At 39.8% G+C, this 113,524-nt stretch overlaps 3 protein-coding genes across 3 annotated transcripts; all 3 read right to left on the reverse strand.

The window, feature by feature from the left end:
• Nucleotides 1–3,057: 3,057 nt before the first annotated feature.
• LOC108925984 (uncharacterized) lies at nucleotides 3,058–14,426 on the reverse strand. Its single transcript, XM_018738391.1, has 11 exons — nucleotides 14,323–14,426; nucleotides 12,722–12,921; nucleotides 11,168–11,824; nucleotides 10,595–10,801; nucleotides 8,929–9,225; nucleotides 7,613–7,692; nucleotides 7,203–7,309; nucleotides 5,863–6,006; nucleotides 5,521–5,652; nucleotides 4,433–4,711; nucleotides 3,058–3,883 (listed from the first exon to the last, which is right to left on the reverse strand). The coding sequence occupies exons 2-11, from the start codon at nucleotides 12,886–12,888 to the stop codon at nucleotides 3,680–3,682; spliced, it is 2,274 nt and encodes a 757-aa protein (XP_018593907.1). The 5' UTR covers nucleotides 12,889–12,921; nucleotides 14,323–14,426; the 3' UTR covers nucleotides 3,058–3,679.
• Nucleotides 14,427–16,166: 1,740 nt separating this feature from the next.
• On the reverse strand, nucleotides 16,167–17,641 carry otulina (OTU deubiquitinase with linear linkage specificity a). The gene is made up of 3 exons (XM_018738591.1): nucleotides 17,441–17,641; nucleotides 17,222–17,343; nucleotides 16,167–16,954 (listed from the first exon to the last, which is right to left on the reverse strand). The coding sequence occupies exons 1-3, from the start codon at nucleotides 17,552–17,554 to the stop codon at nucleotides 16,546–16,548; spliced, it is 645 nt and encodes a 214-aa protein (XP_018594107.1). The 5' UTR covers nucleotides 17,555–17,641; the 3' UTR covers nucleotides 16,167–16,545.
• A 7,842-nt stretch (nucleotides 17,642–25,483) lies between these two features.
• pou6f2 (POU class 6 homeobox 2) lies at nucleotides 25,484–105,508 on the reverse strand. Its single transcript, XM_029250394.1, has 11 exons — nucleotides 105,470–105,508; nucleotides 103,112–103,334; nucleotides 91,310–91,318; nucleotides 80,263–80,336; nucleotides 77,456–77,690; nucleotides 63,635–63,948; nucleotides 43,901–44,035; nucleotides 37,265–37,492; nucleotides 35,020–35,170; nucleotides 29,568–29,736; nucleotides 25,484–25,988 (listed from the first exon to the last, which is right to left on the reverse strand). Exons 1-11 carry the CDS (start codon nucleotides 105,506–105,508, stop codon nucleotides 25,484–25,486), a joined length of 2,082 nt encoding a protein of 693 aa, XP_029106227.1.
• Between the last annotated feature and the right edge of the window lie 8,016 nt (nucleotides 105,509–113,524).

Genomic DNA, 113,524 nt, shown 5'->3' on the forward strand with positions numbered 1-113,524 from the left:
ATTATCCAAGCAACCAGCATTGCAGGAGTACGTAACCCAGGCCTTGGCTTCCAGGATCATTCGGCTGTCCACCTCTCCAGCGTCTGCAGGGTTCTTTTTCATTGTGAAGAAAGATGGAGGGCTGTGTCCCTGTATTGAGTATCGTGAGCTAAATGTGATCACCGTGAAATATCCAAACCCCCTGTCCCTCATCACTGCTGCTCTGGAACAGGTCCACGGGGCTAAGTATTTACAAAGCTGGACCTGAGCAGCGCCTACAATGTCGCCCGGATTGGGGAAGGTGATGAGTGGAATACCACCTTTAGCACCTCATTAGGGCACTAGGAGTACCTGGTCATGCCGTTCGGCCTGTCCAGCGCACCATCAGTGTTCCAGGCCTTTGTTAATCATGTGTTGGGGGACATGGTGAATTTAGACGACATCTTAATCTACTCACATACAATGGACGAGCACGTGCCTGGTGCGGCAGGTACTTTGAAGGCTATTAGAGAACTATCTATATGTCAAGGGAGAAAGTTTATTCCATCAGAAGCAAGTCTCCTTCCTTGGATTCATCTTGAGGGCCAACAGAGTGGCTGTGGACCCAAAGAAGGGCCAAGGGGTGCTGGACTGGCCCCAGCCCCTGTCTGTCAAATCCTTGTAGTGCTTTGCTAACTTTTATTGGAGGTTTATCAGGGGTTTCAGTTTGATGGCTGCCTCACTTACTGTTCTGTTGCAGGGAGAGGAAACAAAGCTGGTGTGGACAGGGGATGCACTGACAGCTTTTCAGAGCCTCAAGGAGAGGTTCACAATGGCACCGATCTTGCGACATCCTGATCCCTCGCTCCCGGTTGTGGAGGAGGTAGATGCCTTGGAGGTAGGAGTCGAAGCAGTCCTTTCCCAAAGGCAGGGTATCCCCCAAAAAACTCCACCCCTGTGCGTACTATTCACAGAAGCTGACTCCAGCAGAACTAAATTATGACATTGGAAACCAGGAACTCTTAGCCATCAAATTGACGCTAGAGGAATGGCGACACTGGTTAGAGAGGGCCGCGCACCCTTTTCTCATTCTTACGGATCACCGGAATCTCAAGTACCTGCAAAAAGTGCGGTGTCTGAACCCTCGCCAGATTCACTGGACTCTGGGGGGGGTTTTTTTTTTTAAAACCCGATTTTGGTTCACAGTGCCCTGCTGGCCGGGGTCAAAGAACACCAAAGCAGACACCCTGTCAAGAATGTATGGAAAGGATCCAGAACCGACATTGCCCATTCCAGTCTTACCCAAACAGTAGGTGGTGGACCCGATCAGATGGCAGTTTCAACAGGAGCTCTCTGGCCCATGAGCAAACTAGAAGGTAAGGAATACGTTCCTGTCAGTCTCCGACCACCTCTCCTTCAATGGGCACAAGCCTCTCCAGTGGCAGGAGACCTGGGCCACCGACAGACCCTCTCCCTTCTCCAAGGACAGTGTTGGTGGCCGTCCATCCAGGAGGATGTGCAAGAATACGTGGAGGCCTGTGAAACATGTGCACAGGCTTGGACCCCCATTCAGAAACCTGCAGGTCTGCTCGAGCCCCTACACGTTCTGTTGGCCCTGGTCTCATGTATCAATTTTTATTTTTTTTTGGGTGGATCTCCCAGCATCACAAGGTAACGCTATTATCCTCGCTATTCTTGATCGGTTCTCAAAGTCATGTCGGTTGATGCCCTTATGGCCTTGGAAATGGCAGAAGCCCTGTTCCAGAACATCTTTCACATCTATGGTCTCCCGGAGGACATAGTCTCTGATAGAGGCCCGCAGTTCACTTCCCAGCTGTGGAAAACATTCTGGCAGAAATTGGGGGTCTCGGTAAGTCTAATGTCCAGATATCACCCTCAGGCTAACGGACAGGTGGAGAGACTACACCAGGACCTGGGTCAGTTCTTGTGTAGCTACTGCTGCAGTCAGAGGGAACAATGGGCCCGGTTTCTACCCTGGGCAGAATACGCCCACAACTCCCTTTCACACTCCTCCAACAGACTCACCCCGTTTCAATGCATCCTAGGATATCAGCCTCCCCGTTCCCCTAGCACCCAGAGTGCACCGATGTTCCAGCTGTCGACGCCTGGTACCGGAATAGTGAAGAGACATAGCGATCAGTGACAGCCCAGCTGCGCTGAAGTCTGTGCCAGTATAAACAGGCTAATAGTCACCGTCGCCCCGTCTCTTTGTCCAGACCAGTGCGCCTGGTTGTCCACCAGGGATCTGAAACTACGACTCTCGTCCCAGAAGCTCAGCCCTCGCTACATAGGTCCCTACCAGATCACCTGTCAGGTTACTCCTGTCATGTATGTGTCTGCCCCTGACTCTCAGGGTCTATCAGTCACTCCATGTTTCTCTCCTTAAACTGCACAGAGTGTCACATCTCCAGGTTCCTCGTGACCCAATGCCTCTCCCCACCACTGCAGGTAGATGGGGGCCCCCCTGCATATAAGGTTTGGGAGCTCCTAGACTCCCCATGTCACCACGACCGCATGCAGTACCTGGTGGATTGGGAGGGGTACGACCCCAAGGAACGCAGCTGGGTTCCTGCGAAGGACATCCTGGACCCGACTCTGATCTCCTCTTTCCACAGGGACCATCCAGACCGCCCAGCGCTCCGGTCCAGGGGGGCGCCCGCCTGGAGCCGCTCGTAGGGTGGGGGGTATTGTCACGCCCCCGACAGCAAACCAAGCAACCACACGTGCTGCTAATCAACCTGATCAGGTTGAAAGGGAGCACTGTAACCGCATGGGGTTGTGAAATCTTGCAAATGCCACCCTATGTGGCTTTCTGAATTCAGCATTCTACTCACTGTACCTTATTCCCCGTTTCTGACTCTCCTGGCTTCTGACCCCCGACTGTTCTCCCGGTTACTGAGTTTTGCTTTGCCCTGGAAATGACGTCTGAACTTTGGAAGACCCACGCCTGTCCACAACCTTCGTTCTTTGTCTTGTCCGGCTGAACGCATCAAAATAAATGTACCCGCATTTGGTCCAATCCCTTACCTCCCATCTCCCATCCCTGTGACTGACACAAATGCTTTCATTCAATGTGGCTTTAATTTTGAACGTTTCTACAGTTTGATGTTTTACCAAAGGAATTAAGTGCCATACTGCAATTAGAGCCCCTCTTGGGACTTGAACCAAAAACTTATACTACCTGTCACTTGTTCAAAAACAAAGTAGTTAAAGAATTTATAACAATTTTGCAGCATGTTCATGCACTTTATCATGTCCAGTTAATCAGTTCTTCCCCTCAAAGCACAACACCCACACCAACTTTCTTACAGGTGAACACAGGATCTTGCTCGAGCTGAGCAAACCTGTACAGACTGCAGGCCTCATCGAGTAACTTGACATGCCTCAAGGATTACGACATTTGATTAATTCTACCCATAGCCATGTAAATACTCAGTTGCCTATCTCTGAGCGATGCACTGAACAATGAAGGCAAGCAGAGACCAGCCACCTTACATACTGAAATTAACACAGGCCACTTTGTGGTCCTGGCTTCCTTACCACAGATGGCTATTGTAACAAAGTGGAGTTGAGCATTGCATCACTGTGGACGTCCCTCTCATCCAATAATGGAAACACGACAGAAAGGAACAATTAAACAGGATACAAGGATCTTTCATTCACTATTTGATGACTGATGTCCAGCTGAAGCTTTCAGAGGCTAGTCTCCTGGGAGTTTCAAGTTGGTCAGTTCACCCGTGGGGACATTGTAATGGCGGTCATCTTCTGTGACAAGACACACAATGGGCCAGTCCTCCTTGTGATCATCAGGATAGTAGGTCACAAACTCCTCTGTATCCACCTTGTATAGCCGGTACACCTGAATTGTCCTCTGCAGTGTGTATCCCAGAAGAAACATCTCTACCTGTTGGAGAAGAACAGTCTGGGTGAGGCTTCATGAATTTTCAGATAAAATGTTCAATTCAGCATCCAGGATTTTTCTGCATGTTTATCATAAAAAAAAATAAGAGCTAAGCTAGTGGGATATGCTGTAATTATGTAATATTACATAACTAAATGATCTGTACTGAAGTCATTTCCAAGAAAACTACTGGAAAAGATGGGATTGCCACAGAAGTTTTATTAGCAACAGATAAAGAATCAGTCAAGATGCTTACCAAGTTATGCTCCCAAATCTAGAAAACAACACTTAGTCATAAAGATCAGTTCACATCTGAGTTCCAAAAGAGATGTAACAGAACCTGCAATCTACTTCAGTTTCCTTTGTTTCACATACCAGAAGTGTTGGGCTTAAGGTCATTCAATGTAAACTGCAGTCATGCATGTAATACCTGGTACCGTTAAATTATATGCTAATCCAGTCTACCATGAACGGCATACACCTAACAGCGCTAGGCAGAGTATTATGGAGGAGCTAAGGGAGCAGACAGGACAATTCAGAGCAAAGGCTCACCTGTTCCAGGCCCCCGGTGAAACCCACACGGCTCAGGTGGTTAGCGAAGAATGTGAATGGGGTCTCAGAGGTATCACGGGCAAATAGGAGCCAGCAGAAGACAGGGACTTCGGCACCATTCTGCATGTGTGTATACAGCTCCATGGCCACGTGCAGCATCAGAAACTTCAGTGCTTCTAGAAGTGCGTACTCTTCTTCGCCTCCCTGGAACACCCGTCCGCACACCTGCTGCCTCTCTTCGGAGCCACTGGTCTGGGTTGCCTCCTGCAACTGCATGGCCTAATTCAGTATGTGTGGAATCAGCTGTGTGGGACATGAAGTCAAATGTGCATATGTATATCAAGCATCACCTGCATCAATTAGCAATGCAAGATGCAGGCATATAAAAGGTATACACTTCTGCAAATATAAGCTTCCATGATTAAGAGTTACCACCAAAAAAAAAATCCTCAAAGATTAAATCTTTGTGTACAAACATACTGTTAAACAGGCACACAAAAGGCCTATTTTTCCTTTTCAACAGAATCTATTCTTGGGTAACATTATCTCCATAGGTTGTGGGTTATGAATGTTTAAACTCAAATTTTTTTAAGGATATAATGGCATACAAGTACTATTGTCCTCTAACGTTCAAAGAAAAGCACATTTGTCCTCCTGGTTCCAAAAAATTGCATCATCATTCCTAATTGTTCAGTGTTCTGTGTTGCTGAAAATAACACGAAATAAATATGACCTGAACTGAATCTTAATTGAATCTAAATCTTTTGAAATCCAAAACTATTTGGAATTTTGCTATATTTAATCAATAATGCTACACCTATTGAGTAGTAGTTTTGGCATTGTTGATTTCATTGTGGAAAAACAAAGGACCATTGAAAACATCTGGTTTAGCAGTAAAAAATAGTTGCTGAATCACTATATAACAGTTTCAACTGTGTAATATTAAAATATATCTGAATAAAAGCATCTACTAAGCAAATGATAACCATATTATAATGTTATTTTTATATCATGGCTTGGGATTCTGTACAAAAAATAGCAAATATACAGGGTATGTACTGTAAGAGAACAGGGTATATGTTGGGTACCGTATTTTTGAAGTGCTTAAGGCAGTGCTTTAGTTGCTCAATGGTGTTGCTTCTCTTCTCTGCGTCACAAAACTTCATAGGAAACCTCCAGGATCTGACCACTTCCTCCTCATTCTTTAAGTTATCCGGTAGCTGTAGACAAAATAAGATACCAGTTATTATTCTACATTAGACTCCTGATAGCTCAGTAGTAAGAGCTGTTGCCTTGCACAAGGAAGATCTGTGTTTGATTCCCTGCACCTCCTGCCAAAAGTGACAATTTACAATGAGATCAAGTGTATGATAATTCCATCAATTACTACTTGTTTGGTTGAGAATTCATACTATGAGGATTACACATACCTGGGTAATGTCATCTTCCTGAATCCAGGCAGGAAGTGCCTCACACTGACACAGAACCTGGAACAAGGTGGCCCTGAGGGCACAGTAGTTGTCCCCCCTCACCCTGCGGAGGCTCCCAAACCTCTGTGCTAACAGTGCATAGCCCTGGGAAGTGACATGGGTAAGAAAACAGTGGTTAAGGCAATAAATGTAGTTACAGATGAAGAATTCATGGGAAGAACAATCAAGGTCACAAAATGTCAAAACGGAGAAAACTGAATCAACTTTGACACAATATTTTATTCCACATACATAATTGCCATGCAAAAAAACTGGACAACACAAACACATGGTATTCGGAAGTAGGATATTACATTTTGGCGCATTTTAGTCAATTGTGGTATTGGAGATAGTATAACAAGTTTTAAAATTATCTGGACTACAGTTTTTCCTTATTTTCTAATATTTACTTCAAAACCTACTCTATTATTTACATGCAATTTCATTGTAGAAAAAAATAATCACAGTAAATAGTCCCTTTTATCAAGTAGAGCATTAAATTAAAAAAAAAAAAAAAAAAGAAAGACAGAATGGTTAATTTATGCAAAATTTCAGCTTGGTCTGAAGTCATACAAAAACACTGAAGTCTTGTGCATTTGTAATTTTCAACAGAATGTTCTGAAAGCAGGGGGTGCGGTGGCGCAGCGGGTTGGACCACAGTCCTGCTCTCCAGTGGGTCTGGGGTTCGAGTCCCGCTTGGGGTGCCTTGTGACGGACTGGAGTCCCGTCCTGGGTGTGTCCCCTCCCCCTCCGGCCTTACGCCCTGTGTTACCGGGTAGGCTCCGGTTCCCCGCGACCTCGTATGGGACAAGTGGTTCTGAAATGTGTGTGTTCTGAAAGCCAAATTTTGTCTAACTTGCGTTGTCTTCCTTTAAAGTTCGGCTTTTTCAGTTTGCGAGTGTGTTCTTCGCTTCCGCAATTTTGGACAAGTGAAAACAACAGTAAATAACTGGAGAGTTGATGTCATATAACATCGATCAGTTGATGGCTGGGACCTTGATTGTTTTTCGCTAGGAGAACTGTACTACGATTGTTCTTTCGAAGGAGGCTTTTTTTTGCTTCACCATGTGCGACTATAACCGTTTTTATTAGGACAGCAGTTTAGGAAGAAACTAGAGCCAATGATCTATAGATTAAGGGGATATCTGCATTTTTTCCCCCAACACTGCGACTACGATTGTTCTTCCTATGACCTTTTCAGATATTTTAAATGTTTGCTTATTAGAAAAGGTATGGTGTGTTTAAACAGTACTGACCTACTGTAAAGGGACCTGTCCATAGTAGGACGCTATTAAACCAACCTTTCTAACAAGGGTGCTTTTTGCTGTGTGTCCCCTCCATTCTTTTTCACTGTAGGTCAAAATGTCAACTCCTTCTATCACACTGGCACTATCTTGAGTTCCGGGATCTGAACACCACAGAAGATAAGCAATACAACAAAATTACATTCATGTCACCTTTAACAAACTGACGTGCTTTAAATAAACTAATGACCACTGAATAAAATAGATACAGTTGTACTGGTATATTCAAATTCCTGGCCTACAGCCTAAATACTCTGTGGTCCATTTAGAATTCAGTAAATGTTCAAACTGATGTATGACTGTGTTCTTTATTAGCCTTTGAAGCCTGATGTATTCCTTGCTGGGGCTCTCATAACTTTCATAAACGAGACTAATTTAAAAATAAAAAAAATAATCAGGTGGCTCACCTGTGACCTGTATCAGTGATTCAAGCTCCTCCTTGCTTTGATCCTTAATTTCCTCTTCTCCACGATACAAATCTTCCTCACTGGTCAGGGCATGAAGTGTATTTAATAAGCTACACATGGATGCACCTACATGACATACATTGGCTAATGCACTTTTGTTTATTAATTTCCAATGAAATAAAGATCCATTTACCATATGAATTATAATAAGGTTAAAATACAAACTGACAAAGGTGTGAAGACCAAATTTAAACGATTCCTGATCTATGTAAATGTGAGGTGGGAATGAAGAAAGGGATTGATTTTATCATTGTTACTACCTACCTTTGATTAGTCATTTCATTCATTTATACTTTGCTACTTGCATTTCTGGGGGAAAACTACCTTTCAGAGTAATGTAAATGATTAAACATTTTTCTTTCCTCCCTCTTTTAATTACATTTATTTTTTTCCCCACATTTAATTTAATCTTCAAAAAAAATCTAATCATGTCTATGGTTCTACCAGGGCAACGGGAAGAAGAATATTTAGAGCCATCACACTCAAAGACACAGGCTTGAATCCCAACTCTTATTGTAATATTCTTGAGCATAGCATCTACCTGAACTGCTCCAATAAAAGTGACTCAGCTATATAAATGAGTAAATAACTAAGAATCTTAACATTCCAAGTTGTTCAAAATTGTCAGCTGAATGAATGAATGAATGTAAAAAGACAATTGAATAAATGTATTGCAGACAGAAGTATTCTGTGAGTTTCACATTTGTGAGTCAAAGTCCCCTTCATGGTGAACCATTAGCAGCAATTACTCATTGTAATCTGACTTGTTTTGATTTCATTGACCATAGTTGACTCTCCAGTGCACATTACTGAAGATTTGCTGTTTAAGAAGTAAAGCTGCTCTGAACAGCTATATTGTTCTAATTCCAAAAATACATTCTTGCTTTGATAGAAACCTGGTCTAAACATTGTGACACTTTGCCCTTTGACTTTGTTTAGATGTGACATTAAGAACGGTAATGACTGTACTAAGTTGCAAATCTTTAGATTGTGATTACTAAATTCATATTGCATATTTTTGTCTCACTATAGTGTTTGAGAGGTGTGGTTTTTGCACAAATATCCATCATGTTTTTAAAATAACTCAAGGCTTCAGCAACAAGTGCACCAAAGACTTCTCCAATAGTGTTACTCCAGTAGCCTGCTTAAAATGTTCACACCTTCCTAACGATTTGAAAGGGTGCTAGTGAGCTATATGTATCACAAACAGCACCACTACTTACTGATCAAACCAAGTCACTGGAGACGTTGCGTACCTGCTGCCTTCACCTGCCTCTGGTACAGGATTGGTTTTCACTTCTGTGGATGAAGTAGCGCCTTCATTTCTGACTTCTTTCAGAATCAAGGCTTGGACATCAGTGGGACTGTTTTTTGTTTTGTTCTCAGGTAGCTTAAGGTCCTCCTTTCCATCCTCCACGCTCTTTTTCTTCCTTGCTTCTTCCTTTGTTTCCTCTTTTACATGTGCAATGTCTGCCGATGATAACTTTCTCAGACTCTCTAATCCATCTAGAGGTTCCTCAGCCTTGGTCTCCCCATTCAAGTGACTGACAGAACTAAGCAAAACAGAGAAGAGCTTTACAAAATCATTTATTAAAAAGTGCAATTAACTTGTTTTAAACATTCACATAAAGAAAAAAAGAAATAGAAACATTTTGACATTGCTGAGTTAGTCACCTTAGTCTTCCTTCCTGTTGTGTGATTATGCAATTATATTTTGATTCACTGTATAGCAAACACCTGCCGTTTAAGGCAGCTCAAGAATTCATGTTATACTCTAGAAATGTATTTACACACAAATGCAATACATTATAGCATGTAGCTTGTAAGATTTTTATACCTGTGAAGTGAACCACAATTGATACTCAGTTCAATTCAATTTTATAGATTGCTCTTGTCAGTAGTTTAGCAAGCATGTCTGGGGACATGCTTGCTAAACTACTTCTGATTGTCTTGGAGACCATGAGAGATGGTCTTTAGAAGTTAGAATCAACTCAATGGTGCATCCATCCATCTCCTCAACAGGGACAGCACCTGGGTTATCATCATACAGACTCATGTATTACTCTTATCCCTCTAAACTCAACAGTGAACTCTCTTTGGAAGGACTTAGTCTCGCTCTCTCTCGCTCGCTCGCTCAGCAGGAACGCGGCGAGCTGGAGCCTAACCTGCCAAAGAGCAGGACCCGGCCAAGCCCGCTGCGCCAAAGCACCCCGACTTATTTTCAATGTATACATTTTAAAATTAATAAAAAAAAAAATTAGTGACTAAATAGATGCTAAGGGAGACCAACTCCTTGACAATAACGTAGTCTAAAGTACAACAGTAAACATTCACCTGTAATGCTTTTAAAAAAAATGAAAACCTTGTTATTAAAACTGAATATAAATAAATAGTCAAGCAAATTTATTAAACTGCAGTTATTTGATATTTTTCTTCAGTTATTAGGTTTACTAACTTGTAAACTTAGACATTTTGTTGGGTCCTCATCTAAATGCATTGTGGCTGTGAACTCTAAAGATTTGATCTTAAAATTTGAAATGGATTGAAAAAAAATTTTTGCCATAAGCAAAAAAAAAATATTTTGCCTGTTCCTATATTATGGGTTGTGATTGTATGCAGACAATTAGTATGAAACTCACAAAAACAGGAGCAGTTGATAGCATAGTGGTTACAGCTCTGGACCTAAAGGTTGCAGGTTCAAATTTCACCTCCAACTGTAATACCTTTGAACAAGGTACTTTCAGTAAATTGCTCCAGTAAAATTACCTAGTTGCATAAACGGGTCAATAATTGTAAGTAGCTTAGGAGAAAAGCGTCAGCTAAATGAATGTAAAATTTGTAAACGAGGTGGAGAAAGTGGAATTTGTCTATGGTCAGAGGCCCACTAATGCTGAAACAGTAAAGTGCCACCTATGTGCATACCTTGTTTTGGTTACATGATCATCATCTTGCCCAGGTGTCTTGACTTGCCTTGTGCCGTTGACAGTAAGGTTGTGCTGCTCCACATATGTAGACTCAATTCTTAGAGGTATCTCAACCTCCTCTGTAAAATCTTCTGGGGAATAACTTGATTGGAGGGGATTGCACATCGTGGTCCAATTATCTTCTGGATTCTTTGTTTGAGTGTTACTGTCAAAAGAGTCAGAGGAATCATTCATTTCTTTTGTTCCTTTAATGTAACCCAACCTATAGCTGTGTTTTGGTTTAAGCGACTATTTTATTACTAGTCAGAAACTTCCCCAAAAACCCAAATTTAAATTTCTTCAGCTTTAAAACTATTTTAGTGTATTTAACAAAAGGTAATTACATTGACCTTGTTTTAATTAAATTAACAGAAGAGGTACCCTAGTATAAGCTATGCTTTGTTAAATTTGAGACAGACAAAGTGTTTATTTAATAGATGTAATTGTTAAGGAGCTGGATTGCAGAAGTACAAATGTTAAATAGTCAAGTTCTGACATGGTAACTCATGAAGACAGCCAACACCAGACTTACCCCAAGAGATCTTCTGGAATTATATCATCACTTGAAGAATATGTGGGAGTCAGATGACATACATTTTCCAATACAGGTGCTTCAAACTGGGCATTGTTTGCATCCTGTTGTCCAGTTTTAACTGGGGCTTCTTTTGGAGTAACATTATCAGCCACAAGTAAGCACTCCTCCTTTACCTTTTGCAAGGGAGTTCGTACATCTATGTCAACAGTTGTTGAAAGGTGGTTATCCATATGTCCATTCCCTGTACCTTGAAAGTCAGCCCGTACATGTGTATCTGAAGTGATGCAAGTCTCCACAGCTTTAACATCATCCGTTTTGAACAGAACTTTGGAATAGGTTTCTGTGCTCTTATGAGAAATGAACCCTACAGGTCCATTCTCTTTCTCTTGGATGGAGGACTCGAAGTCTACACCCACAAGCTTACAAGCAGGGTTTTCAGTGGGTGCATTTTCAACCTCACAAAGCCCATTTTGTATCTCCTTGGATGCATTTTCAACATCAGTCTGGCAGACAGTATGTTCATCTTTGGGAGAGAGGTCATCTGAATTTCTGATTTGAGATTTCAGTGAATCATTTTCCACATGTTTTCCTTCCACAAAGAGAACTTCTGATTGCGGTTTTGGACTTGCCAGTGGGTCATCTGTTTTGTATTTTCTGGATTTCACATACACAGTGGGGGGGGGGAGAAAAAAAAAAAAAAATTTTCTCATGAAAATGATTGTTTTGTTAAGCAACTGAAACATTCATTTTAAACATTAAATCAAGTACAGCTGGTTGTTTTTACAGGATCAAATCAAATTGTTTTCTGATGGAAAGCAGCAGGATGCCTCCCAAGATACAAAACAGCAGCTACTTGATTTTGCTGTTAGCTAATCGAAGATAAGCTCAAATATCAGTTCAATTCATTTTACATCTGTTCATTTAGCTGACATTTCTCTAAAGCAACTTAAAACATTAAGGTACTTCGAATTATTTTCCCCACTTATACAACTGGCTATTTTTTTAGAGGAGCAATTTTAAGGTAAGTACCTTGCTCAAAGGTAATACAGCAAAAGTGGGATTCAAATCTGCAACCTAAGTCCAAAGGCAGCAATGTTAACCACTATCTAACCCATTTGGTACTGAACCCGTCAGCAAAGTGATGTAGCAGTGAGAAGGAAAACCAAGAGGCTGAAAACAGTTTCCAATCAGCATACTAGTAAGCCAACTGGCCATTAACAATGCGTTAGGCAAACAAATTCAATTATAAGGTGAATATATAACATTTAGTTTGTGTCTGTTGCTCTTTTTACTGACATCCACTTTGTGTAAGCACACATTCAGCAACATTCAGTACTGGAAATGGAGAAGTAAATCTGAAACATTAATAATAATGCATCAAATCACTTCTGTTGCCCCCTTGCCAATACAATCATATGAGTTGTCACCAGAGTCAGATTGTATAATAGCAGCATATAGTCACTGCTGATGGTGAAAATGAGAAGTCAGATGTCAGCTAAGCAGATCTAAGGCAAAAATAAGGCACATGCATGTCTGTGACAGTATAGTTACCTTTTTCCAGTATGTGGGCTTTCTTTTCCTTCCACCTTTTCATTGTCCAGTATGTCAGTCTCACTCTTGCCCACATGAGTGTTCTCAGGGTAGGCAGTTCTCAATAAGTGTTTTCCTTCAAAAGCAGAGTCCCTGCACTGCTCTGAATGGCTGCAGCAGCTTCCCATTTCACCCTGCCTTATTTCCCTTTTGCCCACGGCCTAGTGTCCAGGAGGGAAGCAAATCATACAAAGCCATTCCAGACACTGCTCCTCGTGTTGCTACATTTATTCATTTAGCAGACACTCTTCTCCAAAGAGATGTACAGATGCTCCTTGACTTACGATTTTTTCAACTTTATGATGGTGAGCTGGGAATAGACACTCAGTAGAAACTGTACTTTGAATTTTTCTTTTTTCCTGAGCAAGCAATATGTGGTGCGATACTCTCTTGCGATGCTGGGAAACAGCAGTGATCTGCATCTCCTAGTCTGTCACGTAGAGAGGTGTGTATTAAATGCATTTTCGACTTACGATGGGTTTCGCGGAACGTATCTCCATCGTAAGTCAGGGACCACCTGTACATCTCAGGGAAAAATAGGAGAGACTTGGAGGCAGACATGTGATTCTGAAGTACAGTCAATTCACCATAATCCACCGTATGAACCAGTATACAACACACGAGGAGCTGCAGATAAGTTTTAATCATGGTAAATCCTGTTATTAAAAAGCAAAAGAAATCTGTTTTAGACTTATATACTTGAGTTTAGAGTTGTTTAAACTTATTGCAAGACTTTTTGGGCAGCAAAACAATTCCTAACAATTATTTTAGAAACACACTTGCTGGTTCTGTTCAACTTTGCCTATTATTTGTATATAATATGGCATATGCGTAATAATACGAAAATATGAAAACAAGAAGAGGTATATATTTGCGCTTTACAGATTTATGCCTTCCATTCCCTCCCCCCAATCGCAAAGTGATACAGAACTTAACGCTACTTGGAAATAGTATCTTTAAATTCATGCATTAGGTGTACCGCGGTCAACATCTAACACCGTTTAAAAACGCGAAATGTACGAAAACGAGCGACGGACTGAGATGTGAAACAGACAGTTCCATGATTTCTCGTGTGTGGCGTTTCTTCGTTCTTTTTGCTGTTTTACCTCATCATGCTCATCTGGGGTTTAGTCCAGCGCTAGTAATAATAGTGACACGCACGGGCTGGAACCAAGGTACACTAGTCTACCGTACACTTAAAAGTTTAATATAAACTTTCACATGAATCAACTAGATGATTTAATTAATAATACGTTCTTTTCAGAAATGTTCAGTAAGACACGCGTACACCGGCCGCTGCTATCATATGCGAACTTCGGAGTGTTGAAATAAATAGTATTTGAGCAAAATCACATGTAAAGCAAATTTAGTGAAATGCCAAAGCAATATTTTTGCTAATTTACCTGAAGAAAAAGGAACGAGTGTCCAGTCGCAGGGAGATTCGCGAAGCCGCGTTCGGTTTCAGTTTCACTACATGGGAACCTCAAACTTTTCAGCTCGTCGTCCTGCCCAATAAAATCACCTCTTAAAGAAGCAACGCAGCATTTTTTTGACACACTTACAAAGTTATGGGCGTCTGAGCGAAGAGAAGCAAAGCATAACTTAGCGCTGTACTGCCTGTGAACTGAAGCGCTAGCGCGGCTGAAGTAAAAGTAAATGTAGGTCAAACTTGTGACTCGCAGTGTAAACATGGCTCCCAATGACCTATGAAGCATAAATACGCACAGCTTGGATTTTGATTTGCACGTAAACTGCTTGGAGGACAATTTAAAACCCACCCAAGAGGGTCAGCGGCGACCTATTGCTGCTCTGTAGCTCTGAACACAAATTGGATTCTACTTTGTGGAAGAAGGTTGTATCGTGACTATGGACGGTTCTGTCCTTCACATGAAGGTTCCTCATTGAAATCCACCTCCTGCTTCTTCCGTAGCCTCGATATAAAGAGACTACTGATGTACTAAGAATACCCTGATAAGGTATATGATTGTAATTTGACTCATGTTGTACACACCTAACACTGTAAGTCACCTTTTAACATGGAGTAATTGTATTGAAGCAGTCACCCATTATTTTGCATGAACTACCTCTTAGTTACCATTGAAGCATGTAATCATGCAAACATGTAATTTCCCTTATTCTGATAATAGTAATTTTTACAAACCAAGAAACATTTCTCAAAAAAGACATCACTCACTCAGTTTCATTCTTGTTGAGGTTACAGCAGTGTGGGCCCCTATCCTGGAAACAATGGGTGCTGGGCGGTGAGAGGTACGCTCTGAACAGGGCACCAGTCCATCACAGGGTAGCCACACATTCACACACCAGTTCTCATACAACTTAGTCTCCAATTAATCTGAAACAAATAACTTTGGCCTGACGGAGGAAATCTGAGCATCCAGAAAAAAAACCTATGCAGATATAGGGAGGACATACAAAGTCCAAACAGACTGAGATATATTTGAACATATGACCCCCTGGTTCTGGTGATTCTGCATTCTAAAATATAAAATGCTTTATTTTTCTACTTCTCAAGAACAACTCAAAGATGTAAAAATTACAAAAGAAAGTACAACAAATACAGAAAAATTTGATTTCAGTCCACATAGTATGATTTAATTCAGTTTTTTGATTCACTTTCAATGTAGTAGTGCAGAGGAGGGCTCTAAACAAACTCCTATCCATCATGGACAATGCAATGATTCTCACTCTCTGCATGCCATCTTGGTTAAACTGAAGAACACCTGCAGCAAGTGACTGGTTCAGATGTTCTGTTCCAAGGAGTGCTACTTGGCTGCCAAAAGTCATTACATTAATAGTCCTTGTGTTGTCAGGGTGGTACTGACCTCTCTTTTTGTTCAAGTGGTATTCAACTTGGCAACACTACTTTAACGTATTTTTCATATAGTGTCTATGTTTGCAGTTTTAATTTACTCCTGAGTTATTTCAGTATCTTTTTGCTACTTATCTGTATGCTTCTATAGGCCTGTACAATTTCATTTAGAATCAGTTTTTCCACTGGTGGCTCTACTTTTGAATGTACCTCAATATACAGACCTGCTTTTACAAAATGTTACACATAACAAGGTAGCTTTAAAAATAATTAAGAAACTTCAATCAAGAAAAACAGCAGAGAACATGTCTCCACTTACTGTAAAAAAAAAATCATAACCCCAATATCACTCCTCAGCACAGTAGGAAAAATTCAAACTTGATTCAATGTACAAATAAAAACTATAGTTTCTGAAACAATTCAATCAGATCAGTCATTCAAAATAACAGACCCATAGCATGGCCTAAATATCAAAAGTAATAAAACATTTCCAGTTTTCTCTCAACTGAAAATTATTTGGAAAAACATGATGTTTTTATTAAGTGTAATAAGTAGACTAGGTACAGAAATGTTGGTTATGAATATGCATTTTGAAAAGTTGTATAGCAGAGCTCTTTCCTTACAATTTGAAGGTTCCTGCCTAAAATCCTGCAACCTCTGTGGAAACCCTGAAATGCTATGACACAGTAAAAAATGATCCCACTGTAAAATTGTTGTAGGTAGCTTAGTCTATAAACCTAAGACTAAGTCACATTGGATAAAAGTGCAGAATAAAAATCAGAACATATTAAAATAAAACCCTTACAAAGTGGTGGGAGGCTGCTAGAATTTCTATACTGAATGTAATATCTAGCTGTAAAAAGTGTGTATAGTGCAATAATAAAACGTGGAGAATGTTCCTCTGAATTCAGACATCTGCTTTGCAGGTATGTGAGCCCATAAAATAATAAAAGGGCTATGCACTCATCAATTGTTTCACATGATGAAGCAGTTCTTCAGGAAAATCAAGCTCGTACACCAGGTTCATGCAGCTTTTCAGCAGCTGTTTCAGGTTTTCCTCCATGCTCAATGAGCAATGCGTGGAAGGGCAAGGAAACGTGGAGTTGTCTTCCTTTGCTCCTTCACTCCTGTGACAGCTTTTCCCGCTGCAATGAACCCCACCACAGCACGAGTCAACATGCTGCACAGAGAGGTCACTGATGCAGTCCGTGATGTCCCCTACGCTGGCTGGCAGGTGCTGCTGGGCCATCTGCATTCTTTCAATCATAGTATCCTCATGCCTCACTATGATCTGAAGGAGCTCGGTAACAGATGCCAGCCTAGGTGGGTCCAGCTGCTGGAGCTGACACCAGCACTGCATTGCACTGCAGGAGGACAAAGAGACACATAAGAGTCAGTCACAGGTTTGAGCATTGGTGAATGGGTCTTTCATGGACTGTTTATGCCAAATAGAACAATGCTGCTCCCATCACAAAGGAACATATTGGATACAGCATGGGCTTCACGGCCCGGGTACAACTACATTGTTGGCCAGAGGAAGATTACAGAATTTATGGAAAAAAACACTTGTTGACTGGCTTCTGAATGCAGTTTATATCATTTAATGATTATGTTGAAAATGACGTCACCACCTCACGATTCCTTTCAACTGCCCAACGATGACCATCTTCGCGGCTCCATCCCTGAAGCCCATATTAAAACCATGCTGCAAGGACGCCTCCTTCCCGGAGTCCATGCCATCTCGAAAGCCGTCCTAAAGTCACAGAAAAGAAGTGGATTCAGTTTTTAAATATACACTACAGCACCAGCAGGCTGTCCTTAGGACTTCAGACTCGCCGTGAACAACTTACTTTTAAACGCTTCTCCATATTGTATCTCCATTCTTTCTTTTGGAGATTAGTATCTTCTTCATCTTCGTCAAAAACATCATCCTCACTGGACGGAATACTTTTCACCCAAGACATTGATCCGCGTTTTGAAATTTTACGAGGCGCAAAGAATAACCAGACACCACGCAGCCGCACTCCGATCGCTGTAAGGCAATTTTCAGCTTCTTCAGCCCTACTATTATGACGTACTCTCACGTGGTCAACGTCATAATAGTGCGCCGGCGTGCTCTGCAGTTGCTGCACGAGCTTTGTCGGAGACGTAAATGGGCATGTACGCGTTTTCGCCTTGCATTGTGTGCAAGTGTTCGCACGAAAGCATATTACACGCTAACGCACTCACATAGTCCAGACCATATATTTTTTGCTATATTGTTTTAGTAGATTCAAGAATGGGTTATAACTAGGGTATGTTTCATCTCTTAACTTTACAGCTTAGTTAGTACAAATAGCGATGATGCTCCTGCAAGCACAAACGAATGTTTCGCTTAGCCTTTGTTGTTTTGTTTCATGTCATGATTATTATATTAGTTTGTGTCAGTTTTACTTTTACGAATACACACACACACACACATCACAACCGCTTGTCCCGAGCTCCCTAGAGGCTCACAAAATGAGGTTTATTCTTCAGTGTTCTCTTTGGGCCAGGGCCCTCTAAGTATTACTCTGTCTCGTTCACTTTTCAAGATATAATTATGATTATTTATATAACACTTAGGGGTGCGGTGGCGCAGTGGGTTTAGCCTGTGTCTGCTCTATGGTGGTGGGTTCGAGGTTTAAGTCCCGCTTGGTGTGCCCTGTGATGGACTGGCATGCCGTCCTGGGTGTGTCCCCTATGCCCTGTGTTGCCAGGTTAGGCTCCGGCTCGCTGTGATCCCGCTTGGCACAAGCAGCTTCAGCTAGCGTGTGTGTGTGTATATGATGCTTGACATCTCCCCGGGTGACTATGCAAATAAAAGGTGTATTGATTCTAAGAGAAAAGTTTACTTCAATGAACAGCATGGCCTCTTTGTAATCCTGCTGTTTTGTGATACACTACCTTTATAGAATGCATTGTTTAACGTGAATGGTCATCCCACTGGCTCAGCCCTACTTGAAGTTTCACAAAGGGAATATGTTATTTGTGAAAGCAAACACATTACTTGTTCTTCAATATTTTTATCTCTTCCTGTCTTTTTCCTTAGAAAAAAAGAAAAAAAAATCCCTGCTTTATTTAACGAGAGAGTGTTTCTTGTGATTTTAGACAACCCAGGAGAGACAAGAGCACTGCAGAGAAATTAATTTTTCCTTCACGAAATGCATTTGCAGCAGCTAGGCAACAACAGGCCAGAAAATACTTTGAGTGCTGATTGGGCACAGCCACACTTTTAGACCTTCTTGGAGTAATAAAACAAACAGATGGGGGAATCACCTGACACATTTCTGTCCAATTTCCACAGCTTGACTGTGTTCATTTTCTGCCTAAAGGCATGTCATTTCACTGGAGCCTTTGGTCAAGAATTAATCCTTGAAACAAAACAGATTTCTGGAGCGCAAGCTTCCATTAGATATTGATTTTTTTTCCGTTCATGAAGCTTGCACTCCCTAATCTAACCTGACAGACAGTGGCACAATGACTTGAAGCACCTTTGGAACTCACAGAAGAAACTTTTGCTATTCCCCCAGATTTGAAAGAACGCGTAGGATGCAGCAGAACATACAAAAATAAAGCAAAAAGTAAAATACAAAAATTAAAGTCCATTCTGACTATTTACCTCTGCTCCTGATTTGTTGCGCAATCTAGGCTGAGCCATCGTCATGACAGTGGACAGGAGACAGAGCATCAAGCCTATCAGGTGTCGTTATGTGACTGCTGACATCTCGAGTATCGCCTGAGCCTGACATCCCCCTCTGTTGTTTCTGAAAATGATGAAAAAAAAAGAGGCGAGGGAAAAAGTCAAAGTTGCCACTTTAATTTAATAAACAGTGTGTCCCCTGGTTACAGACTTTTGAGTAACAAACTTTTTTCCATTGCAAACTTTTCTTTGTAAATATTTAGTATTAATTTTTTTTTTTTCTGAACCGCTTGTCCCATACAGGGTCGTGGGGAACTGGAGCCTACCCGGCAACACAGGGCGTAAGGCCAGAGGGGGAGGGGACACACCCAGGATGGGACACCAGTCCATCGCAAGGCACCCCAAGCGGGACTTGAACCCCAGACCCACCGGAGAGCAGGACCCGGTCCAACCCACTGCGCCCCCATTTAGTATTAATTTTTTTAAATAAGTAGACCTAAAATACAATTCAAATTGCACACCAAGGTTTCATCCAATTCCCCGAAGAGAGAGAGCATCAATAATAAGCATTGGCTTAAGTCTGTCGACATTCTACTCTTGCTCTGGCCATGGTTCTTTACTCCATCTTTTTGTTTATAGTGAGTCATAAAAAACCAGCCAGGGGACTCAGAATACACAGCTGTGTGGTTGAGGCATCCTCAGAAGGATGAGCTGTCTGCTAGCCTGGTCTCTGCGAGCTGCTGAGTAGGAGAGAGAGAGATCCTGCTGTTCTGTTCCCATCTGAAATGTGAAGCTGTCATGTTGCTGTCACTTACATTACATTACATTATATTATAATGCTGTGCATTTACAAGGCATGGGGACTTGAGTGTACAGAGGAGAAATTATTTATGAGTGAAATCACATATGTTAGCACATGTGTAGTGGAAATAGCATCTGTTTCTGTACATCAGGTCAGTGACCTGTGGATTTTTACCTGAGTGCCTCTTTAAGTTTGCAGTGCATATGTCTCTGAACCGCCGTGCACATAAAGTGTGAAAGTTTATGATACGGTATACCTTCTATCACAAAGCATTTCCTTAGCTTTCTCTTTCCAGCAGTAGGTAGAACCTCTTACCATCATAAACTTTATGAATGCTGGACCACTGAGTTTAACTGTCAAAGGTGCTAAAACAGACAGTGTTTTCAGTGTCCCTCTGCAGAGTAAATGAGTCCATAGTGTTTGATGATAAAGCTGAACATTCCCTGTCACAAAGGGCTAAAATGTATTTGTCACTCCTTTTATTACCATGCAGTCATTACTTACCCCAGGTTACTGGGGAATTCCCTTTCAGAGAGAATCTAGCCAGGCCTCTGACAGCTTTAGACTAAAAAAGGAAAAGAGGAAAATACACTAATTGATTGTGTCATATTTGGTGGTTTACGCTTACACACAGCTACTTCATTGAATAAAGCTCATGCACAGGCTGAAGGTGCTTGTGGTGAGCCGGGGCCTAACCCGGCAACACAGGGTGCAAGGCTGGAGGGGGAGGGGACACACCCAGGATGGGACACACCCAGGATGGGACACCAGTCCATCACAAAGCACCCCAAGCAGGACTTGAACCCCAGACCCGCCAGAGAACACGACCTGGCCCAGTACACCACGTCACAGCACCACTGTCCACCCTGCTTTGAATAAAGCTGAAGGGCTCATTTCCATATATTACTCTCTTTTGCTATTTCCCTTTAATGTCAGATAATTTGTATTTTTAAAATGTCCCGTTAATTAATGAAGCAACTGTTTTGTTCACTGGTGTTCTGGAAACACTTCACTTGTGAAACACAATCTCTACCAGTGTTTTAAACTGCATAAGTAAATGTTAAGGCAAATCATTTTCATTTTTTTGCCTCATCTTATTAAAAAAAGACAATACACATATGAAAAAGTATATAACATATAAATGCATCTGTGTAGCAAATAGCTATTTTTCAAATGTGGCAAATTTGTCTTTTAAACGGACTCATATGTCCTCTAAAAAGCGAACAGCAAAAAACATAAAAACATTATGACAAATCAGAAACCCAAATTTATTGTGTTTCAGAGAGGAGATGATTACTGGATGCAGATGTTTTTAAATTGCTGCCTTTGTTTCCCATCAGCAGTGAGTCAATCAGTTTACTTATCATCAAAATGATACCATCTAGCCTGGTATTCTCTGTAAATGAACTGTCTCCATGCTTCACCCTCTTCTTCTCTATCCTTGTCCTCCTTTTTTTTTAGTTGATATTATGGCATCAGTGACCAGTTCACACAACCTAGCTCTCAAGGGTATTTCTCTTGCAGATGGTGTCAGCGAACTGAATAAATATAAATTGACAGTCCCAAAAGAACAAAGACTACAGAGCAGTCATGTGATATGAGACAGTTGTTTATTATGTATGGTACAAATAATGGTGACGGGCTTAATGTTGTTAAAAAATACACAAAGTACAGCTTTAAGGACCCAACAGATATTGCTCTAGAGAATACAGTTTTCAGTCTATAAAATTTAAAGCATCCTGTGAAGGTTTATCAGCTTTGGTTTAAAGGTAATCAGAAATCATCAGGATGAACTAATTTAAACCAGTGTGTGTGTTCATTTATGTGTTTCTTAAGAAGTTAAGAATTGATTGAGGTCATCTCTAAAATTACTTAAAACTGTAAACCCCACAAAATGTGGGTGAAAATAATGCAGAAAGTTGTCTTTAGAGATCTGATTACAAATGAAACTGGCAAACAGTTAATTGAGGTAAAACAAATATGTTAAATTAAATGTCGAAATAGGATCTCAGAATGACAAAATTACCTTTAGTGCATATAAATACATCAAAGCATCATAATTACATTTTCTTGTTTTATATCATTCAGTTTTCTTGTTTAATATCAGTCTGTTTCTCTGGCATTGCTCATAGAATACAAGTACATTTCTGAGGTAAAACCTTCATGAGTCAATCTGTCCACTGATTTTCCATAATAGTTTGATATTGCAAGATTGTCAGTGATTTAAGTCATATCTCTGTTCAATGTGCATATGTCTACAATACACAGAGCTTTGGTCCAGCACTGGAAAAATGGGCAAAGGCATTATTCTTTTCTTTCTGTCATTTCTCCTTAATATTTTTGGTTGTGCCTTTCTTGATTATCCTTCTTACTTCACCACACATTTTTTACCAGTTTTCCACCAGGCAGAGTACAATAAAAACAAAGGAGTAGGCAAATAAAACAAAAAATAAAGAAACACTACTGAATAAAAACTGCACAAATGCTTGGCAATTCAGACAAAATGTTCAGTGCGACCGCACAATGAGGCTGAACTGCATTTTATATCGACCAAAGGAGCAGTTTTTTGCTACCAATTGACACCGATGAGTACGAGAAAATAAGCAGAGATATAATCTACAGCCAGAGTCAAAGCCAAAGCTTGGCGGAACTTTTTAGATACTTAACATGTTTCTTTGCTTCTTTTTGATTGTCTCTGATGCTGAGTGTAACCTCATACAAGTTTTTTATACATCCCTGTACGTCGCCTTGGAAAAAGGTGTTAGCCAAACAAATGAACAAACAAAAAGAGTAATACTTAAGTTTCTTTAAAATCTTTCTTGAGGCGGCTCTAAAGACATGAGTCACATTTATTTATTATATTTGAAGACTTAAAAATACATTACAGCAAAAAAACTCCTTTATTTTGGGGTAATGTATTTCACTTGTTTTCATATTTAGAAAATTTGAGCTTGATATTATGAAAATTAATTCTGTTTTGTCTGTAAACACCCCAGTAAAAGAATTATACTCTGTGATATGCCACACAGCCTGCATCTTCTTAATATTATAATTTTAAAGAGAATTGAATTCAATACAGAAAAATAAAATGCTGTAAAACTGTTTTCACTGAATATGAATTTCATTATGACTAATTATTGGAAGGAATAGGATAATTGTAGGGGTGGTATTCAAATGAATATTACAGTTCCAGAAATGAGAAAAGCAATCATGTCCAGTCATGAAGTCAGCCACCATGTTTCCAAAACTGGCAACTGGCTTATAAGTAACAAATGTAGTATGTGCCCAGACTTTTCCAAAATAAAAAGTCAATTAATTAATCTTTTCATATTTTTTTATACCATGCTAATGTTTAACATAAATGTGTAAATAAAGATAAAACATAATAATAATATATCTTCGTAATAAACTCTTAAAAATTAAAAACAATTAAATAAAAAAATTAAAACCAATTAAAAACAGGACATGACAGAGATGAAAATACAGTTGATTTGAACTGTGGAGTATTAATTTAGTTCTTCAGGGCATTTTGGAAAGTAGACACACAGTGCTGCTTGAAAGTATAGGAAGCCTTTAGGGATGGTCATTACTCTTGTATAAAATATTAAAATAAATGTATAATATCCAGCAGGGGGGGCGAGGTGGCGCAGTAGGTTGGACCGGGTCCTGCTCTCTGGTGGGTCTGGGGTTCGAGTCCCGCTTGGGGTGCCTTGCAACAGACTGGCGTCCCGTCCTGGGTGTGTCCCCTCGCCCTCCAGCCTTACGCCCTGTGTTGCTGGGTTAGGCTCTGGCTTCCTGTGACCCCATATTGGACAAGAGGTTTCAGATGGCGTGTGTATAATATCTAAATTTTAAAATAAATTTATAAAATTAATAAATTACTATCACCTGTTCTAATTCTGCTTTTCTGCTAGACGCATGATTTCCTCAATTTTGTGGTAAAACTAAGAGACACAATGGGTTACCATGCTTTCAAGCAGCATAGTATGAGAGTATAAAATGTCTAAAGTCAAGTATTGCTGGGAAGAAACATTATTAATTTAAATGGAACAAAATCCACAATATATGTTTTCATTCTTTTTTGTTTACAGTACAAGGATTAATCGGATTTGTCTGATCACCATTGCTTCCTGTTCTACGACACAAGCAAACAAGCATCACTGGCTGAGGATAAACTTCAAAACCTCTTGAAATTTTTCCTACCTTTTCCTTAAACATGGTTTTAATAAGAAAAAGGAAAGGATGTTTGTATTTGGAAAATATTAATTGAATAATGGCAATTACAAAAACTTAGCTGACAAAAATTGTTTACAATCTTGTTTCTGCCTTCATCAAATCCCAGAACATATACTGTTCATGAAAATCTGTCTTTCTCTCACTTGCATACATACAGATATCTTCAGAAGGATGAATGAAAGTCATGGAAAATAAACTATATAAAAAACCGGTGGAGTTACAAAACTATGTAACCCTTGACCTATGCAAAATCGGTAGTAACGTTTTTGGGCTCAGAAGTAGATTCTTTGGCTATGAGACTTTGGCAATATCTTAACATTGCTTTAATTACAGCCATGGTAGTAGTTAACCCTTGTGAAGGACAAGCTGGTGCAAAACCATTCTGTTACACTGGCTCTGGAAAACTTCCTTGACTGTGTGGACCAGACTTATTTACTTAATCCCAGAAATATACAATATTATAAAAATGAATACCTGTACATTTTTTACAATGTCAAACAGTAACCGAAATGCAATAAAAACTTTCTATACAGTAACAGTAGGGTACATGGTTTAGCTGTAGGGCAGAAATTTAGCTTTTAGTATTAAAAATGTAAATTATACATATGTTGAATCATTAAATTTAATTTCAGCCTTTTTCAGGGCAAAGAAAGCAGCAATATTGCGGACATGTAATACCCCGTAAAGTCCAAAGCCACACAAGTGGGCTGATGATATTTATAATGTAAGTAAAAGACAGAAATTTAGGATATGTTTGCATTAAAATTAATAATAATTTTTGTGACTTTGGTAAATAGTTTTTAAAATTTTGGTCTAATTTTGTACTAAAATTCCAATAGGAGGCATCAGAAAAAGCTGAGTTTCAAGTCTTCTCAAAGCAGGTTTTTTTCACAGTTCTCTTTGAAGACACATTTTGTAATATTTTGCTTTCACTTTTTGATGGAAAAAATTTTTTCTTCTGACAACTGTTTTGGTTTTCACGAAGCATCCGTGGAGCAACTGTAGGAATAACACTGACTATGTTTTTGTGTTAATTGTTTGAAGTATCTGCTGTCGACTCATCCATTTCATGACGGGGAGTGTCCAGCGATGACACAAGCAGTTCAGAAAAAGTCATCAGTCTTTGCTCAGCTCAAGCGTCTTTGCACTACACTTTGGCACAGAGGTTCCTTTCAATTTGGTTTTGAATATACTTCATGGGTGTTCCTCCACTGAGTCGGTTAGCGGGTCCATGGGGGCAGTAGGGCCAAGGTCTGGCTGTTTCAAGCGTTTTATTGTGTTTTTTAGAGCCTGTCTCTTGTTACAAAACCAGACGCGAATAACTTCCCGGTCATAGTTCAGCTTCTCTGCAATCTCAGTCATCTCCAGTCCAGAGGGATGCGTGTTCTTCTCAAAGTGGCTATTGAGAATCTCCAGTGCTTGCGGGGTGAATGAGGTCCTCCTCTTGCGCTTTTTAGATGGCTCACTGCCGATAAAGTCGGTCAGGTTCTGCGTTCCGGAGCGGTGCCGGGCCTCGGCCTCGGCCATCCAGCGCTCAAGAACGGGCTTAATCTTCTGGGCGCTTTTTGGGGTGATGTCCAACTTCTCAAACCTGGCAGGATATAAAAGGCCAGGATTCAGTTTGGCTGTCAGACTGCTACTTATAGTGTTCTCCTGGGCTTCCTGTGGTAGGAAAAAGTGGCTTCTCAGGATGGTGTGTCTGGGGAGAATTGAGAGAGAACAATCTTACTGGTGTGTCCCGCACAGGGCAAGGGATGTGTTGCCCACCTCATTGACTCAGAAGAGCCTTCTTAATGTACTGCCTGTGAGACCAGAAATCTCAACACATTGCCATTGTTCCCCACCCACAGCACTAGGTGACCATTACTACATAAAGATTCTAATCAAAGTATTTTTTGATAAAACCCCTTTATCTCAAAGAGTAAAAATCTTAATTGTTGCCCACAGTCTCTTTGTATGTGACCGAAAGGGTCTGTTTTAGTCATCTCTAAATCGGGGCAGCTGGTAACAGCAGGAGAGCCCTCCACAGACTGACCGAGATATACTGAGCAACACTGCATTTGAATTTAATTGATTTGGAAAAGTAACTGAACATATCTGAATTGTTTTTCACAAATTATTTTTCTGCTGACTGAGGCACGTTCGTGAAGGGTTTAGAGAGGCATAGGCATCACATCATTGCTTATTAGTGTTACTTAATATTTGAAATATCAAACTAAATTGTAGCAAAAACCAAGAAAAAAAACACAATTAAATGAATGAATGAAATTCAGTGACGCTCAATGAATGAATGAATGAATGAATGAAAAGTTGCTGGTTGTAACTGTGGGAGAAAAATTTTACTAATATCTTCACCAGCAACTGTACTAATAGGTTAATTCTTATTAAGAATCTGTTAATGTTTTCCTTCATTACTTTTATTTTTTATATCAGTACCATTGTTCATTATTGGAAGTTTTTTATTATATAAACTTAATATACGTTGTGTATATGGTGTTCAATCATTATTTTGCATTAGTTCTTGTTTTCACTGAATGTTCTATGAGTTGAATTTGAGTACCTTTACCTAACATTACCTGGCTGTTTGTGTAATTTGTTTTATTTGCCCAGTGCTACTTTTCTTGGGTGTTTGATAGTTTTAATATTTATAAGTCACAGTCGACAGCATCACCTGGACAGAAGAGCAGCTGTGTCACAGCTGACAGACTAGTAGGAATTATGAAATCCCATTTCACAGTGTAGTGAAGCTCCATGTATGAGCAGAACTTCCGCAGTGTGCTTTTTAAATAATGGGAAAGCTCTATGTCATATTGTAGGAAACTGCTGGGGGCTGATTTTGGGCTGACAGGATCTGCCGTGGCCAGCATTCCACACACAGGTTAGGAGACAATTTTTAAGCAGATGCAAAGGCCCATTCCCACATACAGAAAGCCACAAAAGTAATTTTTGTATCAGAGATACTGCTTGTTAAACTGAACAGCAGGAGGAGAAAGCATCATTGGGGGTGGGGGGCACAGCAGTTTCTTTTGTTTGGTTGGACCCTTGAGCATATTTTGCAGCGGTGCAGTTGCTGGACTGTGAGTTCCATACCAAACAGCCTTTTCCACTATTATTTATAACCTCCATTCTTTAAAAGGCTAGAAGAGCACAGTACCATTCTGCAGGGAATACATTAACAAATATAAGGAGTGGGTGAAGAGACAGGACATTTCATGGATCAACGAGAGCTGGATCCACTTAAATGAAACAAGAGCTGCTTTTCCTGACTTGTCAGCAAGGAGTCAGGGCTACAAGTTGGTGCCCCAGAGGAATTTTTGTCTCTCTCGCCCCCCTACTTATGCTTTTAGAAGTACTCTTGCCAGCTCATGCATAAACATGTGGTAAGTGTAGCCTGTACTGATGGAGTTTTGTTAAAACTATTTAATGTAACTTTTAGAGCACCAACAGAACAGCTACAGCCATCAGTTGCCGATGGGATCTGCTGAGTGGCTTCATTAGAAGTGAAAGAGAACATTCGACATCCCAACACCTAAGACACTCATGTTACAATGGTACATAAAAGATGTAAATGGCTGAATATGTACATGATTTTGCTGCATAATTTTTCTGAATGAAATAAACAGAACTGAATGGTTGATTTACGTTCTCTAAATCTAAAACAATTAATTAATTGGAAGGTCATCATAAAATATTAATATGATCAACACAGTACTGTACAAAGAGCTCCTACATCTTCTAAATAAAGCTAGTTTCTGATGTACAACTTGCATATTATATTATTGTTATAATTATTATAACAGTTATTTAGATTATACCTTTGCCCAAGGTAATAATGTTAAGTTTTTATAATAAGCTACTTACAATGTTTAATTTATCCTTCTTTAAGTACCAAGCTGAGTTACACTGGAGTTCTGTGAAAGATCTATGCGTATTTTCCAATCACATGCATACATGAAGGACAACTCAAAATTCTCAACCTGAGAAGCTGTGGGTTTTGGGACTCTGAGAGGAAACAAACATCCATGCAAACTGTATACAAACAGAGCTGGTTCAAACCCAGGGCCAAAGCCAAGGAGCTGTGACATGCAAGCGTTACCTTCTGAACCACTGTACTGCCCGATGTATGAATTTAGTGGGAAAAAATGAAACAAAGCCCCCACCATGCTAAAACTTGTGACAAAATTCCACAATGCCAATCAATAATATGCTATTGAATGTTTCATGAAAAGGAAATAAAAAAAAAAAAACAAGATAGCGCTCTCATTTGGGCAACATACACAGGTCCTTGTGTCCTGAGACATAAGAAATAAGCTTGCATGGCAGTTCTGATGTCTGGCTTATGTATTACTCTACATCAAGAAGAACTGCGGCTTTTTGAAATATTTATTTAACATAAAAGATCATTTCATAGCTGCTTATTTCACATGCAAACCAAATTTAAATGAATACAATTTTTAGTCGGTCATAGAAGTCAGTTCTTGTAAACTTCTAAACATTAAAATTTTGATTGAAAAGTATCATTTTGAACTGTGTATTTAAACCTCTGAATATTTTATTCGCTCTCAATATTAGAAAATCACCACACTGAAGAAAGATGAGAAAAGTCAATAACCATAATGGTTACAGAAACTGCTGTTTGGACAGAGCTGACTGTTAAAAGTGTTAAAGGAACATGCAAAACATTATTTATACTCAATATATAATTTTATGATTTGCACCCAAGGATGTGCTTAGACAAGAAAAATATTAAACTTCTGAAAGGAGTTTCAGATGTTATATGCCAGCTGATGTTGATATAATTATATTAAAATTTTGTCAGTACTTTGTCCCACACAAAGCACATCAGAAGTTCACTGAAATTAATAAAAAATAAAAACCATTGCTCTAGACACGAAATACTTGAGAGAAAGCTGATACGACAAACTGCTCAAATAAAAAGTACTCATATGTCTCAGCTTAATGTCACAAGAATACAAATTAAATGCATTTTACATGCATAATGAATGATCTTATTAATTTTCATGATATATTTTTCCGTTTGTGTCTTGCTGCCTGCATGTATTTTGTAGATATTGCCAACTGAAACAATTTTGTGTTACAGTATTTTACTTGGGTAACCCTAGAAATTACTGTTAGATATTATAAACACATAAATTAGTGTCATTTCCAATGACTGTAGAAATGTATACTATGACATAAGATATTGCGGGAGGAAAAAAGGCAAAGGGGAAAAAGTCACAGAACAAGGTAAGGTTAGGCTGTAAAGATGAATCTTTACCTGCAGATGGCAGACTGGCTGTAGGCTGGACCCTCAGTGGCGCTCAGAGCCTGGCCCACCTGAGTTTGTGTCAGACCCAGGGACAAACGGCGGATCTTGAATGCTTTGGCAAACTCGCGGATCTCCTCTAGGTTGACCCCATCCACCTCGCCGGGCGCCGTCTGGGGGTCTTCAGTGGAACATCGACCACATGGTCAGTGAAACACTGTCCAGTACTAACAGACTCACGACAGTGTGCATATTGTTAAAAAATATGTTGAAACTCAGTTAATAGGTGAGGAACTGGATTGAACATAGTTTTTAAATAGATTTTTTCTTTTTTTCTGTAATGTTTGAAATTTACTGGAATTTTTCTGAGAAGTGTTTTCACTTTAATATGAAATGTAGCTGCATAATGTCTAAAAAATGCCATACATATATACACAGACACACACACATATTGGGATGTCACAGTGGACACACTGTCATATCCTTTCTTTATAGGATTATGGAAGGATCTTCAGATCATTTTGAAGAGGAAAATAATTAGGACTAATGCCAAAGATGGCTGAACAGCAAACAAGTTACAAGCTCTGTTTATATCCACACATCTATATACACAGATTTGTATGTATATTTACACACACATAATATATATTCATCAAATATACATGCATGTGTCCATACCTTGTCAATTATGTTTTGCTAATTTTCTAACTGAAAAGAAATTAAAACAAACTGCACAGGAGCAAACTTAAAAAAACACATATTTATGTAAATTTATCATGCACAGTTATTATGTATTTGCTAAATTTAACAGATTAGAAAAAAATTTAACATAAAATGTTGCATACAGTTTGGGCATTGTGTCAGTCAATGATTTGTAACACCAAGAAGTTATCAAAAGTCTGAAGTTGTGTGAACAGGCAATTGTCTTTGAATTGACTCTTTTGACTGAATTATTATTATTATTATTATTAATATACTGTATATCTGCAGGGAGGCGCAGCAGGTTTGGCTCGGGCTTGCTTGGGGTGCCCTGTGGCAGACTGGCAACCCGTTCTGGGTGTGTCCCCACCCCCTCCAGCCTTGTGCCCTGTGTTGCCAGGTTAGGCTCCGGTTTGCTGCAACCCTGTTCGGGACAAGCCATTGTAGACATTGTCTGTGTATGCATGTATATGTATATATCTACAGCGGTTCCTTTGTTGGACCTTTTGATGATCTGAGCTGTTAAAGTGGAGCTGTAATTCTGCGCTGCTGCTGATTAATTGTATCTTTGTTATTTGGATTTTTCCCATTCTCTGGTCTTATTTGATTTTGCTAAGATCTTCCACTCATGCTGTAAGTTATGTTCCAATCAACAATTGTTTAAACCCATTATTTGGACACAAAACAAACATCCTCACGCTTTTTCTGATCAAATCAGCAGTTGCCCGGAATAGGCCTTCATCTATAAATTATGCACATATTGAGTTTTTTGGACCGAGATTGCTTTTTTAAGTGGGTTTGTGTGTATAATAGGTAAATTTTCCAACTGTAGAGGAACTGTGTAACTGAAGTGCTAGCCTGGATTGTACAAAAAGTGGACATTTAAGATGATCAATCAGTAGCTTAATTAACTGTAATTAAATTGCTGCAGCATGTTTATGTATTGACATCATAAGCATGAGAGAATCTTTTTGAATTTATCTGAGCTGCATATACAGGGCATTGTTGTTTTACAAACATTAAAATTACTCATTTTCAAAGATAAGGACTTTTTCCAGATTGGCTTAATTTGCACATTTGTTTTCACTTACATATTTTCAAGAATTTCTCTCTGTAGCAAAGTGAAAGTGATCTCTGTTTCCATGTCTGAGTGAAGGTTGGCAATAAAATAATGAGTTTTTTCAAAGCCCAGTGTCTTTTTGTCTTTTCCCAGTCCCATTACCCTGCTCCTTCAACCTCGTTGTCTCCTTATGATCATCGACCTCTCGCTTGTGTACCGACCTTGCCTTTTGGATTCCCCTGTTAACGACGTTTGCTCCTCGGAGACCTTTTGCCTGTCCTGTGACCAAGTCCCTCGGTTTTCCCTGAACAAAGCACGAATTCTACTCCGCACTTGGGTCTGCCACTTCCTTCAGGAACCAGACATGACACATACATACACATACTGTATATGTATATATGTTTATACTGTATATACATATAACATTCAATACATATACAGGATTGAAACTCAAACCATAACAAATAGGCGTGCCTTGTGGCAGCGTGGCCAACTATTGTTACAGCTACAGATGGTTGTGGTTACTTATTATGACCAAACATCAGGACTCAAAAATAATATAAGAAAATTAATTGGACATTTGTCGCAAGTCCAGCTGGTTGCAAGTCACATACGTGGTAACGCGAGGATCATCTGTAGCTTACATACAGTAACATTTGCATCTCCTCTCCAGCCTGTTGTCCAGTTACCCCTCTAGGTACTCATATTTCCCAGTAAATCATAATAGTTTTGGAGTGTTGGTGCTTAGCAAAAGCAATTTTGTGTTACAAAGCAGTTTTAACTATCGGAACAGGGGATGTGTTGCTCTGTTAATTATTGATGGTGCGATGTATTAAAGTAGGACTTCACCCATGCCTATTTACATTTCATAATTTAGCTGATGTTTTTCTCCAAAGTGACTTACAATGTTCAACTACCTACAATTATTTACCCAGTTATGCTGTTGAGTAAATTTACTGAAGCAATTTAGGGTAAGTACCTTGCTCAAGGGTGCTACAGCTGGAGGTGGGATTCAAACGTGGGGCTTTTGGGTCGAAAGCCAGCAGCTCTAGCCACCATGCTACAAGTTGCCACTGTTTAAACTGAAATCAATAGGCAATCACTCTCCAGTCACCTTTCATTACTGAAGTGCATCTTTCATTTGCAGAAATGCAGGTGCTCTTGTATATGTCACCTTTTCCTTTTTTCTTCTGAGCCAAGAGGTTAGCAGACCCTTGTACAAGACTGAAAAATAATGAGCAAACTCATTCTGACACATTCCACAAACTGAGCAGATGGAAATGCGAGAACTCTGCAGAGTAATTTATTTCATTCATGGAAAATTTTCGGTTGTCCATACTGATTCAGAGTTTTTGTAAAAAATTAAACTTTGGCCAGTTTGTCATTTTCACAACATCTTAAAGAATTCCAGTTGCCGTCTTTCAAAACATTGTTTTCTATGTGATTGTAGCTTTTGCGCTGAAGCACAATCGTGGACCATTTGCCTTCAAAACTGCCCAAGTCTCACAACTAGACCCTACTTAGTCCAGAAATACAGGCCTGACTCCCTCCTCACTCTGTACAAAACCACTAAGCTTGTTCTTTAGAGTCAGTTTTCCCAAATTCCTTAATCAGAACGATCTCATTGGTCAATATCGGTGCCATAAACCCTTCAATTTCCTTGTGCTGCCTTCCTCTCTTCAACTTTCCTTATGCGTAACCTCTCTTCTACACTAGACGCAGACAACTACTGCATTCTCCTTAGCTTGCTGTAAGGGCTTGGTGCCAAGGGGCAGTTATTAAAGTAGTTTGAATCTTTCCTTCCAAGTAAATCTTACCAGGTAGCTTCATGTGGCTTCTTGTCTGCTTCTCAGCCTCTCTGAACAAGTGTTCCAAGTTTCCTTTGGCTCTGTCATTGTCTTTACCTGTAACATATTCTTTATCACTGCTTTGAGACAATATGTAGGTCTTCCTATCCTTTCAACCTGTCTACATATCGAATCCTCCCACATTGCAGCATGTCTTTCGGATGTATCAGATGAAATCCTTTACCTTCCTGATAGTTCTATCTGGCAAGAGCCATGTATTTTACTGGAAAACTCACTCATTTTATTCTCACCAATATTCAAAAATCCAAGAGTCACAGGCTCTAGTATTTACCTGAACACATCACAGCCACAACCAGCTCTTGCAGGCATGCCCTCTAAAACATCTTTTGAATCTGCCAATACCTTGCATCATAATTTACCAACCTGCCAGTTTAGGATGGTGATTTCAGACCTGTACCACTGAAATACCCTCTTTCCTGGTCTTCTAGTCTCTCCATTAAGCCTTCTCAACTTTTATAGAATGCTGTGGTACCAGTTGTGTTTGACTTACCAAAGCATTCCCAGGTGTCATCCCTCCTCATTTCTCTCCACTGGCTTCCTGTAGCTACACTCATCAAATCCAAGACTCTGGTTACAGCCCACAAGTCTGTCAAAAAATGTTCACCTTGATACCTAGAGAATCTGATCACTATACAGCTGGCTCTCCAAATTAGCAAGTTTCATATGAATTTGATTATTCGGGAGTTGGTCTTCAGTAATTAAATGGGATTTTTTTTTTGGGACTTTTGCGACCTCACAGAAGACACTCGCAGGCTAGAAAATGTAAAGAAACGTTCAGCAATTCATAAAAGCTTATAATATGTGCATTATTATTCTATTTTTATTTATACAAGACTGAATACAGTACAAACATTCATTATAAAAATTTTTTTTTTTTGAATTTTACTGAATACTGTGAAAACCACAGACGGCTTCGGTTTTATTAACTTCTCCAGTGCTCTCATTTTGTGTATCGGTGATTACAGTATTATACACTGTACAGTAGGCACTATACGTACAGTACATACTGTACAATGTACAGATATACACACGGTCTAATGCATTTAGGTTTGAGTGTGTTCATGTTGTGTGTCGAGTGTGTTGAGGGCAGTTGAGGTTACATAACTTACGTGCATCTTAACTTGTTCATTTATTACGCCCGGCTTGTATTGGAGTATACCTGTACAGTACATAGATACTGTACAATTACCCCTATATTGTATACAGTACAGATGCTCCAATTATTAGTTAATTAATTCAGGTTTGTGTGTTGGGTGGGGTAGTAAAGATAGCCTAGGTACATCTTAGGAGTAACAGGAGTTGAGGTTTAGGGGGTCGAAAAATTATTTGCTAATTTTTTGGATTTGCGAGGGGGCTGTGCCCTAGCCCTTCGCGAACATAGGGCCAACTGTGTTATGCTCCTCCACCTCTGGCCACCTGCCGGCCTCCTTCATAAGGGGTCTAAAAGCTAAAGAATGTCGGTTTTCAGTCTTGGTCTGAGTGCTGTGGAATGAATTCTGCCTTTCAGAAGAGTCTAAAACAACTATTTCTGAAGCTTTTTTCTCTTAAGCTTCTAAGACCTTCTGAAGCTAGCCCTTCTATCAATTTACTTAGTTACATGTCACTTTAGTAAGTAGCTACTGGATAAGTATGTGTATATATGTATATATTTATATACTATAGCTATGGCAGTGGTTATATCGAACGAACAAGTTGAGCTTTAATAATCATGTGTATGTATGTAAGCCCACTGCCTAAGTGGTGCACTTTTGTTCACTCTGAGCCATAGCACTTTGGAGAAAAGTGTTTGCCAAATACATAAATGTAAAAGCAAACGATTGAAGGTGAGACTACTCACTGCTGACCAGTTGTCCCACACTGAGGGTAGAGGTGGAGGAAGAGCTGGATGAGGAAGAGGAAACCCTGTGTATGGGGCTGTGGGATAGAGGGGTCTGGCCATGATTCAGGTTGAGCAAGCCAGTCTGAGAGGATCCTCGGCCTAGCAGGCCCTGCAGTTAGAAAATAATTAAGCACAAGACATCTGTCATACCTTATCCCAAATATTAAGGTCAATATCTGATTTGACCCACTTAAGAAACTAAAACAGCACAACTTGAACTGTAGTGTGGATGACTTTTTTTGTACAACTTTGTTTTAAGGAACTGATTGCATAGGAGAGACACTGTTAAAAATATAGGACAGCTTTTGAGGTTAAACATGAATACCTTGATAATGTATAGTCAAAGGGATTCTGGGTAATACCCTGTGAGAAAGATGACAGCTTATTGTATGGGGAAGAGACAGGCTGCCATCCAGTATATATCCAAGTGATTTCCCCTTCTCTCTTTGTTAGCATCAGAGCAAGCGTTCTGCCTTTGTTTTCACCAGTATCTTTGACTGCTATCAGACTAAGTCATTAGACTATGGGAATAACCAACTTGAATGGATGGATGTCAGAAAGGTAGATCATTTCAAGACCAAGTATAATAGAACATTCACTACCTTTTTATTGTAGCTTCGACTGCAAATTGATGTGTTTTCATGTTTTATGCACAAATAAATTGCTGCAGCAACATCAAAGTCTTATCTTTTCACTTTTAATTGAAGGGTGATTTTTTTTTTTAATAAAAAGTAGGTTGTCTTTTTTTCCCTCCTCCATAAATTATTTCTTTTTCTTCAGCAGTTTGATGGCATGAGGCCTATCAAGAGCATTGCTTAGTCTGTCAAGACTAAGGCTGAACATGTCATGTGCCATTAAGAGGAATATTACATACTTTGTGATATAAAAAACACAACATTGCCTGAATAATAATTCCCAAAACTGCTTTCTGTAGTCATTCTTAAAAAAGATAATCTTCTCATTATTCATGCAAATATGAAAATTCTGAAGTACTGCATTTGTACTGCCTGATCTTGGATTGAATAATACCTGTATTAGCATACAAATTTCAATAAACTTGAACCAATGAGAAAAGTATCAATAGGATCTCATGTCAGAAGACTTTATTTCAATCTTGCATTTGAGTGCTTATGCTGGAGTGCACCTTTCTAACAGCAGATTTCTAACAAAAAATCCATAGCTTGAAGGTTTGACAACAAATATGTTTTGAGCAAAATTTAACAGTTTTCATCCTCATGTCTTCAAGGGTCTGGAGAAATCCTCTTTTGTTCATCACTTCAAAACATCAGCCACACCACCCTTCTCCCTCGGCCCGCCCGCACCACAGCTCTGACAACCATCTACTTACGCATGGGTTACACACACCAGTATGTTCTGTCACTTTTAAGGTGCCAAATCTGCAGAAGTTCTTAAGACAAGGAGAGTAAGGCAAAGACAGGGAGAAGGAATAATGGGAGAATTTGTTGGGCTTTAGGTGGAAAAATGAAAGGTGGTATTCAGTGAGTCACTCCACAGGGGCCTCTACAATGGTGCTCAGAGCTGTTTCTGAGCTCTGACGCTATCATACACTCCACAAAAGAATGTTGAAACCACATTCTCTGACGACCTGTTTATTAACATTTGTGCAATGGAAACAAAAGCCCTTGGCAAGTGAATTGTGCTAAAAAGACCATTTTTTCAGTGCAATGGCATACAATATCTCTGTGCATGTAATGTCTTACACTAGTGATGTTTTCTTCTGTTTATAACAATCTTTCTATACTCTTCAGCATGCAAACCTAAACAGATAAAAATATTTAAAACTGTTATCCAATGAAAGAGATCCTCGGGTTGTGTTTTAGAAAACGATTATCAATAAATATATGGCTTCAGTTAAAAAATGTTAAGAAAATATGAACCTGAATAGCATGTTTTTCAACATGACAAAGTTGTCTTTCCTTTTATACATTGGTGTGTTCCTGTTTAGGGCTGCATGATGGGCTGAGAGTTCTGGTCAATGCAGATTCTGAATGTTTTTACGTGTTGGCGTGGATTTTCTCTAAATATAGGTGTAAACAGTCTAAGAAGCGTGTTTCAGGTAAATTGGGGATTCTGAGTTGTCCATTGTATGTGTATGTTTCAGTGAATGAATGTGTGTGTGTGATTACCCCATGATGGACTGGTAAATTTCTGCATGTGCATGTATATACTGTTTTGAGTCCACGGGTATGCTCATTTTTACCTGCTGTCCTGGCTTGATTGGTGACAATGTGATTCCCTGGGTGTTAATGACTGGCAGGATCTGGTTGCCAATCACCGTGGCAATGATCTGGCCCTGGGCGTTAGTTAAGAGCTGCGGTGTGATTGGCTGGATTTGCAGCCCTGGGGCTCCACCCCCCGACTGGCTGGAAGGTCCAGTAGAATTAGACATCATTGGGATCGTTCCGATGATCTGTCACACAATAGCAAGGAAAAAAGGGAAAACAATAATTTTTAAACAATGCACTGAACAACATCGCCCTAATGTCAAAAAGCTTGCCCTAAGAACAGGGTGATCTGGGCTGACCCAGCACATTGAAAAACCCACATTTCTGTATTCATATGCTCTTGCAACTTACTGTAATAAGGAAGTGCAGGTGAAACCAATGGCTGAATGTCATAGGCACATTTTGCCTCAACACTGTTAGGAAGCCACATACATAACAGAAGAATGAATACAGCCTAAATGCAGACTTATGGCCACACCATCCTGGAAATGGCTTAGTGCGTCAGCGGTCCATCTTGACAGTGAGGATGGCTAATGTCGTCCGTAGTTACTTCCTTTCATTTGGATCTACTGCTTATCTGGTGATTATTTTCATGATGTGTTATGTTACAAATACCTGAATTTTACATTTCTTCTAAATTTCACTTCTGAGTTACAAATGGAGGGCTTATAGTATTGTGTTGTTAAGACTTCGGAATGAAGAAATGTTCACAGTAATTACTAAATATTTGTTCTTTGACATGATATATGTAAATCTTTTAACAACAGTCTTGAATAATCAAAACAAGTTTAATATCCCTCCAATGCCAAACAAGCAGACATTAGAACCAATGCCACTGCATGTTGTTTGTGCTAGGTGGTGCTGAATTCACACACTACAATTTGTTCTTTGAAAAATAATGCTGTTGTATTGCAAACATTATTCAATGAAATTACTGTAAAAGCACCAATGGCAGCATTTCGTTACATTTAATATCTTTTCAATAAACTGGTGGGAATGAAAGATTTTATTATCAAGGACCAAAAGCACATCCTACAAACACTGAACGCAGGACTGATACCAATTTTGATCAAGATACAAGGGCAATCCAGGGCACATTTATAAAATTCATAAATTCATTTGTAAGTCTTTTATTGTCTGTCCTACTGCTTACTGGTCTACTGTATTATATTGTTTAAATTGTTTAATTTTCTATTTTTATACTTAAGTGTTTGTAGTGGTGCGCGGTGGCGCAGTGGGTTGGACCGGGTCCTGCTCTCCAGTGGGTCTGGGGTTTGAGTCCCGCTTTGGATGCCTTACAACAGACTGGCGTCCTGTCCTGGGTGTGTCCCCTCCCCCTCTAGCCTTACGCCCTGAGTTGCCGGGTTAGGCTCCAGTTTCCCGTGACCCCATATGGGACAAGTGTGTGTGTGTGTGTGTGTGTGTGTGTGTTATATTATTGTCTAAAGAACTCAGGGAATACCACTATGATCTCCTTGTATTGCACAGCAGTACAATGAGAATAAGGTCTTCAATTCAATTCAATATATTTTATTTTGTATGCTTAAATTGTACAACCCTTAACTATTCTTAAGAGAATAAAGGCAATTAGAAACAAATAATTTTTGTAATTCCTGTTGCAAAAAAGAATATATGTATAATAGAACCTCTGTAACAGAACTAGGCTAAAACAGAAACTGCTCACAGTACTAAAATCGGCTCAGAATATATCTTAATATTATCAGTTAACAGTTGACTGTAATGTATTTGGTAAATATAAATCAGGTCTGAATCACAGGAACGTGTCTAATGATGGAACTGAACTGGGCAGATGGATGTTATTGTATTTATTTCCGTCTTTTTCTCACTGCTAGCCTCTCTCTCAGTCCTAATTTGAGGTGATCCGCCAGTGCCGGCAGGACCACTTACATTTCCTTCACTCCCAGCTCCTTGATATAATAAGGAGGGGTGACAGCAAGCAATGTGGGCCAGTAATTTGTAATTCATACCCACCATGGCTCATTTGATTACGTTTCATTGCATTAGGCATCTGATCATTTATTTCTTTCTCGGTCACTTTCACAAATCCCTGTATAGCTTTCCTGTCACTTAGCATATTTTACTTCTCCACCCGACTTCAGAGTCTTTCAAGGGAACTTAGCATGCCCATACTGGAGAGAAAATGTCCTGATAAATTATTAATCCCTTTAACCTCAGAGATGGAGCTTCAGACTGACAGTTTTTTCTTGCCTGTTGGTGAACCAGTCACACATTTTGTTTGCTGTCCTCCGACCAGCAGCGTAGTGGCTGGGGCAGCTGCTTTGCATTCACAGGACCCAGGTTTGAATCCCACATCCAGATAGAGTACCCTTGAGTAAGGTACTTACCATGAATTGTTCCAGTAAAAATTTCCTTAATCGCAGGTCTTAAGAACAGGTGTAATTACAAAAGCATTCCTATACCACACCAGTCTGACTGTGTTTGCTGTGGGACATGGTGTCCTGATATTATTACATTCACTGTCACATTAATTTCACATTGAAAAAAGTAAGTTGGTTGTAGATATTAAACTGGCAATTCAGTTTTGTATTTTAGTGCTACCATGTAAAGAACAGTTAAGACTGTCCTGTATCTTCTGTTTAATGTTTCACAGAAAGGATCCATATTTTATTGTTACAGCTCAGAGGTCCTTTTCTGGACATCTGATTGGGATTCAAGCATGTATATATTTATAGCTAGTGGGGTGGTAGTGATGGGTACTGATAAAGGCCTCATAGTGGAATAATGGGCCACCTTAATGAGGTATAAAGAAAGATTTCAGATTTGACCATTTCTTTGACCTAATTGTGTCACGGACCTTCAACTGTCAAGGCACTACAAAGCAGGGAGCACATCCTATGAAGCTCCTCTCTCATGCACTCTATCTTCAGTGCTCCAGGCACCAAGAAAGACAAGGCACCATCCAGATACATTTAGCATCAAGCCAGTTACAGAGACACACAACACACACACCCATACGCAATATCTCAAAACTCCAATTATGACTACACCTTGCGGTGCCCTTGCCCATATGTTATGCTTTGAATGCCCAACCATGTCAACACCAAGCAGCTACACATAGCTCAAACATAAACTGTGTTTTCCTCCATTTGCTTTCGGCCAAAATAAGTTAATAATAAGTAAAAAAAAAAAGTGATTTTAACAGTGATTATTTCCAGAGAAGCTCAACTTTCTCAGAAGTCTTGAATGAAGTTAAATCTGACAAATACGCTTCCATGAAAAAAAAAAAGCCAAATGAAGATTGGGGATTTCAAATTATGTGTTTTTTTCCATTCATTGTCTTTGAATGAACATGATATATTGCATATTAAGAGAGGCTGAATCTGTACATGTTAACTGTAAAGGGCTCCTAATCATTTTATCAGTACTCATTGGTTTTATACTGAGCTATGGGAGAACGACAGATAAACTGACTGCTGAGTAATCCCCACTTTGAGAGCTGCTCTGAAATTCATATTTCAAAATATTATACCTCTAAAACACATTTTCAAGAAATGCAAGAGAACATTGTTTTCTAATCAGTTGAAACTTGATCAACTAGGGACTTTAATACTTGTGTTTGGCTAAGGTATTTAATACTCTCCTGCAGATTTCCGTTTAAAACCTATACTATAGCTAGGATACTAGTTTTCAGAGAAGCTGAGAAATGTCTTCCACCCAGCTTTTTTATTGGGTTCATGAGACATTTAGTTCTTATTCAGACAGGGCTACCTCACACAATCCCTTGGTCCCTTGGAAGAGGCCGCAAGAACAGACCAATCTTTTTCATAAGAGTGTAAGCAATTCAGCCCGGCTCATTGATTGATTTGGACTTTTAATAACACTCTGACCTCAGGCCCATCTGGCATGAACTCCGGGAGGGGTTGATTGAGGGTGTTATGGTTTACACTTAATGGGAAATTAATTACATGGACCAATGCTTTGAACCTGGGTGTGAAGTCTAAGAATATTGGTATACGTCCAATATGAACAGTAGGGGGTAACTATCATAATCATGCAGCATAGCAACTAGTGCTGCTGGATCACAGTGCTTGGGCTGTTTGTGCGTAGATTTAAATCAAGAGTGTGGAGACTGAATGTTCTCCCTGTGCCTGCATGGGCTTCCTCCAACAGTCTAGACATGCATTTCAGTTTAATTGTGACTTAAAATTACCCTTAGGGTGTGCTTGTGCGTGTGTGTGTGATTGTGAGTGTGTGCGTGCGCGCACGTGCGTGTGTGTGTATGTGGCTAGCCTATGATGGACTGGCATCCATTCCATGGTGTACCCTTTCGGGACAAGCTCCGGGCTACAGCGACCTTGTCTTACACAAATAGTTAAGGAGAGTGGGTGAGTAGAATAATCATTTGACTTCATGTGCTGAAATTTTATTTCTTTACTAACAATAGGAACTTTTATGAACTTTCTCCACTGGTGGAAACTGCTGCTGGAATTATTGCATGAACATACATAAAATTATAGTTAAACATCCATACATACATAAACTGTAAGGCAACTTATATTTCCATCTTTTCCATATTGCAGCATGAAAGTTAATTTACAGAAATGGGAAAGATCTTGAGCGTAGCAGTAAGGAACTCATCTAACAGGTTAACTGTGCCAGTCTATAAGTGAATTTTTTTAAATGATTGGTTATAACAAATATTAGAATATAATTACTTTAAGATAATCTGTTCAAATACAGAAAAAAATAACCTGCAATCCATGAGTGTTTGCTTGACATAAATAAAAACCAATAAAATTGTAAAATATGAATAGTAAACAGCTTCATCTCCTCATCCCATACAAATAACTTTATATTTCTATTGTTTCTGGAACTGATTAAAAAACCTAAGAAACACAAACCCATCATGTCATTCATTTATATTTTACAGTTCCTGAACATTATCAGGTGTCATTTATATTCAAGCTGTGTTGGAATTTATGTCAATGTGATAATGTATCAGTTAAAAAACGTTCAGTTGACACTGGGAGAGTGAAAAACAAATGCTGATCCTGTAGCAACACATTTGACTGTGGAGAAGAGCAAAAGAAACTGCCAGAGAGTGCGTTTCGAGTACTTAACTTTACATTTATATTTTTGCTGTGATGATACACAGTAGTGTTAAATGGGATACACAATGACACATAAAACTTTCTGTACTTCATAAATTTATCCTGAATTATGCAGCTATTTCGTGGAGCTGCAGGACAGCAAAAAGCTACAATTTGCTGGAAACAAATTATATGCAGTTAAAATAAATCAGATAGCATATCTGAGGGTAAATCAAACACACACACTTTCTGAACCGCTTGTCCCATACGGGGGTCGCAGGGAACCGGAGCCTACCCGGCAACGCAGGGCGTAAGGCCGGAGGGGGAGGGGACACACCCAGGACGGGACGCCAGTCCATCGCAAGGCACCCCAAGCGGGACTCGAACCCCAGACCCACTAGAGAGCAAGACCCGGTCCAACCCACTGCACCACCGCGCCCCCTCACGTAAATCAAACAATATCCTCAAAAATGTTTTACAAACATTATTAGGACAATCTTTTTTTACTTACTGGTGTAGATATGTATGCTGTGTGTATGGCCACGCAGCAGGCATAGTAATATTACCACACTTAAAGGAAACCAAGACCATTCTTTTAAGGCAAGTAGCAGCTAATGCTTTTGCTTTTTAATTTCTAATAAAAAAAAATACTCTTGATGAAACCACAATGAAAGCAGGGTTAGGTAAAAGGTGGAGAAATTGTAGTAGGGAGCACATTGCCTAAACAATCTTCCTTTTAATATGTGTTGTGTGCACCTGCAATAAGATGATTCATTACAAAGGTCCCTGCTCTGACAAGCATCGTTGTTCAAGTCTTTGGCTAGTGATAGAGCAATTCTGCATCCACCTTGTAAATATGGGAAGGTCAGCATTTTACTCAGGTGCACATGTATGAGAAATCAAAGCCTTGTTTTCCTCAAGCTAAATCTGAATTGGAGCTTACAACCTGGATAGCAAAAAAAAAAAAAAAAAACCTCCACCCTTCCGAACACAAAAGGAGGAAGACGGGGTGTTTGAAATAAAAGAGAATATTGGCAGCTCGGCTCACCCCAAGCTGATGTTCGTTGCTCTGAAATAAAGTTTCCTGCGACTTTATCTCTATTATAATAGTGTTTTGAATGATTTGTGAGCCACTCATATACCATGTGAGTACAGCAGTCAAGACATGAACTCAGGCGCAATGATGAGGTTGAGTGGGTACCTGGTCAGTTTGAGGACAGTGTACAGATATACTGTTACAGTTTAGACTTCATACCCCCAAGATGCTCCACATTCCCCCAAACAATTTGTAGTAAAATCAGTTGCCCCCAAAATACTGTTTTTTGCCAGGTATAGAAGCTTAACTTGTAAAGAAAGAAACAACTCTGACATGAAAAATGCATAAATGTAAATTTGAGAATCCCAGCCATCTCAAGGAATTGTCAGCTCTAAACAATTGCTCCAACTGAGAATGGACTTAATTGATGACCATTACTGGATTCCTTAACAGTCCTCACCCATTCCATCCCCCTGGGGACTTACCTGTCCCTGTGCATTGGTGACCAGCTGCCCAGTGATTCCCTGTAGGCCAGACAAGGCATTGCCAAAGGTTTGAGAACCTGTCATGGAGCTCATGGCTGCTACTGCAGCCACTGCCTGGGTGGCTAAAGGATTAAGCTACAAGAGAACACAGAGCCATCAGTTAGGAAGAAAGCATAGCTTACCAAATTGATCCTGTCCCCCTGTCTCTTGGGCTTACTTTAGACAGCACTTTATGATAGACATTTAGTCCAAACTAGTCTTTCTTTAGTTACAGTCACTGTCATTGTACAGGATGGCTAAGAATTTGTTTAGAATTTCTTCTCTGTCTACTTCTTCCAGAGAGGTGTCCCTAACTATCAGGATCCAAGCAACTTACATGATCAGTTAACACTGTCTGCAGGCATCTCCTGTGCCCTGGAGTAGAACTGCACACAGGACCACACCCACTACAACAGACTGGTGAAACATCTGCATCAGTGACCATCATACTCCAAAAGATCTGAGCCATCCAGCCATGCAAGAATGAACAGTGTTGTTGTATCATCTGACACTTTGTTAGACAGCATAACTGGGTGCTGTATTTAAAGTCAATGGTGTTCTTGTAAATTTCCCTGCAGGAATTAAAACAGTACTATCTTATGTTGCTGGGTGGGCAGGAAGGGAGCCAAGAATGTCCATTGAGGGGTCATGGTGCTGCTCAAAGTCAATATCTGATATACACAGTCCTGGAACTGCATATTTTGAGATCTACCAGACAATCTAATAGAATGGATGTATGTGCTTGCATTGATCAACGTTTGACTCCGAACAACCAAGGCTCTATCTTGCTGGTGAAATCCAGAAACATGATGCCCAAAGTGCTGTCTTTCTATTACTGTACTTTGTTTAGTGGGTACACGAGAGCATCGCCCACTCCAGTTGGCCATTTATTTCTTTGTAGCATACACATCCATGAAGTAAATTACCAGAATGCTTGTGGCCAGTGTACTGTTTACCTTGTGTCACACACTATGCTTGTGGGTTAGACTCTGGACCATTACAACCCTGCATTGGTTAATGACGCATGACTGAAAATATAGCATTAAATGCTGTATTTAAGGTAGGAATAATACTTTCTGTTACAAATATGAAATATGTTGTCATTATTATTATTAACCATAAAAATCACTATTATTTCAGATTTTACATTAATTTTAAGTTTAGGTTCACATTCTTTTGTTTGGGAACAGATATTTTTTTTTCTCCCCAAGAAATACTGTAAAATATTTGCCTAATGGTGTGATTTCACAGAATGGATTAATCTAGTTAAGCAAGGGTAGGGAGTACATGTTTTCTCACTGCTTTTATAGAAAATTCTTAAGTCAGTAACACTTTAAAGTTTTAAGTATATTGCTCAGCAGTAAGCACAAAAATATTCATATTTTTAATTTTTTCAGTCTGAACACAATAGCTGAGTCCTCGCTGTAAGCAACCTATCACACATGCTTTCAACTTCACACTGCTATTGTAAATCATCTGTCATTCAACAAATTTGCTGAAGCTTCAAGAGAACTCAAAGGAAAGAAAGGCAGTAATAGCATCCAGCTGAGAAAAGAAGCAATGTTTGAATGTGTGCTAGCAGAGCATTGGGTCGCGATAGGGTTATGGTGGTACAGTGAAGGCAATAACATCTAATGAAAACAATTCAGTTCAGTTGCATATATTAGAGCACTATTCTCACACAGTGACACAGAATGTTGAACAAAGGGTCACAAGACATAAATCACAAATCACTACAGGAGGTCACTGCAGAAGAGTGTGGAGACTGGATTCTCTGTGTAAGATGTTTTTTCCAAGTTGCATTGAGAATTACATAAGATGTGATTTTGATGAAAACATGGCCTGAGATTCCTCAGAGGTGTGATAATCTATAGAAAAATTTATGCTTCTTGATATACGTAACCTTCCGCTAGTATTTTGACCTGTATTTTTGTTTTATGTTGCTCTTTCAATACACACACTCACACTGACTGAAACCGCTTGTCCCAAGTGGGGTCGCGGTGAGCCAGAGTCTAACCCAGCAACATGGGGAGCAAGGCTGGAGGGGAGGGGACACACCCAGGACAGGATGCCAGTCCATCACAAGGCACCCCAAGCAGGAGTCAAACCCCAGACCCACCAGAGAGCAGGCACAGGCCAAACCCGCTGCGCCACCATGCCCCCCACTCTTTCAATATACAGTACTGAAATATGTTTCGTTTACCTTACACCATAATTGCATTGATTTGATTTTTTTGTGCAAACAGTGCAGTATAACATATAAAGCTCATCAGAACATATATTCACAGTAATTATTTTGTACAGCACTTGTATTTGCTATTTACTATAAAAATATAGTGTTTTTGTTATTTTTTTGTCTTCGCTGCTGAACAGTGTGCTTAAAAGTCTGAAAAACATTGAAACTCTTATTAAAACTTGTGCATTTTTGTAACAAAGCAATGAAAATTCAAGTGGTATTTTGTAGAATGAGATGGAAGTTATGGAGTTTACCAGAAAGTTTTAAAAATGCTTAAAATTTTTTGAAAGCTATGTTTAACCACTTGAAAAGAACTGTAAGGTCTTAACAGTGCTGTTCATAGAATCCGTTTTAGTGTGTTAGCAATTCAGAAAAAAAAAAAAAAAACTGTAATCCTTTTTCCAAAATCATATCAACAGGGACTTTGGTGACATTTCCCAAGTCACTACTTTTTTATTATAGCCTAAAACCATATTTTATGACTCTCTAAAATCAAGTTGAAAAGAATGCCACTGGGCAATCAATACTTTTTCATTGACAGTAAAGGTTAAGGACATTAAAAATGACACTGCATTTCTCATTTAAAATCTTATTTGATGTAAGTGCCATCAAATTGCCCAAGACTGATACTGCATCTCCCACAACTTCAAAGTTTGACAATGTGTCATGCAGACTTTTGGTGCTGGATGCTATGAGGAAGCATTTCAAAATTCCCCATTTAAATTCATTTCCAGTTTTTTTCAATTGCTTAAATGCAGTTTATGAAACAGAGTTTCAAAACAAATAATGTAACTACAAAACACTTCACATCAGCCAAATAACAGCTGAATACTTGAACAGTTGAAAAATGACCTAACCCAGTCAAAATAGGTCACTCATCTGCACATTGACAGTGGAACACACTCTCTCTGTCACTCACACACTGTGGGTGAACCTGAACAACAGGTCTTGGGACTGTGGGAGGAAACAGGAGCACCTAAGGGAAACCCATGCAGATAAGGGCAGAATATACAAACTCCACACAACGTGAGTGGGGATCAAACCCATGTCCTCTTACACCACCCCAGCGCTATGACACAGAACTAGTCACTCTGCCACCCATTATTTAAACTAAGTACTATAACAAACCGATGGCACTGACAAGCTCCAGTACCAGTATCTGTCATTTTACCTGGTGGGGCTGGGGTTCGAGTCCCGCTTGGGGTGCCTTGCGGCGGACTGGAGTCCCGTCCTGGGTGTGTCCCCTCCCCCTCCGGCCTTACGCCCTGTGTTGCCGGGTAGGCTCCGGTTCCCTGTGACCCCGTCTGGGACAAGTGGTTCAGAAAATGTGTGTGTGTGTGTGTGTGTGTGTGTGTGTGTGTGTGTGTATTTGTCTTCTTGTAAATGCTCTCATATAATTTTTCCTTAACAAAAATTAACTGCTGCTCTTTTCAACAGTGAATCATGTGTTCATAAATACACACACACACACACACACACACACACACACACATTTTCTGAACCGCTTGTCCCATACGGGGTCACGGGGAACTGGAGCCTACCTGGTAACACAGGGCGTAAGGTCGGAGGGGGTAGGGGACACACCCAGGACAGGACTCCAGTCCGCCGCAAGGCACCCCAAGCAGGAGTCGAACCCCAGACCCACCGGAGAGCAGGAGTGTGGCCCAACCCACTGCACCACCGCACCCCCACGTGTTCATAAATATTCCCAATAAATGCAGAACAGTTCAACTTCTATCCACGTTCACTACACGAATTCTAAATTTTCTTATTGTAGCAGAGAGTTTGCATCTCCTGTGTATTAATGAACTTTTTAGCCTGTGTTACAATCACAGCCACCTCACAAAGGCAATTAACTTGCAGTGCTGAACTTATTGCACATGGCACTAAGATAAGCCTGGGAGGACTGAAAATGGTGGCATTGTAAGAAAGTGTCCTTGGTGAGAATTTACCTGTCATTGTCAAGCTTCTATTAACGATAGTATTTATGTGGGTACTCCAGTTTGAAGTGCAGATGTAAAAAAAAAAGAGCCACTTCAATTAAGCATTTGTTGACAAGAAAACCGACATGATTCACAAAAGTGGTACCATATTTTACATTTGACAACTTCAGTGAAATAAGCAGAGAGGAATATCCAATTTTCAAACAAATATTAAAACCACTGAACCACTGAAATATTGAATATGCATTATTTCCAAATCCCACAAAATCATAAACACTCAAATTCAAAATATCTTATTTGCTGGTAAGAAAAATTGCCCTTAGTATGATATGATGCCTAGCAACCTATGAAATTTAAGCAGATATTTGCAAATACTTTACAAATTAAGTTCACCTTAGTATCTACAGTAATTACGAAGGCTTAGTGGTTTAGTGATTAGTTCCCTGAACCATAAAGTCTTCTAAATGATTCCATAAATGCAGAATTTACTGATGTACAGAAACAAAGTTTAATTTTGCAATACGCACAAACTAAAAATAATACGGAAAATATTGCAGAAAATATCTGATTGGGAGAGAATAAAGCTACTGTAATAGAGGACTCAGACCACTGCCAACCTGAACAGCCTGAACAAACCTGATGAAATCACTTGCCACATAAGTTCTCATCAGATATCGTAAATCACTAAGGGAAAGACATCCCCTATGACAATTGCATAATCTAAAGGTATGCTTATGATACAGCAAATGGATATTTAATTAGACACTATGATCCTATGTTTTTGCTTACACACACTTGTGTCTGTGGGAAATCAGTCATCTGGGAAACCTTAGTACCCACTAACAGATTTCAAGAAGTCAATAAAAGGAGCCCATTTAATAATACACATAACAATAAAAAGCTTTCTCAGAAAACAGCCAACAGTGGAAAAAATTAAACTGACACTGGGAATTTAATATTTCTGAATAAAACCAAAAAAGTTTATTCACATGCAAGACTTTAACAAGACACAAAGGTTGCCTAAAATAATTCAGAATATACGGTAAGGAAGAGGAAGGTGAGCAAGAGGGAAGTGAGGCAGCCAGCTTTTAGACTCTCTTGTGGATGGCAGCCACTGCCCTTGTTTCCACAAGAGAGCTGTAATAATGGCTGATTGCTGGCAAGAGACAGAAGTATAGGCAAAGCTCGGGTAATTGCACCACTTGTGCACATGCAGCCTCTGGGTCTTGCAATAGACAGCACTGAGTGGGAAAAATGGACAGATGACCTGCCAACAATTTTGCAGTAAATTGGCCCGCAGCAAGGATGGGAAAACACAGCTTTTGGCAGGCCAAAACCCCCACCCCCATGGACCAAAAGGAAGGAGAGCGGCATGAGGTGTAATTACCCCCATGAGTCTGACAATCCGGTCCTGCCTGCACACCCTGCCACTCACCTGCTCCACGCATCCTGGTATTGGCGGTTGTGAACAAAGACTATTCTGGAGTGGCGGCAAGAAGAGAGTCAGATGATAGGACTTTGGCAGACCTACCACTGTTATGGTGTGATTCCTCTGTCCACCCAGCACTGGAGCTGGAGAGAGGCCTAAGAGCTAAGGACACACGGTAATGAACACTGAACACACAGAGGCTAATAAGACAAAAGGCTGACGTGACAAAACCTAAGAATAAAAGATAAAACGGAAGACTTTTCATAGCAGGCAAAAAAAGACACCGAGAAGAACAAAATTAGGGGGAAGAGCAAAAGGAATGTAAAAAGATATATCAAAGGAAAAAGAGATGATTCCAAAGACAAGAGAGCAAAAAGAAGGATAGCAGCAGCAGTAAAAACACTGCAAGCCCTGTATCTTTGCAAGTGTGCTGTGACTTCTCCCTTAGTCATTTACAGGAAGCGCACTGGGAGGTCCAGAAGCACGGATGAGCAGCTGGAGTAAGATTCTCAAGCAGATGCTCTAAGCCCCTGGCTGCTATGTGTCCGTTTCCCACCTTTCCACCCACCCTCAACTACTCCCATTTCTAGCACCCCTGTCCCCCACCTGGCGGATGTAACTCACTGGAGTGGCAAATTACACAAGACCTACAGCTGTAGCTTGACATTATGATTAATTTGATCAGTAATTTCTCCTGTTTTTCATTTTAATCAGTGGGACTGTTCTGCTGTGGCAGGTCTTTCCGATCTAATTAAGATAAATTTCAGTGTAACGGAGTTGGCAGCATTTTTTTTCCCAGAGAAAATCCCCAAGCTCACAGTTCACAGAGAAACCTGCAGTTGTAATCAATCAATCCCCCAGAAAATCCACGGGGCTCCAGCAATCAGGCCATTAACACATTTAAGTAAATTTTATAATCTCTGGGCCTATTTGTCACTGTGCCTGCACCGTACACTATCGCAGGTCTGCAGCCTTTCAGTGTATTCATTTCCCCTTTCTGAGGAGAACGAAGCATGGCGAAAACCTCCAGCTGGCTGTCTGTCTGTCATCCATGGCTGAACAGTATAAGCAGTGATGGGAAGAGTAGCCAAACACAGTACTCAAGTTAAGGAACTGTTACTTAAAAAAAAAAAAAAAAATCAAGTAGTTGTACACAAATTAAGTAAAAGCAAAATAGCATCAGGTCAAAAAATTACTCAATTAATGAATTATTTTGATTCAAAGTTTTTTCATGTTCTGTAGTTTTAACTTACTGATAAAAGCTACATACAGCATATTTACAATAAATCACACGACACAGAACTTTTTCTCTTATTAGCTGTACAATAGGAGAAGTGTAAAATCTTGTTGTAACTCATTTTTAGAGGGGAAATTGGGTGATTAGAACTCAATTATATGGCACTTTTCTAGAAAGCAATTTGTAGTGTTAAGGTACTACTTGCAATTATTTACCCATTCATACAGCTGAGAAATTTTGATTTGAGCTGTATGAGAACTTTTTAGGGAGAGAACTTTGATCATTTACATTTACATTTTTTCATTTAAGAAATGCTTTTCTCCAAAGCGACGTACATCTCAGAGAAATAAAATTTGTGCATTACATTAGGGGAAACAGACATAGCTGCAGACATGTGATTCTTAAGTAAACCTAATTTGTTTCTTTCCAGTTTATGCACTGATTTTTATCGCACAAGTAGGTGCATAAAACTCAGAACAGACAATTCCTGATCACCTTCCTACAATTTTTTTTTTTAAAGTTACACAAACATTTATGTACAATATAGGAGTAGTGGCTGTGTAAAGGGTTATCTGGGCATGATCATAAAGTTACGGTGCATGAACATTTACACCATACATGAGCTCATGGGCGAAGATCATGGGTGAAGTGAATGCGGAAAAGGTAAGTTTTCAGACCCTTCTTGAATGTAGCCAGAGTTTCAGTAGTTCTGAGTGAGAGGAGGGATTCATTCCACCACAATGGAGCCAGAACTGAGAACCTCCGTGCTTTACCTTTCATGTGCGGGACCACCAAGTGGGCAGAAGCAGATGAGTGAAGCAGTCTGGTTGGGGCGTAGCGGTTGATCAAGTCTTGTAAATAGCTAGGAACAGTTCTATTGATGCATTTGTAGGCAATAACCAGGGTCTGGAATTTGATCTGGGCAGCTATAGGAAGCCAGTGCAGAGAAATGAGTAGAGGAGATACATGGGAATGCTTTGGCAAGTCTAACACAACTCGTGCAGCAATGTTTTGGATCAGCTGCAGAGGTTTGATGGCAGTAGCAGGAAGGCCACAAGGGAGAGAGTTGCAGTAGGCCAGATGGGATGTCACCATGGCCTGGACAAGTACTTGGGCAGAGTCAGTTGTGAGGTAGGGACGGATCCTGTGGCTATTATGCAGGATGTATCTGCAGGTCCGGGTTGTGGTTTTGATGTGCTGAGAGAAAGATAGACTTGAATCAATCAATCATCTCTCCCAGACTCTTAGGCAAGGAGGTAGGTAAAATGAGTGAGTTGTCCAGTTTGATCGATAGATCATGACAGGAGGACAGGCCAGCTGGGAGGTGAAGAACGTCTGTTTTGGAGAAGTTGAGTTGGAGGTGGTGATCAGACATCCGTGCAGAGATCTCCAACAAGCAGGCAGCAGTGCGTGCGGAAATGTCTGATGCTGCAGATGGAAAGGAGAGGAAGAGCTGGGTATCATCAGCGTAGCAGTGGTATTTGAATCCATGGGAGGCTATGACCGGGTTGAGGGAGAAGGTGTAGATCAAGAAGAGAAGAGGACCCAGTACCAAACCCTGGGGGACACGGGTTGAGAGAGGTGATGTACCCTATCTATTATTGCCATACTTTTGTGATCAAAATTACTAAAGTAATAGATAGGGTACAAACCTGGGTGTTCTGGTAGACTGAGATAAGGATAACGATACATGGATGAAGTGTTGGTGGAGGTGTATCCAGAACCCACTGAATCCTCAACCAATGAACATAATCGGCACTGGAAGTCTATTTATAACTCTGCGTATCATTCCAGCTGCTACCTCAGTAAAAAGAGAAAGATACAGGTGTTCCCCAATTTACGATGGTTCGACTTATGATTTTTTTGACTTTACAATGATGAGCTGGCGATAGAAATTCAGTAAAAACCGTACTTCGAATTTTGAATTTTGATTTTTTCCTGGGCAAGTGATCTGTGAAGTGATACTCTGTAGCGATACTGGGCAGTGGCAGCGATCCGCATCTCCCAGTCTGTCATGCAGAGGTGTGTATTAGGTATATTAAATGCATTTTCGACTTAGGATATTTTCGACTTACGATGGATTTCGCGGAACGTAACTCCATCATAAATCGGACACCTAGATAGATAGATCTCCGTGTTCTGGAGTCTGGAAACAAAAGGCTGAGGCAAGGAACACCAACTAGTCCAAAATGCAGCAGTAACGATTGTCACTGGCTCCAGGAAATATTGTCATATCATCCCAATTCTTTATTGTCTTATTGGGTCGAAGTCTCATACAGATGTGACATCAGGTTACTTCTCATCATCTAGAAGGTGCTAAGGGGTCTAGCTTCATCTTGTCTTGCTCATTGTCTCACAAACTATGTGCTAAATTGTGCTCTATTCTGTCATGCTAAACAGCAAAAGACAGTGCTTAACTGTTCTGCTTATAGTCCAGCAATCTATCTGAAAATGGTATATGGAAAAACATCTAAATTATGAAATACACTGTCTGCTTATGTAAAAGATATCCCTTCTGGAAGCACCCTTGGGAATACCTGAGCCACCCGGATAGCTGCTTCAGTCCGTGCACCGACTGAGACCGGATGCCACCTGACAGTGGAAAGAGATGACCTCTCATTACCTCTTCAGGATCAGTAACTGGAACTAGGCCATTGCTGCAGGTTCCATGGGCTTAACTTGTTATACTATTCTGTAAAAGTAAATTTTTAAACAAATGTACTCAAGTAAAGATAAACAGAATAACTGCCAAAATTTACTTATAGGAAGTACAATTTCTCCAGTTACTTAAATACAAGTAACAGAGTAAATATAATTTGTTACCCACCTTTGAGTAGGCAGCTGGTAGTGTAATGTTTTGAGTTGCTGCCATTGGACCCTAAGATCACAGGTTTGAATCTCACCTTAGGCTGTAGTACCCTAGAGCAACGTACTTACCCTAAGTTGCTCCAGTAAAATTACCTGGCTGTATAAACAGATAAATAATTGTAAATAGATTAACACTGTAAGTCGCTTTGGAGAAAAGCATCAGCTAAAGGAATTAATGTGTAAGTCCCATTTGGAGGGTTGGAGATCTGTCAAAGTCATTTTTGGGTCTCCAGGAAAACTAAAGCCATACCAGCTTTAATGTTCTCAAGAGTCTCATTTAAAGGAATGCTATCATTGGCCTTTTCCTCCTTATGGAAAAGCTCCCTGAAGAATTTAGAATTATAAAATGCTTAATGTTGGAAGAGATCTCGAATCAATTCTCTAAGGAACTGAATGTGTTTGTTTACGTAATTTAGACCAGTGAAGAGTATTAAATTTATGTTGCTGGTGTTAAACCCATTCAGATTCATTATATACTGACTTCAACTAATGACAATAATCTGTTTTGATTACATAATGCTTCTACTGAAAGCAATTTATAGTATCTGACTCATTTATTCGGCTGGGTAGTTTTACCGGAGCTTGAACTAGTCCTCTTTCCCCTGTATGCATTTTACAATTCCACAACTACTCCCATAAATTTGTTAACCTGAGTTGTGATATTTGGGGATATTTTAATTCTTCAGCTGTACAGTAAATCTAAATAATCATTTCATACTTGTGCCGAGCAGTTTGTATACCAAGTTGGCATTGGCAATTTCCAATGTCTTTGCATGAAATCTAACACTTGAAATCTAATACTTGAAGATATCCCAGACATCCAGATCTATCTCGTACTCATCACAGATGGAAGAAACTTTAAGAAATATACAGATGGTCCCCGACTTATAATGGGGTTATGTTCCGTGAAACCCATCGTAAGTCAAAAATATCGTAAATCGAAAATGCATTTACAGTTTTTCTCGATCGATTTGACACATTACTCCGAACTCCGGTCACTGCTCTCAAAACAATTAACACAGCCATCTGAACACTTCATTCATTGTCCTAAATAGATTGTAAGTTCTTGTCTATCTCATACTACTTTCAAATGACATGCATACTTTTCCCAAAACACTGTGCACAAAATTCTGCAATGTTTACACAACAGTTCATACAGCCAACCAGAACTGTAATATAGCAGGTAAAAAGCAATTGCATGTCTTTCATTGGTTTAACACAAATCACAAACATTTATGCACCATTTTGCTAAACACAACAAGCAAAACTCTGTTATTTGTTCAATGCTCAGTTATGGGGGGCGCGGTGGCGCAGTGGGTTGGACCACGGTCCTGCTCCCTGGTGGGTCTGGGGTTTGAGTCCTGCTTGGGGTGCCTTGTGACGGACTGGTGTCCTGTCCTGGGTGTGTCCCCTCCCCCTCCGGCCTTACGCCCTGTGTTACCGGGTAGGCTCCGGTTCCCCGCGACCCCGTATGGGACAAGTGGTTCTGAAAATGTGTGTGTGTGTGTGTGTGTGTGTGTGTGTGTGTGTGTGTGTGTGTGTGTGTGTGTGTGTGTGCGGGCGCGCGTGCGCTCAGTTACACATGGTATGTTCTCAATAAGCCCCAAACTGATATCTGCTGATTTAGTAATACACACAACACAGGAAATGTAAATTTCCAAACTGATTACACAATTATCACAATCCCTACAACTATAAGGAGAAAAGACAAAGAATGAAAAGGGGAAAAGGAAGACATGTAAGAGTGAGAGGTGGTGGAGAGGGTAGAGGGAGATGAGGAGAAGGGAAAGGAGTAGAGGGAGAAGAGATGGGGTAGAGTGGAGGGCAAGAGAAGAAAATGTAACAAGAGATGAGCAGAGAGGAAGGGGACAGCAGGATGGAAGAGGAGGGAGGAGATCCCCAAAGATGGGGTACAGATAGGTTTCAAATGAAATGAGGGCCACCCTAATTGACCATGTCATAAATCATGGTCTCTCCTTCAGAGAAGCTGGGCAGAGAGTTCAGCCCAACATAAACAGATCCACAGTGACTTCAATTATCTGCACATTTCAGAGCGAAAACTCGTAAGTAACCATACCATTGCACTGCTATGGTTAGACTCTAGTTCTCTACTATAAATGTTCATACTCATCCAAACATTTGTCAGAATGGAAGTTTGACAGCATTCAGGTGGACAAACAACTCTTTTCAAGTGAGCAAGAGCATGTCATTGTTGACATGGTTGTCCAGAACAGCACCATCCGCCTCAAAGAAATTCAGCAAAGAATAATACAGAACAACCAAATATTCCAGAATATTCAGCAATGCAGTCTTGCCACAATTTATTGTGTTGTAAGGAGAAATGCCATCCGGATGAAGCAGGTATGCAAAGTGCCCTTTGAGAGGAACTCTATCAGAGTGAAGGAGTTGAGATTCCAGTTTGTTCAAGTATGTGTAAGCCACACAATTACTGCACTTTTACCATAAATACAAAGATATTGTCTATATACTATTCCACTGTAAGTGGAAAAATTCAGGCATCTCTGGGCATAGCGCTGTGTCAAAAGGGGAACCCAGACTGTTCTGCAACAGTTACAGTATAAACTTTGCAATCAATGGCATTACTTTAAAAACACTAACTTAGTGTAGCTTGTGTTCTCACTCTAGAGGATTTTGGAGTTGGATAGCAGTGCTACTCATTTTGAGTACCTGTATACTGATGAAGCTGGCTTCAATCTTAACAAAAAAAGGAGAAGAGGGAGGAATATGATTGGCCATCGTGCCACAGTCAATGTCCTTGGACAGCGTGGAGGCAACATCACCATGTCTGCCGCAATTTCAACCACTGGTGTTGTGGCACACAATGCTGTCTTGGGGTCATACAACACCAAAAGGATACAAATTTTTTTGAACTCCCTCAATGAAATCCTTTTCCTGCAGGCTGACCAGAAGCAAATGGGGTGAGATTTTGTAGTTTGCGACAATATGCCATTCCACCATTCGGCACTGGTGTGGGAGTGGTTTGAGCATCACCCACATTTCAGGATGGTGTTCCTTCCACCATATTCTCCTTTCCTGAATTCAGTTGAGAAGTTCTTGTCCTGTTAGACATGGCAAGTGTATGATCGCAACCCTTACAGTCTTCTTCAAGCAATGGAAGAGGCCTGTGGAGATGTTGAGGCAGTAGCTTCTGTTATACAACAGAACTCTTCAGTACAGAACTTCACGATAAACGTGTATTTGCATTCATGTATTTGTGTGTGTACATCAGACTATGTTATACAATCAATAGATCACACAATTGTATGTTTGGTGTTAGTATTTAATTTTAGTAAATGCATTAGTAGAAGAAAAGGCAGTACTTCTTTATGCAGTGGAATTGAACTGTTTGGTCAAGGTAAAAGTGTGTTTAGTTGGATGTGTTAATTGTTTTGAGAGCAATTACTTTCATTCGGAGAAATGTGTCAAAACGATTGAGAAAAACTGTAATACACCCAATACACACCTCCGTGTGACAGACTGGGAGATACGGATCCCTGCTGCTGCCCAACATTGCGAGAGAGTATTGTACCGCGTATTGCTTGCCTGGGAAAAAAAATCGAAATTCAAAATTCAAAGTACAGTTTCTACTGAATACCTATCGCCAGCTCACCAACATAAAGTCAAAAAATCGTAAGTCAAACGTTCTGTGAAATGAATGAATGTAAAGACAAATATAAAGACAAGTTTCAAATTTATGCACTTTTTCTGTAAATACAAAGATATTGTTTTCCTGGACGTTATGTGTTTATATACTATTCTACTCTAAGTGTAAAAATTCAAGCATCTCTAGGCAGAGTGCTGTGTCAAAGTGGGAACTCGGACTGTTCCGCAGCAGTTACAGTATCAACTTTGCAATCAATACCATTACTTTAAAAAACACTAACATTGTGCATTGTGTTCTTTTGACTCTAGAGGATTTTGGAGTTGGATAGCAGTGCTACTCATTTTGAGTACCAGTATATTGATGAAGCTGGCTTCAATCTTAAGAGAAAAAGGAGAAGAGGGAGGAATGTGATTGGCCATTGTGCCACAGTCAATGTCCTTGGACAGCGGGGAGGCAACATCACCATGTCTGCCGCAATTTCAACCACTGGTGTTGTGGCACACAATGCTGTCTTGGGGCCATACAACACCGAAAGGATCCAAAATGTTTTAAACTCCCTCAATAAAATCCTATTTCTGCAGGCTGACCAGAAGCAAATGGAGCAAAATTTTGTAGTTGTTTGGGACAATGTCCAATTCTAATCTTTTTTTTTTTTTTCTTTCAGGAAGCTCATTGTTGTACAACAAACTCCTCATTAAAAAAACTTCACGATAAACATGTATGTTCATTCATGTATTTGTGTCTACAGCTGAATATGTTATACAATCAACAGAGAACACACTTGTAGTTTTGATGCTAATATTTATTTTTAATTAATGCATTACTATAATGAAATGCAGTGCTTCATTATGCAGTAAAATTGAACTGTTTGGCTAAGATAAGAGTTTGTTACCTGGCTGTATTAATTGTTCTGAGAGTAATTACATTAATCTGGAGAAAAGTGTGCAATTTGTTGAGAAAAACTATGATCACAAAGAGAATAGGGTTAAGGTAAGAAATGTTATTTTTATATCCTTGGGATTGAATACCTGGATTCTGTATAGCCTGTCTAGCTGAAGAAAGCAGTTAATAAGTCTTTGATTCCTGTTACTGGGGGCTGAATGGCTGAGCCCCTTGCACCTCACTATTTGAATAATCACTCAAAACAAGGGGTTATCTGTGCGTACACATGGTCTGACAGACAAGTAATTATCCTAGGCCCTGGAGCATACATCGCCAGCGCAGTGGTTTTCTATTACTGTCCCTCGAGGGCAGAATCAAGTTCTGTGATGCAGAACACAGCCCCGTTGGTGAGCTTAGAGCACCCTTTGAAGAAAAATCACATAAGCCCAATTATGGATTGTAGCCCCAGAGTTAAGACAGTGCTTCCAGTGTTGTGTCTGCTTGGATGGTTAGACTTTTTGGTAAGCTTCAGCTTGCATGGAGGTCTCCTGTGTTACCAGATGCAATGTCGGAAGACTTTCAATTATATACCTGGAAAGTGACAGTTATGCTTGTCATAGGAAATTCCTATCTGTTTGCTGTATGGACTTGCAGGGAAATGTCCTGTACTGGACTTCGCAAGGTTGGTCTTGTTCTCATCACTACATCTCTGGTAGCAATTACCAGACAGCACAACTTCCATACTGAAACTGAGACATATTTTTGACTTTAATAATGCTGATAATACAGTCTCATAGCACTGGCGAATAAATCTGGCCTTACAGCACCGTCAGAAAATGTGACGATTTGTTTCACTTTACTCTTCACATCCACAGGAATAATTTTCTCTTCCAGTAATACAGTAAATTAAACACACTGATAACATAATTTTGGATGTTAAATATATTTCTTTAAGAAAAAAACAAAAAAGTTTCTAATTTACAGGATTTTTCTGTATTTGGCTCTATCATACCCTTGACTTTCAGTTCAGTCTCGGTTGTAATTTATTTTTAAAAAGTATTCTTCACAAAGTCAAAGTATCTTAGGTATAGTCATAGTCCAGAATACAACCATTTGAGCTACAAGAATTCAATTTTTCAAAGAATTTTATTTCACACCCTATTAACACCCCTACTTTGGCTTACAAGGTATTACAGTAACAGCAAATGTTACGTTCTGTTCTGTTACTGTTCTTTGACAGATTTGAATAAACATAAAATATATGAACAGACAGCACATACACTGCAGAATCGGAGATAAATAAATTGATATGATAGATAATATATATATATAAACACTGTATTATCCATACCTGTAACACACCATATCAGCATATGTATTGTGTTCTGCTTGTATGCATTGTATATAGTATACTGGAGCTAAGAAAGAGCTGAACTTGCACTGAGTTTGAATCCCTGGTCCTGCTGGAGTACCTTTCATGGTGCTCACCCTAAACTGGTACAGTAAAGTGACCTTACACTGTAGAATACTGTAACCTTCAAACTTGTTTAGTATAGAAACCTAAAACTGTAATTTATTTTGGACAATGGGGGCAACAACATCAGGGTTAATCATAATACCTTGCAGTCTGTGGTCTTTTGTTTTTGATTTGACTGGTGCAATTAACCTTATTTGGAGGGCAAATTTAATGCAAAAGATGAGTTAAAACTGTATGTTGTAGATGTTATTGCTAGTGGTTCATAACATTAAGGACTTCTTCTGAATCAAAGTAACTTCAGCACTTGAGTAGTTTTTTGGCCTGATACTTTCTTTTTTTTTTTAAAGTTTTTTTAAGTTGAAGTTTTGAATGAGTACCTTTACTTGAGTATTTAGTTTTTGAAAGAAACCGTACTTTTACTTGAATACTGTGCCTGGCTACACTACCCACCACTGTTTCTAGCTGAGTCTCAGGCTGGTTTCAATCCTGAACATCTGTATAATGGCTAGGCTTCAGAGATCAATATGCCACTTGCTATTTTCCCTCTGGACCTGCACCGATGTGTGAGAGGGAGGAGATTGAAGCAGCAAAACAAATACTGACCGTAAAAAGCACCTGTGGAACCCAATTAGAGTCTGACACTGATGAATGTGACCGGGATAGGGAGGTGACCCTTAGTCGCCCATGTCAGAAATGAGAAAGAATTTAAAAAAACACAATCAGTGCAGTGTGACAGCAAGATGGACACAAGTAAAGGGATGGGCAGACACACTAAGAAACTGGTGGACACTGCTATTTCTTTGTTAGGAGTAGAGTAACAATTTGACATTGTTAACTTGTACATGGTGTTGAGAAGATGTAATGCTTAAAGTAACACAAATTCCATAGGACTAAGAAATTCAGGTTTTGGAAAAAATTAGAGACATTTTAATGTTTTCACCATGGAAAAGAGAAATAGACTGGGATTGTCGTGTTTTACGGGTGTATTAATTACACTCGAATAAAGATGACACGATGGATTATGTTTTCTCTTTCATTACTGAACCGTGTGCAGCAACACCTCTTCTACACTTTCTGTACATATTACCTGGCCAACCAAACTCTAACCCATGTTACTATTAAGAGTGGCCTATTAACACTTATCGCTGGGTTCATACAACATTCAGTACACAACAGGGATTAGCCTTAAGAGATTTGAAAAAGGCTTGACTGACTTTATCACAGGAGAAATTTCAGTATGCACTATCAAACCGTACATTTCTTTAGTTGAACTGTATGTTCTGAACCTACACAAAAAAGTTAAAATCTAAACTTTGGCTGTCCATCCATTTTTAATAACCAGTTTTCCAATGCAAGGTCATGTAAACACCACACAAATTTCAAACCCACAGCCCAGAAGCTGTATGGCATCAGTGTTACCCTTTGCTTTACTCATAGAACTTTTTTAACTTATGATTTTTTCACCCTAACCAGTTGTAGCCAATTGCCCACTTCTTGTCTCATCTCCTTGAAGCATGGAATGCACACCATTTTCAAGGAGTGAACAGGATCGTACACCTCTTCCAAAAGTGTCCATCACAATTGGACAAAAAAGCTATTTGTCCAGCTGCAGCCCTTGCCCTGATGGCTCCCTCTTGACATAAGGTGTTCTTATTTGTTGTCAACTCTCAGTCAACTCTCTGAAATAGATGTGCCAGATTTGACAACTACTGGCCTGCACTCATCCCTACATAGGCGATTCCTTGCAATGCATGTCTACAACACATAATTGATTCAGAGTAGTCATTAAACACAACAGCAACCTAACAAACAACATGGAATTCACTCCCTTGAGAAATCTTATAAAATGACAGAATATGTGGACATGTATGAAATTTCTAGGAGTACTGTTTCAGCCTCTATGTTGCAATGATCCAGTGCTGTTCACGAAACAAAAAAAAAAAAAAAAAACAAAAACAAAAAGAAAGTTACAGAATATAATAATGTTACACAATACAATAAATCTAATCCAGAGAACATGGAGTAACCACATCCTTTTATATTTTTATATCTACACAGTCCTTGTTATTAAATATTTGGTAAATTCTGATAGACTTCTTCTGAATATCCTGTCTGATTATTGTGAAAAGTGGAACACAAATGTTTAATATAGTTTTCTCTACATTTTTTCATCTTTGTATTTTCCCTTTTTATTTATTAAGTTCATTATTAATTTCCTATGAATTTAAATATTTTGTTTTTATCATTAAAGCATCTTTATAGGACTTTTTCATTAATTCATTGTTCAATATTGTTTCATTTGGTGTAATGTATGTAGGGGTCTTGTATATGTAAAATAAAAAATAATATTAATCTAATATCATGAGTGAAACTAGGCACTATTTCATTTCATATTATTATTATTGTTTCATTTAACTGATGTTCTTCACAAAAACAACTTATGGTGTTAAGCTACCAGAAGTTTTTTAATCAGTTATACAGCAGAGTAATATATACATATAGATTAGGGAATTAGGAAGTATATATTTCTTCACTAACAGTGTATAGATTTTCTTTTCATTATGAAATCATGTTACTGCTGGGCTGTTTAAACTCCATCCCATTAAGATTAAGATAAATTATAATTGAAATGTATTATTATGCTAAGCCAAGCTAAGTCATTAGTGGAATGCATCTAATTATAGAACCTATTTCACTAAAGGAAGATTAACATTCCAATAAAATACCCTATTACCCATAAAATACCTAGTATTAGTGTAATGTTTATCACTGACACAATGAAATCTCACAGAAATTACAGTAAAGAACCTAATTACTTTTCATGTTTGCAGCTTAAAAGGTGGAATCCAACACATCATAAGAAATTGCACAATATACTGCAGATTCAATGTCTTAGAACAATGACCTGTACAAAATCAGAGAGCAACGAAATGTCCAACATTTGTTTTTTTTTTTTTTTAACCAATATTTGTTTAAATCAGTTTAATTTTTTTTTTCTTTTAAGGGTCACAATAGCAGACCACCAGAAAGTTGTGAGACACAGGATTTGCAATATCTCATATATTGCACTAAACAAATTTAATTATTGTGAATTATTTCCCCCCTTTTTGAAAATAATTTCCAACCTCGGCTTGTCACAAACCGCTATTTCCCAAGACAGACCCTGAATAATATGAAAGAATGAAATCTTCAACTGAAAGCTTCAAAAACTTCTAGGAAGACAATCCAAACTGTCGCTTTTGATTACCCCTTCACCGCCCCCTCCACTACTCTCTCTAAACCAGTTAGCATATATCATCAAAAATCAATGCGTACCTCTCTGTCACATACAGCAAATGAAAACCACAGATTCTGAAGGCAGAAATAATCTTTACCAGAACATCAGGTTTATTTCAAATTAGCTTAGACTTTATGGTTTCCTGATAGCATACCATTGACATGAAACCTCAGGTTCTTTAAAAATAACTTAATAACTCAGTGAATGAATACCCCTCATGTCTCTTACTTCTAACTAAAAGTGTTTCCAACTACAGATTCAGATTTGGTGACTTAATATCATGTCATGTATTATTTCAAATAACATGCATCACTTTCCCCTTTGAAGCATGACTATTTAATTTCCTTACTCCAAAATAAAAAAGAAATGGAGGTTTATCTGAATGTGGAGTTTGTTATTGACAAGCTCATGTATTACACATTTGTGAATGCCCCGTGCCTCACTGGCATGAAAAAAAGAATTTATAGAATTTCATAAATGGGTATAATACATTTTTGCAGAGTTTTTGCTCCTTTCCAAGTTTATACAACTTTGATCTTAGATACTGCATAAGCATAAGTATGTTTCTATGTGTTCTTCAGGAAGTGTACTTGTTACTATAGCAAACTGACATTTCACTATGCCTTACCAAAAAACGTTTTGAGCAGGGTTGGAAGTTTAGAAAAAATAAGACTACAAAGTAAGATCAGGGCTGCATCAAACAAGTATACATCACTCTCACCTGGAGCGGGGTAGGTGGGCTGGACGGTGAAGGCTGGTTATGAGCAGGTGAGTGGTTCTGCTTGTGATGTGGAGAATTGGGTGGAACAAAGCTATGGGCAGAGGAGGAGGAAGAAGATGAGCAAGATGAAGAAATCTGTTGCTGGCTGACTGGGGATTGCTGGTGTGGAGGAGACAGCGGGCTCTGGATATGGATATGTGTTCCTGGTTGCTCCTGATGCTGATGCTGGTGCTTATGCTGATGATGCTGTTGGTGCTGTTGTAAATGTTGTAGTTGTTGGAATTGCTGGAGCTGTGAGTTCAAAGATGAGGTAGCTGTCACAGGAAGAGAGAAATACAAGTCACATGTCAACACTTACACCATGGGGGTTCAGCATAAGATGCCTTTACAGTTCTTAAATAATGGAAATAGTGAAACAAAGTGTTTTACAGTGATTAGCCATAAAGAACATTCTGAGATTTTGAGGCTGAGTTCATTCTGCCACCGTTTAAAAAACTTGTGGTGCCTTATCACCACAGCAATGTATTAGTTTTCACAACGGCTTAAAACATTTCCTGAAATTATTTACATTTCAGACACTTCCACACACATTTATTTACATTTCAGACACATTTTCTACTAAGTGACATGCATTTGCTGGTATTTAGCTGACACCCATTTATGCACCAAAGCAGTGTAGCACATACTACGGGCCATTTAGTCACCAGATCACCTGAAACACATCTCCGGACTGTAGGAGGAAACTGGAGTACCCAGGGGAAACCCATATTAACACAATAAGCATATGCCAAGTGCACATAGACTGAGCGAGTTGTGACCCCATGTCTGAAGAAACAGCTCAAATGCTGTGAGGCACCAGTGCTAGCCACGGTGCTTCTGTGGCCACCGAAATTAAATTAACACACTCAATTTTCCCAAAACTGTAAACATAAAATTAAAATCTCACGTTGCACTCAACAAACCTCAGACTTCTCATGTCTGGACAAATGGCTATTGATGACAACTCTCACCCTCACTCTAGAATTAGTTTGAATTTGAGGTAAAAAAAAAAAACTATAAATATGCTGGTTTGCCTACTGCTGTAATCTAATGAATTTTCTAAGTACACAAAAAAACTACAGTAATTCAAATAATAATAAAAAAAATTAGAAATTATTTTCAGATGTACAACTGTTGCACATAATAATACTGTAAAAACTAATTGCACTAAAAATTAATAACTGGTCTTGAATTCCAAATGCAAAAATAACATTTATAAGTGGGCTGTGAAAACAAAGTTTTCGCTATGGATTTTTGCCATATAACTACTCATAATTTCCATCACCATGCATTTGAAACACCTCAGTGCATTTGAAACATGAGGAGTGAGGTGGAAAGAAGATGCTTGGAAATTGTGGGTTCTCTATCCAAGTTCAGTTTGAACAATACACTCATATTATGTGCATGTGGTTATTTTGAAGGACACGACTGATAGTGACGAAAGAATGAAAAATGAATTTTTATCTCCTGTTCTCACAGTCACATAACATTGCTGGCAAGGACTATGCTTACAATGACAGATTCTTGCTTTTTTAGGAAACATGTGGCCTACCACCAGTGGGTTGTCTTTGAATGCTGAAAAATTGGTTAATTTCTGCAAAAACCGGTATGTGTATTTATGGTTACTCTTTAGTTACATACTACAGCAAACAACAGAAAGCTATAGTGTAAATGATTCATTCTCTCCCCTAAATGTCTTGATTATAGAAGCAACTGGGAAGTGACTCAAGTTTAGTGTTTGTCCTGCTTCTCTCGTTGTCATACCATGGACAAGAACATGGTTGGCAATTATAACACAGATCTAATCACAAATTAGTGCCCTTTCCCTTGCTTTCCCTCTGTCTCTTCCTCTGCCAACTCTACTCGCTTGAACTCTCAGATTTCTTTGTGAAAATCTGTAAAGTAATAAGAAACATTGTTACAGTGGGAAGGCTTCCAAAGTTTCTTCCTGGGACCAAAGGGAATCTCGAACCTTCTTGTCACATGAAAACGGTGAATGGAGGGGAAAGCAATACCAATTCTCAAAAAAGCTGGATCTACTATCTTAGATCTACTTTGCACGAAAATGCATTCTGCCAAGCTTCAGTGACAGTCATCATCAGTACCTTTCTAAAATGAGATAAGCATTCACACACACACACACACACACACACACACATATATATGCACATGCATATACACATCTGAGATTCAACTGAACACATCACCAGTGATATAACCTGGGGTAATTTGCTGTTTTGGGTCTTGCTTTGAATCATGTACACCTGGATCAAGAGCTTAATATGCTGAGGCTCTGATCTAAGCTCCAAAGCTCCACCCAACAGACCTTACATTACAGGCCTTATTCAACCCTGGTCTATACTCCCTTGTTGCTCCAACCCTACCATCCTAGTCATATTACACATACATATTACTTTATAGCTTTGTGTACATCATCCAGAATCAGCTTGTGTGTCTCTTTCCCCTGAACCTTGCGATATATCTATGATGGAACACTGCCCAGACCAACTAATCCAGATGGAACTGTGCTAACCATCACCACATTGTGCTGGAGCTAGGATTCCTCCTGCCCCACTTCAGCCAGCAGAATTTGCTTTCTTCTTGTACTCACCTTAATGTCTGCTCTAGCAACTCCAGAATCAGAAACTCTGTAATGCAGGGGGAGCTTAAGTGTCATTTTATTTTGAACAAATTGCTTATTAAAAGAAAGAAGAAGACCCAAGACATCATATGCAGTGACTGCAATAATGAATAAATATGAAGAAATCATGACTAATTTCACAATTACTTTTAAGTCACTAATTTTATCCAGAATTTATTGCAAATTTTAACCTGTAAGCAGTATCCGTGTCTATTTCTATGTCTATTTATATTTTATGTTTTCTTTTTAACGATGGAATTTTTGACAGTGTGGTTGCTTGAAGTCTTCACTCATTAATATTGTTTCAGAAGCACAGTAGACCATGAAGAAAAAAACAAAACACAGTTTTATGATAATTATATTGATATGTCTCAAGGCATCATGTATGTTGAACAGCAAAGTGACATAATGCTTTATGGTGTAAAATTATATGTGAAAGTTGCCAGTTGAAACCAAATGCCAAATAACCACTACAGTCACCTTAATGAAGGCATTACATTATACTACATAATTCTCTAAAAGTATATAAACTGTGTATGCTGCCGATCTGATATATTCATAATAAAATTTCTTTCACCATATTATTCGCAGCTCACAACATAAAATGTTTTGCAGCCTTATTCTTGCCTTCAGATCCGATCTGCTACTAATTTAGGCAAAACATCCCTCAGTGGAATAAGCAAAGAAAGAAAATGAAGGTACCATGATCTTAACTCAGATGACTGCATATTGGCAGTTTACTTTTGTTGCTGTAAACATAATTAACTGCACCAAAAAAGAGCATTTTTACTTATACTGAGTAAGTAACAGCAACAAACTTGCTTTTTACTGCAAGTGCACATCTAATGAAGATATCGATATTGTGGTTTACAATATTTTAATTTTTATAACTGACCCTAATCCCTTGTTATGCTTTGAACTGCTGAAGAACTGCACATTTTAAGCACTATGACTCTCAAAAAAGTACTGAGTGATGTACATGTACTTCAAAATAGTTCTTGTAAGGATAAGGCAGACAGGCATGTATGCATAATTCATAAATGTGTTCAATAATTCAGCCCATTGTGTTTTTTATAATGAATGAAAAGGGCAATCACATCAGTTATATCTTTGGTTGGGATGGGTTCTGGGCTCTAGAACACCGTAAATGGCATGTAAGAACATTTGATCTGAGACTTTAGGCAGTTCAACACCAACATCTCTCTGTGACTGTGGAATTGCAAAAATTCCTCTAAAAATATGGGGTCCGTTAACCAGTAAACAGCACACTTTAATTTCTCGTACCTCCTGACACATTGACATCACTTTTGTATTGTATCATGAATTATAAATAATCTGGCGCTCGGGTGCTGAGAGTCCTCACTTGAAGTGTAAGGGCAACTTGTCTTTCTTGCTCTGACAAGGCCAGCCATTCATTTTTATTGCAAGTAGACCACAAGAAAATAACATGTAAGGGAGCTATAGAAAAGAAGAAATGAAGAAAAACTCACAAAGTTCTGTCAGAACATTATCTAAACCAGAGGAAGATCAAAGATGATTTGAGAGTTTCCTCCAGCATTGAGCAGCCAGAGAAAAAGAACAACAAAAGAAAATGAACAAAAGGAAAACAAATTCAAGAGAAGTAACTATGAAGCCCCAAGTGGGCTTATTATATGGTCGTGCTGCAGGTATATTCTTTAACAACTGTGCTTTATAAATTCTGTCATCTTGTTAAGACTGTCAAGACCACTGACCTTCCTTTCACACTAACAAGGCAGTCTGCTTCATCATATTTCTTTGGCCATTTCTTGCTTCTTCTGCCCAAATAATAAATTCGCCTGCTTGCTGTAAAACTGTTTTATACATGCAGCAGATTCAAAAGTATAGATATGAAAGATGCACTGAAGACATTATGCACCATTATGCAAGTTGTTTTCCAATATCTTCCATATATAGTTTAGAGACCACTTTAAATTACATATGTTAAATTCAGAACACAAAAAATAATTCTAAAAAAAAAACAAAATTACGTTACACAATGCCAGTTAGCAAATTGCTTTCTGAGATTGTTCCACACAACAAACTATACATATTGTCATCTTAATTACCAAAATCTTTGGTAACTATTATGCATAGCTGAGACACCAATCAGCCATGCAATTAATATAGGCACTAATCAATTAGCTTTTTCTCTCCTGAATGAGTACGTATTAAATATTTCTTTATATCCTAGCAATCTTCCATGTCCCTATCAACCACTATTTAATATGATGTAAAAATCCATAACCAAATGAGATGTGGTCTGATAAAATGAAACCAGAGGACAAAGCCAGGCTTCAATTTCAGTTTAATTTCAATGATTCAATTTCAGTTCTGTGTTCTCTGTCAGAAGGAACATCAACTCCGCTCTAATTTTAGGAGCCCCCTGTGTAAGGACTGATTCCCCATATTAATGCAGCCCTGTCACGTCTTGGTCTGATCACCTTCACTTTTCATATGCTGAATTACCCATAAGGTGTCAATGGGTTAGTAGAATCCTTTGATGACTAAATCATTCACACATCATTAACTAAGCTGACAATGTCATATTGACAAAAACATTTAATATTTTGTTTCCTATTGTGGGGGATGTGGTGGTGCAGTGGGTTGGACCCTACTCCTACTCTCCGGTGGGTCTGGGGTTTGAGTCCCGCTTGGGGTGCCTTGAGATGGACTGGTGTCCTGTCCTGGGTGTGTCCCCTTCCCCCTCCGGCCTTACGCCCTGTGTTACCGGGTTGGCTCCGGTTCCCTGCGACCCTGTATGGGACAAGTGGTTCTGAAAGTGTGTGTGTGTGTGTGTGTGTGTTTCCTATTGTTTAAACACTAATCACGTGATAACAGTTGTACAATCGTTGCAGTGGATACAATATCTTTATAAAGTATTTTGACCATGTTAGGTCGTTTTCTAGGTAAAATATGTTATTTGGCTAATGTGATGAAATGTTTTGTATTTTGAATTAGTTGTGCAGCACTGTCAACAGCGCTGGCTCTGAGCAACAGCGAAAAACTGTAATCCTAAAACAAGTGCAGACAGATGCTGAAAGCCATTCATTATGAGTACTGAACAAGTCAAGACCATAGTTTCATCTCTTTTCTTTTAATGTGCCAAAACAAGCACCAACACATCTTAAAACTATATATAATGTAAGCATCATGCCGCTGGATTAAATTGTAGAGATCAGCTGTTCTTTCCTTCTAAGATAACTAAAATTGTACTCTATTTCTTTACATTGGTGACAATAAAATCTCAGATGTAAATACTAAGCTGTGTACTCCCATTTCAGATGTCCAGATATGTATATTTTTACACTCAGTGTACAAAATACCTTTGATTGCATTCAAAAATACCTTTGATTTCTTACCCATGGAAGATAAGCCTTTTCATTTTTAACAACATGAAATTAAGCAAAAGGACTTAGCTGTGTAGTTACTCCTGCAGAGTGTGCAGCAATCTGACACACTGGCGGTGGCCTCTGTTGTTGTATATTATTTTTCTCCATTTATCTTTCAGCAGCACGGTTATTCCTTTCCTTTGACAGGCAGCCTGGTTGTGGTATCGAACTGACAGTTTTCCTGGAGTCAGCTTTGACATGCTGCAAGTCCCCAAGGGGGAATCTAGAGTCACCAGGCTACTGGTTTCTACTGGAAGAGTAATAACTCAAGAAAGCTCTTTCCATCCCATGGAAATCTAGCCAAGAACACATTGCAACAAGCAAATAAACCAACTGAAAGTTGCAAGAGACTAATGAACATTGTACACATTTAAGAGAAAAATTCGTCAACTGTCAGAGTTGATTAGAAGGTTGTGGTGTGGTTGTAACAATATGGTTGTGGCTGTGACAATGATTTTTTTTCACCCAGTAATTTTGAATTTCACAAGGGTGGTGACCACAGAACATCACAATTCCCAGATTTTGTCAAAATAGACTTTATTCAACAGTGTCCTACTATCCAGTGACAGATATTGGAACAGCTGCTTAGCTATCTTACACCACTGAATACCGTCATCAATCTGAAGAGTGAATTCTTTCTATCTTTATGACATTTTAATTAAAATGATGAGCTTAGATGTCTACTAAATGTAATAAATACTATTATTGCATGGTTATTCCAAACATTTAGAAAGTTAGAGTCATAGTGGCAGTTCTACTGGCAAAACAGCAGATTTATAATAGAATACCAGGCCTTGCATGTCAGTGGTGTCAAACATACAACCCACTATTTATCGCTAGCTCTTGCAGCAAACTGATGACTAAATTTATTCATCCATCCAATTTCAATAACCACTTCTCCTAAACTGAATTGCGATGAGCTAGAGCCTACACTCACAAAGCACTTTATTAGGAAGACTTGTACACCTGCTTATTTGTGCAATTATCTAATCAGCCAATCATGTGGCAGCAGCACAATGCTTAAAATCATGCGGATAGAGGTCAGGAGATTCAATTAATGCTAAATGTGATCTCAGTGATTTTGACTATACCATGATTGTTGGTGCCAGACTGGTTGGTCAAGTATTTCTGTAACTGCTGACCTCCTGGGATTTTTACACACAAAGTCTCTAGAGTTTACTTGGAATGGTGCGAAAAACAAAAAACATCCAGTGAGCAGCAGTTCTGTGGACGGAAATGCCTTGTTGATGCGAGAGATGGGAGGAGAATAGCCAAACTGGTTCGAGCTGACGGAAAGGCTACAGTAACTCAGATTTCCACTCTTTACAACTGTGGTGAACAGAAAAGCATCTCAGAATGCACAACATGTCAAACCTTGAGGCAGATGGGGCTACAACAGCAGAAGACCATGTCGGGTTCCACTCCTGTCAGTCAAGAACAGAAAGTTGAGGCTGCAGTGGACACAAGCTCACCAAAACTGGACAGCTGAGGACTGGAAAAACTTAGCCTGGTTTGATGAATCTCGATTTCTGTTGAGGCACACCAAAGGGAGGATCAGAATTTGGCGTCAACAACATGAATCCATTGACCCAACCTGACTTGTATCAACAGTACAGGCTGGTGATGGTGGTATAATGGTGTGGGGGATGTTTTCTTGGCACACTTTAGTGTAAATGTTAATACCAATAAATCATGGCTTGAATGCTGCAGCCTATCTGAGTCTTGCTGCTGACCATGTGCATCACTTGATGGCCACAATTTACCCATCTTCTAATGGGTTTTGAACAGGGTCCATTCTGACTCCATATCCTCTACCTTCTCCGGGACCTGAGAGAAGTTCTCATGGAGGTGGGAGTTAAAATAATTCTGGACAGGGTCCTCCGACAGTCATTCCCAGCACACCCTCACTATTTGCTTTGGTCTTCCGGGTCTGTCCATCAGTTTTCCCTGCCATCTGTTCCAGCTCACCACCGGTTGACAGCTCAGCACCTCTCTTCATTCGAGTGTCCAGAACATGTATCCTCAAGTCAGATGAAACAGCTACAAAGTCAATCATTGACCTTCGGCCCAAGGAGCTCTGGTACCAAGTACACTTATGAGCATGCTTGTGTTCGAACATGGTGTTTGTTATGGACAAACCATGACTAGCAGTCAAGTATGACTATGACAGTCAAGTATGACTAGAAGTCAAGTAACATTTCAGTATTCGGGTTTAGATTGTGGAAGCCGTTTTTCCCAATCACCCTACTCCAGATTTCCCAGTCATTGCCAATGTGAGCATTGAAGTCCCCCAAGCAGAACTATGGAGTCTGTAGGTGGGGCCCTGTCCAGAACCCTGTCAACTGTCTCCAAGAAGGCTGAATATTCTGAACTGCTGTTTGGTGCATAAGCGCACACAACAGTCAAAGTTGTCCTCTCTGAGACCTTAAGTCTTATTGAAACGACCCTCTTGTCCATCGGGACAAACTCCAACTGTATGGCAGCCAGCCAAGGGCTTGTGAGTATCCCCACACCCGCCTAGTGCCTCTCACCCTGTTCAACTCCTGAGTAGGAGAGAGACCACCCCATATCGAGGAGTTTGGTTCCAGAGCTAACACTGTGAATGGAGGTGAGTCCAACTATATCTAGTTGGTATCTCTCAGCCTCCTGCACCAGTTCCGACTCCTTTCCCCCCAGTGAGATGACATTCCATGGGCCAAGAGCTGGTTTCTGCTGCGAGGGTCCGCGATGCCCTGTCCCTTCCTGCTGCCGAAAAGGCACTGCCTCCAACCCCCATCTTGGACCTTGCCCCTTACAAGTCATGTTTTTATCATTTTTTCCTAAAAGCATCTGAAACGTATATTTCCGCTAATATTTACTGATGATGGTGAATGCATGTTTTTAATTTTTTCCATTGATATCACCAATGATCATTATTCTTGTGTTCTTTCACCCTGACCAAAAAAGTATCCCTCATGAGGTCTGCTCCTTCTTCAGACAATGTACTTTCCCTTGACAGACCTGCTTTTTTCAGTTGAACTGTGTGGCAGTGCCACCAGCTAACATGTATAAATTCAATTGCTGTGAAAAACAGTAAACAGCAGCAGAAAAACACACACATGCATTTCTGAGAGAATATTTAATAGACATGTGAGATTTAGAGACACAAAAATGTGCGGCGTGTATATGAACATTTTTAAAGTTGGACTATTTATAGAATATGACAGTCCATTTGTAAGCAACATTTGAAAGCAGCTGTTTGATTAAAAAGATTGAAATAATGATCGTGTGAGGGAGTTATGACACAGAACCATTCTGAAAACATATTTCACAGTTATTTTCCTGCAGTATTTTCAGTGCCATCAGTATTGCAGTTTCAAAAACACCTTTCTAAATAGTGTATAGAATATTAATCCTCTATTTTAACATCACTGAAGTTCAGTGAATGATGATATGCACCTATCTTGATAAACAATCAGTACCAACTTGGGAATTTTCGTTCCATTGCTTAGCCAACATTCAAACCCATTAACAACTTACCTATTCATACAACTATATATTTCATCAGATAGACTTAAGCTAAGCATCTTTTACAAGGACACATCAGAAGTTACTCTTCTGGGATTCACAAGTCAGCACCAATTAGATTTACAAGACCAAGCATTAAGACACTGTATTAGCTGATGTCAAAGATGTAACAAAAGGATGACTGACCAAGCACCATCACATCTTTGATAGCTCTACGTTTTTCAGTCTCAATCACCACTAAGGCATAAATTCTAAAAAAAAAAATCAATTAAGCTTTGCAAACCTTTGTGTGAGGGCTCCTATTGCACTTTAAGTTGGAGTAACTTTGGATTTAAAATTTATTTCCTTTATTAAACACTGCGTAAACCCAATGGGATAATACACAAGCTTGAAGAAACCAGACCATTAAACAAAACATGGAAAAAGTTTTACAATGTGTATTTGAAACTGCATTCCGAAAGCAGATTTTTTTGCTTTGGTGATTTTGGGGAAGCACTGTCTATCCAGAAAATAAGAGCATTATTCAACTTCAAGGGTCAAAAGATTTATTTATTAGTTATTGCTTTATATTTTCCAATTTATGACACCAACATTTTTGTCAAATAGGATGGAAGCCTGCTGTGGGCCTGTGGCGCTATATTAAGACAGACAAGCTTTTAAAAGTGCTCCCTCTGTGTTTGCGATGGCAGTTTGGCTGATTAAAAGTGATTGAGTGAGACACAGATTATGTACTCTGAAAACATTTTCATCTTCCCTCAGGAGCCTGCCCTCTGGTGTTGTAATGATGAGCATGATTTCCATAATTTCTGTCATTCTCCTGCCTGCTACACAGATATGACGGTGTGCGAAAGGGTTTTTCTGTAACAGAAGCATCATTCTGATTATTACTGACATTGTTTCTCATTACTGTACATAAGTAGGACAGCAGCTTTTATGTAGATTTTGAGAGCTATTTCATGTTTCTCGGAGACAGATAGGAAGAACAAGGCTTTCACCTAACTATCCTCTGTTAGATCACTGGGATTATGCACCTTTCTGCATGATTTATCATGTCTGGTGAAATCATAACAGACAGGTGCACTTATGAATATTACAAGAAGAAATTTCTGTATACCTCTGTTTTATTTCAAGACTGTTTGAAGAAAGAGCAAGAAATCTGTAATTTATTTTTCTTTAAAATTACTGACTTGGAGAATTTAACAAATTAAAATAAACTTGAGTCAATACGTTTCTTCTGGTCAATAAAAAAATGTGCATAAGATTTTTAATGAAATTTATTGTGTCACACCTTATTCTTAGTCTTTTTGTTTAAACTGTAAGAAAGATTTGGAAATTCAGGCTTCACCTGCATGAAAAAGCATCATTCATCACTGAAAAACCACTCAAACTGAATTTTCATGAAATGCTTAAATGTTATTAAAAAAACCAAATTTCCTTTTACCACTGAATGTTAATCTTACTGTTTCTTTTATACTTTATTATTTATTTATTTTTTTACTCTGCTGTTTTTGGGCAGTACAGTGGCACTGTGGGTGGTGTTTGTGCTTTACACCTCTTGGATCAGTCTATACATAGCAGAACTGTTGATGGTTTTGCAGGCTGTAACTAGAGCCTTAAACTTGATATGGGCAGCTATAGGAAGCCAGTGGAGGAAGATGAAGAAGAGAGATTGATGGGAATGCTTTGGTAGGTCAAGCACAACTCACACAACAGCATTCTGTATCATCTGGAGAGGCTTGATGGTGGAGACTGGATGACCAAACAGAAGGGAGTTGCAATACTCCAGCCGGGATATCACCATGGTCTGGACCAAAAACTGTGTCGTATGTGCTCTTAGGTAAGGGCAGTATGTATTCGCGAGGCAGAGTTATGGCTTCAGTGTGTTAAGGGAAGTATTTTTAGTGGATTGTTACTCCTAGGATGTTGACTTACAAAGTGGATGAAATTAGCAAATTTTCCAGTTTGATAGAATGTCCTTGACAGATGGATGGACCTCTCAGTCTTTGAGAGGTTGAGTTGTAGATGGTGATCAGTAAGACCGTAGTAGCAGTAATAGTGGTAGGCCTGCTGTGTGGTGGGTCTGGGGTTCGAGTCCTGCTTGGGGTGCCTTGTAACAGAGTGGCGTCCCGTCCTGGGTGTGTGTCCCTCCCCAGCCTTGTGGCCTGTGTTGCCGGGTAAGGCTCCGGTTCACTGCGACCCCCGCTCAGGACAAGCAGTTGTAGACATTGTGTGTGAGTAGTAGTAATCATGCATAATGCTTCTAACCTCTGCGTTTCATAAATTTTGATTTGTGATAAAACTGTAAATAAAATCATGAATTATTTCTAATTCTGCTGTCTTTCAAGAAAATTCTGTGGATTTTATTACTTAAAGGTTTAAAATGATAGGTAAGTCTTTTGCCTTTTTAGGACTTTTTTTAGTTTAGGGCTCGTTATTATCACAGATAATGGAATTACACTTTTAAAAAAAGTTAGGAGACTTTTGAGCATTGCAAGGAGCACACAACTGTGGGACAACTGAGAGAAGAAACTATGGCTTCTTGCCTAATGTGGTTTTAGTGTTATGTACAGTATGTGTTGTCCGAATTTGTTATTATTTCAAAGTTTTTCTATTCATCATGCTATTATCAGTCTATTTTGGGCAAATAGGTCAATGATCACCTCTTCTGCATCAAATGAACAATCTTTTAAAACAAAAAACACTTGAAAATGAAGAAATCATGTTTGTCTACTACAGAAATCCCTTCCCACTCCTTTGTAGCTAAAAAACACATCCCATATGCTAATCTTATGTTCAACACTAAAACTCAGCTTTCGAAAACAAATCTGTCCAGTCACCTAACATATGTCTACAAAACCATTGTAAACACTACAGAAAAAACATGCCTGCAAACTGCTCTTTGCCACATACAGAGAAGAAAAGTGAAAATTCCTTGTATAATATTGTGGTCCAAAGAAGTCCTGGTACCCAAAACAAGTCTGAACAAGTGACTTTAACAGAAGTGCTTATTAAGCCATGCAAGCCCGTAACTCTTGTTGTTATTTATGCATGCTTGTCCATTAGAAGGTCCATCAGAAAATCTGACCCAACTCTGTACTTTCTGCTGTTCCAAAGTAAGCTATGCCCCTGAAAAAAAACTCCTGCTTTCCATTCTTCCTCAAAATTTATATGGCATATTGGTACTGCATTAACTCAGCCACCTCATCTAATATTTATGCATAACAGGTTTCCATTGCTCTAATGGCATAAAAAAGACAATATTTTAAACATTAAAATGAAAACCATTTACAACTATCATCAAAAGAGAACATTTGGCATTAATCTTTAAAAGGACCCAAGTCAAGTATAGACATGTGGACTGAAAAAAAAGTAGAGAGGAAATGACAGAGAAAATACTTAATGGAGAAAGACAGTCAAAGTTTGGTAGTGAAATAGCTGACCTATAATTAATAGGGCTTTCCTTTTAGGCTAGATAAGGGTGGCAAGAGATTAAATTTCTGTTTCTCAGTGGAAATTTTTTAAATAAATCTAGTGGCACATTTTTGTACTGAATCCTTATAGCATTGACAAATAGCATTGAGAAAAAGAAAAACTTCATCATTCTTCAAAATAATGACAGTATACTAATGGATACATGGAACTTTTGAATCATCCTTTAAATTCAGTTGTTCAGAGATCCACTGTGCACCATGCTTACTTTGTACTCTTTGAGACAATAAGAAAAATTTGCATCTCATTCCAGTACAGTACACTGTGCGATGAAGACACTTCCCAAAATGCTTGCTTCATCTCCTTTGTGTGTGGGTGTGTGAGACAGAGAGAGAGTGTTGATTGTATGGACAATAAAGTAAATTGAAAATGGCTAGATGCTGACAAATATATTAAATGCTGCTTTAATTTAAAAAAGATAATGAACTAAGTCCTGCAATGAACCACTGTATACCCTACCTTACCCCCTGTCTTTTCAGCATAGGCTTTGGACAGTGAATAGTTCATGAAAATCTAATAAATAAAAATTGTTCAGCTAATTTTTAATTCATTATAGTTTGTGAGAGGTTTTTACAGAGCCTGGCTAATGAAACAATTTAGAGATCTGTATAATGAAGATTTCACTGATTGCCATGTAATTCATGGATTTACAAACAAATGGAGTTATGAACAGACATCCAGCTGACTTTGTAAACTGAAGACTCAGGAACATTAGCATATAATAATTGCACTTACCTTGTAGGTTCTGTAGTGGTACAGTCATGATGCCACCTGCTGCTGCAGCTACCAGGCCCTGGAGATTGCCCAGGTTGGTAGGGTTTGTACCAGTGAGTGAAAGCACGAGGCTTTGCTGTCCCCCCAGTTGCCCAGCTACACTGAAGGGGATAAGAATGGGCTGGTTAAGGCCCGAGGTGCCAGCAGGCATCACCCCTGCCACTGCTGATGCTAGATGTTGTGTTGCCAGCATGGACTGCAAAAGATTTAAAAAAGACAAGGATTTATTCGATGTTGCTAATCTGTAAAACCTAAACATCCATCTATCTTTTTCATCTGAAAAAGATGAAAAAAACTATCATCAATACCAGTAAATACCCCTCAGTGTGTCGTTCTGGAAACTACGGGGGTAGCTGGTAGCATGGTCATTAGAGCTGCTGCCTTTGGATCCACGGGTCTGAATCTTACTTCTAGCTACAGTATCCTTGAGGAAGGTATTTAACATAAATTGCTTCAGGAAAGTTACCCAGTTGTATAAATGGGTAAATAGCTTAACACTGTAAGTTGCTTTGGTAGAAAGCATCAGATAAAATGAAAAAATGTATGTGTGGTTGAAAGAATACAACACTTCTTTTGTCAGCTTGGAGCCCCCACTCATATTAGGTCCAAACTCAAAAGTAGATTCTCAATTTTGGCTCTGATATGGTGTAATTAGCTCCCTCTCTCCCTTAGAATTTATTTTATGCATTCAAGAAAGGCTAAAATCTATCTCTTCCAAATCCATTTCTCTCCTGATCTCCTAAAAGTTCCATAAATTTCCATCACACCATCTGACATGACTACTTTTCTATTTATTATTATTATTTATTATTATGTAATGTGTACCTGTAAAAGTTATGGTATCACAGAAATTAATTGTGCTTCAACAATCATGTTTGCATCTTAGACTAAGTTTATTTTCTCATATCACCTTGGAGAAAAGCATCTGTTAAATAAATAAATCAATCGACAAATGGATCAATCAAGCCTGCTGTAATTGAGTCTCACACTATCTCTGCACATAACAAAATTAACTATTTCTCATGGTTTGCAGTCTGGGGACTTTAATCTTTTTTTTTTTCACTATGCCATGGCTTATTGCTCCTGTATCATAAGAAACTTGACAGAACAAAATTAAACATATAGCTTTCAAAGAATTTCCATTAATCACCTGAAATTTGACATTTCTTTCTAGACGAGCAGTCCAAGCACAAGGGTTTTGACATAATATCATACAAAGATTTTGGTGTGGAAATCTTTCAAGTGTATTGATCTCGCAAAAGACAAAAAAAATGGTTTTGATATGCTAAATTGCTTTGCTGCTGAGCTGCAGTTTAACTGCAGCCACCCCTGAGAGCATTAATCCACTAATCTGATACTGTTCAGAAAAACAAGAAACATGACAAGTGTCAGTCAAGCAATCTAAAAACATTCCATTCAGTGTGGTTTATGTAGATTTTTATTATTTATATGCACTGTCATGGTTTTAAATTATGTAGTTTCATAATTATTTTATGTTATGGGCATCACTGGGCTTTAATTCAAATAAAAATTATTGTTAATTTAAATAAAATTAAATTGAAATAACATGCCACATCCACTGAGCAGCCTGAGCTGTGAACATGATGTTAATATGATATGAGCAGATTAAAGGTACTGCTAATAAGTGATATAATCATTAACATATCACTTATTCATGCATATATTTACACTATACAAATGACATTGAAATTTTTATCGTTCTGTATAAATGTCTAAAAATTCTTTTGAAATGGCTACAGTTCTGTATAAGAAGCAATGCTTGTGATATCTGTTTTTTAGGCTGTTATTTTCATTTTATTCCTCTGTATTTTATTACTGTTTGTTTTGAAGAAAACACATTTATCAAATAACCTGTTCCTTTCAACAAAAAAAAATTCTATTCATTTTTCAAACCTGATATCGAAATAAAAGGTTGACATTTAACTAGACTAGAATAAATAATAGTTGCATAACCTAAACTGACCATCAATCCATTCTTACTTTCTCAAAAATTTACCAGTTATGTCAAAAAAAGTATAAAGCAGTTCAATTAAACCCTGAAGTAGTCTTTAGCAAATTATTTTGTTTTGATGTTAGTATTAAATGTTGCTTTTAATTTCTTTTCTAGCTCAACATTTAAATTTCCATTTATTTATTTAGCAGACTCTTTACTCCAAAGTGACTTCCAATGAACTCTGTGTAGTGTTATCAGCCCACACACCTTATTCACCAAGGTGACTTACACTGCTAGATACACTACTTACAAGGGGTAACTCATCCATGGAACACACATATTCTCTTTGTCACTCACACACTACGGGGGAATCTTTACAGTATGTCTTTGGACTGTGGGAGGAAACCAGGGCACCCAGAGGAAACACACACAGACACAAGGAGAACATGCAAACTCCACACAGACTAAGCAAGGATTGAACCCATGTCCTCTTAAACCACCCAGACACTGTAAGACAGCAGTGCTACTCGCTGTGCCACGATTCAATGTTATTTTGTACAATAATGTACAAAATGTACTTATGTTAAGTTTTGAGTGCATTTTGGGAGGGGGTGTGGTGGAGTAATGGGTTTGGCCAGGTCCTGCTCTCTGAGGGGTCTGGGGTTCAAGTCCTGCTTCAGGTGCTCTGTGATGGGCTGGTGTCCCATCCTGGGTGTGTCCCCTCCCCCTCACACCCTGTGCTACTGGGTTAGGCTCTGGCTTGCCACAAGTGGCTTCAGGCTGTGTTTGCATGTGTGCTTTTTGGGAAGCCCACCTGACGTCCTATGGAGTAAGTTGGGTGGGTCTGTTCAAAAGGACTGTTGCTGCCATCAGAGTGCGATGAGCCTACTGATGCTGCAGAAAAGAAAGAGAGAGAGATAGTGAAATTATTATTTTCCATAAGAGCAGAAGAAAGCCAGCATGGAGCAGTTGATTTTCACAACATAAAACATATGATCTGAAAGTGGGACAAGCAGGTCAATTTCCAGCACTGTCTGAGCAGCTCTGAGCTATAACAGGTGTCATGGATGGTGTCAGGGAGGAACAGACTAAACAACTAAGTGGTTTACCAAAAATCAATCTGCTGAGGATTTATTATCAGCAAGGCTTACTTTTCAGCTATTTCGCTCATTGAGGGAGAGTTGTACAGCAGTTGCTGACAGCCAGCTTAAAGTAGCGGCAGAGCAAGGGTGACGAAAAAGCTGAGCCTCATATAATACATCAATTTACCATTCGCTCTCCAAATGTTGAACCAATAATGACAGTAACAATTAAACAGAGAGGTATCACAGTGAGAAGTGGAGGTGGGGGTAAAAAGGGACCTGCAAACAAAACAGAATTCATCAATACTCATTATAATGCAAAAAAGTGGGAGATCTCAGTTCATTATTCATTCCGAGTGTAATAAAAAGAAAAACAAAACAGAAAAGAAAAATTCAAAAATTTTTAAAATTTAAATTAATTGAATTTGAGATGACCATTGAGGTACAATTAAAATGAAACAACTTTAAAGACAAAACTTACATTTGAATTAAAACATTAAAAGAATTAAAACTTTGATAAGACAAAAAATTGGAATGAACAAAGTCTGAAAAGTTAAAGGAAAATGCCTTCAGTTTAATAGGGCAGTCCCAGAGAATTAAGCTGCTGAAGTGCCCCAGGGTCCAGTACTCTCTCTTGAAGGGTCTCTGGTAGGAGAAGAGGGGGTAATAGAGCCCAGAACTCATAGCTAGTGGCAAGAGGGTTTGGTGCACCAGCCAGTTTATCCTCTGGAGCAGGTGATAGAGCTGAATTGGGCTTTGGTGGAGTAGATAGTAGAGGTAGTTAGTCCAGGGTCTGGGGACTAGGGGCAGTGATCCTTGTCTTCCCAGTAGCACATTCACCGGGTGTGGCATAGCTCTACCTGTTCTCTGTAGATCATCACAGAATATCCCTGATCAGGGTGCAAAGGCCAATCCAGTGACTGCTGAGTTTATGCGTGTGGCCCTTCTGGCAATGGGGCCTGAAGAATAAACCTGCTCCCCTACCTGAAATTCTCGATGCTTGACTAAAGGTTAAAGTTACACTTCTGGAGAATCCTGGCCTTATTCGGTGCCACATTGTGTAGTACCTCTGTCCTCAGCTGCAGTGAGTGAACTGTCATTACCTGTACGATGTGGCAGGATGTCATCCATGAAGCAGGTCACTAAGGGCTGGGCTCTGATCTCATTATGAATGCTGCTGAGTTGCAGCATTTAGACTTTAGCAGAATAGTGTGACAGGCTAACAACAGTAGGAGCAGATGTAGATCCCAGTTATGATGGTGACAACTGGTGAGCAGGGCGAGCCAAGTAATCAAAGTTCAAATGAAACATTCCACCAGTTCATCACTCTAGGGTTGCAAAGGGATATCACTGGTCTCATAGATCCCTGAGTAATCACACATGTTTACCATCAGCTGTGACTCAAAGTTTAGCACTAGTTGCTGTGCAATTCACCAGCAATCCCAAATATCCTCATCATGACGTTGTCCACTGTCATAATAGCCTCTTACTTGGACATCACGTACCCCTCTGGCCGTATGATAAAGTGTTCCATGACTCCAAGGACATACCAGTTACCATTATTGATGGTATGGAATACATCCAGGGTGTCAACAGCCACCCTTTCAACAGCAACAGCCCCCCCCCCCCCCCCCCCCACCTGGAGCGACTGCTCCACTGCCCCAGCACCATCTTCTTTACAATGTAGGCATTCCACAACTGATATAAACACTCCCCTTCAATCCGTCTCTGGTACCAGTAGAATCCTTTAACCAGCCTCTTCAAGGTCTTGGTGACACCAAAGTAGCCCATGTCAGCAGCTCCATGCACTTGCTTTTTTTTGTGCAGAGAAGTAGGGAGAACCAGCTACAGACACTTTTTGGAACTTCACAAATTGATCAATAGGTGGTAGAGGACCCCACTTTCTGCCTGAGAATATTCCAGCATACTTCCAGCCTTCTGGTTGCCCCGCTGTTGGAGGCACTGTTGGAGAGTCAGTTCCCTGCCCTCACTCCAGCCACTCCTGTACGGTACTATTCCTGGTGCTGCTCATCTAGCATCCACCCCTTTGGCAGCATACTTGAACCCTTGTTCCCAACAGTAGAGAGAGGGAAGGAAAGAAGGAAGGAAGGAAGGAAGGAAGGAAGGAAGAAGAAGACTCCCAAATGGAGTAACATGAAATACAACAGAAGATTCACTTGCGTGAACCACCCTTCACGCTTCCTCTTCCCTGAACATCTGAGCACTGTGTAGATAAATAGCATCCATTGTTTACATACCTTGATGTCCATGAGTCATTTTGCTGAACTGCAGAGCTGCAGAGCTGCATGCCACAGAGAGATTATTACTGGTTCATATAAAAGTGAATGTGACTAAAAATAACTGATGACAAATAAAATCCACAGAAAACATGATGTGCGTAGTAAAAGTTACTTCATTAGTTTTAGGGAGAGAAGGCTAAACCATTAGATATTAAGAATTTCAATGTAATACAAAAGTAAAACATATCAATGCCAAAAATTACTGTGAAAAGTACCATTTTGCCAGAAAATTAGGTAAGTAGAAGTAAAAGAGTAAAAGTAACATGATACCACTCACTGATGAAAATAACTGAAAGCACAGATTTTATTTTGATTCACTGTCAGTGAGGTGGACAAATTACTCCCAGCTCGCATTGTAGAAGAATATACATGTGGTCATTATTAGTGATGGGGAGAAGAAATAATTATGAAGCACAATTTACAGTATCTAATCAATTAAGTGTAAATCATAAATAAATGCTTTGGACAAAACAGGTGAAACGGACTATTGCATTAAGTATGGAGAGCAAGGAAAGGGCATGACACAAAAGGTAATGAAATCCCAAGAATGTCTCTTTAACGTCACAAAGATGCGCCCATAATTGATGTCTTATTTGTTTCTTTGGGCTAATTGTAGTGATGCAGGAGGTACTGTTCTGGGGCCATTTGTCCTGATGCACTATAATTGTACCCTGCAGACAGCAGATATTAAGCCCATGTATCTTTCTCTAGGCCAATTTACTCAAATTTCAGCACAAAAATTTCAACCTTTGATTACACTTTTACATGAAATCTGAATAACTAGTTGGAGATGCCAAAGCAAACCATCAAAATAACCTGCTTGATGATCTTTACCATCAAACTTTTTTTTTTTTTTAATTTAAAGGAAAAACAATATCTGCACTAGACAATAATCACCCCAGGTCATTGGCATTGTCTATGTCGGTACAGAAGAATTTTACTGACTCCTAGCTAATGTGTGCTGTAGAGTTCGGTCAACCTCTGTGGTGAGAATGCTGCTGATTTAGGAGATAAGTCTACGAGAAAATGATGCTCTCATCTCAAAGGCAGCAGATAGTGTGGTGGTTAGAGCTGCTGCCCTGGTGTCTGAAAGTCACATTTTTGAATCTCCCCTACTGCTGTAGTACCCTTGAGCAAGGTACTTACCCTAAATTGCTCCAGTAAAATTACAAAGTGTTAAAAATGTGTGAACATTAACAGTTGTGGGTAGCTTAATGTTGCTTTGAACTGAAGTTTTATCTTAACACAACGTTTTCAAATTTTTACAGTAAAAGGCTCTTACTTGTGCTGAGTTCAAAGTAAAATATCCAGGAGACAGGGGGAACAACCCAAATTTCTTACTGTAGCAAAAAATGATGGAATGGAAGTACTCAACCATACCATCTGCTTTCATAAGGCATTCAGAACACCTGACCCCTTTCGTATTGAAGCATTGGCGTATGAGTGGGGAGCTGACAACGCTAAGTGAAGAAGCACTGACATTCACTGCCATTGATCTATTTGTAATATGCAGAAACAGCACATATGCAATGCACAACCAATGAGTTTAAATGGGAAAGCAATGAAGGCCCATTTTCCACTTTCTATTGATTTAGAACATGTTGCTTATTACAACGGAATATATGTATCTGTGAATTTCTTCTTCTAGTAATCCACTTACATTTACATTTACATTTACATTTATTCACTTAGCAGATGCTTTTCTCCAAAGCGACTTACAATGAACTCTATGTAGTGTTATCAGCCCACACACCTTATTCACCGCAGTGACTTACACTGCTAGATACACTACTTACACTGGGTCACTCATCCATACATCAGTGGAACACACTCTCTCTGTCACTCACTCACACACTATGGGGAACCTGAACAGCATGTATTTGGACTGAGAGGAAACCGGAGTACCCGGAGGAAACCCACGCAGACACAGGGAGAACATGCAAACTCCTTACAACTCCAAACACTTACAGCTGAAATAGGGAGAAACTGCTTTGCTGAAATGATGCTCTGAGGGCTAAAAATGTAATGTAATAAATGCAGTGGTCCTATCATACTTAGAGTTAACTGTCTATTTTTAGATTACGTTAGCTGACATTTTCAGAAGTTTTGAAGTTCACTAAATGAATGCTTTTCTAAGAGCCTGCACAAAGATATTTCGGTCAATACGGTATTTTAATAACAGGTAACATGTTTAGATGATATTTTAAACACATAAAGACCCAAAACATGGGCAAATCATAACATATAAATACTAAGAAGGTGGCTTCTGTAATATAAAAAATGATCATCTCTGGCTGCATAAGGTGTGTATATTTTTAAATTATATTTAATAAATGTTTTAGCATGTGCTGTTAAAGCTTTTGATGATAATGACTGCTGTGTTGCTGAGGTGGTTGATTTGGTCTTCTTCATTTGTAGTAGTTTGCTGCCCAGCTTGATGTCTTCCCTTAGTTCATGTTGGTTGCAGGGGGTGTACAAGTGTTTGCCTAACAAAAGATCATGATGTGAACCAAAACCTGTTTTTTCACACTGACATCCAAAACAGGATGGAATAAATTCCTAAATAAAATGTTAACAATACAAGTTAGGTTTCTTTAAAATAAATTTCTTTTTCACAGAGGAAAAAAAACTGGTAACCATTACTGTTGGATACTGTAGCTTTCCTAGAAATTCCTAGACTCTGCTTTTCACTAAGGCAATCTTTATTCCAAATCAAGATGCATGGTAGGATTCTAAATTTCTGCCCCAAGTGGCATCAGAGCCCTTGGATGACAGTGCATCACAGTACTTCCCTATAATACTTTGACATAAGACTCAGAAGTCTTAGAAGCTGTGCACTGGATGGGGCAGTGTAACAATCCCTGTTTCATTAGTGGTGCACTTGGGATTACTTTCTTCTATGTGAAACATCTACATTTAATTCATTCCTTGGGGTTTCCTTCAAGGACTTTGGATGAAGTGAAATTTCATTGCAAAATATGTTGTGACAATAATTCTATGAAATATCTGAAAAACTGAATGAAGGAACACAATGACTCATTTTATAAGAAAAATTCTAAAAAGGTAAAAATATCTTTATGTTTTCATTATTAAATGTATGGGATTATCTGAATACTTCAAGTGTGATTTAACTTGCTTTAAAAGTAACACACACACACACACACATACGTGACAAAAACGACATTAATTCAACAGCAGTTGAAAGCTACATTTAATGCTGAGTAACTTTTGAGACATATAGGCTGCACAAAATTATTTTGTCACATTTATCCTATATAGTTTAATTTTCACACACACACATCTAAAACCGCTCATCCCATGCAGGGTTGTGGGGAGCCGGAGCCTAACCTGGCAGGACAGGGCACAAGGCTGGAGGGGGAGGGGACACACCCAGGATGGGACACCAGTCTGTCGCAAGGCAACCCAAGTGGGACTCAAACCCCAGATTCACCAGAGAGCAGGACTCGGTCAAACCCACTGCACCACTGCACCACCGCACCCCTCACAGTTTAATTTTTATAGATTACAAATTTATATATAAAAAACCTTCAAAGATTGTTCCTAGCACAGCAAGCAAAGCTTCAGAATAAAGTCTACTGTCCACAGGTTTGTCAGCAGAAGGATGCCGCTAATTGTTACATTATCAATTGAAGGAAGCCTGACCTGTGATACTTTCTGCACCTTATCCAAAAATTGTTCTTATAGTCAAGCAATTAATTAATGAACAAATTAATTTTCAACCTAAGCTGCTAAACTGGCAGATGGAGGACCATAAACTACGTATAAAATATAATTTTCTGTTTTTGGTAATACATCAACTGAATTATTTTTTAGCTATTCCCTTCAACTTTCCAGATGTTTTCAGAAAGGTTAAATTGTTGATGTTGAACCAGTGATGTCAAAATCTTTTTTCAAAAACAAGGAAAAAGTAAAAGATCATCCTTGTCTGTAAAGGACAAAGGAAATTACTGAGTTCTGTGAAGGTCACATAGGCAGCCTCTTGTTTCCCCTCACTACATAAAGGTTAGAACAAATACAAACAAATCATTCAAATGTATATTTCACATAATACGTTCATACTTCTTACAGTATATTGCCACAAAACATTGCATTCAACAAATATATCAGACTTTTGATTTTCTAATTAAATGTATTTGATTTTATGCTGAGAAATCAAAACATTGACTAAAAAAAACTAATTCCAGCTGTGACCTCTGTCAGATGTGGTTATACTAATTTCCACCCTTGTATGTAATCCGCTTGTACTGCCTTTATATTCAATAACATACATTAGGATCATTTTTCATTCATCAAACAAATGTCCAGACAACAATATATCAAGAGAGTAGAAAGTGTATAATAAAAATACAGAAATGACTTATCACTGCAGAAATTAAAATCAACAAATATATTTGAGTGCCTGTCTGCTTGAATTAGTGAGTGTTGTGTAGTGATTAGTGCTGCTACCTTTGAATATAAAGGTCATAGGTATGATTCCCACATCCAGCTGCTGTACCCTTGAGCAAGGTACTTATACTAGGTTGCTCTGGTACACTTGCCCAGCAGTATAAATGGGAAAATAATTATAAGTGTGAAAGCTTAACATTTTAAGTTGCTTTGGAGAAAAGAACCAGCTAAATAACTAAATGTACTAGCAATCTTGAGATGTTATTGATTTATATTTTTTGTTTTTATTATACACATGTATCATATCATCTGAACCATTTGTCCCATACAGGGTCATGGGGAGCCAGAGCCTAACCTGACAGCACAGGGCATAAGGCTGGAGGGGGAGAGGACACACCTAGGACTGGTGCCAGTCCGTCACAAGGTACCCCAAGCAGGGCTTGAACCCCAGACCCACCGGAGAGCAGGACCCAGTAAACCCCACTGCACCACTGCACCCCCGTTGTCATTGTATGGTTGCTATATTTAAGTTGCCATGCGTATAATGAGCCAAGCTCAGGATCATCCAATAGAACATCTCAATAGCGACATTGTTTAATTCTGTTGTGAGGTAATTTTGGAGGTATTGGGACTTTAAAACAAAAACGACTTTGGGAAGCTTTTATTTTATTTTGAGGAGAGAGGCCTTGACATGGTGAGTAAAAGGTTTAACTCTGGGTGCTCCTAAAATGAGAGTAAGTCAGGGAATATTTGAGAGCTTTATGTCAAAATACTAGTTGTTTGCTTCTTAAGGAAAAGGCAAAGTTTTATTTGTTCACTTGCTATTATTTAAAGAGTGTAGGAAAGAAAGTAAAACTGGGCAAATCCACCTGCCACTGCTGAGCACCTGGTCACTCCTCAGTCCTTAATTCCCCACCAACGTTAACAATAAACTGTTCATCAGTTTCTCAAACTGCCACTGGGAGGCTAAGATAAAGCCTGCATTTATTATATTACTACACACAAATTCAGCCCCCTATGATGTAAAGTTATACTCATATACAATAGTTTGGATTTGACATTTAATACATATCAAATGCTTCTGTCTGACATGCCCGCCCCCGCACCTACAAGCACTCAAGGCATGCAAGTATAAAGGGCGCAACCAGACCAGGGCTGATGAGGAACCTCATACGAGCAATCGCTCCCGCTGCCTTGCGCTCGGTACTTACCTCGCTGTGCTTTTTCCCTGCTTCCTTATCCTGGTTCCACTATTGATGTTTCCCTCAGCTCCCTGACCATGTTTCTGTCCTCGACCTCTCTTCTTGAAAGCTCCTCCTGTACGACAATTGCGGATCAAACAAACCCCAACTGTCCCCAACTATTCTTTTGGATTTCCCTACAATAAAGCATCTGCAACTGAGTCCACCGCATTTGTCTCCTGTGTCCGACATAGAAGAATGTTCTGCCTCTCAACTGCATTCAGCGGTGCTCGATCGCCTACACCATGCCGTCTCTGCTCAAGGTGCCATGCTGGGGGTGCATGAGCAGTCCCTGCGCTGGCTGAGGAGACACTGGAAGGGCTGGTCTCTGCCTTGGAAGAAAGCAGGGTGATGGGGTAAATCCAGCCTCCCAAAAACCCCTCCGCACCGCCGCTGCAGTGCCACCGGTGCTGGCTCCAGCTCCGAACCCCACCCACACCAGTATTTGCTTAGTCGCTCTTGAGAGGTACGATGTTTCTCCAGAGAATTGCTAGGGGTTCATAATACAATGTGAGCTGGTGTTCTCATGCTCCCCATATCTGTTTGGCAGGGATGAAACCAAAGTGGCGTGCCTCATCTCCCTGCTGACGGGTCCCGCACGCCAGTGGGCGACAGCGGCTTGGAAGGACTGTCCCCTGACCACCTATGAAGATTTCCGGAGACGGTTCGAGGCCGTATTCGACCATCCCCAGTTGACTAGGGCTGCCAGTGACCGTCTCATGACCATTAACCGCTCGGTTGCGGACTACTCCCTGGAATTTCGGACCCTGGCAGAGCAGAGTGGTTGGAACCCCACCGCCCTCCTGGCTAGTTTCTGTGTCGGTCTTCATCCCTGGATCCAAGCCAAGCTGGCCTACTGAGGGGAGGACTGGGACCTGGATTGATTCATTGAGAACACAGTTATGGTTGACAATCTGGGCTAAGAACACCGCCAACAGCCACGGCCGATTCCTCCCTTCCCGAAGCCCACCTCAGATCGTCCTGAAGCGATGCAGTTGGGCCGGGGCCGACTCACACTGGAGGAGAGGAGACACAGACTGCGGGAGGGCCTGTGCATGTACTGCGGACCCCGTGGACATTACAGATCGGACTGGCCGCAACGGCCTGCTCATGAGACATTCCTGGAATCCCAGGAGAGTGTTGCCCACCGCTCTCGATCTCAGTTAAACCTACCGGTGACACTTGCTTGGGAGGAAGGTCTGGTTCAGGTACTGGCAATGGTGGATTCTGGAGCGGCGGGGTGCTTCATGGATGAGGGGTTTGCATGTTGCTTAGGCATCCCCATGAGGGCCTGTGATGTATCGATAAGGATCAGTGCCCTAGATGACCATCCGTTGGGTTCCGGAGTAGTAGACTATATCACTGTGAGTTTACAAGTCACGGTGGGAGTGTGCCATCAAGAGGGACTGTCCTTTTACGTTATCCAGTTCCCAGAGACCCTGATGATCTTGGGTTTCTCATGGCATGATCCCATCTTTTGTTGAAGTTCTGGGGAGCTGGTGTCCCGGGGACGCTAGCATACCCACACATGTCTAACTCTCCCCTGTCGTGCTACCGCTGTGGAAGGTTCAGGGGAGGCCATCCCGGTGGTCATTCCCCCAGAATACAGTGACCTCAGCGAGGTCTTCAGTACCACCCGGGCTGCCACACTTCCCCCACACCGTAGCTGGGATTGTACAATCGACCTCCTCCCAAGCACTACACCTCCCTGTAGTCGGGTATACCCCCTGTCCTTACCAGAGGAGAGGGCCATAGAAACTTACATCATGGAGGCACTGGAGGCGGGTGTCATTCGACCATCCAAATCACCACCTTCTGCGGGATTTTTCTTTGTGGGAAAGAAGGATGGGGGGGCTGCGGCTGTGTATTGAATATCGGGGTTTAAACGCCATCATAGTGCATTGTCCGCATCCCCTGCCCTTGATTTTGGCAGCACTCAAACAGGTTCACGGCTCCACCTGGTTTACCAAACTTCACCTTAGAAGTGCTTAGAATCTTATCCAGATACGGGAGGGGGATGAGTGGAAGACCGCCTTTAGCACCACCCTTGGGTTTTACGAGTACCTCGTCATGCGTTTGGCCTTTCAAGTTTGCCTTCTGTATTCCAAGCTTTTGTCAATCATGTCTTGGGTAACCTGATCAATGGATGCGTTCTAGTCTACCTGGATGACATTCTGGTGTTTTCCCAGACCTGGAGTCAGCATGTGAACGACATCAGGGTGGTTCAACAATGCCTCCCCCGGAACGGTCTGTACGTCAAAGGTGAGAAATGTTTGTTTCACCAGACCCAAGTATCCTTTTTGGGGTACATCCTCAATCGACGAGGAGTGGCCATGGATCCGTGAAAGGTCTGGGCCATACTGGAATGGCCACAACCCAAAACCCTGAAGGAGCTGCAACGCTTCCTGGGCTTTACAAACTTCTATTGGCACTTCATCCGTGGGTACAGCTTGGTCTCCACTCCCCTGACGGTGCTCACCTTTGGTAAGGGCCCGCTCCTAAAGTGGACAGAGGAGGCCCAACAAGCCTTCACTGGGCTCACGGTGCGGTTCACCTCTGCACCCATCCTCCAGCACCCGGACCCCTCGCTTCTCTTCATGGTCAAGGTGGATGCCTCCGTAGCGGGAGTAGGGGCTGTCCTGTCACAGTGCCAAGGAACCCCCTCCAAGCTTCACCCCTGTGCTTTCTTCTCCTGCAAGCTCAGCCCAGCCGAGCAGAACTATGACATCGGGAACCAGGACTTGTTAGCCATCAAATTGGCACTCAAGGAGTAGTGCCACTGGCTGGAGGGAGCAGCGCAACCCTTCCTGGTCCTAACCGATCACTGTAACCTGGAGTACCTCCAGACCGGGCGCCAGCTGACTCCTCGCCAGGAAAGGTGAGCCCTGTTCTTCATACGTTTCCATTTCATCGTCTCGTACAGACCAGGGTCGAAGAACACCAAAGCAGATGCCCTGTCTGGGATCGACGACCCTGAAGCAACACCAACAATCTCTGAAACCATCCTGCCCCCACAGTGTATTGTAGCTCCGGTGAGGTGGCGGTTCTTTGACAAGCTCTGAATGGCCCAGGCCACTGACCCTGGACCCCCCGACTGGCAGGCCGGGAAGGAATATGTTCCAACTCGGCTCCAACTGTCTGTCCTGCAATGGGCTCATGATGCCCTGGGAGCCAGACACCCCGGGGTGCGCCGAACACTCTCCCGCCTCCGGGGGAGGTTCTGGTGGCCCTCAATACCAGAGGATGTGCAGGAGTATGTTGGGGCGTGTGTTGCCTGCAATCAGGCAAAGACACCTACTCAGAAGCCTGCGGGCCTCCTCGAATTCCTGGCCGTGCTAACATGCCCCTGGACTCACGCCGTCGTGGACTTCCTACTCGACTTTTTAACTTAAGGTAGTCAAAGGACCATAAAGGGTGCAATGTCAAGTTCTAGAAAGGATGATTAGACATGGTCTGTAGGGGGGTGTACAACACTTCCTGGAGCAAGGCTTCCCCTCACACCCCTTTGGTCTGCTTCGCCATGGTCGTATGGTGTATTTTCATTAATTTACTAGCATAGGGAATGCCACGCTAACCACTGAACCATTAATTAATTATTGATTAAGGGTGATTATTGCAGCGGTGACACAAAGCAGTGCCAAGCCAGAGATGTGATTTCTCACTCCAGCGCTTCATTCATTGCAAATTGTAATTACTCAACAACACCACTGGTTGAAGGAGAATCAGGAGAGAGTTAGGAAATTAGAGAGCAAGAGAGGTAGGAAGCACTGAAGAGGAAAGTTGTAACTGGCATGAAGGGGTTTCCTAGCTGTTGATGATGATTAGTGTGTGCTGGTAGCCTGACTTCTGATCAATATATGCAAATGGTAATTATTGCAGAGATCCCACACACTTGTCTGCGAACTTGTTAACCTTTACTGGAGTCAGAGTAAACATGATATGAAAAAAAGTTCAGGTGAAAAGAAAAGGAGTTGAAGGGAAAGTTTGGGGAAGGGAAGGAAAGAGATAGAGAGAGGGGACCTTAAGGTATTCCATATGAGCAATGATATATGCAGTGGAATATGAAATTGGAGCAACACAGCACTTTGCAATGGAATACATCCTTTGTCCAGTCTTTTGGGACAGTGACATCTAGACTGAAAGGGAAAAAAGAGAACAAGAAAGAAGCCTTTTGTCCTCCGTGTAAATTTGCAACCTTTGAGGAGGTCACGCACACACAGTGTAAGGCTGCTTGTCCTGGGTGGGGTTGTGGCGGGCTGGGGCCTGGAACAGCAGCTTGGGCTGCGGGGAACACCCAGGGTGGGATGCCAGTCTGTCATAGGGCACCCCAGGCAGGACTCGAACCCCAAACCCACCACGCACAGGCCAAACTCGCCATGTCACAGCACCCCCCCAATCCCCCGCCTTGAGGAGTTAAACTTGATAAAAGGAAAAGCCAGGTAAGACAAGAAGAAGGTGCAGCAGTATCCCTTTCACTATTAATACTCATTTCAATTGTTTTTTATCATATTTGTGGTAAATTAGATTTTAGTTTGTGCCTTTTCATAATATCCCTACCTACACATCAAAATATCACAGAATCACTTCTGAAACATACAACAGCATTGTTATCATATGAAAAATATACTGTATGTTTGGGCAACTGCTTATTAGTTTGTCAAATGTTCATTTTCTATTGATTTTGTCAAGTTAAAATATGCTTTTTAAAAGCTATGACCTATGCAAGTAACTCTGTCTTCTAAGTAACATGATAATGTAAGAATTTTAACGTAATAATAACTTTAGCAGTTTATCATTTTGAGAGGTGATTTCTTCATAAATCTGCTTCATCATTTCTACTTATTGCAACCCATTGCAGCTCGTTGAAAGGAAAAGCAATGCTAAGCAGAAATCTTGGATCAGGATCCACCAAAGACGGAATGTGAATGAAATGTGATAAAATACAACCTGTCGGTTTTCGTCGCATGTAAACCGTGCAGCAATAGCCCTTGGCAAATAATGCAAGCAGTGGCTTGTACAAGCAGTTTCAGTCACTGGCTCTCTCAAGCCCTGATGTGGCATCCTAGTTTGTTGTTGTTGCTTCATCCTTAAGTGCATCACTAATGCCACCCCCCCCTTCCACCAGTCGTCCCCTGCTCTCACAGTGTGCTGCCAGGCACCTGGCACTCAGTGGCAATTATTGCATGTCACTACTTGTTTGTCCGTTCTTCACCCAGACTGTTCAAAGAAATTGATCAGTGGTGCAGTATCCATTATATAAAACAATTAAAAAAAGCCCATATAAAGAAAAAAGACCCCATCAAATAGCACATGAACCTATCAATAAAATGATGGACATTCAGAAAGGATGGCTTTGTAAAGCAATAGCCCTCATGTAGCTTTGAAGCCCAAACTCTATCTAACTCCATTCCCAGGAAGCTGATATAAAGTGTCCCAGTCTTCTGATTCTCCGATTCTCAAGTCTACTTATTATTTCTTCTGTTACTTGTTACAAAAAGAAAGTGAATCAGCTGGGGGGCAAAAGCGATGTATTAGTATGAGTCATTGCTCAAAAAACAAGTGCTATAAATAATAAAAGATGGTGAAAGACAGAAAGTTTTGGAACATACCTCATGACAGCAATGGAGATAATGATATTTTACATTTAAAAATCAATTCAGTCAGAATTACATATTCACAATATTGAAGCAATGTCAAAGCATTTCAAATGTATTATTCTTTCTTTAGGTTTTACTGGAGAATAAAAATAAACCTGACAGACATTTTAAGTTGCTTCTAAACATATTTGACGGAAAAAGTTTCTTGGCCTACTAATGTATATTGCTTTTGGGAGGTATTCTTAGCCCTCGTGTAAGAAGGTAATGTACAATGGAAACCACCAGAAGGGCTGATTTATGTTAAGGTCATCCATTTAGCAAACACTTTTCTCCAAAGTGACTTACAGTGCTGAGCTACCTTATAGTTATTTACACATTTATACAGGCAGACATTTTCACTGGATTACTTTGGGGCAAACACCTTGCTTAAAGCTATTACAGCAGGAGGAAGGAGTTGAACTTGTAACCTTTTGAGCCAAAGGCAGCAGCACTAACTACTGGACTACAAGCTCTACAATAAAAGCCTATACAAATATACCTCAACTTACGAATACCTGGGACCAGATGTCTACAACTTTGACCGGTTTGCAAGCTCAAACGCTGCCAGTCCATCACAAGGTAGGTGTGATGGGTAGCGCGGCTGCTGCACACCTCTTATGCGGCTCAGATGTAAGATTAAATCTAGCTGTCAGCATGATTTCTTTGGGTTTTCTCCTACAGTTCAGGGTTCTTCAACTGACCAACATCATAAATTGCAAGCAAAGTTTAAACTTTGCAATAGCCATTCCAAATCACTGTCCGCATGGGAAATCAAATTTTTACTAAAAATGGAATGCATGCTCAAACAAAATGAGGAGCTATGGCCACCACTGGAAAGTAGTGGATGAATTGGCACCATGCTTTTGGTTGATAAATAGTGCCATGATGCATAGTGAAGCAATAGCCATTAATCCTCAGAAGGAAACCCAATTTCAAGATTTAAAGAAAAAAAAAAAAATCTGGTCCTTTAAACACAGAGCATTTAAATTTAACATTTATAGGTTCAGAACAGTCAACTTCTGACAAAGTACACAGATTCAAATGGATTCAAACTTATACCCAAACAGCCCAGGCACCACCACTGTGCTGCCTAGGAATTCTGTCTTGTTAAATATTTCATTGTTTTTAATGATCCTAAACATGACATGAAAATTGTATTTTTAAGCATAAAAACTGAGTGGAATTTGATCTTCTGTGGATAATCACCCACACTACTAGGCTCTGTATTCTGCCTGTTGTCATCTTGTCCTCTCTAATTCATTCAGGTGGTGTCCCATTCAAAACTGATTTAAAGGAAAATGACAAATAATAGGCAAATGTTAAAATATGCTTTCCTCAGTCCCTACTTGGGCCTGTATTTTCATTCGACTGAGATTAAAGAAAAAAATGAAAAATTAAACATGACAAACCTGATTAAAAGTCCAGTTTCTTTTCCCCATTCTTTTTTCTTTTTTTCTGTTTGCTAGTGACCTTTCTCAGATTATTGCTCCATTTGGGTTCAATCAGGATAAGTACAGGCTATTTCATCTAGACACTAAGTGTGTGAAATAAGTGCCCTTGTCAGTCCTGTGAGTCCTTCTTTGACAGAATGATGATAGAAGCATCACATCCTTGGGAGAGTAAATGCAAACTGACAAGAGATGAGCCTTTAGATGCCGAATATAATACCAAATTGTGCTCAAAGTGTCATCATCTTGTCTTGATGTTTGAAGGGGTGGTTTGTTGGGAAGAGAAAGCAAAGACTTGTACACATCCTTCCCTTCTCATTACCCAAAATGTGTTTGGCCTCTAACAGCTGCTTTTTTGGACTAATGTCAATTCTTCCTCTAACAATGAATGTGTCAGGTCGACAGGATACAACATACTATTTACTCTGTGCTCTGCGTTTTTTTATAGTTTGTGTTAGTTGGAGCAGAAAATTATTTGACACACCTAGAGAAATGAACATTAAAAATGACAAAAATAAAGAGCAAACTCCCCACCAGGTTATCCGCGTTACAGAAAGGTCTAAATAAGAATAATAGCCAAAAATAGCAACAGTTACAGGCATTTGTTGAAGCTTGTTGCTACACTATCCTTACATTGCCAACTCCCATCACACTCACTCTGTCACAAAGCAAACCCTCAGAATACAGAACTTGCAGTCAGAACACATGTAAGCTGTTTATCTGCACTTCGTCTTATGCTTCTGATCAGTTTTACAGATACAGATTATTTTCCCATATTTTAAAACCACTAGACCTATATTTAAATGGCTGGAGGTGATGTTTTTAAATTCCTATATACCTTAGGTCCAGAATTCATGTGAATCAGAATGTATGAAAGATAAATGTGGTTTATCTCACAAACATTTAAATTTGGCATGTGATTGTGTTGTACACGGCATATTTTAAATAATAGATTAATATTAACTGACAACTTGATTCTTTAGATTACACTGTTTGATGCCGATGCAGAGGGTAAAAATTGTAAATTATTTTATTTGTAATTATAATGGTGAATGAAATCCCGGTACTGAGCCTTTTCTGGCTTTGCATCAGTTAACTGACCCTATTTGTGCCTTTTGCCTTTTGTTGCCTTAGAGCTCAAGCACTGCAATCACAACCAAGGATGACCCTTTTTTGGTTGTAGTGCATTGCACTGGGTGGGTTTAAGCACTGCAGTTTGCCCATGACATCTACCAACATGTTATTTTTCAGCCAGGCTGAATGAAGCAATTCTTTTGTCAGCTGCTCATGAAAGGTATGCTTTTTGACATAAAATGTCATCATTAAAACCCAATCAGTAAAAAAATAAGAAAAAAATTTGTGGTAGCCGTTCATTCCATTTTTGTCAGACTTGTAATGAAACATTATCCTGTTTTATGTGAGCTGTTGTCACATGGAAATTGTTATATTTATTCTTTAATTTGTAGTATTTAATTTTGGATAGCTGCTGATTTAGAAAACGTTCACGTATTTCATACTAGATTACATTTCCCATTTCAGCCCAGGAAGCTTAAAGCAACAGGTGTGTGAGGTTAAAGCAATAAGTAAAAAAACTTATCTCTAACATCCACTTTCCTCTTTTACACAGTAGTGGTCTTTTCTGGCCCATATGTCCATCTCAAAGAGTCAGTCTAGCCTGGCCTGCAGTCTAAACCCATCTCATCTTAGTCCTGCCCCATATTGTTATAGTCATTATTGTTGCCTCAGTATTTGTTTATCATTATTTAGTCATTATCAGACTAAATACTTAAAGAAATAAACTTTTAGTTTGCTGATTGTTTTACATTTTGCTGCAAAAAATGTATCATACATAATAATAATTGAATAGAGCGAGAGAGCGCATGTAATAGATGCTTTCTAATGTGCATGTATGCACGTGTTTGCCATCAGTTGAGGAAAATGAAATGTTTGAAGAAGCTTTATATCAAGTACACTGATTCAGTGAAATGCAGACAGAATGAAAAATGAGAAAGGAGAGATGTAATGAAATACTCTCTCCACTCACTATTGATAACTGCTTATTCAAGTCAGGGTCAAGGTGACCCGTCCCTATTCTTAGGGTATACCCTGGAACATGAAAATAAAAGAGAAAAAAGGGGTGACTAAATAAAACAAGACTCAAAAGTTATTAAAGAGAATTGTTGCACTGGTGTTTTGAAATGGTTACCATGCACTTTCTTTGGAGATTCTAGCTCAGGGATACTCTTTAAAAATTCATTAACCTAACAGTAGGAACTTTTTAAACACATTGCTTTCTGACAGGCTTGCAGACTTCACTCAGCGGGCCTCCTGCTCCTCTCCCCAAACATTGCCTTTCATAATGTAATCAGAGGAGAGGTGCTTTATGGGGATGTTCCGTATCAACCCAATGCTGACAAAGTGCAACTGACAGCAGTAGATAAGTGCACAAAACAAATCATGTAGCCTTGTATTTCATATTTCTTCTCCGGACCCTTCTTTTCATCTTCCCTTTTCCATTCACCTTGTCCTAGTTATTCTTTTCTAACTAGCGCTTCGAACCCCGTGTAACAGGTTGAATCATGCATTATTTACGTCAAAAATACCAAAGAGTGTAACTTTTTCTCTTATTACCTTCTTTTAATCCAAAATAGCCTCAATATCTGAAAGTTTCCTGCTGCTTGTGAGTGCTTTCTGGTGGCCGAAGGGTGGACTAGTTCAACGCGATTAATCCAGAGAGCCAAGCAGCTGGCCAAGAATCACCATAGCTAACCAAATTCCTGAGGAGGTAGGTCTATGTGATGCGCATGCTGAGAAGTCCCATGTTTAAAAGTGCTGCTTCCTGAAGCTTCGCCATTGACAGTAAGATGCTACCAGGATCCTAAACAATATGCATCTGCACACACTTGCTTTGTAGTTGTTTGTAATGTAAAAGCTGGGCACAATACTGCATATTAAACCTCAAAGCTAAAGTGTGTCTGAGAACACTGGGGTTTTACTCATACCTTTGGCCACTGTCTGAAACGCTTTCGTTCATGACTCCCTTACAGCTGCATGCCCAGTATTTGAAAGACATGTTGGAGGCTTGTCACAACCTTCCTATTTCACTTAAAATGCAAATGAAACTGCCTACTATAAGACTGTATGATGGGAAAATTTCGAACAATGTTAAAAATAAATTTATATTTAAAAGAAGAAACAAATACAAACTTAGTAAAATAGATCCAGTAAAAATAGTTGCAGGTCTACTGGCTAACAATTCAACATCTGTGACTGTCATCAGTCACAGTTTAAACAACACTAAACTGAACAAACTGGGAAGCAGTAGCGTAATGGTTGCCATTAGTCACTCTTGCTGTAGTGCTCTTGAGCAAGGCACTCACTTTGACATGTTCTAGAAAACAAACTAACAAACTACTAGTAGTAGTAATAATAATAATAATAATAGTAATGATAAGTAGCTTATTTTCAAAACCAAGTCAGCTGATTCAGGCAAAAATTCAACTAAACAAGTTGAAAATAAATTTCTTAAAAAAGCTGAAACTGCAAGACAGGTATTTTGTCTATTTCAACAAATTGTGATCCATGAAAGAAAAACAGCTTTGAAAACATTGCTATAAGGTTTTTTCCTCATTGATTATGAAATATACAGAATATATACACTTAAAGACACACATATGCAAAAATTAAATATAAATTTCATGGAAAAAGAGCCCACATTTGAATGTACTTGTTTGATCGAGTAGAAAAAAATATAGATAATAGTTAAATAGTTTATTTGCAATTCATAACAATTAACTTGTCATATTTTATATTACGCCAATAAACCAGGCCTATTGCAGTTTCACATTTATATTGAATCTTGCAAAACAAAAATGGTATGATAAAAATACAAACTTCATGTAAAATACCACATTTATCAATCTGTATAACTGTGAAGTGACCTTTTTCCATAAACATTTCTTTCATTTTTGCAGACAAAAAGCAGTCATCTCACAGTCATAGCTATCTTTTCTGAACAACCAACGAGACCTGGAAGAAAGTCACCTGCAGCTCTAACCACCATCAGTGATGTTTGGAATAACATGGCTCTGGAGGACACTCCCACTAGATGACAAAAATGACTAAGAAGCTATGCAGTTCTCACAGGTACACAGTGGTCACTGAGCCTAAGCCAGTGGTGTAGTTTTCAGCATTACAGGCGAAGAGCCTCAGGCTGAGAACCTTCTTAATCACAGCAAACACTAAGGTTTTGAGAGAAGAAACAATGGAATGTATAATATGTTATATATAGAAACTGATGATAAATGGTAAGAATGACTGTGAAACTATTATTATTATTATTATTATTATTATTATTATTATTATTATTGGACTAACATCCTGTTCCATCCACCTTGTGCCCAATATTTCTGGGATAGGCTCTAGGCCCTCTCAATCCTTACTAGGACGATCAGTCAATGAAAATAGTTGAATGGATATTATTACTATTTTTATTATTATTATTATTATTATTATTATTATTATTATTATTATTATTATTATTGTAGATTTAGTGTTTGTAGTAATTTCATAAATATTGTTCTCCACAATATTAGCATTGTGGTATTTATTAATGACAGCTAACATTTCAATATGATGCATTGTAATACACACACACAATATCTATAACTGCTTGTCCTGAACGGGGTCGTGGCCTAGCCTGCTGCATGACACCCCAAGGAGGACTCGAACCCCAGATCCACCACAGATCAGGCCACGGCCAAACCTGCTGCGCCGCTGCACCACCCCGTTCTAATATAAAGGTAGATTATTATAAATTCTTCTTAGTTATAATCATATTTACATTTTCTACATGTAATTCAAAACATTATTTCATACATAATATTAATTGAAATGTAATACACACACACACACATTTTCAGAACCGCTTGTCCCATACGGGGTCGCGGAGCCAACCCGGTAACACGGCGTAAGGCCGGAGGGGGAGGGGACACACCCAGGACAGGACGCCAGTCCGTCGCAAGGCACCCCAAGTGGGACTCGAACCCAAGACCCACCGGAGAGCAGGAATGTGGCCCAACCCACTGCGCCACCGCACCCCCATTGAAATGTAATATTTGTTTCATTAATTATTTATTATTCAGTTAATTAAAATTTTCACATGATTTTTTAAAGCTATTGATTACTAATTTTGTAGCAGAAACTGCAGAAATAATGACTTCCATAACTTTTACATTTTGGCCAGCTGATAAGAAACAAAGACCACATATATTTTAAGCAGCTCAGTGATTCTAGCTGAATTCTATGTATCTGAAACAAGCTTCAGCAGCCACAGGGCAGGGATCCCACACAGTATGCTGCACACAACCATGGCCAGGAGGACACACAGGGCAGAAGATGTGTTAGCGCTGATGAAGGGAGCTAGGAAGCTTGATGTCCTTGTTCGGCAACCAATGGCATGTCTGTCCCTGAAGCCAGACTGAACACACAGGTGTAGGAGAAGAGAGCAGATGGCATTATTCAGTCTAACAGCCCTTCAAGAACCTTATCCTGGTAAGCAGACCTTGAATTATGCTTTAAATGTTTGATTTCTTTCATTTTTCATTAGGTTCTACTTTAAACTCATTTTTGTGCTTGTGTAATATCTAGGCAACTGCCTGATGTTTAACTGTAGCGTTTTTCTTCCAGTTGTTTAGAATTGTGCACAAAGATCATGGCATGCAGCAGTAAACAATTTTGGCATGATCAACGAAATTAAAAAGCAAGCAACATTGGCGAAACTGGATTGCATTGGGTGACTATAAATTGTGACAATGAAAATCGAGAGAATAAAAAAAACTATGTCATAATGGGCTTTAGTAATGAAATTACATAATCATTTAATGCTGTTGCTTCTCAACTTGTGTGTATAAAATTTAGAATTTCAGTCTGTTTGCCACACACACTACAAAATAGGCTACTGAAACTATGCACATGACACTTGATATCAACCTGATATTTTTTTCATGACTTCTTGTTTTGAAGATAGAGGATTACTTTTTCAGATAAAAATAAGAAAAAACTGACAAAGTTCACTGTAAAACTGCCATCACAAAATCAACTCAAAAGTCATTTTATCCTATGGTTTTGTCTAATTTTTCAGATTAAAAATAATCAGTTCATTTAAAGTAGTCAATATAAACACCAGTACAGCTTAAAATTTGCTCCCCTTAAATACTTTAACTATATGAAATTTCCCCCAAAAAATTTTGCCAATATGTGCAATATTTTTAATCACTGCTTATTTTCGTCATTTTTCACTAATTTTTTAATTCGTTTTGATTTTATTGCATTGTTTTGTATCGCATTTGAATATTTAAGAATTCTACTGTATAGACAGTGGTGTTATTCTCGACATATTTACTGCTATTTATATGTGCAATGCTGTTTGTTCTGTATTTTGGAGCACTACATATTCATTATTGGTTTGTTGTATCATATTCTGGGATTTGCAGTAATGTTGTTATACTTGCATAATGATGATAAAAGTTAATTGCATTATATTTTCCATTACAGCTGTTTGTTTACTGTTAAAATTTTGATTAATTTGTGCGATACTGTGTTTTATAGTAACACCACGCAGATTCTCAGTCCTTCCAAAGCAATTCAAAACCACATGTCACAAAGCTTTACCAAACAAGAATCTTCTCTTGGCACAATTTAATGTGAGATTTATAAGCCAGATGAAATGTCAGATGTCAAAAGAAATGTAAGATTTTTCAATGAATGTTTGTTTGTTTCCCTCAGAACTTGTGTGTCCTAGATCCTTACATAAAAGCCATACTTTATACTTATATATATCTGTTTCACACTACATCAATGAGTCTATGAATTAAATGCAAAAATTAAAAAAAAAATACACAAAACGTATGTATGTGAATTAACAGTCTCTGCAGTTTTAAGCCATTGGACAGCCATGGTGTATTTACATAGAGCACCTGTCCCGGTATGGTGTGAGGCTCCTGAAACAGTAAACTATCTCAATAAATTGTAATTGTAATGTATTTTTGCTCATACAAATCCTGTAAAACAGCATCTGAAGAGTCAACCAGTTTTGACAACAAATGTGAAGTTAGTAAGACATACAAACATTTTAACAACTGGACATTTCCCACCAAAATGTTGGCTGTTTTATTCACCTGACAACCACTTGTCATTTAGGTTCTTTCAGCATCACAATGCAGGGACAATTATGTCGATCACTTAGGTACAGACAAGCGGTCCAAATACACACTGTAACTGCACAACATGCTCTAAGTTCCACTCCCTGTGTTTTAACTTTCTCAGAGAAACTGAGTTGGGTAGATTAACTGTCCACCCCATCCATGCAACTCTACTCCGAAACACCTATGGAAAGAGAACTTTTTGGAAGGAAGGAGTCAAAAATGCAGCATAGAGACCAATGTAAAGTACACAGGCATTTGAAGAAACGCCCATATTGTCAACGGTTGACCTTGCCTGGTAGGCGAGTGTAGGATGGGAGTTGGGGGGTAACCCCTTGTGCACTCACCACAGAGCGTGCTGTGGGGATCCTCATTGTCAGTAGCCTCAAGCGGCAGGAGCGGAGGCTCGTTCTCGCTGTCGGGGGTAGCCGCATTGTCGTCGCCCCTCAGCTCTGCCGCGCTCATCTCACCGCACAGTGTGAGCAGTGACTTGCTGAGCTGCCCTGCAATCATCGGCTCCTGGGAAGAATGGGACACACCAGAGGGGGAGGACCGAAAAACCTGCTTATCCTTCGTGTGTGTTTTTTGCTTTCTCTCCCTTGCTCAGTCTTTCTTTTTACCCTCTCTACTCACTCTCTCACCGCTCTCTCTCTCTCTCTCTCTCTCTGGCTCACTCACCCCCCACAGCTTCCTTATATGAGGCTGATGCTATTCCCACTGTTACTGTCAGCTGCAATGAAGTGAAGAGCTGTTACAGATCACACAACTTTTCTATCACTCCTCTGCCTATTAAAGGTGCTCCATGCCATCCGAGAGATTTATGGATGTCATATTAAAATCAAAAGAGCAATAACTGCCTGTTAACATTTCTCACACGTATGCACTATAAAGTTACACAAACTGCAAATTTGCTTGTGTGTGACTGGGAAGAACAATCAAAAATTTCTGCGTGTAATGATATGGTTAATATGTCACTCATCACAATGGGATTTATTGTGTTGGCACAGTGAGCATTGTGGGTGGCATGGTGGCACAGCAAGTAGCGCTGCTGTCTTACAGAGTCTGTGTGGAGCTTGCATGTTCTCCCTGGGTTTCCTCTGGGTGCTCTGGTTTCCTCCCACAGTCCAAAGACATGCTGTTCAGGTTCCCCCATAGTGTGTGAGTGACAGAGAGAGAGTGTGTTTCACTGATGTATGGATGAGTGCGCGCACGCGCGCGCACGCACGCACGCACGCACACACACATTGTCTGAACTGCTTGTCCCATACGGGGTTGCGGGGAGCCGGAGCCTAACCCAGCAAGACAGGGTGCAAGGCAGGAGGGAGAGGGGACACACCCAAAACAGGACACCAGTCCGTTGCAAGGCACCCCAAGTGGGACTCGAACCCCAGACCCACCGGAGAGCAGGACCCGGTCCAACCCACTGCGTCCCCCGTATGGATGAGTGACCCACTGTAAATAATGTCTCTTGCGGTGTAAGTCACCTTGGTGAAGAAGGTGTGTGGGCTGATAACACTGTATAGAGTTCATTGGAAGCTGCTTTGGAGAAAAACGTCTGCCAAGTAGATAAATGTGTTACTGTGAAAGCTGACTTCACTGATAAAGAATATTTTACAGTAATTTCATGAAGGTGTGTTTGTAGTAGTTTGGAAAAAAAAGAGATTTGCGGTTCTGTCCCACGCATTTTCTGTTCTTCACTCAGTAAATGCACAAAACTGATTTTACAAAGTCAGAATGGATAAAAATCCCTGAAGGCAATGACCAGCCCAGAAAGAAATCTGCTTGCACACTCAGCTTCACAAACATATTGCATTCCCTCCAGCAGACTTCAAACCAGAAAAAAAGCAAAATTACTAATTATACTTATTAGAAATTTCACCTCGCATTGATGGCAGGGTTGGCACTGTGGTACAGCAAGTAGCGCTGTTTTTTTCACAGCACCTGGGCGGTGCGAGAGGACATGTGTTTCATCACTCTGTGTGGAGTTTGCATGTTCACCCATGTTGACATGGGGTTATTCCGGGTCCTCCAGTTTCTTCAATCCAAAGAGATGTGCTTCAACTGAATTGATCAATCTAAATTGTATAATTACTGATTATTTGATGTATTTGTTTAATTTTGGGTGAAAAGGTGTCAACTAAACACTACATAGCATTCATGGGAAGTCACTTTGAAAAAAAAGTGCCTGCTAAACACACACTGACTGAGGCCGCAGCAAACCGGGGCCTAACCCAGCAACACAGGGCGCAAGGGTCACACCCAGGATGGCACGCCAGTCCATCGCAAGGCACCCCAAGCGGGACTCGAACCCCAGACCCACCAGAGAGCAGGCCCCAGCCAAACCTGCTGTGCCACTGCACCCCACATGACAGAAGTGACAACTCAATTTTTCCAAATGTTCAAACAAAAAAAAAAAATACAGACAGAAAACCCACTTCAGCAACAAGAGAAAACGTCTGCCCAGATGTCATCCACAGTTTTCCGAGTGAAGAAGAAGCTCTAGCTTGGGGTCACTTCAGAAGGCACGCACCTCTGAAGATACTTCTCCCTTCTGGCCTCCTGAGAGAAAAGCATCCTTCCATCCCAGTGTGTACCAAACACGTGCAGCAGAGAGGACACCAATCTCTCGATTTTCTTGCTGTTATTTATAGAGGTTTCTGCCCAAGTGGGTCTGAGAGGCACACAGGTGCCTGGCAGTCACTTGCCTGAGGAGAGGACAGAGGAAGTGGTGGATTGACTGACATCATTTGCACGCTCTCCCTACAGTGCTTGATGCTATCACACTCAAAGACCCCTTGTGATGTGTTTGCTGAGGGACTTCGATATGACAAATGATAATTAATGAAAATGTTAATCGATATAAGTAGGTTAGGTTGTGATCACATACAAAGTGAGTAGTCGGTGTTCCTACACCTTCCAGTAATGCAGCTTGTTATTGGACCTTAAACTGAGCACTTACACAGTAGCCTCAATGCGTCAGTGCACTCCTGCGCCCAGAGAGGATCCCGCTTCAACTCACCTACTTCTGGCGTTTATTGAGTCCTCTTCTGAATCCTTCCTTTTGAACAGTGTGATGGGTCACTGCAGGGCAGAAGAAATCCTTGACTGAACCCTGTAGACATTAAAAAAATTATCAGTATCTCTTTATTATTATTATTTATTCTTTACAGTCTACTGTCTGTTTGAAAGCTCTTACAAATAGTGGAGGACGTTCAGGGCTTTATTACAATGTAATTTCTACTGGCATTATGGATTGCAAGATATATGTTAAAGTGAAAAAAAAAACAAAAAAAAAAATTAGAGGATGTAGCAGGAGTGCAAAGGGACAAATGAAAAGCAGATAAAGGAGACATGTTCCATGGAAAGGCTTATACACCCCCACCCTCACATCTCCTCATCGCTTCCTTTTCCCCTTTCCACTCTCTTTTTTGCTGGAAGGTTTTATCATATCAAGCGAGCACAGTGGAGCTTTTTTAATGCTGACATTTCTCTTCCTGACAATCTCTAAACAAGTGGAGGAGATGAGATCCACACTATCGTCTTTCATCAACCTTTTCACTAGATGGATGCAAGAGGACCCACTCCCACTTCTTTTCCCACCATTAATTGCTTCAGTGAAGAGTAGGCCAATATACTGTACACATTGCAGCTCACTGGCTGTGGAGCAGGTACAAGGAAAAGTACTCGGCCGACTCCCCGCTGAGATGGGCCCAGTTATTATATGGACATAACAGATCCAAAGTAATTGATAATGGTATGAGTTGCACTGAATGCTATTGGAACTACATCAGGATCTCCCTTAACTTCTGTATGGCCTCCAGCATGTCAACCTTTCTAAGTGGTACAACCCTCTTTCACTTCATTACTGCTTGGATTCCCCTGGCTTCTTTTGCCTTTGTTACGAGTTGTCTAGGAGTGTAGAGGGGTGTAACAAAGTTTTTGTACCAAGTTATGAGTTGACAAGACAACAAATGGTGCGTACAATCAAGAGAGTATGTTTAATATTCTCGCGAAAGGGAATCAAAGTTTATATAATAAAGAACAAGAAAACATTACAAAAGTGAAAAGATTGCAATGGATATTCAAAAAACTAAGAAAAAGCCTAATTAAGCTGACAAACCACTTTCTAACTCCAACACAGAAACAAAAAAATGGTCAAAACAAAATCTTCCACAACCTTCCTAACTACACTACTTTTACGCAATCCAATGGAAGAAAACAAAAAAACAACCAAAAAGGTATACAAACAGTATAACAGCATAAGTGATACAAACAAAGGAATAAGCAAAAATAATAAAATAATCAGAAGGTAAACAGGAAGACAAAGGGTACTGTCAAAATCACACCAGAACAGGTTTGATAATCCACAAGGATGCTCTCCAGTGGCTTCCAGGAAGCATCCTTCCAATATCTGGGAAATCTTGTCTGTGACTCCAAATCCAAGTCAGAGGAGAGGAAAACCAAAAAGAAAACAAAACAGACACCTGCTGTGGATATAACACCTCCACCCTTAAGAACAAATTCATGTTCACTACATCCATCATCAACAAATGCTTGTCCTAAGGGTCGCAGCAAACCGGAGCCTTACCCTGCAATACAGGGCACAAGGCTGAAGGGGGAGGGGACGCACCCACGACTGGATGCCAGTCTGTCGGAAGGCACCCCAAGCAGGGCTCGAACCTCAGACTCACCACCCAGCAGGAAGCAGGTGAGCCACCATGCCACCCTCTACTCATTACAGTCTCTCAAAAATTTTTTACACCCATGAAAGAGTACTGGCTGACATATTTTCTGGTCTTTTCTCTTATGTTTTATGTCTAGATTGCAGTTTTGAACAATGACAAGAGTTATTTTCAAAAGACACTAGTTTGTTGTAGGTGCCAACCAAGTGTGTAGAGAATGTGTGGTCATGGGTTAACCTTAAAACATGCCTGTGATAAACATTTGGAGTAGTATATAAATAATATTTGGCAAAGTAAATATTTGGTAAGTAGGGGACGTGGTGGCACAGCGGGTTTGGTTGGTGCCTGCAAGATACACTGCACTAAACTCCCAAAAATAATTCTATACACCACAGAAACATAACGCACACTGGAGGGAAATTTACCTGAAACATACATTTGGAGGATACAACATGAACCCGGGGAGAACAAATTTTTCCACTTCTTTAATATATTTAATGAACAAAGTTATCCAACCCGCACTGGCACTGTGTGACAAGTAATTGCCCCCTTACACAACAATAACTGGTTACACCACTTGTAGCTTCAGTGACCCCAGCCAAACGCTTCCTGTAATTCAATATTAGCCTGTTTGAGGATTAAGGTTCATTTCCTCAAGAGATCCTCACTAAGGATTTGAATTAGCAATGTCCCATTAATTAAAAATCTAGCTCTTTAACCGATATGCTACATAATGTCCTTTTTCTGCTGAGTCTTCAAGACTTCTGTCCCATAATATTTGAAGTGTTAATGTGGAAATTATGGAGCTATAGGACCTTAGAGTATCCTGTTGCCCAAGGTATCATGTTATGGACTGGAGCATGAACTAAGTGTGTTAAAGATGAGAGGAGGTGATTTTTCCCATGAGTATTTTCTGTTGCAGAAACATGTCAGACCACACCACATCACAAAGTGAACAACGGTAGTTGAATATTTAATGGATGGCTGTTCCATTGAGCCATGACCAACTCATCGCTACCACTTGTATGGCTTCCAAGGCAATGGAAGGACAGGAGTGGTTTCTGTGGCCTTCTTCCATGCACATCTGGGTTGGGGGAAGAAACATAAACGTTCTGCACAACTGAGCTGGACTTGAATCCCACACCCACCAAGCAACTCAGGAGCTGTGAGGCACCAGCATTACTGGCTGTGTCACCCTGCCCCTGTGAATACTGAATCGCTGTGCCATTTCTATATACCTAGGATGATGTCCACATTATTTGATTAGAGTTCATTTTTATGAACACTACATTTAGCCAATGAGAGTAGTAATGATATACACTTAATGTGGACAGCAAATTACATGGAAACATTAAATAAAAAATGTACATATTTGTGTTGTTATGTCTGCCAAGCGACCCAAGGTGTTCAGCTGGGAACTATGTCTCTCACATCAAGATGAAGCAAATGGTTGAGTACCCTGCTTGTTTTTTTCTCTCTGTATCACTGCTAAGTTCCTATTATTGGGGTTGGATTAGTTCGCCACAGGCTTTGATGCTCCAGAAGGTCAGCTTGAGAGAGATCAATGGGCAAAAACAAATTCTTACTTACCCTCTCCAATCAATTCTTTTTTCATTCATTTGAAGTGGACCTGCTGGGTTTCATGATTTTCCGGCTTCCCAGAGCTTTTTGACGTACAACTTTAATAGACTAAGGTAACAAGGCATTTTTCAATATGGCCTACCTACTTGGAGTTGTATGGACATGGTAATCGCAAAGTGGAGACACACTGAATCACACATTGTGATTCAAAGATAGCCAAACTATGGCACAACCAAGTCAATAAAGTTAAAGAAAAGTCTATTTGAAACATGGAGCACGTTTCAGCAAATGGTGTGTAGATGTCAAGTTGTTGAAGTCCCACATTATCCACTACTAAGGATTACATGATTTATTTGTGTAGGAGCTGTATTTTTATCCCTGACGAACCAGGCTTTTGAGATTGACCTTTATATAGTTCTTTGGAGCCATTCATTCAACATACACAGGATAAGATGTTACATCCCATGCACATATATCAATGGCTGTACACAAGGCCAGTTCAACCTACCTCACCACCTTTCGGCAAAAACATTCGGTACTGTCATCATACATCTCCATGACTCAAAACCAAGGGTGCCAACATGAATATTTAATTGAGGTTATCAAGTGGGCACTGTCCTTCATCTGTGTTTCGCTGAGGTGCACAACACTTCAGGAAGGCTCAACAGTCTGGCATTCCATATCTGTCCCCCTCCACACACGTCAGATGCCCACCACCTACAACAAGGGCACCAGTTTCACAAACTGAAATCATCCCGATCAACACCAGCACCACACCTCTACAGATACTACCAAAAACTTCCTCCCACCGTAAGCCACATGTTACTTACCTTACCAAAATATTACAAACTTCCCTCTGACCTGCAACTCCAACCACCCTGCTCATTTCTCATCCATAACCATTGACTGGCCTTCTCACCAGCCTCAAAGAGCTCCTTCACTGCCAGCCTTAGCAAACAGCCTCTAACACCAAATTCCACCTACAGCAACATAACTGATTTAGCCACAAACCTCCTAATGTCTACCTCTACTGGTCTCTCATGAGCCCATCACCTGCAGCCCCTTGCCTCTTCCACCAAAGCGCACAATTTAACATTTTATGAAAAATGACACACCCAGGACAGGACACCAGACCGTCACAAGGCACCCCAAGCGGGGCTCAAACCCCAGACCCACCAGAGAGCAGGACCCATCCAAACCTGCTGCACCACCTCAGAATCCTCAGACTAATGCTAACTAACTAAATGTTTTTATAAAAACCAAATGTTAGAAACTGTAACAAGCTGAAAACTGGTAAAGCTGCTGCACAGTATCTTCCGCAACTTTTAGTGATCTGCCAAGTAACTCAAAAAATAAGAATACTGTCAATGTGTTTTGAATGGTACTATAGGTTCTCAGCCAAGGTTCTTAGTTTTGAAGAAAAAGGAGGGAAGAAAATATGTTCTTCTCTTCAAGCCCCACTTGTTTGTCCTGCAGGAAACCACTAGAACAAATCTTCAAGGGTTTAAGTCGTAGACAAATGTACTGCAGCAAGCGTGCACTACACATGTGTCTAACAGTTTCTTCATTCTAACAGTATTGCTTTGAACCACATACATTTTGAGAACTTGGCCATCAGAAAATGATTTATAATCAATACTGCCATCCAGAACGTGGGCCTTGAGAGAAGCAGAAAAAATCCTGACTTTTTTTTTTAAACTAACAAGGAAAAGGACTCTTTCAAAGATGTCTGCTTCCTGACCAGAAAGGAGATTTACAAGAAAATATTTTTAACCTCCACCACATTACTGACGTGACTGATAACTGTCCTGCAGAGATGCCCATCACCAAGGGGCTCCTCCTCAAAGTCAACTTCCCCCTGATGGCCTCCTGGGACCCACACCACTCACATTCTCGTGAAAGGTGTGAAAATCTGATTTCCTAAAAAGGATCAGTAATTCTTTATGAAGGAAGATGGTGGGATCAATAAATCATTGCTAACTAGATTGGAGGATTATTCTTCTTGGAGGTAGTACTTTAGAAACCTCTTGAAGAAGAATATAATTTAAAAAAAAAAATCAGTAAATGAAAAAATGAAAGATATATCATCCCTTTAGCAATCACTTTAACTGAAGTCTCAACATTAACATAATAAAATCAGCTTTTTGTATTCCTTGTGCTTCTGACTACAAACACCTCAGTTAGGTGATGCTTTCATACAAACCTCTTACACTTTTAGATTTACATATTTGCAATTTGAAACAAATTACAGCTCTTGAAAAAATAATTTTGTGCAAAATAAGGCTTATATAATGCTCTATTCTGAAAACACTCAAAGCATTCAAAAGGTGACAAATGAAGCAAGTGACAAACCAATACATATAATAGATTTCTGCAGATGACATTATGTTTCAGCAATAACTATAATTAAGGGAAGAGGAACAAAACAAGCATGCACACGCTCACGCACGCACGCACTCACTGTCTGAAACCACTTGTCCCGAGCGGGGTCCTGGTGAACCGGAGCCTAACCCAGCAACACGGGACGCCAGTCCATCGCAAGACACCCCAAGCAGGACTCAAACCCCAGACCCACCAGAGAGCCGGACCTGGCCAAGCCCACTGCGCCCCCCAAAAACAAACAAATAACCAAATAAATATTGTAATAAATATAAGATATAATGGAAAATAAAATTAAATTTCAATGCAAAATCTGATTTTCTGTCAGTGTCCTTAACCTCAATAATTATTTCACAGGAAATTCTATTGCAAATTTCTTAGTAAGTTCTACGCAGGAGCAGCCCATCTGCTGGTATAATAAAATGAGTAATGAAGAGCATTGTGGCATAATGGGATGCAGTGTTCTAACAATGGGCTTCTCTGATAATGTTTTTACAGCTAAAGGTTTTAATTATGCAGAGCAACACCAGCAAACACCCTACTTTCAAAAAGGTGGACGATGAGCTTAACCTAGACACTGCAGAAATACATTTGTCACATCCACACGCACCAAAGAAAGATACTTAAACCCAGCATCCTTCCAAATATATCTGTTACACTCAGTGTCAATTACTGGTGTATATCATTTCAAGAACAGTACCAAAGAAAGACACAGAACATGTGAATAAACAACACTCGACAATTCAAATATATGTTCCTCCTAAACTTGTATAAAGCAAGCATTGTCCTGTCTTGAGCCCTCTTTAGGGGGTGTGGTGGTGCAGTGGGTTGGACTGGCTCCTGCTCTCTGGTGGGTCTGGGGTTCAAGTCCTGCTTGGGGTGCCTTGTCATGGGCTGATGTTCAGCCTTATGCCCTGTGTTGCCAGGTTAGGCTCTGGCTCCCTGCACCCCTGTATGGGACAAGAAGTTCAGATGGTGTGTGTGTGTGTGTGTGTGTGTGTGTGTGTGTGTGTGTGTGAAATCCCTCTTTGATCACTGAAATCTGAATGAAATGTTCCGGTAACTGGCTGGGGACACAAGGAGGAAGCCATTGTTTAAACGTGCCATGTTTCCATTCATTTACTACTATTCCCGAGAGGCACAGGTACACGAGTGGATGTGAGGTGAAAAATTTGCATTTGTTTTGTTTTGTTTTTTTAATTTTGTACCAAAATTTGGAACAACGAGAATGAATAATTGTGACACATTCATATATAGATATTTTGCTAAATGTATTGCTAAATTATCATTAGTATTCTTTGTTAAACTGATGTCTTTGACCAAAGTGACTTACAGGCTTAGATATGGAACTTTACAATGATCTGCTCTGAAGGTATTATTCCTGGAGGGTAAGTGCTCTGAGCAAGGGTACTGCAACCAGGGAGATAGAGACTTTCAAATTTCTACAAAACAACCCTAAACACTATGCTGTCAACTTCCACCTGCTGAGAAGTATTTTCTATAGTTCGTATTGGATGCAAGACTCAATATGTCCAAATAAATGTGGAAAAATACATTACCTACCATGTTTATCCAAAGAAACCTACAATTCCAAATATAAAGCCAGATATTTTCTTTACTGGAGCAATTCAACTAAATAGCAGGTAGCAAGGCATTTTTTATACCTTCAGCTAATAACCTTCAGTTTAAAAACTCGAGTTTTCTAGACACAATATCACTTGCTGTGTTATTTTCTGTTTCTTTATTTTTGTTATGTTTTCTACAGCTATCGATTGTATTTTCTACAATTTCTGTCAGCAACAGAGCAAATACTGCCTGTCTTCATGTATCCAGCCAGTGAAAGTCGGTAAAACTTACTAAACTAAGTCAAACTCAATGAAACTTGATTCTGTAATAATAAGAGATAATTTTACAGTTATTTCCAACTGCATCCAGCTGTAATACCTTCCATATAGCCTACTGTATAGTTAGATTGGACAAAAAGGATGTAGCAACTGAAATTTGCGGTCCCGATACTTAAACCTGTCCAACTAAATCAATAACTGACTGTTTGAACGTTTTCAGTTCAGAACAGTGTATTGGTGAATGTATTTTTCTGTTTTATGTTGCTCCAGAGAT

Source organism: Scleropages formosus, chromosome 3 (genome assembly GCF_900964775.1).
Source record: "Scleropages formosus chromosome 3, fSclFor1.1, whole genome shotgun sequence".
Classification (NCBI taxonomy): domain Eukaryota; kingdom Metazoa; phylum Chordata; class Actinopteri; order Osteoglossiformes; family Osteoglossidae; genus Scleropages; species Scleropages formosus.

Excerpts from the sequence above, each read along its gene's own strand:
- pou6f2 (XM_029250394.1), bottom strand. The coding sequence starts at position 105,508 with ATGTCAGTCAATCCACCACTTCCTCTGTCCTCTCCTCAG. Across the intron at positions 35,171-37,264 it reads AGGTAAAAATGAGCATACCC|GGCCTGCTAGGCCGAGGATC; the intron begins GTGGACTCAAAA and ends TTCTAACTGCAG. Across the intron at positions 29,737-35,019 it reads TGTGGGACAACTGGTCAGCA|ACCCCCAGACGGCGCCCGGC; the intron begins GTGAGTAGTCTC and ends GTTCCACTGAAG.
- LOC108925984 (XM_018738391.1), bottom strand. The coding sequence starts at position 12,888 with ATGGGAAGCTGCTGCAGCCATTCAGAGCAGTGCAGGGACTCTGCTTTT. Across the intron at positions 6,007-7,202 it reads AAAGCACCCTTGTTAGAAAG|GGCTATGCACTGTTAGCACA; the intron begins GTTGGTTTAATA and ends GTCACTTCCCAG. Across the intron at positions 4,712-5,520 it reads TTAAGCACTTCAAAAATACG|GCCATGCAGTTGCAGGAGGC; the intron begins GTACCCAACATA and ends ATACTGAATTAG.
- otulina (XM_018738591.1), bottom strand. The coding sequence starts at position 17,554 with ATGTCTTGGGTGAAAAGTATTCCGTCCAGTGAGGATGATGTTTTTGAC. Across the intron at positions 17,344-17,440 it reads ATATGGAGAAGCGTTTAAAA|GACGGCTTTCGAGATGGCAT; the intron begins GTAAGTTGTTCA and ends CTGTGACTTTAG. Across the intron at positions 16,955-17,221 it reads CAGTTGAAAGGAATCGTGAG|TGCAATGCAGTGCTGGTGTC; the intron begins GTGGTGACGTCA and ends GTCCTCCTGCAG.